Source organism: Larimichthys crocea, chromosome VI (assembly GCF_000972845.2).
Source record: "Larimichthys crocea isolate SSNF chromosome VI, L_crocea_2.0, whole genome shotgun sequence".
Lineage (NCBI taxonomy): Eukaryota > Metazoa > Chordata > Actinopteri > Sciaenidae > Larimichthys > Larimichthys crocea.
The window spans coordinates 14,008,980-14,144,968 of NC_040016.1; the positions used below are offsets into that span (position 1 = coordinate 14,008,980).

Genomic DNA, 135,989 nt, shown 5'->3' on the forward strand with positions numbered 1-135,989 from the left:
ATGAAAAGCTCTAAATTACAGCGACCACATGGAAGACAAAGTAAAAAGAGAGGTGAAGCATGAGCTCAGTTGTCCATTGAAGTGAAATAACAATGCTATTTGTATTAATTTGGTCGACTTTCTGAGGAAAATTGTGTGTTCTTACATTTACAGGATGGTATAAACGCCTATTAGATGTGAAAGTTTGCACCTCTGAAAACACTCTGCTTGAACTGAAGCCCATGTAGACGTATTGACTAAAAGTAAAGATGGCTGGGGTCTTCTCTTTTGATTAATTGTGGCTGTGCCTCTTCATCTTCTATTTTTATTAGATAGATAATAAAAAAATGGATTAAATCAAGTTTTCTATTAAATAAGTTCAGTTTTATGAGTCACTGTTATGCTGTAAATGCTGTATGTTGTCCACTTTGGATTTCTCTCTGGACACAATCTCTCACATTTCTGGATTGAAAAAACTGATTAGGTTTTACAAAAGCCCCTTGATGCCAAAGATTGGATGTGTTTTTGACCTTCAATATTCTTTGTTAAGCTCCGTGAAGAAATACAGCGTAAACAGTGAAATACAGTGTCTCTAACAGGGCAGGCTTATCAGAGAGTTGAGTCATATCAATGGGTTTGTTAGATTTTGGTTTGTTTCTGATTGTTAACCACGCTTCTTTACAAAACCACTCGTCAGTCTCACCTCAATGTCTCTCCTTGTGGTTTTCAAACCATTTCTGTGAAGACCACTGGACCATTTTCTAATTATTTGTTCAAACCTAAAACCTGATTAATATCTCTTTATTATTTATTATCGTTATTTTTTTAAAGCCCTTTTTACTGTAAACTGTAATGCATCCATAGCTAATAAGACTATAGGAGGCACAATTAATAGAAAGACAGCATTTCCTTCCTCAAACATTTTTTAGAGCTTTTATCAAATGTTTTGAAACTCAGATTCCTCCAACTTTGAATTTCTTCTTTTGTCTTTTTGCCACACTGCAACCTTTTCTGCAGCCAAAAGACTCATGATCTTCTTCCCTGCACATGGCGAAAGAACATTGATACAAAAATATGTGATGATGTCTCACAACACTGGTCCAGAGCACCACCTCAAGTCATCACTAGTTTAAAAGATGTCCGTGGGCTGTGTGTAGGGGATCAAAATGGTTTGTCTGCACAATGATAAAATAATGATAAAAAATACAGTTATGAAATGCAATTTCTGTCTTTCTGGCTAATCCTTTTCTACTTGTCTAAATATTTTTTGTGGATGGCAATGAAGCTCTGTTGGCCGGTCAGTATATCACTTTGGTCTGAATATCTCTAAAACAATTCAATGGATATTCAGATGATCACTAAACACTAAAAAGGGAGTCATTTGTACAAAGCAGCTATATGAAAAGCTCTAAATTACAGCGACCACACTGGAAGACAAAGTAAAAAGAGAGGTGAAGCATGAGCTCAGTTGTCCATTGAAGTGAAATAACAATGCTATTTGTATTAATTTGGTCAGACTTTCTGAGGAAAATATGTGTGTTCTTACATTTACAGGATGGTATAAACGCATATTAGATGTGCAAGTTTGCACCTCTGAAACAAACTGAAGCAGCATGTAGACGTATATGGCTAAAAGTAAAGATGGCTGGGGTCTTCTCTTGTTCATAATAATGTGGCTGTGCCTCTTCATCTTCTATTTTTATTAGATAGATAATAAAAAAATGGATTAAATCAAGTATTCTATTAAATAAGTTCAGTTTTATGAGTCACTGTTAATGCTGTAAATGCTGTATGTTTTCCACTTTGGATTTCTCTCTGGACACAATCTCTTCACATTTCTGGATTGAAAAAACTGATTACGGTTTTACAAAAGCCCCTTGATGACAAAGATTGGATGTGTTTTTGACCTTCAATATTCTTTGTTAAAGCTCCGTGAAGAAATACAGCGTAAACAGTGAAATACAGTGTCTCTAACAAGGGCAGGCTTATCAGAGAGTTGAGTCATATCAATGGGTTTGTTAGATTTTAGGTTTGTTCTGATTGTTAACCACGCTTCTTTACAAAACCACTCGTCAGTCTCACTCAATAGTCTCTCCTTGTGGTTTTCAAACCATTTCTGTGAGGACATACTGGACCATTTTCTAATTAATTTGTTCAAACCTAAAACCTGAATTAATATCTCTTTATTTATTTATTATCGTTATTTTTTAAAAGCCCTTTTTACTGTAAACTGTAATGCATCCATAGATGAAGCTAATAAGAGACTATAGGAGGCAAATTAATAGAAAGACAGCATTTCCTTCCTCAAACATTTTTTAGAGCTTTTATCAAATGTTTTGGAAACTCAGATTCCTCCAACTTTGAAGTATTCTTCTTTTGTCTTTTTGCCACACTGCAACCTTTTCTGCAGCCAACAGACTCATGAATCTTCTTCCCTGCACATGGCGAAAGAACATGTGATACAAACAATATGGTGATGATGTCATCACAACACTGGTCCAGAGCACCACCTCAAGTCACCACTAGTTTAAAAGAAAATGTCCGTGGGCTGTGTGCAGGGGATTAAAATGGTGTGTCTGCACAATGATAAAATAATGATAAAAAATACAGTTATGAAATGCAATTTTCTGTCTTTCTGGCTAATCCTTTCTTCTCTCCTTTCTCCTTTTTGTCCTCCTTTCGTTCTGGCTTCTTATTCATAGCAGGAATTAATCTGCTGTCAAGGTGTGTGTAATTACAGTAGAAGCTCTTCTGTGTTTGGCCTGTACAGTACATGTCAACGGACACGCACACACCTACCCACACACACACACGCACGATCCAGAGAGGAGAGTGGTACTTACAGCTGGAGCCCTGCTGCTGTCTGTGTGATGAGGAAAAAGTAGGTCTCTCATCTTGTTAATCACACATTTGCAGTTCGCTGTTAGATGAAGGTGTTGATTAAACACGTTGGTAAGAGAATAAGAAGAGCTGTAGCTCTGCCTGAGGATTTTTATGGTGAGGGGATTTCGGGTCAGTGCTCAAGTGAGCAGACCCAAAATGTTAGTAACAATGCCTCATAGCACATGAAATGAGGTATGATGGCCAAACTCTGGCAATAAGGCTGATGTAGTAATAAAAAACTAATTATTCTTTAATATGAATATTTAATATATCAATATTAAGCATGAAATCCTTCTTGAAGGTTTGAAAAAAGAGATACAGTAGCAGGCATCCAGCATCACCATTAAATATAAAAGATCAGGATCAAGTTGCCAAGTAGGTTTTCACATACAAGAAATTCTCTTGGTCTTTTGGTGCATAACAAACATTAAGTAAAAATATATCGGTTATTACTGTTTTAACTAAACCATTTCCTACACTCTCATTCTTTGGCATTCTATTTATACCAGTGATATACAGTACATTTAAACATCAATAACCCCCCAAATTGCCATCCCCTATCCAGATCTGATCTGTAAACAGTTACACTTTCACCACTTCTCGGAAATCGGACATTCCACCATCTGGTTTGCATCTGCTGCTATGGGTAACAGCACAAACTATCAGAGAAACAGGGACCATGATCCATAACATTTTTATCCAATTTTAGGCCCCATGGTGTCAAGTTTAATCCTTAAGGACTACATGTGTCTTATTTTCTTGCAGGGTGAGGCAGACAGATTTTCAGTAGAAATCACTGGTGAGGGTGGGACTGATCGGGATCTCCATGGGAGAGGGTGGAGGTGGGATGATGCATCTGCAGGAGTTTGAACTGCAATGATCGGAAATCCCGAAGTAGTGTGTGAAATACTGGAAAAAAACGAGGATTTTTCACACGTGAATAATCCCTGCGGTATCCTCTAACACTACTAATAAGATCTCATGTGTATAGCCAAAGAGAAATTGTAACAAAGCTGATGAACGCAAGCCCCCCTCTCCATGCTTCTCACGTGCAGGTGGAGAAGTTAAGAAAATCCTGACAATGTGAGATGTGTGATAATTTTCCTCTGCACTGCCGCTGCCTCGTGTGTTCCCGAGCAGAGGCCATGTGACAGCAGATCCTAGCGAGCAGGCAGAGCAACTGCGTGGACAGCACTATACAGGAGCATGCACGCACAATTACACATGCATCCAGGCACGCGCTAATGTATCACTCCTTGCATGAGAGTGAACATGCTTTACTAGCACATACTCCGAGCTACTGACACACTATTTTGTCTCTGTATGTGCAGACAAAACCATGTGTGTGCACCAGGAAGAGCAACATATTGAGAGAACATACACACAAATGCATGTACACAAGCCTGCTCACTCCCTCTGTCTATCTCAGTTATCTCTTTCACTAACTAAAGGCCAGTGATGTGTGAAGCTGAGATGTGCAGCATGTGACTCCATTAAAGCTCTCAGCATTGAGTCCATGTGTGCTTGCATATGTGTGTGTCCTGAGCACGCTGGAATTAATACTCCCTTTGATCTCCTCTTACGGATCACTCAGTGCTATGGATGGATATGCATATATGTGTGTGTGTGTGAGAGAGATAGAGTGCAGAAGAGAGGAGGGAGGTGTTAGCAAATCCTTCTCATTCAGCAGCCAGCTACTGTTTGATATATCATTCAACTAAAAATGAGTCTCGGCAGAGGGGAGGGGTGAGGAGGCAAGGCACATCGAGGCAGAAAAGTGGAGCTGACAGAGATGAAGCGAGGCAGTGCGAGACAAATTTGGAAGGAAAGAGAAAGATATGAGAGGGGGAGATAAAGGAAGGAGAGGGGAGAGAGGGTTTGATAGAGAGAAAGAGACAGAACAGGAGGAAAGAGGCCACTGCGAAGGATAATTAGAATAGGATCTACATTTCCTCCCCATTGATTAACTATGAATGGAGCTCGGCAGTGCAGTCCAGCAAGGCAAATGCAGGGCACTCACTGTGTGTGTGTGTGTGTGTGTGTGGTTCAGTACGGCCTCCATTGTGAATGCGAACACACAAATGTGGTCGAGCAGAAACTGTGTCCAACCATACTGAGTGAAACACACCGATGGGCAAAGAGTCACATGATCGGCTCTGCTCTGAGGAGCACACACTGTAGTAGTCAGTACTCCAGCTGTAGCTGTGCACATATTAAGAAAAAAACAGAGAGAGAGAGAGAGAAAGATTTTACGAATGAGTAAAAGCACTATTGCCTTTTTCTGTCTCCAGGCAATAACAGACAACAGCACAAACTCGGAGAAGTACAAAGGGGTTTGTGTTGCTATTTCTCATTGTGTCTTCACATCACAGTAAGTAATAGTGTAATAGTAGCATTACAAAATAATTATAGTTTCTTCTCTTCCCGCCGAACTTCCAAATCCCAAAAGATTTCTGCTGCTTTTATAGCATTTTGAATGAAGTCTAAGCAAAGATGCATGAATGTAACTGCCACAAAAAATCATAGATATCTTGTCTTTATTGTGGCTATTGGTGTGACAGCTGCTATAAATCTTTTAGATGTGGAGCTAACATGTTTTCAGCACCAAACTCCAGTAGCTTGGTGTGCACTTATTCAACACCATTCAGGTCCTTTCTTCCATTACATATTATACTCTATCATCACAAAATTACACATGTGGCATTGGCACCTACTACAATGAACCTTAAACCTTCAGATCACTACATGGTCCATATCTTGAATTATTGTGAAGCCTTTGCCCTATTTCAATGAAGTAACCTCCTTAATCCTGATAAACTGATGCTAGCAGCACTTGATTTGAATCAGAAGGACAATGACCCTGATCGTGTCTCAGTTAGTTATTCACTGAGAAAATATCTTAAGGTCTTGTTTAGCCTGGAACATTTTTTCATAAGAAGCAAGGTCTGCAATGCCTCCATATAAACACGACCATGTTATGATGGCACTGCCATTGTTGTCTACTGTCCTATGAGGCCTTGGAAAGCAGCGTGTTCATTTGACAGTTAAGTCGTGAGAGAGAAGGCCATGATCCATCTGGGAGAAAACATACAGCCAGTATAATATATTTATTTTATTATTATTATTATTATTTTACTTATTTCTTTCTGTTTAACTAGCTGAATCTAAAATGAATGTTACCTTGGCCTTAGATCATTAAGTTCAAAATTAGTTGTAATGTACTATAAATGTTTACTGTCCAAATAAAAATAAAAATAAATGTGCCATGTTCTACGATTTACAATCAGGTGTATCATAGATGCATCTCAGGAGAAACCATAGGAACAAGAAGCTAATAACTAATTGTTGGGCTACTTTTTGTTATTATAAGGTTAGTGACTGATTAACACATTATAAAAACATTGTTTGCATGAAGATTTTTCTTTTGTCTAACCAGTAAATCAGTTTAAAGCTAGCTAGCAGTTGCTAAGAACTTAGAAAGGACTTGTAGTTGGTGCAACCCAATCTGTGCTCATTGAGCCTTATTGTATATAAAAAAAAACAGCCAATCACAGTGCAGGTGCATGTATTTTGTCTAACAATACCGCTGTATCTACAGATTTTTAAAAATGAAACACAATCTGTTGTTTTTGTCCCGGCTGTTTTGAAGAGAATCCTTGTGCGCTTCACATCCCATGAGAGACTGGTCCATAACTCGGACTGTGAGCCAGGGCCTCCACAAACTATCGATTCGCTGGTGCACTTTAGATGTAACCTAACGCTCGGCCTCCATCAATCTTCTTAGCTCCCTCTGCATCTCACTGCAGCATCCAAATCTGCCTTCTAGGTTACTGGGTCTAACTGGAAATTATTGATCCTGGCATGGACCATCTGATTATGATGTGTTTTATGATTCTCTGGATGGGAGTGTTATTGTTTTAGTAGCCGCATCTGGTTTCTGATGATGGACCTGATGAGGTCAGTGTAGGGGGAGAGAGGAGAGGACAGGAAAAGGAGATGGAGGCAGAAGTATGGAAAAAAACAGAGAGAACAATAGAGAAAGAGAGAGACAGAGTGATGCGTTAGAGGGGAGAGTTTAATCGATACTCTAAAGCATGACATCATCGTTTAGCCAGTCTGGAGGGACATCAGGCACTCTGCCAGTAACCGACAACAGCCAGACCCCGTCTATGAATCATTAATGTCATCCTCTCATCCATCCCTCCACAATGGTCCAGTTCAGTCTGATGTTACAAGGCAGGGCACCTTCAAGCCAACAAACGTGTTTGTCAACAACAACAACTGATTTCAAAAGGTGGATTAATTAAGAGAAATGGAGGAAAACACACTCAACCACACACAGCTGCACACTAGCATACTATTACAACTATAACTATACCATTACTATGTTTTTAAGATCATGTTTTTGCAATGATCATTGGTCTATGTGGTTATGTGTTTGTTTCCTAGTTTCTTGCTTCTTGAGGTCTCTCAAGACCGAAATTTGTCCTGGGCAATTTTACTTTTTTCTGACATTTCTTTAGTTTTTAAGATGAAGTGAGTGCAGCCTGAGTAATAATAGATTCCATTTATATACTTTTATTTTGCAACAGTAAGTATGTTTAAAGGAAATGTAATGCCACCCGGATGTTGTTTATGTTTAAAATGATATAATAAATGTTTACTAAATAACCTATTTGTCAAGCTGCAAAACTTCCTCCTTCAAAACAGTGACGTGCCTGTTATTTGTTACATATTCCATTAGCAGTCCAGGAAAAGCCAGGAACCATCATTTAATTTTATAACTTGTTTTTATTTTAGCTGTTCACATATTAGACAGTGTGGATGTGGGGGTGGTCAGTTTAAAATAGCTTGGTAAATAAGTCTGCGTAATGAGTGGAAATGCACACAAAAGCACATTTTGTTTGGAAAAGTTTTATTTTTTTATTTATTTACCTGCATACAGAATGTTATTGTTACACCATAATAAAACGACTTAATGTAAATTACAGCTTTATGTGACTTTAAAGTGAAATTGCTGCACTTAAAGTGAATTACATGACCTAATTTTGTTAGGGCCTAATTATATGCCTAATTTTATCACAAAGTGTCGTTTCAAAGTGATGTTAGGTTATAAACAGATAAGTAAGTGGTCTTGAAAAGGATACTTTTTTCCTGTCTCAGTCTGGAGTCGATCTTGACTCATTCTTGGACTTAAACTCGACAAAGGTCATCTTGACTACAGCACTGCTACCACCTGCCTTAAAGGCACAACTATGTTCTAGTAGTTGTAGGGTATAAACCTACAACTCTTCTACAAAGTCAGTTTTCAGTAATTGAGAAATACAAATAAGAAATACACAGAACATTGGAGATGGAGGAAATCACCAGCCACATGCTATACTGAACAAACCTATTAGATGATAAACAGGAGACATCCTCTATTTCACCCAGCTGACCTCTAGACAGGACAGGATGTCTCGTTCAGAGGTCATTTATATTTAAAACAAAAACAAAAACAAAAAAACAGACACACAAAGATGAAAATGATAGACAACGCATAACCACACACCCGAAGATATGTGAATCACATACTGCCCAGAAAAAGAGACGGAGAAAGGGAAAGTCTGTGAATGGGAAGAGGAAGACGTTAGTTAGTATTCCTGCTGTCTGGAGGTAAACTGGTCTCCGATGGATAATTAATGAAGCAGGGAGAGCCCCTTGTAACCCAGTACTCTCACGCATTTTAACTTTAATGATCCAGGCACATCCGAACTGCTGTATATCCTTACTGTTTAAGTTGAACAGACGGGCAGTCAGGCAGACAAAGAGACAAATTGAGACACACAGTTTCAGGAGAGACAGAGAGACACTTTATTTATGACAAACATCATTATAATGCACATCTCAAGAGCAGGCCTCACTGTATTAAACATAAAAGATGCATAACAACACAACTTTAAAGTTGGTGGTTGGGGCTGACAGACCTTTTACAGGTTGTCTATGGATGGATAAATTGGCAGCAAAGCTCAGTGGCAAGCTGTCTTAAAACATCCGTGGTCATTTTTAAGGATGTCAGTAGGTGTAATGTGAGATGTTTAAGTGCACCTTGTCAGAAGCCTGGTAGCTGTGCTTTGGACTACTTGTAAATGATCCAAGGGAAGTCCTGCTAATGGAAGCAAAAAGAGTTAAAGTAATCCAAGTGGGATGCGAGACTATACCATGGCCCCTGAAACAAGACTAAAAGTCTACAGGCATGCTAACTGCTCTGTGGGCACCAAACACAACAGATAGAGTGGGTCGTCCACTAATCAGATGGTTCGATCCCCGGTTTGATCGCCTCCAGTCTGCACTTAAAGTGTCCTTGGGCAAGATACTGAACCCCAAATTGCTCCTGAAGGCTGTGCCATTGGTGTGTTGGTTAGCTCCTCAAACTGAAGAACAGTCGGCACCTTGCATGGAAGCCAATGCCATCAGTGTTTGAATGTGTGTGAATGGGTGAATGAGACGTCCTGTAAAGCGCTTTGAGTGGTCGGAAGACTAGAAAAGGCGCTATATAAGTACAGTCCATTTATCATTTACTTTATCATGGCACTAGATGTAAAGTGGGGGAATCAACAAGAAACATCCTGGAAACCAAGAATGTTTGTATTGTTTGTAACATTTTGTTTGAGATATTTCACTGAATGACCTGCTGGTGGCACTAAATGAAAAGCCTTGTTTGCAAAGCTAAAAACTCAAAATACTCAGATATAACAGGACAACTCAGATATAGTTGTGGCCAACAATATAACCACTGTTTTCAGTTGCAGCTATCCAAAGCAACAGGACTTGTTTACTTTGCTTCTGCTACATTACCCGTACAACACAACACTCTAGATAGGGCCTTTTTTTTTTTTTTACATTTTTTTACATTTTTAACATGCTTCATAGTTTCTCCTTCACACTTGGAAGGAGAATGTGACACATGGGGGTTGCAATCAGCACCACTAGATGCCACTAACTTTTACATGTTGGTCCTTTAACATAAGAGCCTTGTTCACCTTCAGGACCAGCCTGCCTGGAGCACGAATAGCAACATCAGCTGTGAGGAAGAGCAGATGTTACAGACTCTCATCTTTTTAGATGTGGGATCAAAGGATTCCCACGGTAGCTGCTGGAGTATCTAATGAACCCCCCCCTCCCCCCCTCCCACCCCCCTTGAATATCTCCTTCACAGGCTTAATGAGCGTTGAGATGTGAACAAAGGATAATCCCAACATCACTGCCACACATATGCAGACACGTTAACACATAAGCACGTGTTTATACACACAAACAGATGTGTAGATGCAGAGAGGTACTTATACTGTCACACATAAACATACTCGCACTTACACACTTATACACTTACACACTGGTTATTGCTGTGCCCCAGTTGCCATAGTGACAGGGTGACAGAATATTGAGCTCCGTGTGTGTGAGTGTGTGAGTGTGTGAGTATGTGCATGTGTTTTGTCACCACACTTCACCCTCTCCCAGATCGTGTTGAGTGTTGATTTGTGAGGATTTCATGTGTGTGTGTGTGTGTGTGTGTGTGTGTGTGTGTGTCTTTGAGTGCATGTGTGGATGACAAAACAGAGGAAACACTTGAGCTCGTCTGTCAGCACTCTAACCATAAATAGGTCTTATGAACACCTACTCACCAGATAAGGGCCTCTTTTCCATTGAGCCCCAGACTGAACATCACTCTGACCACTCTGACTAAAAGATTACTCATCCCCCCCCCAACTGGATGAGAGCTGCTGACTTTTGAAGATTATTTTCTACTTTTTAACTTTAATTTGGAGAAAAGACTAAACTAAGCTATTTATTGCAAAAGGTGACACAGGCAGAACAAAAAAAATTAAGCACAAAGGCCCCATCAGACACAGTGTTTTGGTCCATTGTCTACGTGGCAACAGTGTTTCTTGCCTGCCAGATTTTGCTAACGTGATCTGATTTGGTAATTTTTCCTTGGTTTATGTGCTTCTAAATATGTAAATACGATATGTTGTTAAATTGTTTCCCTTCTGGCTGTTTTTATGATTCGAAGGTTGCACAGGGTGTTTTTATTTTGGAAATCAACTGGATTCTCTGTCGTTTCTGTTTGCGACTTCTGGCCAACTCGAGCTCCCTCTGCGGCATCAAAAATAAAACAACCACGTGTTCTCAGTGAAGCAGAGACCCTCTTCTGAAACCAAGTGTGGCGCTTCTGGTGGAGTTTGAAACATTGACTAGAACGTTGTATCCGTGCAATTTAGCCATAACATGATGTAACTTTGACATGATAAATTATGAGGCTCTCCGATGCCCAGTCAGTGTAAGAAAGGGTTTGACCTGTCATTCAGAAAATGCTAATTGTGTAAGAAAGGGTTTGACCTGTCATTCAGAAAATGCTAATTGTTTATAGCTTGTTTTTATTGATTTAATGCCAAAATGATCCCACAAAGAAACATGATTGTTGCTTGTTTTCAAGGACATTATTTGAGAATAATAAAATGTCTAATAAGAAAGTAGTATAATATTTGTGGACTGCTGTTGGTAGATAGTTACCAATGCTTTTGTGTAATTCATGCTAATATCCAGTCGAATCACTGCTCAAGAAAGGGAAAAAAACTCAAAAGAATGACTCAGAGGCTAACTGGTAAAGCAGAAAAAGTGAGGTTTGTACAGCTCGACGATCTAGAAAAGTGGGCAGCAATTTTTGGCATTGCACTGAATCAGGTTAAGTTATACATCCTTCTGTCAATTTGCATGAATCTGAGCTAGGAAAAATTACATGGAGTTCCTCAGGGGTCCATTCTTGGGCCTTTTTCTATTCAACACACATACATACATACACTTATTACTCTGATAATGGATAGATGAAGATACTAGACTTATGCAGATGACACAAAGCTCCACATAACAGTGTCACCACATGACAGCAGCCCCTTATATTTGTTGAATAAATGCACTGAACACATCAATGAGTGGATGTGCAAGAATATTCCACAACTGAACAAAGAAAAAAATGAAATAATTGTTCTTGACCTAAAGAAGAAAGACACTGCTCACCTCGACTCAGTGACACTAAGATCTATAAATCAAGTCAAAAATTATGACGTAGTTGTGGACTAAATTTCAACAGCCACATAAAGACAATTACAAAATCAGTCTACCGCCACCTTTAACGCATTAGCAAATAATTAACGGATGTGCTGTCTCCCAAGCTAGAGAGATATAGATAAAAAAACTTGTCATTATTATAATGTTGTCTTCACAGGATTGTTGCTTGTTTTCAAGGACATTATTTAAGAATAATAAAATGTCTAATAAAAATGTAGTATAATATTTGTGGACTGGCTTTCTCTGTGTCAAAGAGTATATTTTAAAATCATATTAGTTGTCTATAAAGCACTAAATGTTCTTGGGTCTAAATACATCTCTAATTTACGCCAGGTCATCTGAGACAGTGTTCCTAGAATCAAAAACGAGCAAGGTGAAGCAGCTTTTAGTTTCCTTGCCTCCCCTGTGGAACAAGTGTCCTGAATACCTGAGGTCTGCTAAAAATGTCACCTGTATAAAATTAGGGCATTTTTGTTTACTGTGGTTTTTCAATAAACTAGAAACTTTTTAACTGTTTGTAATCTCTAACTATCGGATTTCTGTTTTCATTTTCAAAAGCACATTTCCTTTTAATCTTTATTTATTTACTTGCGTTTTCCCTTTTTTGATTGTCTTTTAATTTCAATGTTTAATTTTTCATTAACATTGTTATGCCCCAGCTTGTGAGGGAAAAGGAAGTAAGACAAACCAGCTGTACTTGGTTAAACAGTTATCTATTTTCTTGTAATTCAGATGAATTGACAAAAAGAAGTGAAACAAAGGGCGAGCAGATTCTGTTCGAACCAACAAAATAAGTGTAACCAAACAACTACTCACTCACAACTACTCACTACTGCTAAAAAACTCTCTAAGCTATCTAAATGAAAAAAGAAAGAAAAACCTCAATATCGAAACTATTTTACCAACTAATATAAAAAAACACAGAAAAACACAAAAAGGAAAAATCTAGTTCTTCCTCAGTGAGTGTAAATCAGTAATATAAACTATATCTAGCCCAGTCCCCAGGTACTCACTGAAAATGCATCTACAACATACTGGTCATCACAATGGTTAACGTTCACAAGCTATTCAAGGGTATAGTACAACCAAGACTCTTGGGTGGTACTAACTTCAATAAGATAGATCTTTAGATTGGATCCCACTGATTTGGGTTTGGACTTGGTGTCCAAACGTGGTTCATCAGCTGGGGCCAAGTCATACCCAATGTTCATTGGTGGAAGCCGTAACAACTTGTTTTAATGTATTTCTATCGTTCTGTCAAGCACTTTGAATTGAATCAGCACTCCTGAACACATCAGGGTGTTGCAAACCTGGTGTGCTGGATGGACTCACTGAGAATCACTTGTCATTCACAAGGTAGCCACACCCCAAAGCGTACCCAGCTTTCCTGTCATACTTTACTCTAAATGGACCGTAATTTACAAAATGATCTGCACACTGTGTGGAAGCAGACTTCAAACTAATGACTGAGATCATAAACTCATGAGGAAACAGTTTTCTGAGGTGATAAATACATGAGGGGAGTCAGGTCATTTTCCCAATCAGGCCTTATAGTTGCAGCCAATGGAACTCACCATTAGAAGGAATGCAGGTTTAAGACACTTTGCACTGGCTTCATTTCACTGTTCATTATTTATCTTCTGTGAGTGGTTGCACAATAGATGTCTTGTTGAAGAATGAGGGCAAAGGGGCTGGTATATACTGATTAATGAGGTGATGGGAGCCTGTGTGGCGATAGATGTAAAGTTCAGGTAATGAAGAAAGTCTGAGGAAAACTGGAGGTCAGAGAAGGAAGATGGTTTTCTTTGCTATGTTTGTTTACTGGAGGCATTTCTTTCTGAGCAGTGTTTGGACCTTGAAACTACAGTTGTCAACATTTGTGTGGATGCTCAACAAAATAATGAAGTTTAAAGCTATCTGCTCTTTGGAAAGAAATCTGTATGTTCTTTTTTTTTGGCCTTTTTGACCTTTATTTGACGGAGAGAGCTTGAAGAGTGACAGGAAATGTGCGGAGAGAGAGATGGGGAAGGACATGCGGAAAAGAGCCACAGGTCAGATTTGACCCTCTGCCGCCACGGCAAGGACTGAGCCTTTGTACATGTGGCAGATGCTCTACCACCCGAGCTAAACAACACCCTATTCTCTTCTTTTTGAGCATTAGTAGTATAAGTGGGTGCTCTGCTCTCTCTGTGACCCTATCATTGCTTCAACAGGAAGCTTGGCGGTAAGCATGTTGGATGTTGATGGTCATCACATCTATTTTCAGGCTGAGTGCTGCAACCTGAGATGACTGGCAGCTGTGTGCACCCGGACTGGGCTACTGACCCTGAGCACAGGACAGGAAAGCAGATTGGACACTAGGGTTTAGGTGTCAGTGTGTGTGTGCTGTGTGTGTGTTTGTCCGTGAGGGCAGGAAGCGGACGTGGACACCCGAGTCGTTGGGTATGTAGGGAATCTGTCGCCTGTGATCACATGGTGGAATCTGTCGCACCGGGCCAAGGACAGGCCAAGAGTTTCCCACAGTCAGTGAATTAGGCAGAGAGAGAGTCAGTTCAGACAAAAACACACACACAAGGTAGAGACTAAACGTTCCGCAGGAGTAGAACTGTTATGTGTATTCTGCTCCTTTCCTGCTCACAGCAGAAAGTCTTCCAATAATGATCTGGTTTCAGCTCACCACGAGAGCACACCATGTGTCACTGTCACAAGTGTGTGTGGCTTGTTAGCTGAGAGAGAGACAGGGCAGATTTGACTTGACCCTGTCACAGGCTGCCGTTAACACAGCGAGGCAGACAATAAGACAACCATCAACCCTTCAACAGAGAGAGAAAACAGAAACTCATGTGTTAGGACGAATCAGTATCAAAAAGCCAAAACGCTCAACATGTGTCATACAATGTGAAATGTGTGGGTGACAATGAGAAATGCAGTAGGTTTCCTCAGTGACAGTAGTAAATGTCACTACTGTTTGTAGTTAATCGTTTAGTGAAAGGTAAACAGGAACAAAAGCCAGTGACTGATTATCACAATGTAAAGGTCTATATCTTTTGCCATTAGAGTTTAAATATTCATGAACATGAACTCTGAACATACAACACTTTGCAGACACAAATGATGTCACTGTTACAGTACACTCATCCTTTACATAACTTACAACGCAGGTTATGGCTTTAGTGTGGAGTTTGGAGGACTGTAACCAAACAGCAAGGAAGTTAAATGTTTCCAGAAAAAAATGGAGAAACAATAAAACAAAATAGCAAAATCACTTCATATTTTGACATTGTAGGTTAATCTTAGGACCTCTTGGAGTTCATGACCCCCAGGTTAAGAAAATGCTGAGAAAGTGCCAGGTGACATGACTTGGAAACATAACACAGGTTAACTCAGGTAAAAGCAAATATTTGGATACATTCACCACTTGGACCACAACACCATTACTCTGCACCATATTATTTCTATGTCAGTCTATTCTGATATTTTCTTCAAGTAATTTTGAATAAAAACATTAAAATGATCTGTATTTTTTTTGTCATTATACTTGTCAATATACTTTTTTCTGCCAGGCTATATTTAGCAGGTCTAATTTACTGAGCTATCACTTGTAGTGCAGGAATCCCTCGTCTACTTAGAGGGATTCCACTCTTAGTGTGATGATAGAAACTAATCTGTGTGTGCATGTGTGTGTGCATGTGTGTGTGTGTGTGTGTAGTGTATGTGCAATCTCTCTCACACACACACAGATGCAGAAATATCAGCTGCTGTGCTGTAAAGCCCAGATTCATGTTTGCCAATAAGTAGCACTGACATGGAGCCTGAGCCGCACCACAACCAGGGGATTTGTAGATCATTAGTAGCCTCAACACACACACACACACACACACACACACACACACACACACACACACACACGCACACGCACGCACACATGCATACACACACACATTCACACAGCGTCCTGTGTCTCCTGCAGGAAATGACTCGTTGACATCCTGATTCTGAGCGCTGCATCTTTAGCTCTCCCCACAGATAATGGACTCTAATGAGGTGAGAGAAGCAAAGAGTCACAGGGAGACAGCTCAAGAGAGAGAGAGAGACCGGATAAGAAGAGAGAGAGAGAGAGGACCCTATGAAGAAAAAAAAAAACATCAGCCACATGAAAGAAAAAAGAGATATGGGATGAATTAGCCACAGAGACAATTAAGAGTGTTTGAATGAAACAAGAACACCCTGTGAGCACATAATGAGATTACAATGTGGAAAGAACATTCATGATTATTTTCAATCCACCAGAGAGCTCTCTCATCCCCCTTGATACCAAATCGTGTCTACTCTTCAGTAATAAAGCACTTGACATGCAGTGTGCACATGTTTGCTTTGTCTGAGCAACAGAGGCAGAGTTAAGACAGGTATGGAACTGGTACCCACTCATCACTGGACTGATTTCTGCCCCTTGACGTTCATAAAACTGAAAAATGAAACAAAGCTTTAGACTGTCAGGCAACTGACTGATGAGGAAACATCTCCACAAGGTTGCATAATGTTCTTGAACTTATCTGTAAAATGTTTAAAATGTATTTCATCTGTTTTTCTCCACAGTAATGTCAACTTCTAGCAACTAAACCCTGAATAGTGTTTGGTTATGGTTATGTCTAGTCACAAAATGACACTAAAATCAGCTTCTGTACACTATCAACACCTTTTTCTCTCTGTTTAATATGTTTTGTATAAGTGACTTCATCGGGCATTTCACACATTTGTGTTTAAAGAGCACTTCCTCTCTATGTTTAGGCATTTAGATATCCTGATATTTAGTAATTATTATCATAATTGAGCCCCCTAAAATAGATAGATCCTACACTTCCCATAATGCAACTGTGTAGTCATTTTTAAACTGAGACTTTCGGTTCCTGGCCAAGTGATGTAATTTTCGACAGACTTTGCAAGACTCCTCCAGAACTGCAGAGGATATTACGCAACTGTTTTCACAGACTGAGCAGTACTAGTAAAATTGGCTCTGACATGTAAAATTGGTGGCATGCCCCTTTAGATTAATTTGATTTCTCCTTCATTCATTCAGGCTTGCATGTTCGCCACATCATCATTCTGTGGCAGCTTCAGACACACATGTATAAATATCCACGTGTTGCTGCTTGTAGCCCAGTGAATGCCCTCGAAGTTACATCTACAAATTAGATATCGAAGCAAGAGGAGCTGAGAAAGTGACAGTTATGCAATACTAGGTTTCTTTCTTTTCATCTGAGCTGCTATTTTAAAACGGCACTATGAATAAACAGCCTTCAGTGAAGCTTTGTGAAGGACAGTGTTCGAGGTCGGCCTTTCTGTCAGTGTGTTCTTGTCTCTGAGCTGTTGTAACCAGTATATATTTAAGTTAGAGGTGTCACTGCTATAGGCACAATATTTACTGTAAGGAGCAGGGGAGGAACAAAAATGAAATGTAACATTTTGAATAATTAGTGGCAGTTGTAGCCTACTAATATGCATTTTTCACATTCTTGCTTGTGAAGCCTACCCTGCAGGGAGCCCTGTAGCGTTATGTAACACATCTCAATGTAGTTCCAGCCTTCATACATTACAAACAACAGAGCACAGTTCAGACCAGAGGAGGAATGCTATCTCAGCTTCAGCACATCAGGGAGAAGTGCTTATTAAATCTATTCTAATCTATTAAGAAGGGTTGCCTCTTAAATCTTTATTCATTCAAGAACAGGTTTGAGCACAGGCTGTGAACCGTTTTCAACCCAGACACCTGGAGCTAACCCGTTAATTTACCTCTTTAACTGTCAATGAGCAAGCCTTTCGGGAAGCTGTGATAAGTGCCTTGCTCAAGAGCTTTCTTGTGGAGAACTGGAGTACCATTGTCTCTGACATCATTACCTCTGACATCTGTGCCACTAATGAAGTGGCATTAAAGGAGCTTTTTGCATGTCGACTCGCATAGTGATGGCAGAAGAAGAGCACACTTCCCATTCATAGCCCTACCTTGACTGGTCTTAGTGGATAGTGGAAGAAAAAATCCCTGGTCTGTAATCTATCAAATAATGTTTAAATCATGTTTAATAAATGTTTAAATATGCCAGGATAATCAGGATTACATACAGCCATTACTTCTGTTTTTGAAATCTACTTTAATTCATATAGATCAAGCCCACTAAGGTGAAGCATCTTGACATCTGTGAATGCTCCACATCTGTCGGAGGCACGGCTTGGACATAGAATCATATTTCCTACATGCTATGACCTGTGGTTATTCCCTGTGTCAAGGTCGTCTTTTGAAAGTATTCATATCTAGTTTTTGTTGTCTTGTAGAACTTTACAATATTATTCTGTTTTTATTACTAACGCATATCAATATGGAGCCAAATTAAGATTTGATTTTATTAGTATAGTATTGAATCATATAATATTTGCATATCATATATTTTTTTATGTAAAAAAGTATTTTCCCTTTGAAAATGTAATGAAGTATACAGTATAAAACTGTACACTACACAGCACTTGAGTACAGTTAACAGATGCACTATTGATCCATTAAAGAGAATTGCACGTTTTGCCTCGTCCACAGTGAGATCAAAGTACAGTTTCTGATACAGAATGACGCCACTTTGAGCAAAACAAGAGTCATTTTCTTGCTCAGGGGCACTACAGCGGGGGGTATTTTAAACTGTGAAGGGGAATTGAATCACTCCGTCACCCCGCTAGCCACTTTTATAATCAGGACACAGTCTGCTGTGCATGGTCACAGTTCAGGTGATTTGGGTTCAGTACGGTGCAGTTCAGGTCATTGCAAGTTTGCAGAGGCTGATTATGCAAGCTGATAGATAATCTAATGGGGTCAGATAAGACTCTGGCTAGAGTCCACAGCATGATGATAAGAGCTCACCACAACATGCTACTACGCTAATAAGAAGACTTTCCACTTGAAGTGGCTCTGACAGTGTTTTTTAAATCACCACAAATGCCCACACGCAGAATCCGCTACAGGCTGTAATCACTTATTCTTGGTTTCTGTCAGTGGTTCAGCCGGTCCTGCTGAGCTCTGCAACAATTCCACTTCCTTCCTGTTCCCCGGTTACCATGGTAACAGCAAAGAAGAACTCCATTATCATCACATGGATCGGGCTGCAAAATTATTTTTATCTCCACTTCCCCATCTCTCCGCCTCGCATAACCAGGGGACTGAGTGTCCTCACAGGTTTCACGCTGCAGCTGGAGTGAGCAACCATTCCAAAAGAATGTGAGAGAAGTTAAAAATGATAAAGACAATCAGAAGCTCGCTGCTTGCAAAGAGCGTAAATATTTATTAAAGCTTCTGATGCACCGGAAAAAAACAGAAGCACACACACACACACACACACACACACACACACACAGCAAAGGATGAAGATTAGAGAAGCAGCTGTAACACAACATGCAGACAGGAAGGCAATGTGTTAATGACATCAAATACTTTCACAATCACTTTTGGTAGCTATAATGAAGTTCTATATCAAAACGTACAGTATATTAGAAACATCTTGCTGAAGATATCACCCAAAGGTATCATGTGAAAAAATCTAGTTGTGGGTTTTATGGGGTTGGCATTTAGCTGCAGGAGAGAGAGAGAGCGAGCTGGACACTGGTGCAGCAGACAGACAGACAGAAGCCAGGCGGATGCACCCACCGTTCTGAGTTTAACCTTCTGTTACAGAGTATATCTGAAGAACATGCACAGAAGATGCTGGGCAGCCAGACACGCATGAAAGACATTTATTTTCTGCATTCATTTGTGTGTCTGCAAAGTGTCAGTAAAATGATCTCTATCTATTTGAACTGTCGTGCCTGTAACTGTGCCGGGGGAGCCATGGTGGCAGCAAAGCCTGCTACAATTCATCAGTACTATTACCATCATCTTGCCACTGCACCGTAGCTACCTATTTATCTTGTGTTTTTTTAAGTGTCCTTGTCCTATTCTGTGTTTTTATTTTTACTATCTCTATTTAATTCTATTGTATTTTTATTGTATTCAAATATACCGGACTGTTATGACGACCTAGTTTCTCTTTGTGGATGAATAAAGTCATCTATCTATCTATCTATCTATCTATCTATCTATCTATCTATCTATCTATCTATCTATCTATCTATCTATCTATGACCAAAGCAACAATATATTGATCCCACCATCCTGCTTCTGTAAACACCCACTTGCTGTATTAATCCACTGCTCAAAATAGTCCCCAAAAATAGCCTATTTAATCCTGTTTGAGTAACTTTTTTTAAGAACAACAGCGCCCAGCTGTGTGTTCTCTGTCGGCTTCTCTGTCAGATATGCAAGAGAAAAAGAGTCTCTTGTTTACATTATCTGTTTACAGTGTAACAAAACAAACCATAAATTGAGAGGATACATCATGTCACATTTATGATGTCACCTGACCACGGTTGATGTCCTCTGAATTAATCCCAGGACGTGAATGCATAGTTTTCTCTGAATCCTTTAAGCTTTTATGGCCTGATATTTGAGCAGCATACAAATGCGGCCATTATTCCAGAGGCAGAGATCATCTTGATGCAGAGGCTCATCCCTGTGAGTGTCTGGTCCCTGTCTCACATCCGGCAATAATGTCTGATCTAACCGTTTGTCTCAGAGGAGCAGCCGGGGTGAAGAGACGAGCGCTGAGATGGTCTAACACCAGTAAGGCGCTCCCAAGACGATCAGGCAATTTAAAGGAGTCAACGTGCTAATGGTGTACTAATCCGACTCTGGGGAGCACACCACAGCATTTCATTCATCATTCATGAGAGCCAGAGTAGAGAGCACGTCTAATTACTGATTATTTTATGGGCGCATATTACCTGTTGGTCGAAAAATGATTGGACATATGCTGTTACAACATGAGTGAAAGGATGTGAACGGGTGAACGCTGTGGGCTGACAAAAAAGAAGAAAAACCAGGCCAACAGCGTGTGGGCTGCCACCCTATAAATAAAGTCCAAAATGGCAGTGGAGGAAGGGCACTTCTTGAATTTATGTTATATAGTACAACAATATCACCATAAAATTATGCAAATTGTGTGCAAGTCAGAATCATCTGTCCTCAGCAGCAAACCAAACCAGAAGTGATCTGTCAAACAAACCATAAATTATGTCCACATCAAACTCAAGGCAGAAGAAATTTTAACAATAATGTTGAGAATGTCAACTCAACCTAATGACAAAACAAGAAACTTTGCATTAAAACACATCTACAGTTAAGTTAAAGTCTCTTTTTCAGGCTGTTTGACATGAAAAATATTTAGATTGTAAGTCATTTTTATGTTGACTTGTCCAGGGAGTACCCTGCCTCTCTCCCTAAATCAGCTGTGACCCTGATGAGGATAAATGATTTTAATTTTTTTCTCATGTTGCTCAAGTAAAACTTCTTTATGACACTGGTTTATGATTCCCAGACCTGGTTGCTATAATTTAGACTGTGGTCTGACTGTAGTGTCGTAATCACTTGTTGTTACTGTTTAACTTGTGAGTGGATGTACGCCACACTTTATTAGGCCGGTGAGCACGTCACCGGTGTCTGGAGTCACGTTCCACCGGACATGGGATGAGGGGTGGAGGTGAGGTGGAGGATGGAGAAATACGTATCAGGTCAAAGTGAGAGAAAATGTTAAAGAAAACGAAAGAAGATTGAAATACAATAAGAGGAAGAGAACGGTGAACATTTAGTGGAAAAAGAAAAAAGAAAGAAAGACAGAGAGGATGAAGGTTAAAGCTCTCGTAAAGGAGGTTGTCATGACTTTATCTTTATCACTTTTTGTGCCAGACTTTACACTGAATCACATATTTCTCTGGCTGGAATTTGTAAAGAAGTTTCAGTAGAGAGACTCTGTAAGTCAGTTGTTGGGTGAAAAACAACAAACTACACATGATTTATACTTGTGTATCATGTATCAACAGCAACAAATATGTGGTTTTAATCACCAAATAATGCAATATTGTAGTTGAATAGCAGCTGGAGTTATTGAAAAGTATATATTTGACCATGAAAGTGATCAGAAACACATTCAACATTATGAGAATTAAATAAACACGACAGTGACCCATTTGTTAACGTCACACGGGGCAAAGAGATAACAAACTCTAAAAATGTTTGCTCAACAAGGACGGGATCAAAGTCAACACACTCACGTAGGCACATATGTGGCTGCCAATGCACATGCTATATACAGGAGACGTCACAGACGCACACACACACTGTCTGAGATCATCGCCTAAAAGTATCTGGATTTTGTTGTGGCCTGTGTTTAACCATATTTGGCCTCAGTGAAACTGCTCTACGTAAAAATGCCACATTCTGTTGGTTGGCTTTCATTATCTATTTTTCTTGTTTTGTCTTGTCGTTTTGGCAGCAGTCACTGTGTTTGAGGTGATGTCAGCGATTTGTTAAGTTCAAAGTGTGTTTAATGAGCCAGCAGGTGAACCGACAAGGTGTGTATTCTCCATTTGCTCTTGTCAAACAAGCATTTTTTAACCATGTGTCTCTGACCTGAGAGCGTATACAGCTGATTTTTACTGCTTTCCCCCTTTTTATGGTTAAAGATGTGCAGATGACTGTAATTGGTGGCTGTAATGTTTGGTTGGAATGGAAATGTACCAGCTGTACTCTTGAGAATGGCTCTATAAAGTCGGTCCTGTACTGGGACTATGACCCAATACCCATAAAGGCTCATCATTGTATTGTTTACCGTCTCAAACAAGTTCCCCTTAAATACTGAGGTCAACTGCTTGCAGATAAAGGCTGACCTGTTGGTTTAAAGGTATGGTCGCATTACACTTTGCTCTATTTTCCCTTCACTTCAGTTGAAGCCTTCAAGACTGATGATTTTTAAACGTACATCTTCTGTTTTATTGTGGTCTCCAGCCACAAGTCAAAGTTTATAGAAATGCTGATTTACTTTGTGTTTATTCACAATGTTTAGTCATCACACTACTGGCATCTCTCTAAAGGACACTTTACCGTTTGTGATTTTTTTTTATTTACATTTTTTTAATTATTTATTATTATTTTTATTCTTGTTTCAAGGCATGGAGTGGTGGCTGAAGGTTAGCTGGTGTTGCAGGTAAAGTGAAGCAGGCAGATCAGAGGAATCACTGGCTGAACAAATGCGAGGCACACCAGAGAACTACACACAGGGAAAAACATGGATTAGTCTCCATGTCTAAAAAAAAAACAACAACCCCAAAACTATTCAAAGGTACTGCAAAGCTTGCAGGTACAGGATAATCTGGCTCACCTTGACCAGGATTTTATAGAAGCAGTGATTACTGGATGAGACACAGGTGTGCCATGGTGCTGAGAGCAGCCACGCCCTCTGCAACATACAGACTGCCAGGGAGAAAACAGAAAAAGGAGAGGGGAAAGCACAAAGACACATGTAAAGAAACAGCTAAACAAGTATAACCATGACAGTACCATATCCACACATGCTAAGCCAGTTTGTCTTTTTCTTTTCTCTTTTTCTGCTTTCATATACAGGTAGGCATAGGTACAGATAGGCCGAGACATAGACAAGAGTTTAGGGGGTTGAGAGCAAGTCAAGACCAAGACCAGATATATTTGGGTGAGAGGTAAAGAGATGCCAGTGGTGGTAGCGTCTCTTACCAACATCTCTTTAAAATGGTTCCTTTCTAATTGCCGTATTCATAAGCATTGAAAAAAATACTGTTTTCTTTTGGATGCTGTTTTGCAGATGAACTCTTTTTGGTTTAGGTAGCCAAGTTTTATTACAGAACATTTGGCTGACATCTCCTCCCTGACAGTCACAGCTTCTTCCTCTGTTTCCCACGCTTGCTTTCTTGTAGTGCGTGTCAAGGGGTCTGGGAGGGTTGATCAGACAAACGGACAAACAGTCGTTAGCAGAAACAAAAATTTCTAATTCGAAAAATTAGTCAAGTTATTTGTTGCATTCGAAGCAGGAAGTTTTACATCATATCACAGTAGTGATGTTAACAAATAAATCAGACAATGCACAGGAAGTTTTCTAATATCCATGCAGTTGTGTTCTTGGTTGGTTTTAAAATAAAGTCCTTTTTGTCTTTGTCTAGTTGATTCCAAGACGAGACCAAGAAATTCAAAAAGTGGTCTTGACCAATCTTGAGTACAACACCGCCTTTTACAGAGATTATTCTCAACCAACAAGCTTTTACAAACTGGCCTCCGCAGTGTATAATCTTAAAATGAATTTATTTTGTCATTCCATTGAGAAACTGCCTGTGTCCATCAGTGGCACAGTCACAGGTGGAGGCTGAGTGACAGCACTGTCTGTAACTTTCTCTGTGATTACGCAACATAGCTTAAGGTACAGCTGTACAAATAAACTCTGACTGATTAATAGAATAATTAACCTGTATTTATGTTGACTTTTGTTAGCTGACGTCATGCCCATAAATTTATGATTTGGGATGCTGGATTTGTCTGTCTCACTAGTTACCAGATGTAAAAATTAGGCATGGTGTAAACATAGTCTTCAAGGCGCTTGCCAAAATACACAGCTGACAACGCTTTATCACCTGCTGTGGAAGTGTTCGACACCTGACGTGTAAGCATTTCAGCTAAGAGTCGAGAGTGTTGCTGTAGAGTTTTATCTGTATATGTATATACACTATGAGTTAAGAAACAATTAAATTATTTTGGTCTACATTTAATTTAATTGTTATGCTTGCTCTCACTTTTCTCTCCCTTCCTTTTTTTCTTTCTCTTGCTTATTTTTTACTCTTTAACGAGGCTTTAATTTGTGTTTTGGGAGAACAAATAGAAACAGATATCACAGCTGAATCAAAACATTCACGATTTGTGACCCGAAAACATGACTGTAATTCGTGTAGGAGTCCCTGTGCACAATGATGGGGTGTGAACAGGGCAATTATTGTTCACCAGGTGTGCCGTAGATTCTGTTAAATCGGTGTGCAATATGCATTGGCTCTAAGAAACGACAATAGTAGTGACAGAAAAGACGTGAATAACATGAGCTGATGCTTTTAACAAGAAAAAGGAAAATTAGACATAATAATATTTTACATCCAGTGACACATAACGAACACATAGCAGAATTGAAACTAGAGATGAGTGATAGGTCCTGTATCTGTCTCTGCTCGCCAGCTTTGTCTGCGTTCATACCGGTTTTAAAGTTTCCATTTTACAGGTATGCCGGTTTCAACATGATGAAACATGAACATCTCTCCTTTATTCACCCCTCTCATCCTCCCTCCCTCCCTCCCTCCGTCCCTCCCTCCCAGATCGTCCCTCATTATGCTCTTGAAGTGGTGCGTTGCCGGAGAGAGTGCTGCACTGGTTCTTTATATAACTGTAAAAGAGAGCAGAGAGAGTACAGTGCATCACAGTACAGTACCACTCACAGTGGGAGGACAGTGCTCACCTAAGTAATGCAGCAGCAGCAGCAGCAGCAGCCGTAGCAGCTATTTACTGTAATTATTTGAACCCATTAAAGGAGCCGGCAAAAGTGGAGCTTTCGTAAAAGTAGCCAGACCTGAGCTCCTCTTGTTTGTCAATGTCATGACTGTGTCAGATGTAATTTATCTGCATGAGTTTCACTTCTGTCAATCAGACAGAGAGCATGAGGAGAATCTCATTAAAAGAAGATGGAGGCAGGGCCATTACTGGAATAAGTCTGCGCTGCATTCAAGGCAGCATAATGACAGCTTGTCTCATCGAGAAAATCAAGTTTTGGGTTAATGCTGCAAACAGACAGCACTAACAAATATCTACTTAATGTTTTAAAGACATATTTCTTGTCCGGTAAATCATTTTCTGTCCAGGGTGTGCTGGTACTTGCAGTTTCTCTACAAGAGGAAGTGTTGAGTTGTTTCGGCTGTGACCCTTAACTCGCCCTGGGATCGCGTCCATGTTTGGTTGATGCAATTTGACTGTCAGCAATGTTGTATACTCTTGTTTTACAGCTTTTATAGCCCTCATTGTACAGTGTGGAAATCGCTTCTTAGAAATGGCATGACCATTGAGAAGATTGCTTTTTTCTGCTGCCAACGAGTTATTTATTTATAACCAAATAACTTCCCTATCTGATCTCTCCGTCACTGCAGTAATGTTAATAATTTCTCTGAAATGTTTGTATGCTTATTCAACAATAGGGCTATTAAATGTACAGATTTTCTTGCTGACAGGATGTGGGGCAGTAGTGTCTGAGAAAAATGTTGGTGCAGGCGCCTAAAGCTGAGACCCAATCAAGCTCATATTTCTGCCCATATTTCCCATATCTTAGAGATCTGACCCAGGCTGAACATGACTAAATATGAGAACTGAACCTGACCCGAGACTTGAGGCTACAAGTAAGAGTACGATTTAGTCGATTTAGCTTTACACTCCTATAACACTGCAAGACTGACGATGCAGGAAAAGGTCCCAAACTGATGTAGCAGAACCCGAGATATCGTTGTTTTTATTGCACACATTCCTTTTCAATGCCAAAACCTTGAGCCTTCATCACTTACAATGCAACATGACCGCTGAGGTCGGTTGCTGTTGGCGTAGCCAATGTAGCCTTGAGCTGCTAAACCTCAAGCTGAGATGCGGAGTGGGCTATAGACATCTGGTGAGTTTACTTCTTTCTAACTCCAAACCCCAAGATTTTGTTTTATTTTTCAACTCTTCAGACCCAGTCGACACAGATCCAAGTGATATCACTTGAGGCAACTTATAGCCCTCCTTGTGACCTGGAATCATACTTTGATGTGTAAAATTGTTCCCCTTTAAAAGCTGATCTGGGCTGACGGTTCAAATTGGAGACTTGTCCGTGGTTCAACACTATACTTTTACATAATTTTAACCATGACAGCTCATTAACATGTCAAGCTATCTCAACACATTGGCTACACTTGTACTCCTACTCTTCCCTTTATATCTTCTTGGAACACATAACATGTACAGACGTAAATGAGTGACGCACTCAGGTCGATGTACATTTCTTAGAGTACATAACATTTTGATGTAAGCAATGCTGAGCCTGTCATACACCTACACCCACACCAACACCTGATACATTGTCGGGAAACAGGATTTGTTGGAGCCAAAATTAGCTGTCAACTTGTGAACAGCAACCAGAAATGTGCTGTTCTGGGTACCAGGGTGAAGCATCTTCATTAGCAAGCAGTGCGAAACACGTTTTCAGTGGGCTTCAGTCGAAAAGACAACACCGGAAATGTCACTGAGCTGTTGATTAATTCCTTTAACTACCCCCATTTATGATGAACTCTCATCTAGTTTTAATTACTAGAAATTATGAGCGGGAAACATTTCCTGTTACATGAACATGTCATGATGATGATGGGCATGAGGGAAACCCTGTCATCATGTTGCCAGGAAACCAGAAAGTAATCAGTTGGTAATGTCGATCATCCTGTCCCCCATCTCCTCAAACAGGGTGGGGCCTTCATTTCCGTTATTTCACCTCTGCTGTCACTGTAATATCCTGTCTGAATTACCATGAGGTGAATGACTCACTTGATGGTGCAACGGTGGAGGAAGGGATAGCGGAAATGAACCAGAGCCATTGTAGAAGGAGGGATGAGAAGCTAGAGCAACACTGGAGGAGACCAGGGGAGAAGAGGGGGAGATATTTATAGCTGGCTCAGCTCGGCACGGCTCGGCTCGGCTCACAGCGCTGTCTTTAAGATGCTCCTTTTCCACCAACACTCCTTCTCGCCTCCTCACTTTGCTGATTCTCTTTCTCTCTCCCTCACTGTCAGCTTTCATGCGCACATATGCCATTATTACCTGCTAGCTGAGTGGATAGGAAAGACAGTTTAGGTCATGTGGGGGCACAGTTAATGGATACATGTAAGTATGGCACAATAAAGCTCCATACCTACGCTTAGCTTAGCATAAAGACTGGAAACAAGTGAAAACAGCTAGCCTGGCTCTGTCCAAAGGTAACAAAACCAGAAGAAACTCTTTAATTATTATTATTATTATTAATATGTTTGGTCTTGCTTCTTTCGTACAAAAACTTCAATGTAAAAACGGCAGTTCGCTTCCTGGGTGTTACGTGTCGACTATTTTTTGGCTAAGAGCAGTTGCCAGGCAACCGGCTGAGACACATAATGACCCATAAAACCGTAACAACATTTTTACACTTTGTTTTTTGTATACGTGTTACCTTTTGACAGAGCCGGATTATCTGTTTCCTCCTTCTTCCAGTCTTAAGTTAAAATAGTTATTTAGCGTACATACAATAGTAGTATCAATCTTCTCATCAAACTTCTCGTCAGATTGTGATCAAAGAGATGGGTTGTGTTTTTCAAGTTTTTTTTTTTCATGGTGAACAAATAACATGTTCTTTCTTTACCACACATAAAAAAACACACACACGGTGTATGAGGAAGGGAAGTGGCAGTTTCGGTTTAAGCAATCGGATATGTAACCGTCACAGACTTTAGAAACCACAGCAAAGATGCAGTAATACAAACCCTGTGTGTGTGTGTGACTATAGAAGACGATGAGGGGAAGTCTTAGGCATAGCAAAACCAAAAAACAAAAAGAAACAAACAGTTGCTACAGTGTTGTTCCGAACACTTCTTCTTCTTCAGAAAGGGTTTTTGGTCATCGAGTCAGGCACTTCATTTTAAGTTCCCTTATGTAGCATTGAAAAGCAGAAGCCTGTAGAAAAACCCAATACATTTATCTTTGTGCTAAGCTCAGCGTCTGCTGACTGTAGCTTCATGTGTAACGTGTGAAATCATATGAACTGTCCAAAATGTTCATTACAGCAGTGCTTCTCAACCATCCCAGCAGCCTGTAGGTCTACTGGTTGTAACTAGTTCAACCAAAGTGTTTTTCCCCCTATTTTTTGTCATTTGAATAATTTATATAGACTTAACCATGTTGTTTGTTTCTCTGTGCCCTGCGATATCTAAGCTGGTAACTTGGGTGTTTCCCGCCTCAGTTACCAAAGTCAGCTGAAATAGGCTCCAGCCCTACCGTGGCCCTGATGAGGATAAACGGTTACAGATAATGGATGTATGGATGGACTTAACCAGTAAAATTATCCAGTAATTCACAAGAGTTCGGTAAATAATAAGAGTTAAGTCTAAATAAACATAATTTTGTGGAGTAGAAGTATACTGAACTGCTTTATTTCTGTTGCTAATAATCTCACAACCATAATATTTATCTCAGGTTGGGAACTATTACAGTACAACAAATACTGCAGGTTACATTGTAACCTGTATAATATCCATCTATTTTCGGTCAAAGCTGACACGGGCAAGAGGGTAAACCCTGGATGAGTCGCCAGTTCATCACAGGGCCGACACAGACAAACAACCATACACACTCACTTACGGGCAATTGAGAGTCATCAATGACTAGGAGAGTACCCGGAGAGAGCCAGACTCTCCTGGGTTGGAACGAGAAACTTCTTAATGTGGGGCGGCAGTGCTAACCACTTCACCACCGTGAATAATATAATACTATGTCAATCAAAATATTTCTTCTACATTCATTCTAACTCCTACTAAGAGATTTGAATGTGGTAAGAAATAAATAGGAAACGTGTTAAAGAAAAAAATATTTCAATATTTATTTGTGGTATAAACATGTCTTGTGTTGTTTCAATATACTGTACAATACATAGGGTCAATCGTATTTCCTTCAGTAGACAGAAAAGTGAAACTGCCCTGGTTAACATCCCCCTTGTTTTTCACACACAGACAGATTGCATCTTTTTTTCTTTTTTTTAAAAACCGTTTACAGCACAATACAAAACAGCTATTCAACGTGTGTTTTAAGCTGTAACACGATGCAAGATGTATTGTCAAAAAAATCCCTGAAAAATTCCTCACTGAGGTAACATTTTTAAAATCATTTACTTTTTCTTTCACTTTGTATTCAACGCCGTCCACCGCTCTCACGCTCATTCACGTCTTTCCCTCCCGAACACATTCTCACCCAGATGTAGCTACAAGTTTTAAGGACACAGAAACGGCCGTTCCCGTGATCTGGCAAATTTACAAACAGAGAAAAAGATTTGATTTCTCTTTCATTGTTACAAAGACACAAAAACACAAGAAAGCAGCTTGAAATCAACCATATTCTTTTTTAAATAGAAAAGCTCCGTACTGAAATATATTTCAATCCTAGGGTGCAAGTGATCAAGTCCTCAAAGGTTTTTCTTATTGTTAAGTGGGATATGACTACAGACAAGGGAAGTCCATTCAGGCATGGTAGTATTATCTTCATCTCTGATGCTATAATAATAGGAGAGGAACTTTTGCATATAAATTCATAACATATATATACTTAGATATATATTCATATTGAAAGGCCACAGGAATAGCATAGAGCACATCATATCAAAACAAGACGGAAAAAGACCATGTAATTATTAAAGCCGGGTGGTGTAATCGTCTATTGTGAAACATAACTGGCATGCTGAACCACAGCTCTGACCGTGTGACGCAGTGTCTGCGTGCGTGTGTGTTAGTGAGGGCCTCTTTCAGGTTGGTAAAGGGCACGTAAGCCCGACATTTTGGACACCCCAGGTGAAATGTTACTTCAGTCCACAAGAGCCATAATCGAGCTGGATCTTGTATAATTATACAGAATAGATATAGTACAAAAGAAGAAGATTTTAAAAACGTTGACGTCTTGGATCTACAAAATACTGCAAAAAGGTGTTTTGATATATTGCAGAGTAACAAAGAGGACCTTGTGTGACCCGTTACGGCAAAAAGACAGCTCGCTGTCCGTTATTACCATGTTCTGATTCAAATAACAGATAAAGAAATGTTTTTTGTTTTTTTTTTATACAATGTTTTTCTAAAGTGAGATATAAAGAGTATTGAACAGTCAGCATTAGAAACAAGTTAGAAAGATTATATAAGGCCAGCTAAAACCAACCCTGTTCAGATTCAACTGCTGTCCCCTCTGAAACCCAGTCCATTGTTTCCTGTGTAGACCCCGTCCACATCATCGCTTTCAAAACAAATTCCTGTAGTTTGCCATTAATAACGGGACCCATGCAAGAAGAAGTGTCCATTCTTCTTTTATTTGTGACATTTACACCAACTCCAGGCCTGAGGAAGAAGTTGGTTGAAAATGTCACAAATAAAAGAAAAAACTAAAAAGGAGCTGTGACTCTAGTCAAGCATCTATCCCACAGAGCTTTTGTGGCTGTGCATTATTTAATATTTTTCTAAAATCGCAACTTGTGAATGAGCAGTGGTTGTGAGCAGATAGTCCTTTCTTTCTCCTCAGGGGGAAAAAACAATTTAAGTGCTTTATGAATATGAAATTCCAAACTTTAATTAAAATAAATAAAGTAATTCTGCTCACTGTGTGATGGACATCATGGCTGCCAATTTATTACAACAGCAAGAGTGTTTTTTCTGTAGACAGATTCACACTCCAACAACTGCCTCTGTGTTTTTAGGCCCACTGGTTTCGTTTCATGATTTGTTTATCTCTTTACTTCACGTCATATTTTTTTGAATGAAGCCTGCCCACATATTAGGGCGTTGATTACACTCATGAATATAAGGTACTAATCAAGTTAAAACGAGTGATTCACAACAACGTTTGTGCTGCTACAAGCTGAATCAGATTAAAATGTTCTTGCATGACACCCAATGTAGCTACAGTACAGACGCTGCCAATAGTCCAAGTTGTTGCTGCAGTGTTGTTCCACTCATAGGAAGAAACCTACTGACAACTACTGCAGCAGACGTCTTTCTTTTTAAGGTGTTTCAGATGTGAACAGGGTCTAAGAAAACTCCTTAACTACATGCTGTGTACCGCTGTTTTCAGCAGCAACAGCAGTTAAAAAAACGGTCCCCATCGACCAACTTCCCACCTGGTAAAGCAACATCCAACCTGTGGTTATGTAATGTTAGAGAGCATACAGTACCACAGCATGCTCAGGTATACAAAATAATATATATATTTATATTTATTTATTTATATAAATTTGTGTTCAATATATCTTTCATATAATATACCCAAGGCTTAAGGGTGAATCAACTCAGACAAACTTTTCTTTGACAAAACGGGTGATCCCTTTACAGAAAGACCTTCTTTCCGCTTTCTCCAATGCAGTTAAGGGACGTGGCGCTATTTAAGTAGCTAAGTGCAGTCTGTAGTTGAGGCCAGTCCCAGTTCACAACACTATAATCCAACCATAATCACAGCCCCCTTGTCATGCAGTCCTTTTATTGACAAATTTGTACCTAAAAGGAACCAAAGACAGGACTACAAATGAACAACTTCCTCTTAGGCGAAAGGAGGAGTAAGATAATACAAGAGTGTTGAGGCACTTCCTTGCCCAAGGTTGCCAAGATAAGCTGCCCAAAAAGATGTTAACACTGCTTTAGCATCCCCCAACCTCTCATTCAAGTCTCTACCTCAAAGTACAAAAGTCAGAGCTGTTAGAGGTTGCAATGAACCACATCAGACTGAAATGAAACAACTGAAATAATCAAAACAGCTGGTGGAAACAACCGGTACTTCTTGTTAGGCAATTCGTTAAACAGTCATAAGGGGAAGGAAGTAGGAACTTGGAACTTGAAGTTGAAAACAGTTGGCCAAATATCAAATCTACCCAACCACGATTCAACTGATAAGTCCTAACCCTCCATGCCCTAACCCAAACCTTTGCTTCAGGGCCCGAGTTCCTGCTCCCTCCCCACTCCACTGTGCAGCTGTTGGGACTCGTCGCAGCCTGGGACTGGCCTCTCCTCTCCGCTCGTCTTCTCTGAATGTCTCTTTATCTGCCTGCTTTCAAGCACTGGCTCCAAGTGCCAACAAGTCAATGGCTACACCACTGTGCAAACTGCATTAGGTCATTACAAACCTAAAAGAAAAACGAAACTTCAAAAAAAAGAAAAAAAAAGAAAGAAAAAAAAGAGGACAACTCGGAATATCACAACAACGTTCCTTTTTGTTGGCGTCACCACAACCATCCCCCTTCTTTAGTTTTACATTCTCTTAAGCCATTAATGGATTGGATAGATATGATTTCTATGCGTATATATTTATATAAGGTATAGATTTGTGCGTAAATGTACACAAAAATATACAAAAATGCATATAGACATACTGAATTTGTTACGGACTGCCCATACGTTTTCTGCTATGTACGTTAACATACAGTACAGTACAAACATACATACTTTGTGTGTGTGTGTGTGTGTGTGTGTGTGTGTGTGTATTCCTTGGTTTATAAAACTCTACATTCAGTAGAGCGAGATTTCCTACAAGTAAATCCCAGATTCTCCACTTGGCACCAGTCAGCTCAGCTCAAGAGCCGAGACAGAAAGACAGAGAGGATGTTGTTGTCTCATAAATCGAGCGCTGTAGATTTTTCCATGTTCCTATCTTTGTATGAAGCTGTCTGTCCTGATGCCGCCTTTCGCTCAGTTTCTCAGTCAGTTAAGTCTCCACGTTACAAGACAAGTCGATAGGGGTTCTTCCTCCCTCGATTTCAATCAAATCCGAGGAGGACGCCATCGTAAAAACCCGTCTGTCAGTTCTGGGTTTCAAAAAAACCCTCCCTTTTCCCCCTTTCAACGTGGCATCTGTAACTTCCCCTGTCCCTCCACCGTTGCTCTGTAGCCAGGCTCTCAGACAACGAGCCACCGGGAGGCTAAAACATTCATTAAAACTGGCTGCTGGCCTCCAGTGCAGCCGCTTGTTGCCATGGTAACAACAACACCTCGACCCCCCTCTCCATAAAAAGGGACAGTCTCCATGTCTAATTTTCATGTGGACTCCAGTGTGTCCAGTTGAAACACGTTGTGATTGGTCGGGGTGGTGAAGAAGAGCTGGTCGTGCGGCGGGGAGGTCGAGCGGTTGTCGCAGGGGCTGTTGAGTCCCAGCGTCCGCTCAAAGTCCAGGAGTTGGCCCATGAAATTGAAGTTTGGGGAAATGTTGGATTTTTTCCGCTTGACGAAGTCATACGCGTCGTTAAGCGACAGGTTCAGCTTCTGCATCAGGTAGGCCACCGTGACGGTCACCGACCGGCTGATCCCGGCCAGGCAGTGCACCAGGATGCCACACTTTTTGGAGCGCGCCTCGTCTGAGGTAGCGGAGGACGACGGGAGTGGAGAGGACGGGAAAAAGAGAAGAGGGGGAAAAGAGGATTAGATTAGTGTTAAAACCTGTTTCGGTAATACACCTTCAAATTACTTTAAAACCAATCCTTTCAGGTAGGAGTGCATAATATGTTGGAAACCAACATCATAATACAACAATATTTCTTTGTGAATTGAGATTTAATAATGTTTTCATTTTCACATGTCATTTGTTTGGTTTAATGTGATTTTATAGGGTTGATATTGCTGTTGATTATACTGTAAAATTTAATATGGAGCCAAGGAAGAGTAATAACTAATACGGATCCTAATAAACGACGAAAACATTTCAGAATAACACAATATGATAAATATGCTAAATCGCATTTAAAAATAGTATTTTTTAAAGCCTATGTTCACAATAAGCTTGTTACTATGAGCGACGGGATCCTGCCTGAAAATGAGGACATTTTCGGTTTCACGCGGCATATTTCTGCATTTCCGTTTTTTTCTCAGTGGTTTGAAGTCAGCCCAGTTAAAAAAAAAAAAAAAAGTGACGCCATATCACTCTTTGATCTGATGTCTGATACATCAGAAGGTTTTCAGTGTGAAATAATACCTAAAAATGTTAAATTTGTTCCACTTATTTAATGATTACCATTTAATCATTGTGGCTTAAAAGCTTCACATGTAATGAAAACGTGTAACGCAGGTGTAACATAGCATATTTTATTAGTATTTAATTACGACTACATTAGGAAAATTAATTTCAGTTCACTGAAAGTCAACCGGCCCTACTTCAAGTGATATATTTCCTTTTCTCAATGACACCAGAAAGCCACATTTCATTCTGCTTTCTAGCTCTCAGGAAAACCTGAATAAAAACAAACATCTTACATTATTAACGGGCTACATCCATCCAACTTCTATCAGTTTCGAGCCTTTGCACTCGCATCACTACAGGCCATTAGAGTGAAAGTGCCTCTTTCCTTTCTTTCTCGCTCACGCTCCCTTTCATCCTCTCCTTTATCTCTCTCTCTGCCTCTCCTCACTCTCTTTGCCTGCATCTCTTGTTCTAGGATTGGGGTCAGTTGGCTCACGAGCTCAGGCTGCCAAGCCAAACGCCAAATCGAATTGTGATGTGATGTGTGCTCACTTTCTCGATAAAAGGAACCAGGAGAAATCCTCATGTTCCCCCTCCACAATCTTGAATACATCAAGAAACACGTTCATTCAGTAATTCCAGATATTTAAGGAATCCACAGTTAAGGAAACAGAACAGAGCAAGGTCACATCTGGGTCTCCTTTTCAGCCTGAGCGGCTCACCTTTACCCATAATTACCCTGCTGTTCCTAAAAAGACTTGATGTAATCCCTGCACATTACAGCCCGCCAGACAGCACCATTTAACATCAGCACGGAGCAACCTCTGTGCTCTGGCATATGTTACACTTCCTCCCACCTAAGCAGAGACATTCATCTAGAAAAGACGTTCTCATTGACTCATCACAGTGGGAATTTAATCCGGGAAGCAGTCACAAAGAATGATGGGAATGATGGGAAATACTGAAAATATGAGACGAGATGGGGGCTTAAGTTCTTGTGGCTTTAGTATGATGCCATCCTCAAAGAATCTACGTCCATGTTTTATTCAAAACGTTCCTCTATGTTTGGGAATTCATATTAGAACAGTAAAACAGACAGCTCACTGTTCAAACGCAGCTCACTAAAAGAGATTTTTTTTATGATTTGCAACTAATTTTGTCCACAAAATTATATGACAGAAATGATTTGTGTTCAAATGTAGAATAAATGTAGACAAAGAAAGTAATGGAGGGCAGACTTAACATCAACAACAAATCTAACGCTCAAGTCGGTCGTTGATTTATTGACCGGTTGATAGTTTTATTTTTATTTAGCGTTAACTGCTTTGGTGCTTCAAATATTCAGAGTTTGAAAGAAAGATTGGTTGGATAAGTAATCTGACAACACTACTTTGGTCTCTGGAAACTTTTCACAAACATTTTAATATTCTGACATATAAATATGTATAATAATCATGCAGCATTAATAACAAACACAGCTAAAATTATTAGTCATTTAACAGAAAATACACCATCATCAACAGTTTTGATGATGGTGTATTTATTTAATTAAGCAAAAATTCCAAATATTTGATAGTTCAAGCTCCTCAGATATGAAGATTTGCTTCTATTTTCTGACATTTTATGAGACTGAAACCCCACTGTAACTGTAACTAAAACATAACATAATATAATGTGGAGTTCTCTCCACCTTTACTTACCAATGAATGAAATGGCCTCAGGGAAAAACTGAGAGAGGTTCTGGCTCCAGTGATCAGAGATGGGGATCTGTTTGTACTTGAAGTCCCCTTCGTGCTCGAACATGTTGGGCAGGTTGGGCGTCACGTTGAGGATGTACTTGATATTGTACTTGCTTAGCACATCCAGATTGGTGGAGTCTTTGGCACAGCCCAGGTAAAGATACGGCAGGATCTGGACGGGAAACGCTGGCTGGTTGTTGGGGAGCGGACTGCCCTCCGACTCTGTTGCGCTGCCTGGCTCGCGGTCAGATTCCCCGTCTGAACAGTCTGAGCTGATGCGGAGTCCTCCCAGGCCGAGGACAGAAGCTGGCGGGGAGCTGCTGGGACAGGAGCAGTCCAGATTGGTCTCGCAGTGCTCGGGGTACTCCGACTGGAACTTGTTGAAGCCCCCTGGAAAAGAGCAGAAAGGGGGCAAATTTAGGATAAAACCAAGAAAATCAGATGACTGGGTGGTATAAAGAATTTGTTAGAGTAAGACCACAGGCAGGCTAAAATGTGTACAGCCTTTAGGTTTTTTTTTTTGGAACAGGTGTGAATAAATAACTCGATAAATAAAATTCAGTTAGAAAAAATAACAATGATTAAACTAGTTACTATCAAATCCACTTAAATTGTGTCATTTTTGTGGAATGTATAAAAAACATTATGGGTATATGGATTTTTTTTGGATTATTGGTGTCTTAGTTTAGTCTGAGGTACTTGTAAACGTGGTTGTGGGGTACATGATTTTTATTTTCGGCATGCTAATTTTGTGTTTCGACATTGTGAATGGAAACTTAGTACAAGGCCAGCAGGTTTTCTGCCTCTGTCATCCTTGTCGTTTTCGAGTATGTTTTAAACTGTGCAGAACAAAACTTGAAAATAAAAACAAACGTGACGGTGGTAAATAATGATAAGCTATCAAACACGCATTATATCACAGTAAATTCATTTTCTAATTACATTTCATGCTCAGCAGTCTCCAGATGGGGTGTAGTGGAGGCTATGCAAATAAAATGACTTTACATACCTTTTTAATTCACTCACACAAAGATGAAAACATCCCACATAGTGTTTAACTTGTCTTTTCTGCCATGATATAGGCACTACTACATTATGTATTGATGTGACAATAAGGTGACATTTATGTGGTTATGTTTAAACAAACATGCCGGACAGATGTGCTCCATTGAGAAAAGCTGCGGCCTGAGGAGAAGCAGCATAGCAGGACACTCACTACTCAGCTCAGTGGACTTTTTGTGAATGGCAGCTCGGCTTGTGACTCTACTGAAACATTTCTATGATCACCAATAAACCAAAACACAGCCATATCTTATAATGTCGCCATGTTCTTTACATACATACATATATATATATATATCCGTGTGTTTATAAAAATGAGGATAAAATGTTTTATTTCTGTGCTGGAGGATTATTCAGAGTGCGTCGTCGTCTCCTCGTTTCTCTTTTCATTCATAAAAAAAATAAAAAAAACGTCTTTTCCTAAAGGAGCACAACATGGCGGGGCCATTTCTGCACCATTTAATATAAAACACATAAGACAGATCTATAGATTTAAGACTTATCTATTAAACGTTTATGATCTAATAATTAAAATAATGAACAAAATACTTTATGTCAGCAGTAAGAGAAGTTATAATATAAGTCTGTTATAATAGTTGAGATAATAACAATATTCTCTGTAATAACAGACGAATGTAACGCTGGGTCATTATGAGACAATAAATAAATAAACTTTAGTCTGAAGTCGGTGGATAAAATGACCCCCTACAAACAATCTTAATCTCTAATAACGTTTTATTCTCATATTAATGCCACATATGTGACCAAATGTCAAACGTTTTGTCCAATATGAGACACCATGAGACAAAATTCAATAAATACACATGTTAATCAAATGATCCCAGGTCAGATAAACATGATTAATGTTGATGTGTTAGTATTAATTGTATGTTTAATGATGACATCTTTATCTAATTAACTCAAAGTGAAATGATCCATCTTTCTGCTGCTGGAGTGAGTGTGTGTGTTTTTTTTATTTTTATGAATTAACCTGCAGATTTAAAGCCACCAGTGTCTGATCTTACCCTCCAGATAAAAAGCCTTGCACCCGTCGTCCCGCAGTTTCTGCAGAAGCAGCCCCAGCACGGAGCTCCCCAGCCCGGACTCCTGTCGCTCCGGGGTCGCCTCGTCGTAAAGAACCACCACATCCGTCTTACACCGCTTGACAAATTTCTCCTTGTCCTCATTGTTGGGGATAATGGAGCGGATTGGGAGGTTACCCTTCTTCAACCTCCGGAGCATGAGGCCCGGGATGGCCAGGTTGATGGCCGACTCGATGTGCGAGGACTCGTACAGCTCATGGGGTCTGCAGTCCAGCAGCAGCAGAGAGCTGGCCCCGGACTCCAGCTCCTCCTGCAGCCACTCCACGCTCTTACTCGACATCATCATCATAGTCACGATCACAGAGCCTCTCCACAGATGGTTAATTTTCATCAGGGAAACGTTAATCCGCCTGTCTCCTGGTGCGACATGAAAAAAACAACACAGCGGAATAGATGGAAAGAAGAAAAATCACGGCGCTAAACTTCCCTTCCCGCGGCCACCACCAACACCGCCACCACCGCCGCCGCCGCTGGTCCTGCGGGGCGCGCACACACACGCACCCAACACACACTTCCACACACGCACCCACATCCAACACGCACGCACAGATGCCCCTCTGGTTGGAGCAGGAAACTTGAACATGCAGAGGTTTGTTTCCCTCCTTCCTTCAGTCCGATAGAAGTGGAGGTTTCATTCCAGTCCATCGACGTCCATTTGGCGAGGTCCGCTCCAACTTTGACGCGTCCCCAGACCGACAAAATGTCCCAGAGATGCCTCGTTAGTGTCTTAGGTTGTGAGTTCAGGATGACTTGCGGTTGCTAAAAGCCCATGATTACTGTTAGTGTTTGACATGCTGGCCCGCGGAGCGCCTCTGGTTTGTCATTTCCACTGGATGCGTTGAAGAGGCTCTGCGGGCTTGTCATTGAGGAGAGGGAGGAGCGGAGAGATTTAAAGGTGCAGAGCTGCTGGAGACTCAGGAGCGTTTGCATGACATTCATAACCATTCATTGATAGTCTTTACAATATAGTCTAACTTTGAATGACGCATTTGACTTGGTAAATCTTAATGGTGCTGCACATCCATGTAACCATTGATTTATTTGTTTCTATGAGTCAAGCTTTTTAAATTGTCTGTAATAAAGTTAACTCTTGACGTAATACTTTAATTTAAAAGGTCCAGTTTGTAAGACTTAAGGGGCAGAAATTGAATAAAATCTCCATAATTATGTTTTCATTAGTGTATAATCACCTGAAAATAAGAATCATTTTTATTTTTGTTACCTTAAAGGTCCAGTGTGTAGGATTCTGTTGCATTTAGTGGTGTGTTTGCTGCATTGCAACTTCCTCACATCACCCTGGCCTTGCTAGTGTAAAAGAGAAACAGCACTTGAAAGGCTGTGTCTAGAGTCAGTGTTTAGTTTGTCTGTTCGGGGCTACTGTAGAAACATGTTGTGTCAACATGGCAGCCTCCAGGTAAGAAGACCCAAGAGCAAGCGCTTGGAAAAAGTTTGACTTAGTAAATCTTAATGGTGCTGCACATCCATGTTTTTCCAAGCGCTTGCTCTTGGTGCAATTTTTGGGTCTCTGTACATAATATTATAAAGACCTGCTCTGTATGGAAAGTGTCATGAGATAACTTTTATTATGCTGTTATGATTTGGCGCTATATAAATAAAATTGAATTGAACTGAATAATTTTTAAGGAACACAAAAAAAGATTCTTATTTTCAGGTGATTATATATGTATGAAAACATGGTTATAGATATTATATTCCATGTCTGCCTTATTTTGAAAAGAGAGACCCCCAATCTTACACACCGAACCTTTAAAATGAACCTTTTTTATAGCTACAGGTGTTGAGGATCCTCTTATACAGTAGAGTCACCATGTTGCACCATCATGTTTCTACAGTAGCCCAGAATGGACAAAACCAAACCTGGCTCGGGAGGTGAGGGTGAAGTGATGAGATTGCAGTCAGCAACTATACTGCCAAATGACCTCAAAGTGTGATTGTTTAAAAAAAATAATACTGTTTCCAGGACCAAGAATCAACTTTTAATCTCAACATGTAAACCAACATGTCCTTAAATTTCTCCGAAAAATGGACATTTGAATGATCCATAGGTACCTGCAATAACTCCCCCCACTTCCTAACTCTATTGAACAGTCTTTACTAAAATTATTTTTCTCCTACAGTCAATAATTGGTAGCATGCATTGTTTCTGGTAAGTTCCGAATAAAACTTGTAAACTTGCTTTATTTTTCATTTTAAGTGTGATTACAGTCAGCAGATTAGGGTGCCATACTGTAATCGTGGATGTGTTTCACAAAGTGACAGAGATGTTCCCATATTTGCTGCCCATATTTGACACAGTCACATCTTTTATAAAGCAAGGCGGACAAAAGAAGAAACCATGATAACAATTTAAGAAACAGTGAAACATCAGTACGTTTTTACACTCACATACTTTTGTTCACACTGGATCCATACAGGCCAAAAAAGAAAAAAAAAAAAAAAAAAAAAAAGCGATACAACTCCAAAGTGCTAAAAAATGTTGTCTTGCAAGGAAGTAATCCTGCATTACTTGTTCATGAGCAGTCAGCAGTACTTTCTATGCAAACGTTGCTGTTTATCCACGCAGTGTTGACCAAACTCTTCAAACTTAATTATCTGTAATCATGAGACCATGTGCCCACAAATCAACCACCTTAAATGTAGTTAACTTGTGGTCAGGTGAGATTACCTTTTTATCCTGTTCAGTTATGATCGTTAATGCACGTTGAGTAATGTTTGTGGGCCAGAGTTGTAGCGCAAAACTCTGGATCTTGTACATTGGCGTTCTCTGTGGACACTTTCTGTTGATTTGTGTACATCAGAATGAATCCACCACTATAGCTCAAACTGGTAACCTGTTCGTATCTTTTTCTATAAATTGTTTGGTAAGACAATTTTATCATCAAGTCATTTTCTGATTAACTGATTAATTGTTTGATCTGAAAATATGGAGAAAAAAAATAGTGAAAAATGCACAAGCTGAGGCTGACAAGGTGACGTCCTCGTAGTGGTTGTTTTAGACGACCAATAACCCGAGACTCAAAGTTATTTTAAAAAATGTTTCAAAATCATTGATTTTTCTCAATTTTAATATGTTTTTTTTTATTGTATTCCATTATTGCATGTTTTATTCTATTTTATTCCCTGTATTTTAATTTGCCAGATTTTCTTTTTTTAATTGTAGTGCTAAATAGTTTTAATCTTGATTTTCATGTAAAGCACGTTGTAACCTTTCGAACGCTGCTGTATTAATAAAGTTTGTAACTCTGATTAATGCCGGTAATGTTATATGGGATTTTGTTCTGAAAATAGCTGAATGGTGCTGGTGAACCTGCTCCATTACACAAACCATCACTGGGTCATCACTACGTTTCACCATGAATGACCTAATAAGGCATCAGCAGGTTGTGACAGAAGCAGCGAGGGGGAAAAGAGAAGCGTTTGATTTCCTCACAGCTGCAGAGAGGAGGAGTGGGGGATGCACCAGCTGCAGACAATGGCTCTTTATCCCTGCCAGTGACTTACGCACAAACACACACACACACACACACTCACTAACAAAACACAAACACATACATACATGCATACACACAAGTACACAAACAAACACACAAACTTTAGGGCTCTTGTATTTCCACTCCCTTCATGGACAACAACAGGCTCTCTTAGAGAGTGTGTAGCTAGTGTGTGTGCGTTTGTCTACAAATTGCTCTTCAGTATTAAACAAAACATCGTCGTACATACGATCATCGGTAGCATCATGCTAGCTCGTTTTATATTTTATGTATTATGTATTGTCATTTCATGCTGTATTCTGATGATGATGATTTGTAAATGAGTCGTCACGCTCCCTCTAAATCAGTATTCGGTGGATATGTCTCATTATGATCTAAGACCACTGCTTTTGATTTACAACCGTGACTGTGACAGCTCAAATTCACACACTGTGAAAGGGTCCTTATAGGGGAACTTCACAAATATTACTCATCAAAACCTGCTTACACGACTTGGGAAATACTATTGCATACGTAAAAGAAAAGTTGTGACATATCTCCCAGAAGGGAACAGCGTAAAGTACCGATAAAATGATTCAAGTGATGTCACTTGACCCATTGACCCAAAGACTTTTAACGGTCATCATCTCGTTTGTTATTTAAGTTTTTTTTGTTCTTAGCAATACCACAAGTGGCCACAAGAACAAGTTGAGTGGTGCCACCATATCCAGCTCTCTTAATATTCATGGTTTCGAGGCTGCATTAGCTGCTATGGTTATAATCTTGAATCTCTGGCTCGATTGATGATGATGATGATATTTTTGGTTTTTCTACATAGACTACCCTGAGACACTCTTATAGAAGTACAATACCAAACTGATCCTGTAGCCTCTGAAAACATGGTTTCAGATCTTGCGGATTTCTGTGTAACCTTAAAATACATGACTAAATAATCAACAATCAAGCCTGGAAAAACAAAACAATCTTACATTTTTATTGCACAATGGTGCAGTGGTCTGCACTGTCGCCTCAACCTGCCAGCCAGCTGAGACTGTTCTGTGACTGGGGAGTCTGTGGCTGGGACTGGGACCTTTCTGTGTGGTGTTCGTATGTTCTTCCCATGTCTCTGTAGGTTCCTCAGCTTTCTCTCATTCAGTCCAACAACATGGCGGTTAATTGGTGTCTCTAAATTGCCTGCAGGTGTGAATGTGAGCATGAATGGTTGTTTGTTTCTATGTGTCAGTCCTGAAATGAACTGGTGACCTGTCCACGGTAAACCATGCCTCTCACTCAATGAGCACCAGCACCCCGCAGTGCTTATAAATAATGGATGGATAGGGTTTAACCATAGACTGTATAAAATATGGACCACGTGTGTCTGTGACATGTGTGAGGAGCCATTGTGAAGCTTGCTGTTGTAGCTCTGCTCTTCTTGGCAGTGCCTAACTCTGCCTGCTCCTACCTAATCCAAAAATGAGCCATGACGTGAAGCGTGGGTGGAGCTGAAGCAGGCCTGGTTGCTGAAACCAGCCACCTGTGATGGACCCACACACAATTAGCAGTAGAGACCAAAACCATTTTTCTGTATTTCAATATGGGTGCTTACAGAGATTGACTCACCTTTGGAGCCAGCCTGAAGTGGCCGAGTCACTGAGGACTTTTGGCACTTACTTTTTCAGCCTCGGAGGTTGTCGCTTAGGTTTAACACTCAAAATCTCTCTCACACCCAGACGGTGTGGTTTGATCAGATTTGTATGACAGTGCAAACAAACCAAACAACCCTACAACTGCCCAGAAGTACACCTTTTCCCCAGAAGATTCCCACCCACTTTAGTTTTTTGCTCAAATATAGAAACTTATTGAAAAAAGACATTTTCTGTTTCTAATTCTTCAGAAATGTTGGATGTAGGCCTACAGTACCGAGCAGGACGAGTTACATAATAAAAGCAGAACAAGACAAATAAGCTCATGTAAAGATCTGAACAACAAAAGACATGAACTCATCAACAGCTTTATCCACTATTGTTAGTCTACTTGCTCGTACATGAATCAACAGCCTTTAATCTGTCTTTTTGGAAAGCACAGGAGCTTTCAGATAGTCTATGTACACACATTTTCCTGTTTCACAATACTTCCAGTCTCTGTCAAGAAATTACCCTCCTCCATACTGCGCTGCTCTTCAGGGTTTTAATCAGATTTATTATTCTCATATTGAAATGGAATATAAGGCTGCATAAAGAAATATGACCGTACAGTAGAACTTATTCAAACAGAAAAAGCAAGATTTTATTATATGCATATATGCAATATGAATATATTCTGTGTTGACACAGAGAGTTATTCTTCATTTATGGAAAGAAAAAAACTCTGCCAGATGGAAAAGCCTTTTCCATCTTAAATCTACACTCCCTAATGGCAAGGTAATTTTCTGAGGCACAGTGGTGAGATGAGCACATTGTCCCTAAGTCCCATTAGTAAATCCAAAGCTGTAACTGAGATCCACCGTCTGAATGAAGTGTTGTTTCTCTGAATGAAAAGCGACATACTAAAACTATTACGCATCCATGCCGAATAACAAGGACAAAAATAGATCTTAAGAAGAAGAAGTGACCGCACAGTTCGGCATCCGCCGGACTGCGCCTGAAGTGAAAATCGAACCTGAACGACTTCTAAGATATCACTGATAGTCTGAGAAACTATCTTCTGAATCACAAACTTTAAGGAATTCATTTTTTGCTAAGAAATCAGTATAAGTATCCTTGGTGTTTGCTTTGACTTGTGTACTTAGTCAAAAATGTAGTACCGGTCAGCACTAGTAATCTCACATCTGTGTGCGTGGGCGGTAAAAATTGTTTGTTTCATGTCAAACACGCAGTTAACCAGTTGGAGGCTAATTCTGTTAGCCATTGCTTATAGCCCATCTGTGATTTTAGCACTTCGTAAATTACTCCCAAACGTGACTTTTTGCTATCTGCTTTGACAGTCTGGTCTTTTGCCACCGTCACAATTGGACTCCAGAAACAACTTCCAAACTATCTACCATTTTATTCTCATTTTATGCAAATGCTCGATGTTAGAATGATCAATTAGTGCCCTTCAAATTGGCAACAATGTAATAAAAACAGTAGTACCCAGAAGCTACTTTCTGCTAACAATCCGACATGACTCTATGCTTATGAAAGAATACGCAACCTAGTCCACTGACTGCTAGCTATTGTGTGAACTACTCAGTCAGTGAACATGGCATTGATTTTTGACACAGCCTAGGTTAAGAGAGGGAGCTAGTGACTTTTTACCCAAATGTTTTCATGTTGTAAATAGACAGACAACTTAAACAGTCAGGGCTATGTTGGCTTTTTTTAAAGGAAAGACGTTTTTTTTTTTACAAACTTGCAGGTTGTACATGACGTACCACAGTAGCATGCCATTGAATTTGAGTATCTCCGTAGCAACCATAACTCTCAGATAACTGCTGCCATGGGAACCACTCAACCAGATGCTTGAGCTGTTTCACTTAATAAGACCAAAAAAATGCATGATTACTGTAGTATTGTTACAATCCATATTTCCTTACACAAAAAGCCAGAAGAATTAAAACTTTAGTTCCACTCTCATGAGTACGAATGAAGAAAAAAAGTGCACTTCCGACAGAATAATCTGATCTCTGTGGATTCGTCTGGGAGCAGCTTTAAACTCATAATTTCTGAGGCAGAAAATCTGCCCATATCCCTGGAAAATCACCCTGGGTTGTATCCAGTATTTAGAAAAAGTCTCCCATTCATTGTCAGTGGAACAGCTCCAAAACCCTTTGGTTTCACAGATTAAAATGTTCTTGATTCAAGCTCCTGCAGAGATTTAAACTTCATGTTTACAAGACTGAGCTGTACCTGTTCATTAGGCAGGATTTGTAGTACTTTGGCCCTGATGAACCTATGTGATAAATAAAATAACTTGTCCTGTCTATTATAATTATAATATTCTTCATATACATCATGACAAAGTAAATTCTCCCCCTTTCCTCCTAAGGAAACTAACTTCGGTCTGCTTCATGTTTTTGTTTGAGGTCTCTTTAAGGCAGACTGTGGTTTAAACCCACTCACCTCAGTGATGGAGTGAGGTGGCCACCCCTCTCCCACGCTAACACTGGCATTTCCTCTGGTGTTTCCTTTGCCCCCAAACATGCAGGTCGCCAACACATAAAAAACAGGCCTGGAAAATGTATCAAGGCATTCTGTCTGTCTCTGTTCAGTTGCTCTGTGATTTCTATCTATTCATTAAACGCTAACATATGCAGGTACATAGATGGTTTACTGGAAATTATTACACAGTGACTGAAAAGTGACTTTTTATTTTCATATTATTGTGAATAGAAAATTACAAGCTTGACCAAAGCAATATTTGCTGAAACGCTCTTGTGTTACATTGCAGTAAAGCATAGCTTCGGGCAATTGCTGTACGGCTTTATTCTCAGTACAGCGCATTGTAAGATAAAACATTGCTATTTGCCTAAGTTTTTCCTTATTTCATTACTATCATTTAGGTATTGTTCTTCTGTTTGGTGAATTATATAGTTGTACTTTTCATAAACAAGTTACAAAATGTTTTAGAAAAGAAATAAAACCAAAACATTAACAGGTGAGAGTTTAATAAAAATGAGATTAAAGTAAAATGCAAGTTAAATTATGCCACTTGGGTTACACCCAGGCTTGTATGAGGTGAGCAGGTCAGAGGTACAGTTAAGAGGCAGTCTATTATGTCACATAAAAACAATTGTTGAAAATCTTAAAAACTGATCTAAAGTGTACAAGTGACTTCTGTCAAGAGACTAAAATTGGGTAATGTATTGTATGTATTGAACCATTCAGTAGGTGTGATTGAATTATGGCCTGTTATCAAGGGTGAGGACAAAGCACATAGAGTACATGTAGCTACCTGCCTCCAACAAACAACTGCTTCACCTTAGACAAATGTAATAAAACACCTGAACGCTTCCTCAAATGTAGGAAACATCTGGGATGAGATTCTCGGATGTTCACAGCAGAAAAAGGAGGCCAGTATTAATGCTCTTCAGTGGAAGTGTGTGTGAGCACTGACTGCGATTAATATTTCAGAGATTTCAAGAGATAGTCCAAGTGTGGCTGTGTGTGTATGTAAGTGTATATTTTATATATGTGGTTTGTGTTGAAGAGAGATGAACACATGCGATGAAGTCACTCAGTTGAATTCATTATTAAAGACTAAAAGACAGAGAAAGAGATAGAGACTGACATAACACAGAAAAGGAGAGAGAGAGAGTTTGAGAATGGATTTAAGGAAGAGCTGAATGAGTGAAGGTGATGTCAGTTCATACAAACGAACATCTGAATTAAATCTCTCTCTCTAGCCGTAATTTACATACATCTCTGATCTATACACATTTGGCAAATTGGAAGTGTATTTGTCCAATCTAGGATTAATCTTTTAAATTTCAAAGTCAAAAACATAATAATAACAATAATATCAAGCTGTAAAGTGCTCCCGTAAGGTCCACTGACCTTTTCTTTCCGTCAGCAGACAGCAGAGATAGGCAGGAAACAAAGAAGCAAAGGGTATGACATGCAACAAAAGTCGGAGGCTATGCGGTTATGGGACGTAATCATTCAAATACCAAGATGTCAAAGTAAGTAGACAAACCGTCCGTTAAAGAGTTAATGGCAGAAATCCACCCTAAAAGTGAGTCACCCAACCTGTCTTCAAAAATCACTCTGCTGCACTCCAAGCTTGGAGCAGATCCAGAAAACACAAACTGGGTTTGTTCCCAGTTCAAGTGACGTTTTAATAAATCACTGAACCAATATGGAAAAAGTAACAATTCAGTTTGACTCTTTATTTGAATGTTTAAATCTTTTTTTTTTTTTTAATTCACATGTAATCGTCACCCCGCCTACTGTATCTAATCACCCTGCAGAGCAAACACACTGTACCTACGTAGGTAAGATTGTAAAAATACAGAGGTGAGTCATCGTGTGTTAACTCAACCACACACATGCTCTCTCTCTCTCTCTCACACACACACACACACACACACACACACACACACACACACACACACACACACTTTCAGCCTTACCCCATTATATTACTATGACAGCTGAGAAGCAGGGCCATAAAGATAGATGGTTAAAGGTGGCCAAATAACACTTTAACAATCTGTTCTTTTTCATGAACAGTTTCACTTTCCTCCCCTCAGTTTCAGCGCGATCCAGACCGCCGAGTGTTGACTCACAGCAACATTAAGCCAGCGATTTTCAAAGCATATATAAATGACCTCATAACTACTTCTCTTACATAAATAGAAGAAAAGATCTGAATGCCAACATTCAAGGATGTCATTTCCATATGTGTGTGTGTGAAAAATCAGTTTGTGAATCAGTTTAGAAGTGAGTTGGCGTACTGTCTGTCATAACACAGCTATGGTATACAATGACAGACATTATGTTACAAAAGCTGACATACAGGGTAAAAGTGTACTTTAAGAGCTCCAACCAACGATTACATTCATTATCAATCAATGTGCTGATTATTTTCTTGATTCATCTTCAACAGTTTGATCCATGAAAAGCCTGTAAATGGTCAAAAACGTCCACGGTGACGTCTTCAAGTTGATTGTTTTGTCCAACCAACAACCACAAACCCTTACAAAAGCTGGAATCTGTGAATGTTTGACAGACGGTATTAATTAATTATAAAAGTCATTTTCACGATGATTGACGATTTAGATTTTTAACTAACAGCTCCAGTTCTTAGCCGCTCTAGAGATCTGTGTAATGACAACTTGACTGTAGCCGTTTGCCTGGCATAAACATAACACACAGCTTCAAATAATAAAGTTATTACATCGTCAGAAGGCTATAAAACATAATGACAGTGCGCTGTCACAGTGCTGAAGACATTTATCAGTTCTGAGCAGCCAAGTCCTTCTGGACAGAAATCCTTAATTCAGTAATCATGAATAGAAGAAACAAAGTAGCAGGATTTGCTTTTTAGCTGCTAAAAGAATGATTTTGTTGAATTATGAGAGTCATACATTTTTCAGTGGTTAGCTGCTTATGTTATGTCCTCTCAATCACCTCCACCCAGGAGTTTTTTTGTTTGTCTGTCAGCAGGATCACGTAAACAATGGCATGATTTTCTTTGTTGAAGTGTGTAGCATGGGCCGAGGATGAACACTGTGAGACTGAGTCAATATACATTGATCAATATACAATATACATATTGTAATATAGACATTTATTCTTGTTGTGCTTGCAGATTTGTATATTATAGAAGGCTGGTCTATTGACCTTTGTGGTCTGTGCTCTCTGAGTACCCTTAAAATTGTCTGTCTGTATGTTTATTATTAGTTAAAACAATCACTCTGCCTACTCTGAAACTGTGCGTGCCATATCCTCAAATCTAATTTATGTACACGTCAGTTTTTATGATATATGTATATACTTCTACAGTGCTGAAATTTATGAATCGTTTTGTTTTAAATGACAGAAAATTAACTGGCAACAATTTTAATAACTCGCAAAAATTTTGATTGTTGCAGCTTCTCAAACATGAGAAATTGCTTTTTTTGTGTTTGAAATATTATCTTTGGGTTTAATAAAAAACAAACAAAATATTATTAGTTGCTGCTATAACACTTTTTTTTTAAATGGTGTATTCAAGGCAAATAAGGGTCACCAAATAACACATGCTTTACATGGTATCTTGTTTTGTTACATTTCTGCTGAAAGGCTTCCTTAAATCACAGGTTTGTGTCAGCAGTCGACCTTCAGAGAGGCAGGTGATTTTAAGGTGAGGCGAGAAGTGGGATGGGAGTGGATGGGAGCGGGTGTTCTCCGAGTTGTCATCAGGTTTGTTTTATGGGTTGGCCTATTGTAAAAGTAGGTCATTAATTTTAAGCTCTCAGCACACATTTACACACCTTGAAGCGTGTGTGAGCTGGTTTTTATTTGTGTTACCTGAGCGGTGGCACCAGAGGTCATGAGTGATTTAGACGTTTAGGTCACACTACAGACACTGTAGGTTCATTCTACTGTAAGGACTTTTTTTTTGGTATTGTTTATTTAGTAAATCTAAATTATAGACGTGTATAGAATGAAAGTCTTTACTGAGAAGCAGATGTAAGTCCATGCTGATGAAAAGACGGCAGCAGAAGTGGCTTTTCTGAAGAATCTCTTCTTTCAGACTGCCATAACAGTGGTCAACAAGATTAAAAACCCTTCTTACAACAGAAGAAGAAAAAAAAAGAAAGAAAAGAAATCAAACCTCACTCCCTCCGTCCATTCACTCCCTTTGGGATCAAATGGAAAAAAGATGGTTTTGGAGCAGAAGCTGAAGCGTGGGTTGGAGGAGCAGAGTGCCAAACCTCGACTGCCGACAAGCACGGCTCAGTCTCAGAGGGGGAAGGAGTAGGAGGTGATGAGGGGAGAGAAAGGGGGGATAAGGGGGGGGAGCAGGAAATGAGGCACTGAGGAGTTTTGCCAAATCCAGCAGTGGTCAGAGAAGACATGACGGGAGTGAGGCTCGAACAAGTTTCTCCTCTTTTAAACGTGACAAAAACTGTTGTAAAGACTTTTTGGAAACTTCCACAGCCGCACATTTGACTTTTTATGTCATGAAGATGACTTCTTCAACTTTACCCCTACAATATTTTTCACATTTTCAGACACTCATGCATCTTGTCTTGTGATAGCCTATTCATAACCTCTAACTAAGGGCTATCACGGCTTGAGGAAACCATATTGTCAAGACTGACTTTTTAAGCAATTAAAAGGCTCTTTTTGTAGTAATGCTCATAAACCAGGCCGTGCTGTAATGTTCCTCACTGCTCCACCAACAACAATATATCGATTTTTAGTAATGAAAAAACCCTGCACCACCTTAACATACATAGAGCAGTACATGAAATCTGTGTGATGACACTAAAATGTGTTGCTGAGATCTATCAATATGTTGAACCGCCATGTTTCTGAACACTGCCTATAGATGGAGCCTTTTCGACAGAGTTTTAAATCAGCAACTACACTGCAGATGCCGCTAAATACTACACATCGGCCCCTTATGGTTCATTTCATTGTTTTATTTCATAAAAGCGTCTGAATTGTTCATGATGTTAGTGTAGATGGTCTTTATTTCAGACTATTTAACACTGCAGAAAACACTGACGGACACTGACCATTGTTGCAGACATTGTTTAAAAGTTTGATATCATTACAGTAGGTTGCATGCCAAATTAGCAGTATTTGATTTGATTTACATGACCTTTTTGACATTTAAACAAATATATATTTGATTTACATGACCTTTTTGACATTTAAACAAATATATATTCATAACCCTTCTGTAGTTCAGACACAGTGTTGTGACTTCTTTGCGGGTTTATTTGTTAGCTCTTAACTAACTTCAGTTGATGTATTTTTACATTATTTTGTCATCCTCATGTATATGGCTCTGTCTGTATTTTTGAACATCTCGTTGGGCTCGACTTGTAGCACACCTGCTGTGATTCACTGGAAACTCTTGCTCATGGTTATTCTATGTTATTTTACAGAGGTTCCTCAAAACTGTTCGGTGTATTTTCTATCCTCAGAATCACTTCTTTCCTAGAACTACAAAATGTCAAGTTCCTTCTCAGCTCATTGAGCAGTGACCACAACACTGTTACAACGATCAGTGATGGTTACCAAAGACAAAATATAACACAGACGAGTACGACTTGCAGTTCTAAGAATACACACTAGGAATAGATGTTTTGGGTATAACCGCCTGTTTTTCATCCCGCAGTCACACGGTCAAACCATACCATGCTATGTATGGCAGCCTCCACCTGCTGCAACAGGGCACAGCCGGTTTGGCTGTGTGAGAGCAGGACAGGTATGATTTTAATCTGTCGGAAGACGACACAATGGTTGAGAAAACAAAAAGCCAAGCGGAGCAGGCGAGTACAAAAACCTGACAACACTGAACCAGTAAAACACACACAGACACACACTCAGGCAAGCAGTGGCAGCAACCACAGCACACCAGGAAAAACATATCCAGATGTTCTACTCATAGGATCACCAACCCCCTCCTACACACACACACACACACACACACACACACACACACTTGTGGGCCACACATGGGCTACATATTACAGAGGTTTGCTCTCCAACTTCTCTTTTCTTCCCTTTCTTCGTCACGTACACACAGGCTACAAACACAAACACACACAGCTATATTTGTGAGGACTGCCTTTGACATAATGCAAACCTGAAAAGCCCCTGACCCTAACCATCATTACTAAATCCCTAACCCTGCTTTGATGAGGGTGCGCCGCTTCAGGTACTAGTGAGACATGTGATACGATCTAGGAAGTCCAGTTTGAGTTACATATCTATTAGTTTGTGTTTTATAAATTGTCTGAGAAGAGTTTTAGGAAGATTATCACAGCGACAACCATTTTATCTTTCATCACAACAATCGCAAAAACCAGAAGAATCAGCAGGAATACAGCATTCACGTTGATACCAGGAATCGTAGTCGCTGTCGCTGGTTCACCTTTTTTGTCAGATGCCAGTTTGTTGTTTGTCAAACGGGTTAGCTTCCTTCTAATGAATGAGGAATCAAAGCGGCCTCACCCATAAACTAAACTCGGGTTGTGTTTAAAAATAATTTTCCAAACATTTAATCTGCCAGTTACTTCCTCTGTTAATAGTTTGGTCTATAAAATCATCTATCAAATGAGATCATCCTAGAATCCAAGATGACATCTTCAAATATCTTATCGGCACATCAGTACAAACAGTACAGACAGGTGACCAGGAACTAAAACAGAACAAACATTAAACCATACCAAAAGAATGGTTGGTGTTCCTACTTGAAAAATGAAACTACGGTGGCCTCAGAACACACCACGCTAATGAAAACATAGTTACGTACGTTACATTTCTGCCATATTATGTTGCTAGAGTAAACAGTGATAGAATAAATAGTTGCCGATTCATTTTCTGTTGATCAGCTAATTGATTAGTTGAGTAATCATCTCAGCTCTAAGCTGAAACTAAACCTGATTCTAACTTTTAAACTTTGAAACAAACCTTAACGCTCAAACGACTCTTTGAAAGTTCGCCTAAAGTGTGGAGTGAGCCAAAATGTCGATATGTCCTCACTCAAGGTTTAAAGCTAAACTTGGCTCTCAGAAAGAAAGTACACACACACACACACACACACACACACACACACACACACACACACACACACACACACACACACACACACAGTCAAGACTAGCAGTTATTGAACCCACTCTTTCAGCCCCTCCTCTCTTCCACTAGAGCTCCTGGCAGGCCGTCTGGTTGAGGCCCATAGTAAAGGGAGCCGTTTTCTCTGGCATGAGTGCATGTGTGTGTGTGTGTGTGTGTGTGTGTGTGTGTGTGTGTGTGTGTGTGTCCTCGGGCCCCAGACAGGAAGGAAGAGAGTGGGCCCGGCAGCACAGCTCCAGAATTCCGGTTTTGTTTTTCTTCTTTTTCCATCAGTGCAAAGCCGGGTCTTAAAGAAACAGTCATTAATATTTTCCCCTCTTAATGACGCCACACTGTTCTCCGAGAGAGACCTCCACAATAGGACCCAGTCTGATACATTACTTTAGTATGTAAACATTACCAGTTTGTTAAATTTAATTTTTTATTTTTTTTAAAAGAGTCAAGTGAATGAATAGTTCTTTTATGGCTCGGATGGATCTGTTCTTTGAGAAAACACAGCGTGTGTCTAAGCGTAGCCTCAGGCTCATTTTCATTGAAGCTTCTAAAAATAAAAAAGTACTGATCCAGCATCAGTGGTCAGGTTACGTAAATTACTCAGGGGGTGAAACATAAGGATTTTGGACACAAGCACGGCAGGCGTGTTTAGCTCTAACCCCCGATGTTTTTGTTATAAATCATCACTCAGGATCTGGCGAAGAAAGGGTTGAAAAATCACCCCGAGCAATAGATGACACAACTCACAGCTCATGATCTTAATGTCTCTGCTGAGGACAATAAAGCCAGAAAAGTCATGATTTCTCTGGTAACAGTTCGGCCTCTGTGGACCAATCAGAGCAGGAAACAGTCTCTTAAAAGTAACCGGTGACATCATGGATTTGGCAGCGATTATGAAAACAAACTCTTTCACTCGATACACAAACAGAGGTCGGTGTTGTGAAAGAGCAACCGGAATCGTTTTATCAACTGATTTCAAGTCGGTGATAAGAGAGGGAAACATTTATTAAGAAAGCACGCGATAAGTTACTATCAGTGTATAAAAGTCTCAGATATAAAAGGACGGAACAAGATCCTTTCAAACTGCGGTGATTACAATCAGCCGTCCTACAGTCACAGAGTCCAAAACCCAACTAGAAAACCAACATAGCACATTCACCATCGTTCTAACTTCAAGTATAAGATTGCTGTTTTTGTTTTTTACATTTTGTTCATTGTCAACAATCTAGTGAGAAGACCAAAATCAACAATGTGTCAGTCTCGGTATTTTTCAGCTTTCTTAACCTCTTAGCCCAAAGCAAAGTCACTCCATGTGTAAATCTGTAAAAAAAAAAAAAGGTCACAATATATAATTTTACTTTTTAAAAGAAAGACAAAATGAGTTACTTAAATAGCTAGGTAATGTCAATCCACAAACATCACATAAACAGAAGAAAACAGTGCATTTGGCGAAGACATTCAGAATGATCATATTCAGTCATTTGCTGCACGGATGAGTGTTTAAAGATGCACGAATCAAACTTCTCTCCTGTCAGTACAGACTTCAGATCTGATACCAGGGTTCCCTTTTTTAAAAATTTTAAATCTGTAACACTGCGTGGAGTCTTTGAAATTATGAGGCCAAGGATTAACGAGGTTTTAACAAGTTGTGACGGCAACTCGCCAGAAAACGCAACATTTTTATAATAATATTCACAAAAAAACTCTAGAAACTATATATTGTGGACCAGTCGTTATGGCTGATATCAAATCGGTTGCTCATTCATGTGTTTGGACAACAATGGAGGTGTAAAGCACAGAAGAAAATATTGTTATGAGGATCAACTCGTTGGTCTTTTCACAGGTTTTGTTGATAATCTAAACAATAAAATATCACCAAACTAACAAACTTACCAATCTGGACGAGTCGACTTTCTTCATGTCAGACACAATAAAGGCACAGTGTCGGCTCTGCAGTAACTGTTAGGTGATTTAAAACTCATTTCAAACAAGCAGTACTTCTTCTTCTAATGATGACAGGTGAAGCATTTGTGGACAATTTAATAAGGTCAGATTCAGGCTGATAACAAAGCTTCCTGTTTTAATGAATTTTCTCCGGCTTAAAAATGTTCAAATTACTGTACCTGCCTGCTTGCGACTAAAACAGTCACTGCGCCTCCTGCACATTTTTGGTTGTACTTCAGAGATTAGGAGCATTTTATGAATGCCATTTTGAGATTTAGAGTTAAAGCATCCACATGTGCGGCGCATAGGCAAGTGCAAAAGTCAGTACAAAAAAATGCATGTGTTCACACTTTTGCAACCATCACCACACACACACAAAGTCACTAGCGAGCAGGTCCTTCGTCAGCAGAAAAGGGACTGCGCTCTCAGCACTGTTGCCGCGGAACGACTTCTTTAATATTCAACTCGTTCCCTCCTGATATCTCTTTGTAAAATAATCAGACACAGTTCATCAGCAGTGTGCTTTTAAAGTCCAGTCAGGGAAGCGGTGCACGTCAACTCTCTGCTAAACCTGTGAATGTGTCACTGTGTCTAAGATCACACATTTCAAGTGTGATCTAACAACAACAAGACAGCAATGTATGTGTTTCTGTTGGAGGTGTCGATGTGACCCCATTTCCCTCAAACCGCAGCTCAACCTGTGATGCCGCCATCTTTTAGGCCTCCTCTCGTCTTTGGAGGTGTAGGCCGATCTCCATCTGGTTCTCCAAGCACTCTTTGAGCTTGTCCTCCGTCAGCGTGAGCCGCTGCTCCAAGATCGAAACCGTCTGGATGGAGGCAGAGAGTGAGAGAGGAGAGGAGAGGAGAGGAGCAAGACAAAGGAAGAAAGCGGGAGGGGGTGAAGGAGGAAGGAGATGGATAAGAGAGAAAGAGCATGTTAGAGAGGGCTGTACAGCATCAGCCTGACAGTAATGAGTATATAATGGCTGTGTTTGTGTGTGTGAAAGAGGCAGTTTGTGTGTGTTTGAGACAGATGTTGTGCGTGCAAGACAATCCAGCTGATTATCGTAGAGAGATCTGCTGCCTGAGCCGAAAACACCAGAGTTTCTGTGTCTGGCACGCACTCGCTCTTGTTCTCCCTCTCGCACAGTTGCATAAACACACTTACGCACACGGAGAATACAAGAAAGTCACTATCCGAAACAGGATGGGCATGTGTGGGTAGTGAGATCACAGTGCGACATACTTTTCCTCTCATCATCCTCCAAACAGTGACAGTATTTGTTGTGTATCTATGCACTTGTACGTTTGAGTGCCGTGTCATCTGAGACTGTTTATCTGAGGAGCTTCCAGGTGTAATTTCCAGGAGTGTCGCTCTCTGAACGAACAGATTACCAAAGATAGACCTGGCTATCTTATATTGTATCCGAGCTTCAGCAGCCACATTAAGGCAATAACTAAATCAGCCTTTTATCATCTGAAACAGAGAGTCAGCAGCCGAGGATTCATGTCCGGACACACCACTTCTAACAAGAACCAGAAGAACTATTGATATTTTGTTTAGATTGTTCAAAGAAGATAAGTGGAGGAAATAAGACTGTAAATCACTGCCTGGAGTTGTTGTGACTTCTGGATGATGAATGCACTTCCAGATCTATTATTAATTAAAAACTGCCTTTGAATCTTTGAATCTCTCATTTGTCAGTATCTGTAATAGTTTGTCTGTCTACGTTATTTAATTTCATTCTACGTACATTGACTGAATTTTTCTCTTTCCCTATACGTTACATAAAGCACGGTGCCATACAGACAACCTTGCAATTCTACTACAGATGAGGACGTGGGTCTAAAGTGTTGATTGGTATTTCCTTGTCTTTTTGTGCTTTTATTATCATCATCATCATCCTCATCATGCCTGTTGGGGTCAGGCCCCTAACTACATTGCCAGCATGGTAACCCCGTACAGGCCAACGCGTTGCCTTAGCTGCGTGTTTGTTTTCATGACACTGAATCTGTTTTACCTTTTTACTTTTGACATTACCTGTGTGGCCAATTTCTGGGTCAGCTGCTCTTTCCGCAAAGAGCTTTGTTAAACTGTTTTTTTAAAAGGTGCTATATAAATACATTTGTTCATAAATCTGTGAGGTGACTGGGAAGAACGATATGAATGAGCTGTGCTAATGGAAACCAAAGAAATGCAAGAGAAAAAGTGATAAACGGTGTATTTAAAAAAAGATGACAGGAATGTGAATGAATCTTCTTCTGGGAAGCCTAGATGGTGACAGTTTCCTCTCTGACATGATTGTTTTCTTGGCTAATGTTGCCTGGTGACAAACACAATCCCAGTTTTGGATAGTAGTCCTTGGCAACAAAAAAATTTGGCTCAGGGTAGGAACATTCGTACAGTAAACATGTCATCTGCGGACAGATGAGACTCTCGATTTGGGCCAGTGAATGAAAGATATGTCAACATGTCTTGACCTGTAATTTTTTGTCACTCCTTGTGCCAGCGAGTGTAATTTCAAAAATACTAGCAAGCAGCGCAGGGATGAGTCATTTATCGAAATATGTTGTTTACCTCAAAAGTGATAAAACTCTTCAGTGGGAAACTATTACACGACCTCAAACAGGGTCAAAATAATAAGATCTGGATGGGACACTATGTCCTTATTTCTTATTTTATGTCTGTCCCACAAAAGTCTTTCTTTCATGATTATTTAATGGTCACTTGAGGGCAATGTCTGTAACGAAGAAGCTCTTAACTGATAATAAGTCATTGGATTTCTAACAATAAATGATTAAATGTGCCTAATTATTTCTTCAGTGGAGCCACATCCTGCAGAATCTCTTACACGGCACGCTCACATTAAAATATACTTTTACACAAGGTTTTTACTACAGTGTCAGGTAAATGCTTTAGTGTGATTATCATAACTAAATTAGCACCAAAAGCACAGTCAGATTTTAGATAATATACCAATTATTTGGTGGCAGATTGAAAGATGTGTCAGAGTCAAAGTTGTTCTTAGTTGAGCTTTTCTTTCATCTGTAGTTCTGAACAAATGAAGTGAGTTCCTGGGATTTAATTTCCATATGCTGTGACAAATCAAAGATCACTATGTCAGCACCAAAACATCATAACTGGAATGAAAATTTACAAGCATCGTCATCACATATTGTTCTGTCTATATCTAGAAAATCCACCAAAGTTCTTTACTAAAAATTGATGTTCCAGTTTTTTTAGTTTTTTTTTTTAGCTGTGATCTCCGATGTCTAACACCTTTTACAGTGTTGGATCCTGTCTGCCCAGACATGTCCTGTTATTGGACATGTCTGAGCTGGTTGCAGCTCCTCGATATTCACTTTGGTTCTCTGATGTTTCACCCGCTGAGGTCTGGGGATTACGGGAAACTGTGTCCATTAAAGGCAGGTAAAAAACAGAAATATAAAATAGACAATGATAGTAAAATATCTTTTTTTTAAAATAAACTACCACCCTTATATAGACATATGAAGCGTGCTACATAATATACATGTTGAAGAGGTTTCCTCATGTTTCACTTCAGCTCTTTAAAACAAATCATGTAAACTCCAGTTAACAGAGAAGTTACTTCAAATGAACCGAGTCACCATATGCAACACGTTCTACGGGCTGCATCCAGCAATCCAGATGTGTTTGTTAATTGGCTATCAAGGTCCTGCACACACACAACCAGGCAGAAATACTCAGACACGTAACGATGAAGGAATTGACAAAGACTGTTAAAGTCTCTTAGATAATCTCATACTCCATACACACACACACACACACACACACACACACACACACACACACAATGTCTGAGCGAAAGGTGTTTTCTTTTGGGTCGTCAAACTAGATAACATCTCCTGCTATTTCATGCATCGCAGGAGAGAAAGGGCTTGTATTTCCTTTTTCTCTCCCTCTCTTTGCCTGGCTCCGTTTTCTAGATCAATACCACCCTGTTTATCTTACCAACTTGATATGGTTACCCAGTCTGCAGCCCGGCCAGCTATTAGTGTTTGTGCATGTGTGTGTGTGTGACTCTGCACGTGTCCCCAGGCAGTGGCAACATTATACGGGCATATAGTTTTCATCTGGAGTAGAAACCAAATCGTTATGCTCCTAAAAATAGAGTGAACAGTTTTTCTTTTCTCTCCAGAACACATTATACTCTTTATCGCCCAGAGCAATACTGGCCTCTGTTACAAAGTCTCATAGCTTTGGTATGACCCACACAACAATAGCCTGAAAGTCAAAGAAAGACAAACTGGTGCTGGTGACAGGTGGCAAAGTCAGTTCTTCTCTCTGCATTTCACTAACTGTTATGTGCTATGACCCAACTAATCTGAGTTTAGTGGAAAACAGAGTATAAATAACAGATTGGCGTCAATGTTTTGATGAAATTATTACAAAAAAATAACACAAAAGACTGATAGACTGGTTAGACTCTATACTAGACTACACCACCAGTCTATTGTTAATAAACTATAAGGCAAAGCAATAAAAAGCCATAAATCATCAGGTAAAAGCGTCAGCCCGGTATGACGTGCTATGACAGGCTGAGGGGATTCCAGTCAAACAATTTCAAAGCTATCTTTTGCTGAATTAGTGAAGTCATGAGGTGACTCTTAACTTCAATTCAGGCTAGGCCTGCTACTGAATTCATTAGCGATTCAACTGACTTTTTATTCTTCATTAATTAATTAATAGACGATAAAATGTTAGAAAACAGCAAAAAAAATTACCATCACAAGTTCCTGGTCTATGGTGACGACTTTAAGTATCTTGTTTTGTCCGACCAATAGTCCAAAATCCAATGAAATTCTGTTTATAAGTTTGCTGAAAAATACTCAAATGATTAATCAAAAATTATTACGGTTGCTGATTAATTTTCTGTGGATCTAAAACCACTTGCCTGGGCCCCACTGAAGCACTGTAAACACACATAAAACAGCTCAGTTTGTTTCACTGTAATGTAAATTACTTTTTTTACTAGGTTTTCTTACCTGCCATATGCATGCAGATGTTTGTGAACATGTAGTAACCATGATATCCTTCCTGGCCAACATTTAGCAGCTAGGTGTTTCAACATACTGTTTCAACATCATTTACATATTTATGAAAGAACATTTTATTGGTGGTATTGGTGGTTTACAGATATAGTAGACAGTAAGTAATATATGCTACTTCTTTGTTGCCTAAGGAGAAAGTTCCCTGACCCTGAAAGTTATTTCTTTCTTTCTGTGTGTAAAAAAAACATCACGTTCAATTTTTCCAGTGTGTTGGCTACTAGTGTCGAGCCGCTGGTTAAAAACAACAATGCATTTGTTCTGTTGTCGTTGATGCACTTGTGTATTTGCATAAAGAGCGTGAGATCACAAGTGGTCACTCAAGACACATGTGAAGACAGTGTAAACTGACCTATTTACCGACCTAGCTGTCCACTAATGATCAGATCATCCAGGATGGATGTTAATACTTTAAACTTTTGTGTATTTTTCATGTCTTTAACAGACAAGTAAAATATTAGTGCCACTACGTTTGTATTTTTACCAAATATAACGACAGATAAAAATACATTTTCCAAGCCTATGGGCAATTCAGAGTCACCAATTAACCTATTAAGTGCCTGTCTTTGGACTGTGGGAGAAAGCCAGAGTACCCAGAAAGAACCCACACAGACACGAAGAGAACATGGAAACTCCACACAGACTCAAGCCAAGGTTTGTACTAAGAAACTAAGGCGACAGTCCTAACTAATCACAACTTATCTTGGCAAATTCATTATTTGTTTCTTTTACTACAACTCAAAAGAGAAAGTAAATTAACCACAGACTGCTCACAATTTCTTAGCATCTCAATCATTGCGGGGAAAATGTTGCAATTCCTTAATTAAAAGAGCATTTACGCAGAACATACAGTTTATAATCACATTTTGAGGAACAGCTGTGAGGAAAGTACGGGGAGATTTTTCTTTCACTTTCACCTAATGTTCATTGAAGCTGCTTTAACAGGAATACAAATTCAGTTAACTGGCCCATACCTATCTATATATATTCTGGCACACACAAAGGTTAAGCAGAAAAAGATCTGAATCGTGGTTGATAGATCTGGTAGTTTGGGGGGGATTACAGAGCAGGAAAAAAATGTTGTTTCAAAGAAGCAAGTGTCTTCAAGTAAACGATTGTCTCGCAGTCTACTGAGGAAAGGAGGGTGCTATTGCACTTGAATTGGTAAATTAAATTAAGAAAGAGCATTTCTTCATAAGAGTGTGAAAGAAGGGGATGAGTACTGCAGGGTTAGCATGAGAGGACACATAAGAGCGGTGAGTTATGGGACAGAGTGAAAGGAAACCAAAAGGGATAATGGGGGGGGGATTGGAGAAGAGGTAGGGCAGACAAGTGAAAAGCAGCTAACACAGCAAACTCTGGCTCTTTGGCCTAATGTTGAATAATTCATCATCTTCCCTCGTAGTGAAAAATAATGCTGGGAAAAAGACTTAAAGGAGCAGGAATATAGCACTTTGTCAGCCTAATTTGATGGGGGATGGGGGACAGCACTTAAAATTGCCATATTAGCCAAGGTTAAACAGAATTTAGAGGAATAGTGTTAGATTATTACTACTGGCACCTTGTCATGCATTATAAAACAGTATGTGTGCATTTTGGGGGAAACAACATGACCTGAAGTGTTGTAGAAATACCCCAGAAACACTACATATTTTGATACACACATATATATAATATATTAAGTGTGTTACAAAACATATGGTGTTTTAAAATGTAATGAAATATATCAACGATTACTTTACATACTCCATTATAGTCTTACTTTGTAAAATCCAAAACCCTTCCCAGAAATAATGGTGTCAGAGGAATGGAAACCCTCAAAAAGATCCACTGAGCCAAGATGGCGACATCAGGCTCTGAAGCAGAGGCTCACAGCGCAGAAGATTTGTGTGAAGGCCTTGAACTTGGGCCTAAGTGTATAAGACGTCCTCAATCAGGCCCCATGGTGCTCAAAATGATATAGAGGCAAAAGGAAATCCCCCTCCATGGGGGAAGAGATTGTAAATTATGGTGCCAGAATGAATAAATATGCCGTTCACATGTGCAAATGTGGTGATTAGAAAATATGGAGAAACCAGGGTAAAGGGTCCTAGCACCATTATTTCTAGGAGTGGGTGTAGAGTGGGGCCTCGGGGTGAAGGCCAAAAAACGGGTGAGAGTCTTTAGTTCATCTCCAGAGCAAACTCTCTGAACTTAGGTTTATCTATTGTGAAAGAATAAACTCTATGGCCTCTGTTCCTGTTCAGATTTTTTTTTTATAAATCTTTTCTGGACCTTTCAAAACTTCTGTAACTCTTCACCATTACTGTATCTACGGGCTGTCATTTTGGACCTTTTGTTCACTGTTAGTCACTGAAAAGAGGATTTACGGTTCTGGTCCTGACATGGACGTCGTATCTGTAACAGAAGACATGATGTCTTTTATGTATAGCCTGCCTTTAAGATAATTAACAGCATCATGGGTTACACTTTTCTCTGTACAGCTGTAAACTAAATCAAGCACAATGCCAAGTATTTGAACCTATATTAAGCAAATTCAGTATAAAAGCATAGTGGAGCCATTTGTGTCCACCACTGTTTCCTCTGTAACTATTTAAAGTTCCAGTGGTCTGAATAAAATTATAACGTATTATAAATAACGGTTGTCTGAGCTTAACTGTGTTCTGTATAAACCTTTTTTCTCTCTCTCATCAACAAGCTTTGTAAGAAACAGCAGGTTGTTAAACGTCTATACAGTATGGGTGAAAACATGTGATGAAGCCTATACCACCGTGCTATTTGTAGCATTTGTATTGATTTTTACGCAGCCTTCTGTGCAGGTCCACTTGTATAATTCACTATATGGATTTTCACACCAATCTGAGATTCTCCAGTTTCACATCCCTTGTAACACCTACTGTAGGTGAGCTGCTACATTTAATGCGCTACCAAAACTCACTGTGTGTGTTCTTGAAGTGTAACAAACGTGTTTTCTTCCTCACTAAACATTGGCAGACACTTTTTAAACACTCTGAAAGATACAGTGTTTAAATGTTGTGTTTTATAGCTCGCAGTCTTCTTCTTCTTCTCTGCTTGAAGCCACTGGCAGGACTTGAATGATGAATATCATCACTCATGAAACAAACAAAAAAGTCAGCTCACTCATAAAAGAAACCCACTCCATAAAAGACAAGAGAACTCCACAGGGTACCTTAAAATATAATTATTGTAATGTTTTTCCTCTACTTTTTAATTTTTCTTTTATGTTTTATGATTTTATGTTCCTTTTTAGTTTTATTAGTTTTTAAATTACTAAAACAGTCTCTTTGACAAAACAGCTCAGTAAAAAAGTCTATTAAAAAAGTTACAAGACGGGGAAACATACAGTACACTATATACAGTGTATGGACTGACGCTACTGGAAGTCACTGCAAAGCCACAATGTTTTTTAAACGGCAGCCTTAAGATGGTCAGAAATGTGCATTTATATAATTTATAAAGAAAAACTCAATCAAGAAACGACATCATCCATGTTTCCACCACCGAAGAATTAAAACCAAACAATAAAAGAGCTAAAGATTAAACCAGACGCAGACGTTCCATCTGGTATCAGGGCTGGTGTACAGTGCGCTTGAAAGGAAAAGGTTGGCACCAACCCCCTGGGAAGGGTTAGCTAGCTGCCTGGCTGCTCTGGGTCAATATTAAATGCTCCCACATGCTGGACTGTAGCTTGAAAGGAGAAGAAAGAAAGAAGAATAAAAAAGACCAGAGAGAAACCTTTGACAGAAACACACAAAAACATACAAGGAGTGTTTCTGTGTCTCTGCATGGCCATTAAGCATTTACGCTTACTATCAGTGACTGAGGCACTCACACAAAACGGCCTCATCCAAAACAGCCTCATCCTCACATGAACCAAAAAAACCCCCATAAAGGGTTCATACGAAAAGACAAATGATTTTTCATTCTAAATTATTAAGTATTTATTAGTATTTATAACAATATTGTAGCTATTCTCAGCAATTCGTGTGAATCTGCTAGAAGACTAGGAACCAGCTATGATTTTGTGCGTTAAGTTGACTGACAAGACGAGTGGTTTCGATTCTTGGTTCATGTGAGGATGAGGCCGTTTTGTGTGAGGATGACAAAGGTTTTTCTGAGACTGAGTGACTTTTAGGTGACTCTGATGCCTTTTCGTTTGAGTCTGACACCTGAGTCTGAGATCTAAGGATGTCCTAAAATGAACACCGTAAGGTGCTCTTGTTTCTATCCTTCAACCATCTTCTTTAGTTAAACACAACACATTTTGTGTCCAAATCCTTAAAGTGGTCATTATAGCACAATGTTTTATGTGTGCCAGTGGTAAAAAAAAAAAAAAAAGAGGTATTAGATGTTGCCCTGAGATTAGAAGTCTGTTTTTGGGGCAACATCCCTCATGTGGTGATTCATTATTTGGTGAATTCAACAGCTCAAACATAACCAGGGAGAAAATGTGCTGCTGTTACAGGATAATATAAAGAAATGTAAATAAACTATTTAAATTATGCACTCCCCACCCTGTAGACGCATTTGGAACAGCATAAGAAATACAAGTTTAATGCGATTAGACCGGGAATGCACAGAGCTTAATACTAATGGGTGATTCTTTCCAGTATCTGACATCCACAGCTGCACATTTCACAATAAAAGCCTTCTATGGACGTGAAGAGATTATGGCTTTTAATCATCTGCAGAGAGTGTTCATTTGCAGCATTTCACAATGAAAGCGAAAAAAATCCCCCAGCAAAGTAGATAAATAAATGAGATAGGTGTTAGGAACACTTTGCAACAATGTGTGGTCAGGTGGCTGCAGCCTCGAGCATTGCCAGGGAGCTTAAAATCTTAACAGAAACAAAAGAGATGTATTGCTGTCAGTCGTACTTAATATTTACAGCACTGATTAAAACAAGTTGCAAACTCAACAGCTGCAGTCATGTCAGCTAAAAGCGCTAAGTAGTAACAAACTATCCTTCAGATGTTTACAGTCAGTGCAGAGCCTCGAATGTTTGCTATTCAACAACAGTTCCTCCACAGGTGTCTCATTATCCATGAATGATCACATCTATAAAGCTAAATAAATGTGAATAATATAAAAATAATTTAAAAAATTCAAGTCTTAAACAGTTTCTGTTCTTGTCTGTTTTTATTTAAAGTCATAATTTTAGTCCTGCAGGCTTCAAACTGTGTCGGGCCTTCACGAGCCAATGGAGCACATAGTCATCATGGTGTGTGTGTGTGTATGTACTGTATGTGTGAGTATATACACTACAGTTTAAAAGTTTGTAATCACCTGTTATATAAATGTTTTTCTTTGTTCCTTCAGTAATGTCTCGTATGATTTAGACAAGAAAATGATCACATTTGAAATAGTATTGGCCCCTAAAGAAACATAATTAGAAGATCAAAACTTCCATTTAGATGATGTCCTCGCAGTGTTGTATGACCACCTTTTCCCCCAAATAACTTTTGATTTTGAATTCGTTTTCCAGTCCAGAAAACTGTAACTGACCCTAATATCATTACTAAATCACAGCACTGCTTGAAAATATATAGGCTCTATATATTCTACTCTACTCTGCATTTACATTAAATAGTTACTGATTCGTTCGTCCATAGTATGTTAAACCAGTATCTAATTCAATTAAAATATTGTAGTGCCAACCCTAGACCAAGCTTCCATTTTGATTTTAAAGTTTTTAAGCAACACACATTCTTATAGTTCTTCTATAGTTCATTCTTATTAAACTTTTGTTTACAAATATCTTTGTCTTTATTGGCCCTTTCATTCGTCATTCTGGCTGAACCACTGTAAAGTTTTGTTCTCAATGTACAAAACATTTTGTGCAAACACTTTGAATAAAATCTGTTTGTCTAAATCTATTTGAGGAGAGGACTTAAAACCTAAAAGCATGAAAGACTATTAAAAAAAATATAGAGTAGTCCTCTCATCCATCTGACTGTCCCGAATCAAGCTTTTAAATAGTAGTGTATTTATATATCATCTTCAAGATAAATAAAGAAAACAATTAAAAGTGAGGATAGTGTTTCTATATTTAGAATTAGACTGAAACAGACTGAACAAACTCCATTCTACAATAATGTGGCAGCCACCAAAGGAACCTATAGGCCTCATCACACTTATGATGCATATTAGCAGGCAGTTCATTTACTCAAGTACATTTTTACAAGTTTAATTTTCACCCTCTGGGGTGCAAAAAGCATTAAAATCACTTCTTTCTCAAGAAGAAAGTAGCTTTTGTGAAGTGCTGAATCGCATGTATCAGTGTTTTTCATGCTTGCCACTGAGATCCTGAAAAGTAAATGTGAGAAATAAAATCATGACAGACATACACATCTGTGTGGAGTCAGTGAGCCAGCTGTACCAAACAGCTCAGAATTGGTGGTTTTCTTTTAAAACCTTTGTTGCTCAAATCATCTCTGGCCTACAGGTTGAAGAGTAAAGGAAGCTTTTGTTCTGAACAGTGTGCGTGGGTACAAAGCATGCTGTTTGTCATGAAAGATTAACACGTATTCTGCTTACCTGAGTGAGAATATCCAGTTGACCTATTATGTGTTCAAGTGTGCTGGCTATGCCGGGGGGGACGCCTCCATCTGAGGACTGTGCTTGAACCTGGGATGAATGCTGTGGTAAACCCTGGTGGGTGGAGGAGGAGGAGCAGGTGCTGGGGTTTCTGTAGGTGTGTGAATGAGCCGCTCTGCTGTGGCTGCTGCTGCGACTGCCACTCTGAGTGTGGGCAGCAGAGTGGGAGTCCTGTCCGTTAAAATGTTCTGATTGTTCAGAGGCCTAAAAACAGAGAGGAAGGAGGGTGAATAGACAGATACAATACAACATGGTAGAGTTACAAGAACGTGTCATTAAAATACCGTATAGTGTAATGATACAGAAATGATGTGTTTGGTGGTCATTGCGTGTAGAGGAAATGGCACAACGGAAATGGGTTGTTTAATCTTGTGGATCTTTCAAAATTGTTTCCAAATAACTGTTAACAACAACAAAAATGTGGTCTTTTCCAAAGAAGACAGAACAAAGTGCTGAAATGAACACTGGTGAAGTGTCATCATATTGTATCAGCACCCCGTAGTGACAGCAGTTACTATTAGATCCTCAGCCTGTAAGATAGATATATATATATCATCAACAATTTTTCTTCATCGTTGGTATAAGCATATTTGACTCAGATGTTCATCAGGGCTTTTTTTATTAGCTGCGTGTGTGTGTGTGGTCAAAACCACAAACATTTGTGACTCAAATGTTTTTGTGACTACAGTGATCTTCATCTTTCAATCACCACCTCTCTTGCTTAACTCCAGCTCCGTACGACATACTATGTGCAAATATCTTTCCTTTTCATTAACTCTGTAAGTCTTTTTATTAGCCTGTTTACAATCTGTAATATTGTCATCCTGAATTTGCTTTTAATGTACACATAACATCTGTTGCATGTCTGTTTATCCTGGGAGAGACATCCCTGCTCTGTGGTCTCTTTCTCAGTTTTTTTTCTCCCAGTTAAAAGGGAATAAAACGGAGGAAGCTGTTTATTGAACAGATGGCTCTTTGAGGCATGTTTTGATTTGTGATATCTGGCTGTAAAGATAAATTTGACTTGACATAAAATTTGACTCATGTTAGTTTACCGAGCATATATGGTCAGAGTTGAATCAGTGTCAAATTCAAACTAAGTGCTGGAAAGAAAAAAAGTTTTTTTTAGAAGGTATTGACTCAACCAATAAACAACCATTACCAATGAATACAGACATACGATGACATCACATATTGATGAAATTACTTGGAAAAAGAAATATAAATAAACTATACAAATGATTATGTGTTTGTGATGTTATTATTATAACTGTAAACACATTTGAGAAGTTGGGCCTGGTTCTTGGAATAGATAAATGATCATTTATTTGTCATCAGACTGACTGACCTTCAGCAGGATATCAAATCTTAGCTGCACAGTAAGAACTTCAAATGTTACTTGACTAACTGGAGACCAATCAGCGATGGCTTTGCTTAAATTAACTTTTTGTCAGTGAAGGAGCCGGAACACAGATTTCAGAAGGGCTATGGAGACAAAAGACGGAAAGTAGCAGACACTCTCTCTCTCTCTTTCTCACACACACACTCACACACACTCTCACACACACACACACACACACACACACACAAGCCAGTCAGTCTGTCTGTGTTGTGATTAATTCAATGAGACATAAACACATGAATGTCAGTGACCACATCTCTCCATCATCACGTCTGTGACTAAAAACTGTGTGAACACATCTATAGATTTCTTCATATTTCTGTCTGTCTCTGTCTGGTTATGAAAAATGGTGTGTGTGTGTGTGTGTACGTCTGCCCCAGGACAACATTTCTTCTCCATCTCAGTGAAGAAGACAACAACTGTTTTACTCATCACTACGCAACAGGAAATCTATTCGCACTCAGCTGAACACGTTCAAGATTGCAGTGTTAAACTTCCTGAATAAAGCCAGATGAGCAGAGCTGTCAGCTGTCACCTGCCTTTACACATTTACAAAAGCAGGGGTAATACATACAGTATTGTCACAAATGGGCTGGGTGATTCTCTGCAGCCATGTACAATGGGCTATGAGATGTTTCATAATATGATATAATGAGTCAGCTATGATGAAATAAAACAATATGTTTCATGTTTCCTTTACTACAACTGTATCAACATGACGAACAAATGCTATAAAGTGTAAAGCTGTAGCCTTTTGGTGACAGAGACAATACAGAAGAGGTTGGTTGCCAACTCTGCAAGAGAGAAAGTAATGTGTGAAAATTAGATCAAGTGGTCAGAATCAACTGCATGCTGAGAAAGAAAATGGAAGAAGAGGGACTCGACCCTTTCGGTGTTTTTTGCCCCAAACTTGCAGTTATTTCAGCCCTCGATATGATCTCAATACATTACATGATGTCTGTCTAAATCGAGCAACAGATGGATTATTTCTAAAACGAAAGACACTGTCCAATAATAAACAAGCAAGTTTTTTGGCTCAAAATCAAAAAGTACCTGTGCAACTCCACACCATAATTAACGTGTGATCAATCGATAAAACACAGCATGAGCAGATGTCCTTATTTTGTCTTTGACTATGTTTCTTGATTCTTCTGCCACTCTAATGCCCCCTGCGCTGATCTGCTCTGATCTTCTGTTGGTGGCAGTACAAAGACGGGATGAAAGGGAGGAAGAGAAAGTAAGAGAGGGAGGAAGGAGAGCAGACAATAGAGCAGTACTGCTGAGCCTTCAAGCTCCACCAAGACTGGATTAACTCTTGTTGAGAGTACCACTTACAGCTTTGGCAAACACTGATGTAGACATGTGTGTCTCTTTTGAACATTTGAAGAAAGTTGTGCGAATGACCAAAAAAATAAAATAAAATCCTGAACAAAACATTTTTTTTCATTCATTTTTCATTCATCACGTATTTAGCGACTATTCTTTTCGGTTTCTGTTTAACAATCAAAATGTTGACAAGTCAGACTATGACAAACAATTATTAACATGACAGACAATTATGAACTGCTTGTGTTTCAGGTTAGTCATGAAAAAGTTGTAGTTATAGTTGTCATATGTAATCAATCAATACAAGTTGATTTGTTTAAGGCGAGACAATGTACATTAATTATCAGGAGCACTTGAGTCCATCGTGTAAACGTGCCAGGTTCAGCCATACGGGTTCATTTTCACACTGTGACGTGTAAATAGCAAAGTTGACGCTAAAACAATATATTGTGCCGCAAACCAAACACGGCATGTACCTCTGTAGCTATACATGGGGGCCAGGGTAAACCCTGGTACACGCGAGTGTACACACATGCGTGCGCACACAGTGAGCACCCTCCTAATGAATCACCTGGAGTGGAAAAACCAACAGTGGAAAATTTCCTGAGGCCAAAATTAAACTCTTAGTCTGACACAGCAAGCCATCAATACACCCTGCAAGCCGCATACAAAACCATTCATCACGCTACGTGCACACACATTCTCTATCACACACACACACACACACACACACACACACACACACACACATTTTCTGAGGATAGAGCAGAAAAGTAAGGAGAGATGAAACAGGCGCCTCAGCAGCTGGTTCCTCAATCAGTTTCAGGCTTAATATGGGGGTTAAACAATAGCAACAATCAACAAAGACATTGATGATCATCATCAATTTAGGCGATATGTTTACAGAGACTTGAAAAAACTCTGACTGCATCCCTGAAACTTTCACAATCTCAGTACAGGCACATCAGGGTGATTGTTTGCCACGCTTAAATCTCCATCTTGGTAGCCGTAGGGATGCTGCTGTATGTCTGACCCCGTATGACTTGTTGGGTTTTATGTGTGAACAAAATGTGCAGCAGCAACAATAAAGAGTTTCCAGTCGCGAAAGAGCACAAGTCACGCTGTTTACTCATCATGTACTATGTATTCAGCTGCGTTATGGACAACAGATCTTTCTCACAGTGGACAATTGGCCTTGTCAAACAAAGGTGTAACTAATAACACTAATCAGGGCTACATTTTGCACCAGTGCCAGCGCTCTGGTATTATGCACGCTGGCTCACTGGCGCAGCTTACTGGCACATCTAACGGAGCCATCATTAAAGTTATTACTTACACCTGTGCTCCACAAGTCAAAATTGTCTGCCATTAGAAAGGTTTATTGAGGATAGCATTAACTGGGAAAATGGAAACTCCTACACTTTTATGGGATTGTTTTTTTTTTTTTATGATTTCAACATTGGTACAAACCGCCAGGGATGGGAAGAGGAACTTACACCAAACCCTGAAATGTGATGCTTTATATTGATATTGTGTTTCGAAAGAGTGCGTTTTTGAATTAGAAGGGCAGTACTTTGGACTATGACTTACACAATTAAAAGTGTCTTCAGTTGTATCGAGGTAAAGTTTAAGCTGGCAACTGTCGGCAGTAAATTTACTCAGCTGTAGATAATTTCTAATAATCATGAGCTGGCAAAACAGCGACAACAAAAAACGCTCTTGGCTGTTGTCTGGTTAATAGACCTTTCTCACAGAAGACATTTAAAAGGAGAAGAAAATCACAGGTGTAAATAATAAAATGAATAATGTCTGGATTCCACTGAGCCGCTTCGGTATCACACGGTCATGAGTTACGGGGACGCTCAAATAGAACAGAGCTTTTGTTAATGTTATTAGTAACACCTGTGTTTTTCCTACTATGAAAAGTCAAAATGTCTGCTGTAAAAACAGCCAACAGTAATGATTTCCTTTGTCTGTGTAAGTTATTCAAAGATGGTTTTGTGGAATAAAGAAAAAAAATACAGCTCTGTGGAAATAATGGGCTGTGTCTTTCCGCTGTTCATAAAAGAGTCTGAATGCCTCAACGTCAACTTCAGACAGGTAGCTTAGCGGTTGTCAAATGTAGAAATTGCTGATTGCAGTCGTCTGAAACTCCAAGTAAACTTCCAGTCACACATTATCATATTTTTTTTCAAGCTTTTCAGAGCTTTTTAAAGCTCTGAATTGGCGCCTTTGGGATTCAGAGTTGTAACCTGCCAGTCTGAAGCTAATGTTGGCTCAAGCATCTACAGTGCAGAGCTGTCACCATTAACTTTAGGGGTCGTGAGTGTCACGTCAAAACATTGTCAGATTTACGAGCAGTTTGTCATTATTACATAACTACAACTATGCACCTGTTAAAACATTTTTTGCTTAGCTTGGGTTAGCTGACTTTGCTGCATTCAGCACCGGAGCAGAGAGCATTGGAGCAGCAAACACAAAAGGATCGCACTGCCATTCATAGAGACACGCAACATGTCATACCTCGAAAACCATGCCCACTGCAGAGGAAATCCACAGTCATTGACTGAGTTTGTGCCAAGTGAATGACTGTAAACTATTTCACAGTAGTATACGATGTATTCAGTCAAAAACTACTGTAATTATAGTGTTAATGAATTATGAAGTGATTTAACCGAACAAAGAAAAAAATCAGGCCTTGCATAGCTTCAGCCTTTACAGTAACACGTAGGCATACTATAGTGTGCGTCACAGTGTGAGGTTTTTTCCGTTCTTCCTGCTGATGCTCCCTCACATCGTATTACCTGTATCCACTTTTTTTATTCAAGGCTCAGTTTGTGAGGCACCTTCGTGCAGTTCAAAAAGCAATGAAATGACCCTTTGGTTTGTGCAGGACTTAATTATGCCCGGTCTCTATTTTAATCACATTCAGTTTTTAAGTTAATTTTAAGCTCAAGACTCAGTAAAGTTTATAAAGTTTACACTCTGCCATGCTGCTATCTGGTTGCTTAGTGTACGATGATGCAGCAAAAAATAAAAAAGTGCAGACTCATTGGCAGAGAGTTGACTCAGGAGTCTTTCTCCACTGATGATTTGAATCATTTAGAGGGCGGCAGCTTTAAAATTTTTGTTTTGTATCACTGCAAACATTTTAATGTAAAGAGTAAAACCGTATGGACTCTGGGAGTAAAATGTGTTGCCATCAGTTGCCGACAATTAACAGGCAGCAGGTATGTAGATAAATCTTTTACCAACTGACATCTCAGTTAAATACAGTGGAGAAAACTGTTTCATGACAAACTAGATAGGAATGCTTTTTGATGAATGAAACCTGCAAAGTTTCTCAGCTCTGACTTAGCTGCAGGACTCGGCTATAACTTACAGAACCGACAGGGGAGAGTGTTTCTCACTAAACCCTTTTATTAATGCTACTTAGTCAACTTCTCACTCTCATTTTCCATTTCTCTCTGTCTGCCTCTCTCACTCATTCTTTCATCCACTTTTCTTTTTTCTAACCCCTTTCTCTCCATCCATTTATGGTATTCTGTCTTTAAATGTAACAGTGGTGAGCAGAGGTTTGTTAATGGCTCTCAAAATTTCTCTTTTCATTATTCCCATGCTTCTGCATCTTAATCTTGTTTTTTTCCCCCCCTCCAGTGTGCTAATATTGTCTAGCTCGCTCACGTGCTCACCCTGTTTTCCCACTTTCCTTCATTTCCCTCTCCCTGTTCCTCGCGGATGTTCTCTCGCTCCACTGGACCATTAGGCTCTCTTTAACTCCATTGCTATCACACTTCCTTGTCACACCCCCTGCTTTTCCCCCTCTCTCGCTCCATGTCCCCTGCTGTCAAATGCATTCGACTCCTGCTGTCAGAACAATACCACCTGCCTTTCCATACCATCACATTAAAGATGCACACCCGCAACCACAAACACTAACCGAATCTGCGGAGTGCAATGCTGTGAGATCTTAAAATATGCGAGCCTCGTGATTGTTTCTCTGCTTCTGCTGCTGTTGAGTCTTTAATTAAGAATAGCGCCAGTAAAGTTAGATTTGCTATAACGTAGTTACAGCAGCCCGTTCATACAGCAACTGCAGTCTCAGAAGTCCTCCCGCATCTCAAAGCCGAGCTGCACAGTGCAGTGATGTATGAGTGTGTGTGTGTGTGTGTGTGTGTGTTGAGCTGCGAAGGGAAGCCTGCTGTGAGCGTGCAGCTCGTCTGTCTGTACACGTGAGTGGGAGAAAGACCCAGATGTGAAGCTAGAGACAGGAAAGGGGGAGGGGGGGAGTGAGGGTGGATGGAGGGATTAGGGGCGGATGTGATCAGAGAGAGCTGATCTGCCTATCAGCAATGGTTGGCACACACACACGCACACACACTGATGCATCTATTCTCACACACACACTGAAACGGCGGCACATAAAAATTTACTTAGCTGTGTTGAGCACAGAGACTGAACCACACACACGCTCAGTCTTTAGCTGGCGAGACCTCCTTTAAAAGCTTTTATTGTGTTTAACATATAGGCCTACATGTTCCTGGTATAGCACCCATCATTGGCAAATTACCATGCAGCTTCGCATCCAAGTACATTAAAGGATCAACATATCAAATTAGCTACTTATAAAATCCCTGTGGATTTAATTCGGAGAGGGCAGCAGCCATGGGTGGCCTTTGCCGCTGTATGAATAAACACAGCATTACTGTCTCATTAGTCAGTTTCTTCCTGGTAAAATGAATTTGAGCCGGCTGTGTGTAATACTGGATGTTCGACATCGTGAGGAGGGACAGTATTAACACCTCGGTCACATTCGATGATTTAAACAGTCCAGAGGCCTGTAGTCCTAGCCAGCCCCTGTACCACGAGCTTCAAGTGACAATTATCTAAGAGGGAGATATTCTTTGATTTGTCTTCTTGAGAAGCCTGAACTGTTGTTTTCTATTTGTCTGAAAAGAAACAGCTTGTCATTGTTTCATAATGAAACACTGATTATTTAGCAAGAATAAGAATACAAGTTCTCTCATGAGGTTTAGACACAGAAGCACTGTCAAAGCCATAAGCAATGCAGAAGATACACTACAGATGCCAGTTTATTAGGTACACCTAACTAAAACTAATGCAGCCCTGCAGAGAGAGAGCAGTTGACCAACTATATGATCAATGGGGAGGATGACAGGTGTTTTTTTTTTATGTTTTGTCCACCTGATTTATATCAAAGAGGGTAGGCTGAATAACAGAAACACATCTCTGACTATTCTCCCTGTGTCTGCATGGGATATATGATATACATATGAATGTGAGTGTGAATGGTTGTTTGTCTCTGTGATGAACTGGAAATTTGTTGAGGGTGGAGTCCGCCTCTCGCCCCCCACGACCCTGATGAGGATAAGCTCTTATGAAAAATGGATGGATGGACCTAGTGTATAATAACAAGTCTTTGACTGCAAAACAGCAGCTTTATTTTGTGCCATTTTGAGTAATGTTCTTTCACAGTGCACATACTGCCAACTGATCAAAAACAATTAATACAAACAAGTGAACAAATGTCGTCGTGATTATAGTGCTTTTGGCGGTGCTAGTAGCATACAGTGTGTCGTCCTCCTAATCTAATCTAAACACTGTTATTGTCATTAAAGACAAATTAAAAACAGCCCTAATAAAAAAGTCATTAGGTGCTGTGCAATATTAGCTATTTTGATTCCATAAAAACATTTATTTGCTTAAAACATATGTCATATTGCATTTTGGTAGTGTCTTTCTGACAGTTTTCTGACACGCAATGCTCAATTTTTAATTTTTGCAAGTGTAATTGGTTTGCACTCAGGCTTAGCTGCTTTCAGAAAGAACATCTTGTTTACTATATTCTGCATCTCTGAAAAGATGTCAATTCATAACACACATTAGATCCACTTATCAGAGTTCCTCTCTGTTTTATACTCTCCTTTTAAACTAATAAAACCTCTGAATACACTTTCCAAGAGAGAAGAAAACAAACATTTAGGTGAGCTATAGTGACATTTTTCTCCTCTTCGCTTCCTTTCTGGCAACACGTGTGTGAGACTCGTTGCAGTTTATGTGAGATGAAAGGGCCTGTATTAATAATAAATTATGAATGGCTAAATTATACATGAAAAGGAAAACCTAGGAAGCTTCACTTCCAGGTGCTGTTACTATCATTACTTTAACTGTAACAACTGGCAGATGACAATTCATATAAAAAGATGAAAGAAATGTCTTGTCATGTCCTGACAGAAACTAATTCAGGTTAATACGGTTAGTGCGTGTACATATGTGTGTGTGTGCATATATTCTAAGCGTCAATATTGTTAGAACATTAATAGCACAAGAAAGATGAAAGGCTATTAACAGAAACAAACTGCAGGTTGAAGTCAAATAGCAAAGCTGTATTGTCATTTTAATCTTTTATGACTTTTTTTTAATTAAAGTTGCTGGATATGAAGCCTGTCACTGAATAATAATCTTCATGGTAACAGGAACAAAAATAACAACAACAACAACAAGAACAACTTCACCAGGATTGGTTGTGACACATCTGTTTCCCCCCATCAGTCAAATGTAACATGTAGCCAAGCTAATCAATACAACCAGGACCACTTGCAGAAACCTGAGTAATCTCTATTGGAAAGGCTGGAAATTAACCTGTAATTGCATTCATAGCTCTGTGTGTCAGGCATATGACCAATTTTCATAAAGAAATTGTAACTAAAAAGTCTGTCAAGATTATGTAATTAAGAAATGCCAGTGACGTGTAATGTGTAACAAACATTATGCTATATACTGTTATACCAGGTTTAAAATTATTCAGCTGTTTGAGTTGGAGTCAAATCTTTTTTTATCTCTTCTCTTAAAATGAAATGTTGTGACAATGTGATTTATTCTTTAAAAAGTGTATCTCCTTAAAACTTTATTAGCCAAATTAACCTGATGTGTATAAATAGGAATAAAAAGAGGAATGTGCCTGAAAATTATTCCAACTTTACAGGCAACAGTGTACACGGTTTTCCAAAATGGCCAGATAATAACAATAACACCACGGTTCAGTCTTCAATTTATAAAGTCCCGTTAACCTTTCCAGCTATGTTCTTGTTCAGATGCAGTACATTAGTAAAATCTAAAGTGGTTAGAGGGCGTTTATATAACAAATGTTTTATATAGCCATCATCAGTTCAAATCTGCTGGATGATAAAGGAGAATTAACATTTCTGTTTTTCAAGGCTGTTTTCTCTCAGAGCAAAAGAAAAAATGAGTCAGGGCAGGTTTAATGGTTGTCACAGTGACAAAATGTGTGGTAAAAACCCGACAACCTTTCAGCACACTAGAATTTTTCTGGAATCTGGTTTGAATGAAATGTGTTTAACTAATGCCCAATATTCACTATAAAACTTTGAAAAGACTTTTAGTAATTCTATTTTTATAACAATTTACAAAAATACAACTAGTTTCATTCTGAGATAATTTGCCATCCTCCACCTGGTGGAAACTAACAACAACAATGGAGGGCTGCAGCAATTTCTCTCTACTTTTTTTCCCCACCACTCGACCGTGGTACAAATGGGAGGACACTTCTAGAGACACTCGTGTTCACTCCACCAATTTCACTTCCGTTTCTACAATCCAAGAGTAGTGAGACTTTAAGTTCTTGTGCCTCATCGTAGTGTCCTCCATGTTTACCACTGTGTAGCCGCATGGTACTAGAGAAAATGCACCTATTAGTTGTTGACACTATTCACATGACTGATTGTCACTAATTGCATGAGCTAGACTTAAAAACTCCAATAGCGTTAAACATGTTTGGTTTTATCTGAATGGTAAGGGACAGCTCGGACTGAGTTTTACTTTACACCAAACGATCGAACTTGAGAAAAACTTTCAGGATTTTATACCAAAACTGTAAATTTCCAGTAATTTTAATTGTCTTTCACCTCATTTCTTAATAAAGAGATGTGAACTAAATTGCCGAAGCTTCAGACAGCTGTATTTGAACCCTTTACATTCCCAATGAAAGGGTTCAGAGGGTTTTTTTTTTTTACAAGGACAGTTCTCAGAAGAAGAGAATACATTTCATACAGTGCATTAATCATCTTTCCCCACATCGTCCAACTGCCCATTTTCTAATCATTCTTTGAGGCACGTCTGTAATAATGGCTGTCGAGTGGAAGGGCCATTAAAATTCATTTACCATTCTGTATTACAGCAGTGAGAGAGGAAGACAGACAGAGGGGAAAAAAGAGTCCCAGTGGGTTCATGGATGGCACAAAGAAAATCAGTGTTTAAAGCACATTAAAAGACACGTACTTAACTGTTGAATGCAATGTGAAGAAGCTGTTAGAGTAATCACCCTCACATACATGATGCTAACTAAGAAAGTCCATTTGTTTGCCATGACTTGACACACTTGACATGACAATAACTGTATATTATAAGAAATGTACATGTGTTCCTTACCATTGTATCTCATCCACATCACTCCTATCTTATTGTCTTGTTGAGTGAACACACCACACTGAGACCAATTCTGGATTTCCAATCAAGTGTAGAGAGAGAGAGAGAGAGAGAGAGAGAGAGAGAGAGAGAGAGAGAGAGGACCTTGACTATGCCCTTGTTGATGTAAGTAACACTGTAGTACTCAAAGAGGTTGAAATCCAAACCATCCCCTGAAGTTGCCAAGCCAGCTTCTGACACGCTGTCCGTGTGTGTGTGTGTGTGTGTGTGTGTGTGTGTGTGTGCGCGTGTGTGTGTGTGTGTGTGACACCTGACAAGGTCTTTTAATATTTAAACATCCCTAATGGCTGCAATTCTCCATCACTTTCTTTAGGACATAATCTTGTCTGTCACCTTTATGTTTTTAAACTCTTTTTGCATATACACAATTATGAACTGATCATTTAAATTTTCTGGACTTTTGGTTGAACAACATTTGTCTAAGTCACCTTGGCTAATGTGATGCCTATTTTTTCTTAAAACCTTTAATTGAAAATGGTAAGAATAAACATAATTATTTGATAATGAAAAGAACTGCACAGATTCGGACGGAAATTTAAGCTTCCCTTTCATTTTCCCCATCAGAGCTATCCTCTGTACAGAGATGAAGAGATGAGAAACATGGATGTATAATAAGACCTGGATACGGTGACCCCACTTCATTGGGTCGCATAACCAGGAAGTCCAGAAGCTTGAAAACATTCTTGTGGTATTAAATATCTTTGGGTCCAGTATTCATCCAATAGGGGAAAGCAAAAAAGTGGAAAGCCGAGTTATGATCTCAAGAATTTATTAACACAGACCACGAGTCAAAGGCTGCAGAGTTCCTCACATCATTTGGTAAAGCAGCTCATAAAAAAAAAAAATGAACATAAACGTATTAAGCTCATCTTAATCTGTGTCAAGTGAACTATGAGATAGCTCTGGTGACGTGTAAACTTGCACAACAGGAGTCTGTGAATGATTGGTAGGGTAAAACAGATCTCAGGAACAGGCTGCAAGGAGAGCACTTTGGGGGATTGCGTGAAGAGTTCAACAAATGGGCCATCTGTGCCACAGTTTCCATATTATGATGTCATAATGAATAGTAGTGAATACTGAATCTTTTCTCCAAGCCAAGAGCAGCAATGAACCATGAACACAGTTCATGATGATTGAAGGAGAGGTTCAAAAACAAGCTGCAACTGATCACTTCTTATTTTTATGCAATCATCTCCTTGTGATCACTTTGTTTTAAATCTTGAATATATAGAACAAGCAAACATCTGAACCACAAATATATAAATTTTACATTTCTTTGGTGCCTGAAAAAGATACAGGGGAAACACTACTACTTTCTGTCATCTACTACTTTTTTGAAAGGTTCAAGCTTGACTTGGCCACAGTCTTGAAACTGTTTGATCGTTTTTAGCTACACTTTCTTCTCGGACAAATTTACACAGCAGTCAGAAAGGGTGTGGTGGAGTATAGATCCCTACTGAAACACAGAGAATGATGTCCTATTAAATTACGGGAGGAGATGCTTCCATAAAATGCATTTTTAGAATCTGGAAGGCTTGATTTCCATCTGAATATTTTTTTATAGTATAACTGACTTTGGCATTTATTGACCCGTAATATTTTCCAAACCTCTTAGTTGTCAAATAAAAAATGAATAAACGGTATGAATCAGGACAGTGCAGCGTCACATGTACTGCAATGACATTAGGAATAAGAGCTTTAAATGTGTTATTGAGTTACAGATGTCTAAAATAAAGACACTCAAATGAGATCGTATAGGACAAAGAAAAATAAACATAACCACTCAAGTCTTTTTGGAAATGCAGGAGTAACTTAGCATAACGTGCACTTCAAGAAATAACATTTTCATAAATACCTTTAATATGTTTGCCACTGCTTTACTTCAGCACTATAGCACGATAAGGCGCGATAATCATCACAGTTCATCACATCACAATTTCATTGATTTATCATCATCTGTATCAAAACTTACCTGTAGTATAGCACAGATATAAAATATGTATGTTATTTGCATTCCAGGATGTAGCCACACGCTGAGCTCAGATTAATATTTCACCTATTTCATGGTCAGAAAAGACCTTCCTCTGTAACGAAGTGCATTTGCGGGTATAAGTAGGTATTTCTCACCCTGCATGCGAGATATGAATGTAGCTTTGGGCCACACTGCAGACTTCAAACGAAGGACATGCAGGGTGGAAATAAGCAAGCTGCATTGGCAGCATGAAATACTGAGGGGCATCTCTGCATGTGCGTGTGTCTCTTTATGTTTTGTTTTGTTTATTTTATCAAGTCAGTACACGCATATCTTAATGTGTGTGCACGGTTATTTCAATCAGGGGGCGCATTTACATGTTTTCTGTCGTGACTGAATTGTTTCAACAATGATGGAAGGCCAACCAACATTTTGACAGATTAACGCTGAGGGTGATCTACAGTAATGTTAAGTAGTTCACATACAATACTCTCAATAACCAGTGTAGTGGTATATTACAGATGTATTCATTACCTATCCTGTAGTAGTCCCATGCATGACCTCTTTGTGTAGCTGGCTTTAGACTCTGGAAACTTTGCGATAGCTAGGCTATATAGAGATATAGCCGACATATGTGATGACTAAGTGTCTTCTGAAAGCCCAACAAGTGTTATTGTGATCGAGTTGTTTTTGGAAAATTTCTCATTATCATTCAAAAAATATTAGAATGATGAGTAATAATAGATCATGTTAGAATTTGAACACCCGTCTGTCAAAACGACGTCTAACACAATCTCTGGTTTCAGTTAAAATTGCTGTGCTAATATGAGCACTTATGTACACAGACTAGTGTGTGTGTGTGTGTGTGTGTGTTCATTTGGTGTACATACCCTTTTGGGCAAATAATAATATGACCCCCTTTTATATCATTCTGAAGTCGTCAGAAAGTTTTGTTTTCAGCAACCCCCCGGATAAATTTTATATTTTAGCCACACTGCTGGCAAAGCTCTGCAAATATCAAAATCATCATGACCTTGTTCATTACCTCCAGACCTTTTCTAAATTGTAAACTGTAGCTTCTGGTACCAACAGGTTTTGAAATTGCTACGATTATGGAAATCCTCTGGCTTGAAATCAGAAAGTTCCAGATGATCACTTGTGTTGCTTGTGTGAACTGAATTGTGGAGCATCCTGTTTAATGCCACACCAAATCTTCATTGTCTATACAACAAAGTCAATTATACAATAGATAAATAAATAAAAATCTATTGACATATGAGCAATATAAGTACATATTTATTAAGTGAGTATATTAGTACATGCTGATACATGTCGGTTAGCTGTGTTAGGGAAAGGAAATGTATATGTCCATGTCCAGGATAAAAAGTAATTTGTGTAAAGGAGCAAAAGGGGATGCATAAAATGCTCGATCTAAACGGGACATCAAAGCAGATTTACTGTCAGTTTGCTGCGGTTGGTTGAACTTACCTGGCTGCGGAGCACAGATGGATGCGAGGTAAAGGGAGGGCGAGCCGTGGAGCTGGCTGGTGGTGCCTGCGAGCTGGAAGTAGTTTTATGCTGCAGCCTGACACCATCACTGTATTCAGCACAGTCAAAGTTGGTCTTCCACACCATTACCTATAAGGTGAATTTAAATCGTCATAAAAAGTCGAACAATCTTCTATAAAAAGAATGAAAACATGCTCTAAATACATCTGTCTTCTTTTTTTTACAGGTTCTTAATTGTTAATAAACCCTTTGGTATCACTATCGGTAGCATGAGGAAGCTGACACATGATATCAGTAGGGAAAATCAATAGGCTATATTTGATTCAGTGTTTTAGGGTCAAGAATAAATCATCACCTGTTCATCAGAACCACCAGAGGCAAAGTACTCTCCTGTCCTGGAGAAGGCCACACAGGTCACTGGACCCTGGAGTGAGAAGAAGAGACACGAACAATGGAGATCTCTTGTGCAGCAAACTATTTGCTCAACTTGAAGAGAAAAGCAGTGTCAGTGTTGCGATGCAATGTTGTGCTCCAAAAAACAAATCCAGATGAACAAAAATAATCAACAAGCATTGAGAGATCTATGCTGTGCTAAACTAGTGCAAATCTCACAAGGGTAAAACAAATAAAAAAATCGACAGATTAATTAATCTGCAACTAACTGAGTAACTACTCAGTTGTGAGCGTTTGCTGTTTGTCTTTGTCTCATGTGACAATAAACTAAATGTTTTGGGGTTTTGGACTTTTGGTCAGAAAAAGAACAAGACATTTAAAGACATAACCTAAAGCCTTACAAAACTCTGCTGGGCATTTTAGATTCATTTACAGTCAACTTGAGTTAAAATAATCAATGATGAAAATTATTTTAGTTGCAGCCTTGAAAAAAAAAGGAAACAGTCCCTGTGAAAACGTTGCTGTGTATGTGTGTAGTCAGCCCATTCATTCATCCTACACAACCCTGCACATCGTATCTTTGAATAATTAAATATTTTTTCTCTCCCAAGCACTATAGCTGCAGTGAAAGCGTAGGTGTAAATGTAAAAATATGGGGCACAGTAAACACTACATAATTTAACAGAATACAGAACACAAAAATAAAAATATATATTCTAAACACACTTGTTTTGAAGATTATATATATGTTCTTTAAACAATTCGAGGAAACAAACTGATGTGTGTGTTTGTGGAGTAGGGGTGGGTGGGTGTGTGGGACTGTAGCAGAGCAATCAATAACAGAAAGCAGAGACTCAGGTGAGATGAGGTCACGCATGGTTAGAGCCAAAAACGATCACCTGGGGATGTCAGGACTTTGGCATGCCGTGTGTGTGTGTATGTGTGCGTGTATGAACTTGGAGCGCAGACAGACTCCAGCTTTTTAAATAAATAATTAAATAAATAAATAACACAAAATGATTCTCTCTCTTTTTTTTTCTTGGTTTATTCTTTTCTCTATCTCAAAGTGCAAAATGGGGTCAACGATTACAGCCCGAGCCCTCTGACTGTGTTCAAAGAGAGGATGACGGCGAGAACAAACAGAAGAAAAAGGAAAAGAAACGGACAGGGAGGCTGCTGGAAAAGAGAAAGAAAAAAGGAGCTCTGTCCTGTGGCTGGCACCCAGACAGGCTGGTTTGGGTGAGGAATGGTTTCCCAGAAGCACCTGAGAGAAGCAGACAGTGTCACTATGGCAACGCGACGGCCTGACAGACAGCATGTTCTGTCTCTGCTCTGACTAATGCCTGCTGCCAGGCTGGCACTTGCCATGGCCAGACACACACACACACACACACACACACACACACACACACAGAGAGAGAGTCTGACAGGGCAATGAACCTAACTGGCACATTTTATGCACTGATACATGAATAAGGGCTGCAAAAACCAGACAAGCTCCACATGGTGCTGTCCATAAAGATATGACTAATAAAAATATGATAAATTGTTCACTGTTATTACTTTAAAATGTACGTCTAAGGGTAGTTAGAAATACTTAATTTAAAAAGTATCTGATTGATATGTATGAACTAGAATAGTTGCATCACTACACGTCTGATTTTAGGACTTCAAAATATGCATTTTTGCACTTTTTTATTGCATTAAAATTCTGTCCTCTCGTCCTTCTGTGAGCTCACATATTACACATATTGCAAGCCGGATCATATTAAGATTCCTAGCAGTAAAATCTGATCAGATGTCAGGTCTGTTTGTCCTTTAGCAATAGCACCAGTAATGTGTTGAACGTCTATATTCAGGTGTCACCAACAACACATCATCAACTGTGTGTGTGTGTGTGCAAAGCCTTTAAATGCACTACGTGTTGTGTTGTGCTCACAAGTGAGCGCCTGCGCCATTACTGCTGTAGGAGAGTGAAACTGAACACATTTACCCTGGCAGTGGAAGCAGTGATGTTTGGGTTATATGGTCTGATGGAGTCTGTGTGAAGGTAGTAGTTTTTCATCCTAAAAACATCAGTCTGAATTTGTTCATGACACAGGCTTTGGGAAATGAGGATTGTGGAGTAGCTAATTAGCCCAAGCTCGTGATTAAAAATCATCAAACCCCAGGATCGCTTGCATTGTAATCAGAAGGAATGCATAATTTAATAATAAAAAAAAATAATAATAACTTGATATTGAAAAAGTGGAATTTACACAGCACTAAACTAACAGATCAGATCTGCAGCGTAGTGGCAAGCAGACGGTCTTTATCGGTCCCTCGTCAGCTTTAGTAAGTAGACTTCATGGAGCAGGAGATTGTACTTTTACTTTCTGTTTTGTTTTTTCATCATTTTTTTGTTCACTGTTGGAGCAGTTGATGATAGAAACAGAACAGAAATGCCTTCAGCATATAACTGGTTAATCAGGATGTCCTTGACAAAGTTAAAACAGTAAGGATAATCTTCACCGATTAGTGGCCACAACTGATATTACCTGCAATGAGCTGTGGCCTAGAAAGAAATATGTGTCACACACTTTTGAAAATGTCTCTTTCCTTCCTTAAAAACATTTTCAGAGATTATTTTTAGAAGAACATCTTTGCTTGCTTCTTCTTTGCCTTTGTTGGTGCATTGGTGCAAATTTCTTACCATTACATTACGACCAACAACTGTTGATCAGTGGAATGGCATCAAACAATCTGCAGGACTATATCACATCACCCATCCTAGTGCACATGCACAAGATACAGACAAAACACTGACCTACTATTGCAGACTCTATAGCGCTCCTATTGGCCCAAAACTCCACAGAACAACATGATAACTAAAGCGTACTAATGTACAAAGTTGACGACTTTCTTCATTAAAAGTTTTGGATCAAACTGTGAAAGTCAGTTGTCAGCTGACAGAGGAACAGAGAGACAAATCAACCTAAATTTGGCTGATTCATCCCAACAAGGTGAAGTCCCCCCTAGGCGAGGTAAACAACACGTTTGTCAGATCCTGCAGATGGAAAAAAAAAAACACTCCCTCTGAGCCCTCATGTGTTTTCACATACAGTATATGCACATGAGAACACATGCGGGCATATACATAAACATACATAAACCTGCACACCCACACTGAACAGATCGGGGTCTCTCCCATCTTTAGCTATGCGACTGGAGAGACAATTAACACCCTGAGCGCTCCCAGCGCCAACAGATTGGCAGAGTCACCACTGAGCCAAAAAGAACAACAACAGAAATGGAGACAGTGTGCAGGAGATGACAAATTTGGAAGTGTAAAGAAAGAAGGGGAAAAGTGTTTTTGTTTTTTTCTTTTCATCTTCACAAAGAGTCTTGGCAAGCAGTTGAAGAGAAGGACAGGTGACATGGATGACAAAAAAAAAGACAGCATGAAAGACAGGCAACGTGTACAGAGGGACAGATAAACAGATGGACCACATGTGGTACTGGCAAGCCACTGATTTCCACAACTAGCCAGCAAGCCCGTCCATCAGCTGTTCAAACAAACGGATACAGTCAGTGAGCTGTCCGGACAGCTAGTCCAACCAGCCAAACTGTGAGTACATGAGAGGTCGGAGAAAGGGAGGAGGTAGGAGCAAACAGAGGAGGACATGACAGATGATAATGATGGTGGTAACGCTAAAACAACCCCAGAACTCACAGGGAGGAGTGCTAAAGTCGAAAGAAAAAAGGACGGGACGGAAACAGAGAGGAGGAGGAAGACAAGACGAGGAGGAAAGGATCCAGAGGAACGGAGGCAGAAACACAGTTCTGTTTCCTTCCAACAGTCCTGAGATGAGTCATCATGAGTGGGCTGCCTGCTCGCCTGGCAAGTACTAAAATACACCACATACAAAAAAAAAAAAGCATCATACACACACACTCACACACATACACACTTCAGACAATCAAACACGCACAAAGGAGATGACAAACACACTCACATATAACTGTCCAAACCTTCAGTAATACACACACACACACACACACTCAGGAATGGCAGAGCAGACAATAGACATGACCTTTCATGATCATGAGTAAACTGCAGTTAGATACCTGGTGTCCGTGCAGTGTGTACAGCAGCTTGCCCTCTACAAGGTCCAGTATCTTCATTGTGGAATCGGTGGACGCCGTGATGAGGAAATTACCAGCCGGGTGGAAAGACAAGCTGTTCACAACGCCACTGTGGACTGGAAAACACACACACACACACACACACACACACAATTTATGACAGGAGTAGAACAGCTATTGTGTGACTGTAATGTTTTGTAAGTTAATTTTGAAGCCTTGTATATGCACCTGTTCTGCCTGTTAAATAACATGCAACAATCAAAATCACAGTATAACTATAACCCAGTTTATTCCTGTTGAGGTGATGCTGCCACAACCTTCTGAGAGAAAAACAAAATACTATATATTCTAATAAAATTTTATGAATACTCAAAATGATTTACTTTTCTCTCAGTCAGTTATAGATGACCTAAGGGGTATTTAAAAGTTCAGAGTCTTGCTCAAGGACAGCTCAGCAGGGCAGATGCTTGCTAACACACTGCCTGAATCCTTTTGCTGTTGTACATCATTTCAGTGACTTAACATCAGGTTTAGATTAGCACATATAATCAAGTAGAGTAACGTCAAGTCCAGTAGCCTATGGCAACTAATCAAAACTTATCTGGACCTGAAATTGCCCGTCTATAAGGTTGCTGAGTTCTTGATTGAAATAAGGATAGCTGACATTCGGCAGGTGACATGGTCCCTCTACTGGCTGCAGGATGCTACGACACACATACTGATAGCTCTAACTGCAAAAAGATGCTGAAAAGCTGCACTGAGAGCATGCACGGCTCAGGTTCACATAAGGACGGCGAGCAAAATAAACACCCTAATAAACATAAAACCAGTGGAATTACCACCCAGCACTAAAAGGCTAAAAGACAACCAAACAAACTAACAGTTACCAATAATTCTCGCGTGTATCTAACAGGAAACACGCCACATTTTATAGGCTTAATGCACCATTGGTAATCAACTACAGTGTGCAAAGTGACGAGCGGTAGAAAGAAAAAAACAAGAGGAGAGGAAAAGCTTTTATCTTCATGCCCCGTCTCTTCAGACAGATGTGATTATCCATTATTAGATCTCACAGCTCAAATCCATTTAAGAGAGCTGATTAGAACAATCAGGCTGACTGGCAGGCTGACAAAAGGCATCAACATTTGGTTTATTGAATATGCAAGAAATCATGAAACTTGATTACCACTTTAATTGTGAGTTTAAAGCTTAATTATATCTTGGGGTTATTTCAGTAATTTGTTGTAGGCCTCGGCCGTATTTTTCCACGGTGTTTAAAAGGTGAAGCTTTACTTAATTTCAGAGTCTGATGGGAGTGGATGAGAAGACTTTGAATGTCTGCATCTTAGCTGTGTGTCTATTTCCATCCTCCTGTAACTTGTTCTTGGAACTGTGTAAGTACATCGAGAGCAACAGTCCTTGTATGTGGCCAATAAAGCTGGTTATGATTATGAGCCTAAGACAAACACAAACACTTTTGGTTTCTTTACTGTGTTAGGGTTCCAGCATATTATAAAACACAATTGTGTTGTTTCAGTATAGAACATCTATTAACGTAAGTGTGGATAAACTGAAATGCAGTATTAATACTTCAATAAATGTGTAAGTACATCTAATACGTCTCTGTATGAAAGTTATAAATATGCAAAGCCCATGATGTTCAAATGATTTGACTTCCTTAATGCACATTTAAGGTGTCTTTACCTTGGTAGTGCTGTAGCATCTTATGGGATCGGATGTCCCACACCTTGACAGAGTTATCAGTACTGGCCGCAGCAATGCATGTGCCACTGGGATGGAAGTCCACATGGTTTGCATAACTTGGGAGAAAAAAAACATGACATGAGCTTTCACAGTGCTTCAGATTCATTATTCGTGATCTAAAAAAATCAATTAAAAATCGAAAATACTTTTAGTTTTTAGCAGAGTTTTATAGTTTTTATTAATACCATCATTAGTAGTACTTCTTAGCTTTAGCTGCTTCTTGGTGAGTTTGTATGTTCAGTTACAGCAGTTTTAACAGGACATGCAGTACATAATGCTCTGATGTCAACATTTACACCGGAAAAAACACTGGATAAAAATGTGGATGTTGATCTCTAAATTCTTTCTTCCACACACGTACAGACCATGGCGCACACACACAAACACACACAAATTACAAAATTATCCAGATTTTTCCTCATGCATCGTTCTTGTCTGGTGCTCACCCAGCATGTTCGTAGAAAGAATGAATACAGTCTCTGCTATTCTTGTCCCACAGCTTTATAGTTTTATCATCACTGGACGACACAATCAAACGATCATCTGGAGAAAACCTGCAAAACATGTGCAAATGTATTCATGTATTCATTAAAGTTACTATTCAGAAATGTACAGAACTTGTTTACATGTAACAAATGATATCTGCGTCAGCCAATGATATCTATATGCATGCGTGTGTGCATCGTACTTGGCGCAGCGGACCCAGTTGATGTGCTGGTTGAGAGAGAAGAGAAACTTTTGCCTGTGGACGGTCCACACTTTAATGGTCTTGTCGTCAGAGGCTGTGACCAGAGTCTGTCCATCACCAGAAAAGTTAACGCTGCGCACAGTGGCAGTGTGAGCCCTGAAAGTTGTTGACTCAGCCTTCCTGTACACAAACACACACAAGCACCAAGACGACACTAAAGTTTAAAACAAAACAAAAAAACAGTGGGTGCTCAGAAATGTGCCCCTTCTTCTGTGTGAGACTCTCTGCAACTGTCTTGTTTTGTTGTTTTTATGAATCAGCATCATTGTGCTTTGTGGTAACTTTCTCATGGTAGACAATAATAATGATAAAGACGACAGAAGATGTGCAACAAAACAAAGGTGTAATACTTCTTAACTCACATGCTGGGTACCCAAAGACGTACAGTCTTGTCTCTGGAGGCAGAGGCCACCAGATGGCCAGAGGGAGAAAACTGAACTGAAATGACAGCATCTTTGTGTCCGTCAAAACGATATGCTCGCATCTGAGGTTTCATGTTCCAGATCATCACACAGGAGTCCATAGAGCCTGTGGCTGCGGGAGGAAGGAGCACAGGTGAGTGAACTAAACAGATGACCACAGAAAACATACTACACAGAAGATGAAATGAAAGGACAACAGCAAACAGATGCAACAAATTATCTGCCCACATACCGACAAACACAAATACACAGGGTGCTTTTCGTTATGACACTAATGAGTCTCCTTGCTTCCTTTCCTTGCGTCTTAGTTTAGGGAGAAAGTGAGGGAAATGCAAGGAAGCTAAGCTCCTCCAGGTGCCGCTTCTCTCCTCACCCATCAAGGTGCTTTTAAAAGGACTTGTTTATGGTTATGGAAGGGGAATTATTTCCAGGTCACGGGAGGCGAGAGGATGCAGGAAGCAAAGATTGGCGTAATGAAAAACACCCACAGAGTAAAATAAAGTGGCAGTTACCAATCTGTTTCATGTTGCCGCTGATGTCCACGCTGGTCACAGTGTCCCTGTGACCCTTGAAATGTCTCTCTAGAGTTGGATCAGACTGTATGGAGAAAGACATGGAAAAAAGGTTGCAGCAGCCATATTAAAACTTGTGTGTGTTCAATGTAATTACTTGACACATAAAATTAAAACAGAACAATTATGGTGATAACATTTCCAGTAATAGTAAATAACCATGACTAAATATGTAACACCCACAGTTTAAAAAATCCTTCTGATGTGTCCACATTATGCATTCAACCCTATAACTGTCATATGTGGCAGAATTTTTTACAACTAACTGTACTCTTGTTTTCAATACAACTGAATCCAAGTAAAGCCTGTCAAATACTAACAATTGTCATAAAATGCTAATGAGAATCCAGCTACATACAATACATAACCAACACTGGTTATGAATGATGTGCGCTTTTTTTCATGTATGAACACATTTTGACATGTCACAGCAGGAAAAGCTCAGGTGTTAATAATAAAATGAATAATCGATGAATGAACTCCATTAAGCTCTTTTCTGGTATCATACGATGGCTCAGGAGGTAGAGCGGGTCGTCCACTGATCAGATGATCTGCAGTTCAAACCCCGTGTCCTCCAGCCTGCATGTCAAAGTGTTCTTGGGCAAGATACTGAACCCCAAATTGTTCCCGTGATGAGCAGCTGGCACCCTGCATGGCAGCTAATGCCATCAGTGTATGAATGGGCGAATAAGATATGAGGTGTAAAAGCGCTATGAGTGGTTGGAAGACTAGAAAGGTGCTATATAAGTCCATTTACCATTTAATGTAATTTCAACTCACTCTCACAATTCAAGTCTTCACTTAAAACCCTCCTGTTTAAAATAGCCTTTAACATCTGAATAAATTGCATTTAATGTTGTATTCTTGTAATTTGATATACTTTCATGGTTCTTTTTAATGTTGTATTCTTGTAATTTGATATACTTTCATGGTTCTTTTTGTTGGTTTCTGTTATTTGCTGTCTACTTTTATTTACTGCAAGGTGTCCTTGGGTGACAGAAAGGTGCCTATGAAATAAAGTTATTATTATTAATGTTATGGCTTACTGTGAGACCTGAAATGGGTATTTGAGGTGTTATTAGTTAGACCTGTGCTTTTCCTACAATAACAAGTCAAAATTTCTGCTTTGACACTTATCATTAAAATTGTAAAATATGGGCATCAATGCGCCTCCATACCAGACTACACTGCTCTATACAGACTCCGTCCGCGGGACGGCGCTGTTTCACAATGCACTTGTCCAAAGACTCTGAATCCTGTTTAAATCCAGACAAACCAACAGATTTACATGTCATTACATCGTTTTGAGGCTAATACTGAAGCTGAATTTATTAAGATTTTGATAAATTAACATTTTATAACCGTTGCCAAACGGAAACACGTCAAATGTAAGGTATTTAGTATATGGAGCGCCCGGCGCTTAGGCTGTCAGGCAACAGTTCCTTATTTGTGTCGCCGCAAACTATCTCCACCAGTAAAGTTATGTTTCATTAAAATAAATTATATGTTGAAGAAAAAAAGACTAATATTCTGGCTGCATCATTTTCAGTGATTAAATATCTGTACGTTTACGCTTCGTGACGGGAAGTGATGTGCCTGTGAGTCAACGCTCAGGGTAAATTTCGCAGAACAAAAAACAATCACCGCTGAGTAGTGATGGGAATTTCGGCTCTTTTGGGAGAGCCGGTTCTTTTGGCTCTGCATACTATAAGGAGCCGGCTCTTTCGGCTCCCAAACGGCTCCTGACATTTTATTTATTGGTTTTATTAATTAATTTGTATTATTATTGCTGTTATTATGATTTTATATTTTAAAATGTTATTTTATTTTTGACATTGTAAAGCACTTTGGTCAGTGCATGAGGTGTAAAAATGTGCTATATAAATAAAAACGTACTAACTATTTAATTAATTTATCAACCAAAATAATGGAATAAACGGCTCAATAAACGGCTCCTTAAATCGGCTCACAACGAGGAGCCGGCTCCCGTCGTTCACTTCAAAGAGCCGGCTCTTAGAACCGGATCGTTCGCGCACCAACACATCACTACCGCTGAGTTGCCAAGGAGACGACGAGAGCTGTGGCGCTAGCCGTTAAGCTAACCGTTAGACTCGGAGGAGGACGTCAGAGGAGGCGCCGCATGTTTGTGTTTGCGGGGATATTTGCACCATGGCAGAGCTGCACATTATAGGCCAGATCGTTGGAGGTAGTGGTTTCCCGCAGAACAGCCTGTTTTGTAAATGGGGAGTTCATACGGGAGGAGCATGGCGTCTTCTGTCCGGGCTGAAGGAGGGTCAGACCCAGGTGGATATCCCCCAAACAGGAGACATGGCGTACTGGAGTCACCCCATCGATCTACACTACGCCACTAAAGGGCTCCAGGGCTGGCCGAAGTTTCACCTCCAAGTGTGGCACCAGGACTCTTTCGGACGCTGCCAGCTGTACGGCTACGGGTACTGTCATGTCCCCTCCAGCCCCGGGCATCACCGGATAAGCTGTGTGACCTGGAGGCCGCTCGGCTCCTGGCAAGAACAAATGGCGCAAATGTTTGTCGGCGGAGGTCCCCAGCTCCGCAGCCCGGACCTTGTGTACAGCGGGGCGGATAGATACAGACTGCACACCGAAGCCATGGGCACCGTGGAGCTGGAGCTCGGCGTTATCACAAGACACTTGGACAAGTATGGCGTCGAGAGTTAACGCAACAAGAAGAGGACTTGTTGACATGGATTATATTTTGTGCAGGTCGAAGTCTGGCTCGTTTTTAGTAGAGTTTTGTACTTTTTTCTAAACTGAATTTGTGTTTTTTATATATTAGCTGTATGTAAATAAAGAAACTATCGTACTAGTGAAGTTGGTTTCTTGTTGATATGCCATAGTAAGACATAATCAGATTACTCCAGTCTAATATGAGCTGGACATAAACCATCTCATTCATTTTTTAAAAATCCTACATTATTACCGAGAAAGTTCTCAAAAGATAACCTTCAAATCGTCTCGCTGAAACCAAACAATAAAAAAATGACACTGCTAATAACTCAAACTTTGGCAAATTTTGTTGTTTAAAGTATATTTTGTGTCATCTTTCTGAAATTAAATGACATTCTTAAGCAAACCTCTTGTTTATAAGATACCCAAAGTGGGTAAGTGAGTCCAGCCACGTGTCAATGAGTATTTTCCAAATCTAAATTTTATTTTATTTTTTAATTTTTACCCTGACACTGCTCAAAACATAAACAGAATGAACATAAATGAGTTATGTTGTGGCAAAATTCCCCTTGGTACACACAGACCTCTGCTTTTTACTTCTTAACTAACAGCTGATATATCCAGATATTTAAATATTTATTAAATATTTGCACCCATAGCTCAGCAGGAATAAAATCATGTACACCTAGGATTTGGAAATGCTCCAATGGACAGTCATTTAACACTTGTACACACACACAACATTTCTTCTTCTTTTTTTAACAAAAAAGCCAAAAACGCTGTCTAGGACACATTATTACTCATGAACTTCACTCCATCCTACATAACTGACTTTAAAATGATGGATGTTTATCTGCAATAAGCAGAATTGCTGCAAATGTCTCAAGCACACGTGAAATGACACAATAAAAGTGGCATAATTTACTGTGAGTGAGACAATATAAGTTATTTTAAGTTATAAAATAAAATGTCGCCTACGTGAATTTCATGTTGTTATGTTTATTACACACGTGTACATACATGTATATGATGCAGTGCTGGCATATCACTTGCATTAATAGTGCTGCAGACTTAATCTGCATAATTTAATGAAATGTTGATCACATTTATCCATTTATGAGCAAGTCTCGGGTAGATTGTGTTGAAGAGAAAGCTCCTGTCTCCACTTTCTACTTTTACTTGTGGTTTAAAAAAGTCGAACAAGAAACCAACTTCAGCTCAGAGGCTCACTTAACAAGCACCTCGCAGCTAAACGAAAGTCACACTCACCAGTGCAGAAGTCATCTTTTACCGATTACCGGAGACACACGGCGACTTTTCTGACCGCTACAACCGGTAATGTGCTTCTTGACTGCGGTGAATGAGACAAACGGTGTTAGCTCACGGGGCTAACTCTAGCTTACATCCACTAGCTGCTGTTTGCTGACAACAACAAAATTCAGTTTACGCGCCGCGATTGGGCGCTGAGCGTCCTTAAAGGGACAGCTGCACCGGTAACAGCGTTTCCACCAGATAATAATATCGTACGACAGTGATCAGATAAAATGCTACACAAGTGAGCAAACAAGATTATAATAATAAAAGGTTAATCCGTCTTGATGTTAGAGTTTTAAATGGTTTAATGTGTAGTGACGTTTCCTCACCGCCAGGGGTCAGCAGTGTCTTTTCCTGTGTGAATGTACTTTGTGTAAAGGAAGTGGAGAAACTCTCCAAAAATGTTGATTTTAAATGTATTTCTAACTTCTGTAACCTACATATATACATTTTTTTTTAAATGTAAGCAGGAGTGCCCTTTCGACCTTTAAAAAACTTGTAAAAACCTTTCTGTTTCGAGAATGCTTCCCTGCCTAACAAAACTAACAAACTAACAACTACTCTGTGCTCCTTAACCTTTCTTCAGTTTTCCTCCTGGATAAAAGCGTCTGCCAAATGCAATGTAATGTAATGTAATGCTAGATTAATCAAGAAGAAAATGCATGATGTATCATGCGGGTGGTGGCAAATGCCGCATTGTACTCCTTGCTTGTGTATTTCCATTGCACTCCACTCATTTTCTTTATTTTACTGCAACAACATATTTGTTACTATGTATTTATTGATTCCTTACAAAGCGTTTTAAACTTGGATGTGCCTGGCCAAGCTACAACATTAAAATTAGTGTTAATACATCAGCTAGTAGCAGTAATATAACACCGACAGTGGACATTCTTCATAATGTGTACTACTGTGATACTTATAGTTACTTATGTACTTTTACTAAAATTGTGAAGGCAAGACTTTTACTTGTGTACATTTTTAAAGTTAATAATCAAAGAAGTTTGTACATATAAAATAACATTTCTGTGATTATTAACCAAAATTTACAAAACCTACTTGTTTGAATATGATTTCATTAAGGTTATAGGTTAGATAAGGTTTTTGTTAAGAATTGGCACCATCTTCTCCTTTTTAAAGATGTGTACTTCCTTTAACAAACTATGTTGCATGCAAGGCACCGGTTTGTTGCGGGGCTAAGAGGAGTGTCAGTAGTTGCACATATTGTACATACTACAGGCAGTGGTACAATTAATTTGAATGTGTTTTGGCACCTTTTATACTTTAAACACAACACATCCCTATTACAGTAACACAGTACACACTTTATTTTTGTATGCAGTATAAAGTAGGACCGTGCAATGCAACACATCAACATGATATTTTTTCATAAAAATTCTGATCATATAATGCAAACACTTCATACTTTGTAATACTTGCATGAGCATGTCAATTGCTATTTATGAGCACTTCCAGTAGATGATAAACTGGTGAAGAAGGAAGAAGGAAGAGATACAGGCCAATGAACTGGAATCATTTTAACCACAACAATGAGCTAATTTGCTATGAAAAAACAAGCCAGGCATCAGGGTGCTGTAAGAACAAAACTTCACTATATTTGTTTAACTGATCCAAAACTTGATTTTTTAAAAATGATTTAAGCTACTAAACATATCTAGCACATTCTACAAAGATAATATACATACGCATAAGGGTTTTAAGCTAAACAAACACAGAACAGTTAAACACCTTTAAGCATCAAGCTCTTCCAGGAATTTTCTTCCATTGTTGGTAACCTAGCCTTGTGTACTCATACTCAAATGTAGAGCAAATTATAGTCATAGTAGGTCATATGTTACCATTCACAAATAAGGAACAGTCTTTCCTGGAAAGTAATATTATTTCCTGGAAAGTAATATTATTTGTTTTACAAGACATGACCTACTACCATACATACTACCAATAAGAGAAGTCTAAAAAATATACTGTTTTAAGAAACTATAAGTACCCTCTATGCATGCCTACAAAAATGTCAAAGATGTGGAAAGAGTAGACAGAAATGTTCAGACAAATGTCGACTTAACTATTAACAATCTGTTTTAGGATGTACTCACAAAAAGGCTACACTTCAGCTGCTAATCCAAGAGTTATCAGTTATCCATAAAGTTAAAAGTTAGATTTTTCTCTTGGCATGTAAGGCCTTTAAGTGATTATTCAAATCATTATTCAGATAAGGTTTTTGTTAAGAGTTAGCACCGTCTTCTCTTTTTTTCAATATATATGCGCATCCTTTAAAGCAACACTGACGTGTTATCAAGTGTCTCTGTCATGCTGCTCCCTGTACACCTGGTCTTGCATTATGTGACAACAACTACAGTATTTCACTTATTTTGGTGAAATTGGATCATATTTTATAGTGAAAATGTTCCTCTGATGTCCTCTGATGTGCTCCACCTCAACTTTCTGTGAATTACAGAGTTTCCTGATGGACAGTAAAGTAAAATGCTGTGAACTATAACTGTTGTTAGATAATGATAGCTGAGTTTGTTAGCCAGGCTGCCGAGAGCGTCTTAGTGTTTTTATCACAGGCGTTTAGGACCACTGGGAAGAGGCGTTTTTCAGGCCTAGGGCACGGGGGAATGCTGACGGGGAGCAAAGCTAGTGTTGTGCCAGAACTGGAGCTGGGCAAGTGAGCAACCAGGTTTAACAGCCTCGATGGACATAATACAGAGGGTAAGAGACTGAAGAGGATGTCGAAGGAAGAAAGTAAGAAGAGAAAATGAGAGAGTGACTGCCTAGACAAGAGTAAATCCAGGACTGACAAATAAAAGACTGAAAGATGCTGAGCTGGGCTTCTTGGACTAGTGCGTGATATTAGCTGGTTGTTGTGTGCAAACCTATTATTCTTGTTCAGATATGATTTTATAAGGTTATGGGGTTAGATAGGGTTTTTCTAAAGATTTGGCAACATCCTCTATTTTTTAAATGCACTTCCTTGTTCACCTCCTTCTACAAACTATGTTTCAAGCAAGCCAAGGATTATCATTATTTACCCGTTTATTGCAACCTGAGGAGTCCAGAGGAGTGTCAGTAATTTCACATCCTTAGCAAACATTGGTATGATTAATTTAAATTGTGTGTGCCAGCCTTATATACTTTAAATAAGACACTCTTAGGTTTACATTCTCATCATTACTCACCAGGAGGAAGAGAAAACGTGCCAATGAACTGGAGTCCTATTAATCATAACTAATGATTCATAACCCGTAGCTAGTGGCTAAATGACTGTAACTAACACGCCAAGGTGTTTTCCGGACACGCACACATCAGCAGCACTTTATATGTGTTTATTGTCGACGAGAAATACCATATACTTCACTGAAATAAATATGGGTTTGGTCCACTGTTGACTTTTCAGTAAAAACGGATATGTTCTCTGATATATGTTGTATCTGTCATTTATGACTGCTATTTAAACATGCAAAGGGCGCTTATCTCCTTTACAGGAAATTTCAGGAGGTGTTCGGAGAAATGTTGTTGTCACTACTTACCAAGGTAACTGCTTGTGCATATACTAATGAGAAACTAACTCACACAAATTGTAAAAATTAAGTCATTATCGATACATGGTGTAATTACCCTCATTTATGAGGCTAAGGGTTCATTGTCTCTTTCACTTGTTTGCCTGACACCCCTTTACTTGCATGGTGTGGAAACAGGTTTACAGTTGTAAAGTTATCAGAGTACTCTTTCTAGAGTTTTCTTTCATCTAACTCTCGGTAAGATAGCAAATAAGCACATTTCCATACAGGTCAGGGTCTTGTAGTTATTTTTTTATTTTATAATATTAATATATTCATAGAGAAAATAACATTTTACAACACTAATAATACACTTAAAAACCAAACATAACAACGTATTGTATTTCCTCTGGGGAAAGGGGGGATACAAATACAGCGCAGCACAACATAATAAAATATATAATTTATGATTATCTACATTAGTGATTACAGGATTGACCTGACCAGTGGGAGGAACCCAGTATCAAAATTAAGCCTGATATAGTTACAGATACAGTATGCTGTTACGATTTTAAAACAATAATACATAACACAGTTGTCTTTTAGATTAAAGATAGTTAAAATCATTCACTGCATATAATAAACTTAAATTTGAAAAATTGCCAAGTTAAAGGAATTTCTTCTCAGGATATAGAAGTTGTAATTCTTCTTCTTCTCTGTACCTGATATTTTGTGTGTCAGATTTAAAAGGAAACATGACATGAAACTATAATTATTGCAGCCCTGTCAGGCTGAGGTAATGTTTTTGACAGTCAATAGAAAGGGATTTCACAACAACCACTTATCTCACCTTGAGATAATTAGTGAGGAATCACACTCGCCACGTGAAAGTCGTCAACAATGACACCATGCAGTCCGACAAGACCACACAAACAAACTGGTTTTTACTGGCCCTGGACATACTATTTCGAGACAGATGATCATTTTTACTGCTCTTATGTAACTTAGATTATAATTATAATATAATAGATAGACTAGATTAGTTTTACGAGAGAAACATTCATTATCATCCTTCTTCCTCATGCTTTAGGACAGGCCTTTGCTCTGTCATCTCATTTAAATAGCTCCAAAATGCCCACAGCTTGACAGGATAGGTCAGTTTTTTGTTGTTTTAAAATTGGGGTTATACAAGGTCTCAATGGTTGAGACAAGGGAAAGGGCTATCCGACAAATATGCTAACTATAGTATAAAACAGATACTGATCTTAAAGTGGGCCTTCCTTTGTGTGGCTGAAATACCGCTTCTCCAAAGCTCGAGCACACTGATCACTGTCAGCTGTATGTAACACACTGATCATGCATTATTACCACATGCAAGCATCCTTTCTGTAACCACTTATCAGACAGTAGTAGTAAAAAAAAATCCTTTATCTCTCATTTATCTATCACTTTTAGCATCTCATACAACCTAACCTTTATACAGTATTTTGCTGTGTAATGTTAATTACCCATGTTAAATGCCTCCTACAAAACCAACCTGACGATCCCCCTAAAGGCACGTGGGTCATTCCAGACAACAATCACAACAATGGGAGACTAGTTGAGGTTTATTTTTAGAGACCAAAGTGAAACAACTATGCAGCTCATGAATGAGGAAATGTGAACACTTAGTGAGCTTTTTTTGTTCGCGTCAGTGTCTGTTCCAACGTGGTTTGTTTTAATAGGCGTCCTCCAACACAAAAGAAGAGGAACTTCTTGAAAATCTACAGGTGTATGTTACGCATATAGACACACGGTAGACAATACAAATAATTATGTAATATTTGCTCAGTGGCCTTTAAAGATCTATTGCCTAACTGTGGTTGCAGAGTTCAAAAACACAGTTCTTACTGTGAAAAGTTTGGTGACTCAGTGTTGCTTTTCTGTTTTCAGAGCTTGTGTTGCTGTGTGGTTTACAGCCAAAGACATTTAGATCATTCTGTTTCTTTACCTGTGCTGTTCACACCTGTGTCATGTGAGCCTTTACCTCTACTGTGAGATGACTAATTGTCACCTTAAGCAATAATAGTACTCATGCCAAATATGAAAAAGCAAGTCTGAAGAGTTTCATTGCACCGCACTGTGTTAGTTTGGGGAATTATATCCACTGGATTATGTCATAAGCAACACTTAGAATCCACTGTTAACATGTGTAATTAACATTGCACAGAAAAATACTATATAAACTTTCTGGACTGTACAAAACAAATCAAACATGTGGTTAAAATACATTGGAAATCTGACCATAGTGCAAAAGTGCTGACCCATCTTGTTTTAGGACTGCAGTTGACAGAAATAACAAAATTATCCCACAACAACAACCATTAAATGAGATTCAATGGCTCCAGATATTCACTGTAACAGTGAATTTCAAATCACAGTCAGGACTGGTCTTCAGATGAAGGTGTAATACTATGCTTGAACTAGATTCTGATTTCTAGACTAGATTTACTGTATGCAAATGTCAAAGTAACAGTAACAGTTGATCTGTGTAGAAGAGCTATATAAGGTCAAAATCAAATTTAAATTCTTAATTTAACGAGTGATCAAGTTGTTTTTTCAAAATCTGAATTCAGCAGTGTCTCATTCCAACAATCTTATTGTTATTATTATCTTACAAAGGTGTAGCTGCACTGTGCTCATCCTGCTGCGACTACAACAGGGAGGACATATTCTCCACTTTGTGATTACTTCTATACAATCACACAAAATCTGACAGTGCACTGTGAAATAAACAATAGACATGCCCACATAGATACTTAACCTCAATGGGTAAGAGAGTAAATGATTCACACTGAGATCAAATGTAAAATAAGGTCATTATGCAAAATACCAATCATCCAATTGCTGCAATGCCACCTTTACCCTTATTCATGAGGGTAAAGGTCATTGTCTCTTACACTTTACCTGATACCCTTTTACCTGCATGGCATGGAAACGAGTTGACAGCAAAATACAAAGTCATGATGTTACTGCAGTTTGTGGCACCTTCTCACCCAGAATGTTATCAGAATACTCACAGAGAGCAGTTTACAACACAGTGCAGTATCGGACATCAGTGAAAATAAACTACAGTTGTAGTGGTCCTCTTATTTTCCAGACTTATTGGGGTGTAAGTATTGCGTGAGAGATGTGTTTAATTAAATCTTATCATCACACACACTGGAAACAAAGGAAGAATGGTGTGTTGTTTGGCCAGCAAGGAGGAAAAGGAAGACTGTGGCGGTTATCTTTTTATCAGCATTTGTTGTCACGCACATGCATCCATACTGCAAATATAGTAGTACGCTCTCTCTTTCTCTCACTGAAAACACAACACGGTGTATTATTAACTTTGTTGCTCATGCACAACTGATAAACACAAATCTCTTTTTGTCAAAATCTGTTTAAGTAGGTTTAGGAGATGAGAGTGTAGTAGAAAGTCCAATGTTCCTTTTCCAAGAACTCCAAATTCTTTTCCTTGTTTGACGGCATAGACAAATAGACAACAGGGAAGTCTGACGAGGCTTAAATAGCCTCTCACGTTTCCCGGCGGTCTGTTAAGACAACCTCTGTGACGGATTTACTCTGCTAAGTTACCTTTACACATACTTATTCCTGGTGTGGGTGCGGGTGGGTGTGGACTAAGTCTGACTAGAGTGAAGGTTGTAGCACGCACATGTTCAAACATATATGGAAGATCCTGACAGTTTTTACAAGAAAACTACAACTAAAAAAAAAAAAAAACTATCCAAAGTCATTAGGTTAGAGAAATTCAGAGTATATAAACATGTATTTCCTCTACCTACAGTTATCATTATTATACTTATACTACTACTATAACTACTTTTAATAGTAATAATATTACTATTAATGACCCTGTATGTGTTTCCAACCAAGGACATGAGGACGTGCCAGGCCATGAACGGAGAGGAATGTTCAGCTGGTTAGACTGGACACTGGCCAGTCATGTCTATGTCTGTGAGAGTGTACAAGGGCCAGTAATGTGAACCAGTAAACTCTTCATGCACTGCAATACATATTCAGATCCACTGGGTTACAGATGCTGTATAACTGTCAAAATATAATGCTTGAGTCTGTCTGAATAAGTATAGTTCCCTGAAAAACAACAAATGTTGTATCTCCAAAACCTCTAACATGTGCTGTCCCTCTGATGTACTCATTCCTGATCCTATCCATCTTGGTCACTCCCAAAGAGAACCTCAGCATCTTCATCTCTGCTACCTCCAGCTCTGCCTCCTGTCTTTTCCTCAGTGGCACTGTCTCTAGACCAAACAACATTGCTGGTCTCACCACAGTTTTAATTGCTACACTTCCAATTAAGGTGCCAAAATGCTGCTGTAACCCAGAAGTATTTATGTAGGTGTACAACAGGTCTGCTGAACATGGTGAAATCATAAAATTAAACATATATGGAGATTTAAGTATCCAGAAACAAATGCATAATAAATGAATGTTTACTTTACTTACTTTGACTTAAGCCTTTCTTAAAAGTTAATTTATAATCTTCCTATAATTAATATCAAATTAAAATGTTATTTTCAGAGTACTTCCTAGCAATATAACAGCTAAATGTGGAATTGTGTTAAATAAAGCAACACAACTGTACTGTATTCATCCTGCTTCATGCTACAGGCTCTGGAGATGGCTTTCAAAGTGAAGCACCTATTTATCTGTCACAAAAAGCTGAACTCACAAAGCCAGCCACTTGGGAGCACAGTGCGTGTGTGAGACAGATAATTGTCCTCTCATTCGTCCAACAATCCATTTAGGGTGGGGATCGTTTTTCAGCTGCAGTTTCATTCCTGTTTGACCTCATTCTCCAGGAAGTCGAAGAGGAAACTTCTTAAGTCATAAAAGACTTACAGTAAACAAACAAAGCTTGTGAATGTACTGTAGTTCACTGCATGTCGCAACGAATAAAGACTGCAGTCAGTTAGCGGGTTAAATATATAAAGAATAAATAAAGAATATGTAGGGTGCTTGATTATTTTATAATCCAGCAGTTATTTATAAAACCACAAAAGGCAGGTTTTGTTTGTCCAAAATGTCAAATGGTCAAATTTTATGTATACACAAAGTTGACCATGATGACGTTGCTTTACTCACTTAGATGTGAAACTGCCCACACTACTGGAGATTGTTTATGTTCACATAATAGTAACAAGGAATTAATACCACAGTGCGTCTAACCTGTTGGACCTACGTCAAACTCACAGGAATTTCAACAAGGAGCAAACACGCAGCTTTTTGATTGCTTCATATGGGAAGATTATAAATTTCAGGGAATTTTTTTTCTGCTTCTATTCTCTGCTCCTCTGTTGCAAGTACAGACACGTCGCTTGTGATCTTTTCCCACAAGACTCACAACAGAAGTAATTGTGCAATAGCTAGTGCAATAACCGCTGGTCAATGGTGGTCAAGGTCAGTACAATCACATCGGAGGAATCATCAGTGTGACTCACTCGTCTGTGCTAAACTGGGTGATCTAAAGGAATTAAAGACACCCATTAATACATTTGATAGTTACAGTTTTTTTAATGGATCTAAATGGGCCTCCATAGAATGTATTTTATTACTTATAAATAGGAAAGGTTATCATAATAACCTTATATACATTTGTACTTTGGAGTGCTATACTAATTATTTTAAATTAAATGAAGTATATACTATATACAGGTGGTATGTACGAAGGGGTTGAATGGGCCTCCACAGTTTTATAATAACTCATAAACTATGTATGTCATCATAATTAGCTTATGTACACTCTACTGGTGTTCAGTACTAAGTATTTTAAATGGACTGTAAGTACACTGTCAAGTCCAGAGACTTGTACTGCTGCTAGTAACTGCTCCACAACAATTACATGAATTATACTACTTTGCACTGACTCACGTATATCTTGTCTATATGCATATGATTGCACGCAATTCATGCAGAGACAGGCGCTCTTCACCTTCACTCGGGCTGAAACAGTAAACAAGTCACATGGTAACATTCCACGAGGCCTCAAGGACCAGCAGTTATCTGAATACTGATGGCAGCAGCATGGCAGATAATAAGGTCAGTGTCAAATGCAACATAAGCAAGACCATGGAAAAAACGTCTATTGCTATCAACAAATAACTATTTCCATTAAGCAAGACAGAAGGCACAGTTATTCTGGCACTGACATTTCAAAGTCTTTCTCTGAATCTTGGAAGGCAGAAATGATACCAAGTCACAGGTTGTACATCACTTTTGTTGCAGTGGTTTCGGAACTGTCTGCTTCTTTCAGCAATCCACATCCTGCTTTTATTTTTAACAAAAATAAAAAAGCATTTATCTTTAGACAGTGCAGAGCAAAGGACATTGACCCTGATTACCTCTATCTGTTCTAATTCTTTGAAAGCCAGTAGTAAACGATCACATCCATTTCAAGAAATATTAATATCGGAAGATGACACTGCAATTTGAATAAAGGATGTATTGTTTTCAAAGTCCAGCTGCAACAACGCTATCTCCCTGAAAACTGCCTGAAAGGAATGTTTAAAATTTTGAAATGTTCTAATCAGTTACATACCAGACGGCCACAATGACACACGATGACAAGGTTAAAGACAAAAAGTTTCATAAATACAAACCATTGTGCTGTGTGGTTATGACATACTGTGACATACTTAGTCTACAGCTATGCTAAATGTCATTTGTTTATCTCTACAAACCTCGCTCTCTATGGAATGAGGAAGTAGCCTTTCTGAAAGAAATAAAGCTCTAATAGACGTTGGCCTTTATGACCCAAGCTGTATTGTTAATTTCTCATAACCGCAGCAAAGGATCACTTCTGCAACCTGGAAAAACACAATTGAGAAACTTTTAAAAATGTCTTTTAAAATGCAATATGGGTGGATATGGTGGTGCAGGTATAAACACACAGAGCCATTGTTCAGGCCTCTTTCTTACTGCAGATTATAAAAACTGGCATCAATTTCTGCAGGCTACAACACCTTAAAACATGTCAGATTTGTTATTTAGGGTTGGGCTGTACCAACTGTATCAACAATTCACTGCTTTGTGTGCTGTTAGCTAGTTTCAAACTGGTGATTAACTAAAGAGCGTTGCATAATTAAAACTTCAATGTCTTAGTGGATAAAAACCTTAATGTGTAGGACAGCAATCAACTATGTAGTCACTAGCATCACATCACTGCTGCACATGCTCTATATATCTTAATGTATTTCATGTCGTCCAATCTATTAATACTGTTCATACTGTATATATCTTAACTTAACGTATTCATTTATATATACATCCCCACTGTTTTTTATATATCTCTATATTGCACTTTACTGATTTTTGCACTCTAAGGAGGAAATGCGATTTTAAAAGTCTTAGTTTACATTCTTATTAAAAAGTATTTTGTTCAGAAGTGTTTTCCATTTCCTCTTTTGAGACATTTTACATTAGCAGGCTAAAATGAGCTTTGTCCAGTGGTTTCGGTTAGTTAGTAGTTAAGCAACAGTTACACTAGCTGCTGTATCTGTCTGTAAATATTTAGTGACAACTACTCTCTGCATAGTTTGTGTGGTGTAGCGTTAATCAGCTTAAAATAAATTTTATGCATGAGTCTCAACTTAGTGAACAGTAGAAGTTTTAACACAAAAACAGCTGCACTGAAACCTCTGGTAACTCCAATTATTTCTCCAAAAATGCTGACTGAATTGATTTATCCTGGTAACAGATCTTTAATATTTCCTGTAACCATGAGGGATGTCCCTTTGAAAGAAAGGCTGTCTGGCTTCCCATTGTGAGATTTCCAAAGAGTTGTTACCATGAAGATTAAGCTGAATCACTCAATGTTAGAAGTATTTGACTCCTTTAACCTCCACTGTGAAGCTGCTGTAGGTTTCATTCACTTCTTGCATTTGTCTGGACCCTGTGGACTCTGAGAGCTTGGCAGCTATGCGGGAATCAGTAGTCATGGAAATGGTGGATAAAGGTTGAAGCACATGCCACACAGTGGGGTGAGGGAGATCACACGTGAATCAAATAACTCTCTCTGTCTCTCTCTTTTTTGGCTGTTTTTACATATTCCAAATGCACAAAATGAAACTAAAGTAATTCCAGTAATATAATACAAAACTACCATTCACTGTACATATTTGTATAGGATAGATAGAGATATAGTTATACAGCAGTACTCGTCAACTTCTGTCCTTTTTTTGTAATACACTAAGAAAAGAATCTTTCTGCACGCCTGATCCATCCCTGACAACTTCTGTCAATATGTCCAGACATGCAGCATTCATTGCATCCAAGAGGAACATCTGAGCATGTGCATGGTGGTCATAAACATCCAACTTTGAAAAAAAAAATGGGTTCGAGGAATGGAGAGTGAGGAGATAGGAAAAATGACACCATGCAGGGGAAAGCTGTAAACCCCCCTGTGACTCGGAGAGATGGTAAAACACCACATGGCTGGATTCTGGCTCACCTGTCCGCTTTCTTCACCTGACATAGAGGTCGCCAAGCAATAAAAAGGGAAACAGATGCTCAGCATGGTATGTTCCAGTTAGGGGCATTTTTAAAAATGTATTTTGGTTTGTTTTTAGTTGTAGATGTAGCAGAATGTATAAAATGTCAGGCAAATTTACAAAACAATTTGTTATGATAGGTTTGAATGTAAATTCATTTTTGTAAATACACAAGAGTTTGGGTGGTGGTTGACTTTGTTGAGTGAGAAAACAGTTCATGAATGCATGTTGTTGTTGTGGAGAAAGTCCATAACACATGTGATGACTAAAGCCGATGAATCTTGAAATGCAACCATTTGAACACGTGGGTTTATTTTTGTGTGAGTGTGTGTGAAGAGGGAGTAATATGAGTCAGTAGTTGAAGATATAAAAATAGCTGAAGAGTCAATTAGCCAGGAGCTTGAAGCTGCCAACATGATGGTTATATACATCCAAAGAAACATGACTGTAGTATATGTTGTTATATAACATAATTATAAACACATGCTCAATTGTACTTTATTCAAGACAACATACATACTTACATGTGCCCCCTACTTCTGAATTTAAAAGTATGCTCTTGTATCGCCTCTTAAACTACAAACTCTCAAGAAAAACTCTCAAAGCAACAAAATACCTGACTGGAATATATTAAAAGAATTGTTTTGGACATTTAAAAAAGCATTTCTCTCCTCCTAGCCCCAGAGAAACTGTCTTGTGCCAAACTACTCATTGCACCATTGTATTCTTTCAGATGTTCTTAAGAAGCAGTGGGCTGTCTGCAGGGCAGGGGGGAGAAAAGAGGATACCAGGTGCATGCAGTGAAGCGCCCGCGTGCACAAAGTCATGATGCATTTATGGTGAAACAGTTCCAAAACCAAACTGGTTCCTTGTGTGATTCAAATGTAAAGTATAAATAAACACAAAGGGAACTTTAACTGTTTAGATGTGCACAGCAGACAACTAACTTCCTACCACGTAGGACAGCCTACATGCCACTTTGCTGCGTTCATGCACTTCATCACGTTTTTTCCTCTGACCGGGCACTTATCTTGATTAAATGCCCATTGTGCCACCGTAGAGGGCACTTTGTCATGTTTAGTCTACCATAGGGGCAACCAAGAGGGCGGTTTCGCAGCATTTTTTCAAAGATATCAATCTTGCTATTGAACATCTTTTTTTTTTTTACATCCTATTTATAAACTTTTTATTTCAGAAAGTAAGAATATAAATAAAAACATGACAATATAATGAGCAGCTGAGGCATAATCTTTTCTTTTCGCAGTCTAACTCATGCAGCGATATTCCCCTAAAAATGTTGGTGTGTGTGATGTTTTCAATCGGTCACGCATGGTGTCAACTCAAAAGTGGAAGTACCTATTTCTCACTTCCATTTCCAGAGTAGTCCTGCCTTTAATGAGGCAACAGCAGCTTTTACAACACCTTAACACTTGAGAAACATTTATGCAAGATGGTCCTCAGAGCTACAGATCCTCACATTTATGCATCAGATTTCAATTAACTTTGACTGAAGGATAAGTGATGTAAGACTGATCCAGATCAATCAAGTCCAACCTGTGTATTTGTTGAGTGCAGCAGCTTCATGTCGAATCTACAATCAGTAAACATGAGCCGTTTGTGGCGGTGTGATAATATCTGAGGCTATGTGGATCTTGAGGTCCTGTGCTTACGTGCTCTGATCATTGTGACCTATTTTATTTAGTGATTCTGAGTCACCTCAAGTCTTACAGCGACGTTTATGTAATGTCCATCTGGATTTACAGGACAGTGGGTTAGTAGGTCTCCCTCAGATACACCATTGACAATAGGAGACACACACAGATTGGTATAATGATGAAATCTTCTATTCAGCTATCATTGCATTATACTATTATGTTTTTGTATTTTTTCCATTTCTATATAATAAATAAAGCATGTGACAACAGGACTTCTTGTGCATATTGATTTGTTCAAATAGGGACCACGTGCATGTAAAATCTAACTGATCAAACTAAAATACACAACTAATCAACAAACTAATTTAATTAGAATGCTTGAATGTGTTTCAGCAAATTGAATATAAAATGGATTCATTCCTAATTTGTTACAAAGTGCAGTAGCATCATCTCTTCCAGAGTGCCAAACAAAATAATCTTTTCAATATCATTTCTCACAACAATGAGCAGGCCAGTGGAAAATAATTAGGTTCCTCACACAAGTCAGGCAAATGTTTAGCCTTATTATTTACTGATCCAGACCATTTGTTGTGATCTACTTTCATAGCCTTACAAGAGCATCGAGTAAGGGTCCTATCTCTGAGCAACAAAAGCACAACACCTCAAAATAATGAGCCAGAATCAGTTAACCGAGGTCATTCAATGAATATGATTTGCTCTGTTATAGCATCACTAGCCCATTTTATAAAATTGAATCATGTCAACAGTACAACAGATTTATATGTTTCTTTGTATGGGCGTTATAGGACAACTGTCACACTGACACAAAGGGGAAGTGCTGAATAGTGGGCGGTCAATGCTTTTATGTATATGAAAGTAAAGGAAACATAATGAACAGCAAGAACTAAGTCACTGCAGGAAGGACTTTCATGCATGGGAAGTCCACTCTACAGGTCCCCATTTATTCATTTATGAGTATTTTTCTTATCCACCTTGTATGTTGTAAGCTCCTGTTTTCCCAGAATGGGATCAATAAAGTCTTTTTTTATCCTAAGTGCTCTTCCCTTCTCATTCATGGCTCCTTATGAAGTCAGCAGCTGCTTTATACAAACTCAAGAAAAGAATGCAAGACAGTCAAACAAGCTCTTCTTCTCAAATTTTATTTTGAGGTTATATAACATCTGATCATAGACTATTTTAAATAATATGTGTAGGAGGACTTATAAAAGATAATTAATACATTCTGACAGTGACAGAGGAATGGGTGTTGAGATAACATGTGCCATCTCTAGCCAGCAGTAGTAAGTAGTGTTATGCGCAGGCTGAGATCAGGTGGCTGAGGCCGTTGAAGTACGATTTTTCTCGCTCGCTCATCAGGTCGAAGTGCAGCGGCTGCTGGCAGAAGGTGCACTCTGCTGAGGAGTGAGGCTTCAGCGGCAGGCCGACCTCCTTCCATGTGTGCACCAGCCTCTCTGTAGAGGGAAGACGGAGAAGAGTGGAGGTCAAGTTTTATAAATGAGGGGAAAGTTTAATCTGTGAATTTTACATTTTAACTACGAGTGTACTTGAACGAGAATGCTAGATGTTCTTACCAACAAAGTATTTCATCATCTCAGGGGTGTGGTGAGGTGTTGGGGCAATACGCAGGAGCTCATCTCCCCTGGCGACGGTTGGGTAGTTGATGGCCTGCACGTAGATGTTGTGGCGACTCATCATGATGTCACACACCTCCGTGTTCTTCTCAGCGTTTGATACCTAGACATGACAGACATGCACACTATTAGAATGGAGCCATTGTGGAGACGATGGTTATACATTGGTCAATCTTTTCATGTCATTAAGCTTTAAAATAAATTAAAATTACCCGGATTGGGATGATGTGGCTGGGGCAGTGTACCACGGGCAGCCCGGAGTCCATCAGCATCTGCCTGAGCAGCTTGACGTTGCGCTGGTGTTTCCGCCTCAGTGTGCGACCCTCTTCGCTTTTAAGGACCTGGATCGACTGCCTGGCTCCTGCTAACAGCATTGGTGGCAGAGAGGTGGTGAAGATGAAACCCGCCGCGTAGGAACGCACCGTGTCCACCAAGGCGGCGGTACTCGCAATGTAGCCGCCCACACAGCCGAAGGCCTTTCCTGGAAGAGGACATAGCACATAGGCGGTTATTCTGGTTTAAAAACTGATGTTCCTTTACGCTCCACTTCTCTATGCAAAATCCTCCCACTGCAATCTCACAAGCTAGACTACCCTGAAATGGCAGCTGCAGGATTACGTGGGCTGTAGATCTCCTGAGTTAGAAATAATTGCCCCTTCAGCTTGAAAGCGACACACAGACACAAGAGAGTAATTCAATAAGAGCGCAACAAGACCCTACAGTATCCTAGCAACAACAGAGCTGCTCCAGCTTCTTTGAGCCCTCTGGCATATTGGGTGACACAGATGAGGCCTTATTCTTAGTGTAACAGCAAATGAGAGCTATGAGATTCCCACTACCTGGGAAAAACGGAGAAATGGAAAATAAAGAAAACAAGAAATAAAATAAAAGATAAACATAGTGACAACTAACCAGCTATGTGAACGATGATGGTTCACATAATCAGTTGTTTGTCTTAGTAAAGGTTATCATACTGACCTAGTGTCCCTGAGATGATATCCATCTTGTGCATGACGCCATCCCTGTCTCCAATGCCGCCACCTTTCGCGCCATACAGGCCCACAGCGTGAACCTCGTCTACGAAGGTGATGGCACCAAACTCATGAGCCACATCGCACATCTCCTCCAGCGGACACACGGCACCTGTGTTACAGAAAAGTGCAGGCACACAATAGCTTGTTATAGTCGAACCCCACATTTATAAACTACATGTCCTTTCCTAAATAACTAAACTATAACTAACATTTTCATAATTAATACGTTAGCTTTATAAAAATAATTTTGAATCATCCCAAACTAACCATCCATGGAATGGACGGTCTCAAAGGCCACGATCTTCGGTTTTGTGGGGTCTCCCTTCTGTATGAGCTCTCGTAGATGGCCGACGTCATTGTGGCGGAAAATAAATTTCTTTGCGCCACTGTTCCTGATGCCCTGGATCATTGAGGCATGGTTGCCAGCGTCAGAGTAGATCTCACAACCTAAAATAGTAATAATAAAAAAAAGAGGATGTCAGAACAGAATGTTTATTACAATTTAATGCATGAATGTGACACACTAACTTACTAACTATAGACACAGAAATGCAGGATCTATTGTAAAACATAGGGAAACTTTCTGGATACCTGGCAGCATCTTAGCGAGGGTGAAGAGGGTGGAATCGTTGGCGACAAAGCACGAGGTGAAAAGCAACGCAGCGTCCTTGTTGTGAAGGTCAGCCAGTTCTTGTTCCAGCTCCACGTGGAATTTGCTGGTCCCGGAAATGTTCCTGGTTCCTCCCGCCCCTGAGCCATGCTTTTGTAAAGTATTCCTGGAAACAGAGGGCAAGACAAAACAAGAGTTTCTTTCTCTCTCCGTTTTCTGAAGCTGCACATCTTATGGCAGAGTAAGATTACAAGTAAATAATGAAGATGGGGAGTTGCTTATTAGTTAGTGACACTTTGATTCAAGGTGTTATTGATGCAGAGGGAATAAGAGAGCTAGGCAAGCTCAAACAAGCTTGAAGGAAAACATCCCCTTCACTGGGCCCCCTCTTGGGATTAACGTGTAAACTATGACCAACTAACACTCTGCACCCACACAAACAATGTCTTGCATCACCCATGGGTGGATGTCAGGTCAGATTCAATTATTACGTGCCATGTCTCAACGTTTCTCGGTTTCTTTCGTTCTCTGACCTCACTGTGGCATCAACAGGACACACAGACAAGACAAATGCGTCTATTTACATAACAAATAATGCCGCAGTGGGCCGAATTAAGTGTGGTGCATTTTTTCCTACATAACACTCACAAACAACTTCTCCTGTACTCACATGATGGATTGCGTGACCCGTGGGTGTCGACTCATGCCCAGATAGTCGTTGCTGCACCAAACGGACACCTCCCTCTTGTCCTCTAGAGAGCCTGTGAAGTCGTCGGCCATCGGGAACTCGTTGGCCAGACGATTCACGGTCTTAAACACACGGTATGTGTGGTCATTCTTCTTCTCCACTATCTTCTTCTCAAGAAAGTTATCGTATTGGAAGCGGGACACTGTAACAGAAGAGGAAGACGAAGCTTGCTTAACGTGGGCTTGCATTGTTACCGGTGAAGCAATGATGATGAAAGCAGTGCTGTGAAACGACATTTACGCTAGACACAAATAAAACTTACTACTGCCTGACAAGTTGTCCTGCAGCAAGTGGGAGACCGTTTTAGGACGCTGCTTCAAGAGGGTCTTCATTAGATCAGTCTGCGCATTTCCACTTCCCTTAAGGGTGCCAGTCAAGGATGGTTCCTTCAGCTGGGCAGGGGACACTTCTAAAACAGAGGACAAAGAGAAAATAGTCTTAGATCATATACAAAACAATGGGCTAAAACAATGTAGCTTAATCAAATTCTTAACAGCTCTTACCTTTCTGGACGGTGCGGATTTCCTGAACATCCTCTTGGAACTCAATGCCGACCTGACGGACAACACTGCTGTTCTTCTGGCCCATCTCAGCAGCCAGGAAAGGGCATTTGGAGGCCATGCCCTGGCCTGGGGGTGGGATAGGGTGTCCAGAAGGCAGCTTGGGGCCTACAAGTGGACAAAAAAAAAGAAGTTTTAGACTTCAGATACAGCATAATTACCTACATATAAACAGCATGAGCTACAGCAGTAATAAAAAAACATCTACTCCTATGTCACGCTCACCTTCACTGGCAGACATGGTGTTCTCAGTGTCCTGGTGGGATGAGGAAGACGAGCAGAGGGCTCGTGCCATCGACGGAGCCATGGGTTTAGAAGCCAGCTCCATCATGACGGGGCATCGCTGGGCGTAACCCATCAGAGACTTTTTGGTCTGCTGGAAGAAGGTCTGGGGCACACGGCCCAGGAACGGACAGCGACGCAACAGCAGATCCATGATCAGCAGCGAGGATGACGATTGTCCAGAGAGCTAAAGGAGACGGACGAAACTTCACTTTAAAACTTGTGCTTTGGGCAGTACAGATACTTATCTGCGTATGCTAAAATAACCTGTTTTGCAAGCTATTTGCATGGCGAGAAAAAAAAAAGTCAATAAATGGTCAACCCGAGGCTGTACAGAGGTGACAGGGTCAATAATGGACTTTCAAGCCGGGCTGGTTTTAAAGCTCAAAAAGGGTTCGTGCGAGCCTTTAAGTGACACTTAAATAATATTTAATCATTAATATTGTATCTTCATATTTCTTAGACTGGGTTAACTACTTGAATCATTGCAACAAGTGTCATTACTGAGTGATCATTACACTCCAATACACACGTAAATGTAGTCTGATTGCATTACCTCTCTGCCTGTGTCATACCCTTCACCCCAGGCAGAAAGAAACCAGGTCTACACATTCCTCGACAGGGTGATCACGCCAACATTTTTTCCTACTTATAACTTCGAGGAAAGAGCCGAGCAAAGGTCGCCCACTGAGCTTAACCGAGGTTACTTAAATAGTAGTAATAACAACAGCCAAATAAGCTACTTATAAGCTTGTCGTGGTGATAAATTTAATCAAATATCGTGATTTATTCTCCAGTGATTAAATCATGCCAGGGGCCCCGCTGTACACTGCATCCTGTCATATGTTGTAACCTATTTTCCGGTAACCCCGCTTGCAGCGTTTATATATTTACAGGCAGGATTAAGACAATGTTGTTGACACACGCCTGTGGTTGTTTATTTTTCACGTTGTACACACACACACACACAATCAATCAATCAATGGTTTGCAAGTTTTAAAGCGATGGCTCGCACCGCGTGTGTTGCTTATTAAGCATTAAGAAAGCAGCAGTCACGACTCGTCCCTAACGAGTTATGTTATATTAACAGACAGAAATGTTGCAGTGTTTAAAAAAAGGTTAATCCACCACAGTCCTGACGTCAGACACACTCGCTCGTGGTCCTTGCCGGTTGACCTCCTAGCCTAACGTTAGCTAGGCTGCTAACATTAGCTACAGTCAGAAGTGAGGGATGATAAAAGACGAGAAATAAGAAACTTACCTCTAGGAAAACTTCTTCACCGGTCGTGTGGTGGGCAGGATGACAGCAGCGGATCTAATGTGGCTCTCTGTAGGGTGTCGCTCGCTTTTCTTCTTGTTTTAAAGGCGAAGGAGAAGATGACTGCTTCGTTATCCTGCACTGAGGACGAACGAGGAGGACGAGGACGTGCCAGCGCTTATAAAGACCAGGGGCGAGACCGGCGACGAGATCTCGCGATATCTTGACGTCAACGGTGAATCACAACAGACGTGTGTAATCAAACTCTCGTCTCCAGTTTCCAGATGTTTTCTCAGGAGATGTTTGAGCTTACACTGGCTTTAAATGTATAAACACACTTGATACGTTATTATTGCTTAAATTGCATATAAATTAACCCAAGTTTATCAACATTACTGACATTTTCCAGTGATTTTTTTTTTTTTTACAAACCAGCTGCTGTTTTTAATGACTTTTAATGACGTTTGAGCCCGATTTGGTTGCAAATAAAAATAAAAACAGAAGACAGGTAATAACAGTATAGATATAAAGTATATGAAGTATAAAGTAGAATAAAATAAAATATAAAAAGAATTTTTAAAAAAAGTGACTTATTTACAGAAATGTGATATATAAATATGAATAGTGCAAATAGTAACAGTTCTCAGTATCAATGTAAAGTAAAGTGACTAGTGTTATATGCATGTGAGGGGGGTTGTCTGGAGTTTAGCAGTCTTATGGTGTGGGGGATGAAGCTGTTAATATCACTCTGTACAGTCAAATCGCTGTATGCCATCTACGTTTAAATTGTTTATACTGTTTACATTTTTACTTTTTACATTTGCTATATTCACACTGGTTAGACTGTTTATACGGTTTATGTCTTTTTACATAGCTATATTTACATTAATTATATCTTTTTATATCTCTTTACACTTGTATATATTTGTATATTTCATGTTTATTGCTTGTTTTGCACCAGGGATATGAGGGGAATGATATTTCAATTCTCTGTATGTCCTGTACAGATGGCAGTGTTGACATTAAAGTTGACTTGAGGATTACATTCACAAGGACATTAATGCATGTCTGTTTATGACAAAAGTGGTGTCTCAAACTGCTCCTTCAAATATAGTACGGCTAACTTTGGTACAGGGTGGTGTAAACTTGTTGCAGACTTGCATGGCTTCAGCTCAAGACTCAAAGATTAGATTAGTAGACGTGGTGGAGAGATTTCCTGTGCACATGTGACCTCTGGTGTTGAAAAAGAGACATTGAACCTTAACTGGTTCTATGTTCTGTAAGTCTGTGCTGAGTGTGTTTGCTTGTGTTATTGTGGAAGAAAATGTGACATCTACAGTGCATCAGAAACATAGTGTGTGAGGCTGGCCTCCCTGGTAGGGCTCAGTTTCAGGGCAGGCTCAGTGAATGGAAGTGATAAATAGTACAATAGTAATTACATTAGTTATCAAAGGAAATCACATAAATTAGCATACATGTGTGTGACTTGGTTAAAGAAATAGGTCAGAGATACAATTTGATGGTTTTTCACACTTTCCCAGTGTCAGAAACTAATACATGTAAATGCATTAGGATAGACTTATTTTGCATTTGGTGCAGTCTGAAGGTGTATCATACATCAATATTAGGCTATCTTGCATCAACTGAAGAGTGCCCTAATAGTCATGATCCCATAGGCATACAGGAACTGAGTGAAACTAGCAATTAAGGGGGGTGGGGCTCCTTTTCCAAGCTTTATCTGAGGGGAGGTCGACAGTGTCAGACTTTGCAACCCCCTGAAGTAATCACTAGCATAAAAGCGGAAGTTTAACTTAATCTACATAAACTATATACACCCCATTTGTTGTTGAAATTGTTTGAGATGTGTTCATTTTGAGTCAGTGGTCTACCCCCATAGAAAAGTGAGGAGAAAAGAAAACGAACATGCAACAGCAAAGAAATACTAATCTGTTCGATTGTAAAAGTCACAACACATTTCCATTCATTATGGGCAGTGTAACAACTGTGGCTTTACCAGTTCATGATTTCCAATATTTAAAGAAAAGAAAAAACATAAATAAACTAACATCTATTTTTGCATTTATTATTTTGTTTACACCAATAGGAGTGTTTAGAAATGATCTTATAAATATAGAGATGTAAATACCTTTATATCTGATCTATAAAATTCATTTTCTGTGATATCCTCAATCTGTCTTTCATCTTCTAGTTTAGTCTTATTGACACCTCCTCAGCATCTACAGATCTTTTCATGCTTTGGCTCTGTTTAAAGTTTTACCTGCAGGATTGAACTTTTGACATCCTACATACATCCACAGGAACAGCTGAGTTTGACTACATGAGTGACACCCAGAAGGAGGCTTTCTACTCACTTCTCAACTATAGAACACACATTTTTCAACACCACAACTATCCAGATACAAATAAATGCACCATAGCCTACACCCTTTAGTACAATAACTTACACATATAGGTATATTTATTTACTTTTTATTAGCATGTTTGGGACACAAATAAGTACATACAACACTGGATAAAATGCTGGACACAAGTGGATCTAAAAAGTCTGTTTATACATATTTGATGTACTGATCCTGAAATCATTTGCTACATGAGTTTTACAGTTGTGGGTGGCAAAAGAGTTTTAAGAGTCGAGTGAAAGTTCCCCAGCCAGATGGTCCTTATGTGACAATGAGGGACTACGATAATAACATTAATAACACATCAGTTTTTTTTACGTTACTTTATTTTGTATTATTCTGCCTGCTTATCCATTTCTACCCAAGTCTTTAGTTTTTTTTTTATTTACTCAACAACAGAAAAAAATAGATATTTGTCATTTTCCACAGTCCAGTGTGAGTAAGGCCTGAGGGGAATCTGTGTGTACCTGGTACCACATGTCTGACTCACCTTCCACTCTGCATATCGTCTGCCTCTGATGGGAAGTGTAAACAACCTCAGAGCTAAGGTGTAGTGCATATATTTACTCATGTACAGTTTTGTGTTACTTTACTTTAGTATTCCCATGTCATGTTGCTTTACACACACCTTCACTACACTTGAATGGGAAAGTTTTTATGCCATCTGACAGCATTTCATTGTTGCAGCTGATGATAATAATAATGATAAATAATCATATTTTACAGTGTGATAAACTGATGTTTTGTATGTTATATCTAAATTCATGAAGTGATAAACTGATGTTTTGTATGTTATATCTAAATTCATGAAGTAATTAGTAACTACAGCTCTAAATGTAGAGGGGAAAAAGTGCACTATCTTTCTCTGAAGAAAAGTAAAAGTGTGAAGTAAAAGTATAAAGTATGAATAAAACCCATCATTCAGTGTGTTCTCTGAACAGAACAGATTACAAGGAACAGTCAGGACTGAACATCAGTGCCAGTCCGCCCTCCATTCATGACCTCTACATATCCAGAGTCAGGAAATGTCACTGCAGATCCATCACACCCCAAGCACAAACTGTTTGAACTTCTCCCCTCTGGGAGGCGCCACAGAACTTTGTATGCCAAAACTACCAGACACAACATAAAACCAGACACACAGTACAGGAACATTACATGTGCAGTAACCTAAATTATAAATTATTATTCTCACTGTTTACATTTAGTTTTTTTAATGTATGAATAGAGGGATTCCAGAACAGAATGAGGCCCAGGGACCGGCCAGAGAGGAAGAGGAAGAAGACATCTAGATTGGGGACATACTGGCTACTCATTAGGGGATATGTTGAAGAAAACTGTTTAGATGCTTTATATGCAAATTGTCTGTTAACAATTTGCAGGGGTTGAGACAGCCCATCTTTAGGGAGATGTATAAGAACCAACTAAGAACCTCAAAAACCTCAGAGAGCCTTTTTCTCTGTAACCCCTTTAGTGTGTTGCACTGTGAAACGCTCCTCTTGTACAAGAACAATAATTTCAACTTAAACTTTGATGTTTTGAATCCGATCCTTCTTATTTAAGGGGTTTTCTTTAAAATACCCATAACAATGTACACAATATAACATACTGTATAAACCATATTTATTTCAGCATACATTTCATACATAGTCTGTATGTTTTCCTGTCAAAGTTCTTGTTTTTTAGCTGTACTATGTCTATATCTTGAAAGCAACATGTAACTAGAGTCAAATCCCTTGTGTGTGTACACACACCTGGCCAGTAGGTGAAATGGGCCTTCGGTATTTGAGTAAATATACTTAGTTACAAGTGGTAGAAGAAGCAATAGGCTACTGCAGTGTAGAAATACTTTGTTATGTGTGTGTAAAAGTCATCAAAATATACTGTACAACCTAATTGTTGATTTTATTTCAACATAATATAAATCTAAGTTATCAGAGAAATGTAGTGTGATAAAAATCTAGAATATTTAGCTCTGAATTGTCGTGAAGTGGAAGTATTAAAGTAAAACAAACTATAAATCTCAGGTAAATACCTACTTATTTGTACTGCACTTTAATTATGTAAGAGGGTTGGGGGAGGGGGGTTGTTCACGTAAGTTCTTAATGTGTTTAAAAAGAAGAAAAAAGAAAAGAAACTATTTTTGTATGCACTGTATTGTATTTCTGTAAGAAATTGTATGCTGGCATGCACTGTCAGTGTACATGTCTTTGTCTTACAATTGGTAAATAAAAGTTATATAAAAAAAAAACTCAGGTAAAACTGTACTTAAGTACATGACTTGAGTAGCTAAATGTACTTAGTTACTTTCTACCACTGTTACTACACATAGCACAGGGGGTCGACAGGATCCCACAGGGACTGGCACGCTTTATTTATTACATTCAACAACAACAACAAAAACTAAACAGTGGTAGCAGTACGTTCATTCGCTCACTCTGTGTATTCATGCTTCGTAAAATGTTTCAGCTTTAAAAAAAAAAAAACAGACAGACAGGGGAAACATCATGACGGAAAGATGGGCGGATCCTGCTCGCTCGCTCGCAGTCTTGTTGTCAGACAGTCTGTGCAGCAGCCGCCGCTCGTCGGGTCAGTAACAGTCGGAGGAGAGTCCAACGTTTTCCTGACTGAACCAGGAGTCTTGGAAGTAGCCATGGCGTCAGGCCTGTCCGGTGTCGTTGTGTTGGTTTTATGTGTGACCTTGGCTCCCTGTGTGTCTGGTAAGTTGTTGTTTTTTTTCTAAAAGCTGTGTTTGTGTGTGTGTGTGTGCTCCTCTTTGTCTCTCACGTTGTTGTTCGCGTTGTTTAATGTGTCTGCCTAGCGTTAGCTCAGGTTAGCCGGGGCGATGCCACAGTGACGTTAGCTTCGCTTACATAGGTTTAACGTTAAACTAGCAGCTAGCCAGCTAATGGTGCTTAATTAATATATTTTAAAGTTAGATAAACTAAAAGACACACGGACACATGTTACTTTGTCATGTTTGACCACATAAAATATAAATAACGTTGTCTCATGTCATGAAAAAACATGAGCCGTTGCAGTATTCATGAAGATGAATTCAGCTCTGGCTGAAATACCCTCATTAATAAATAAGACACATCTCATTATAACCCATGACACAACGAACATAACGTTTAAGCTTGTGAAATGGCAGCTGAATGTGTATTTTGTGTTAACACCACATGTCAGTGTTCATGTAAACAACTATTAATTATACTGTACAGCTACAACTAGTGAGTATTGTCCATATAAAGCTAAAAAAGGGCACAAGGCAACACTCGTATTGATTTATTTCCGTCTGCACCAACAACCCAAACATCCATTTCACTGGTATATATGATTACAAAAAGCAGCAAAAAATGATAGATGATTTAAAAAGTAGTTGCCTGTGAAGTTTCTGTCCATTAACAAATAATTTAATAGTGTTTAACATCTTTTTTGGGTCGTTCAAGAGCTCGACCATCAAGCGAATATATGCCAACCAGCCAGTATGTTTCACTTTCACACATACATGAGAGGACTTGTATACAGATATTAGAAAGACCTTTTAAAGACACTGCGCCCACTAACACTTTAATAATATAAAACGTAAAGTATCGATACTCACGGCTGAAAAATCTGTATTTTCTGGGGCAACAGGAGATCGATAAATATATCGCAGGATCGATAAAATTGCTCAGCCTTACTAGTTAAATGAAAACCTCTCTGACAGTGTCGACAAAAACTGAAACATTCTGAGCTTCATAAAAGTTGAATTTATGGCCCAGTTGCCGTATTGGATCACATTGGATCGTACAAGTGTATCTAATGAAGTGGCGGGTTAGTGCGTAAACTCCTAAAAAAAACAAAACAGTGACGTCTTCTTTTAGGTGGGTTGATGCGTGTGTGTTTCATTGATCGCCCTTTGTGCCATCATCCCGAGTCTCTTTCAGTGAAATCACCCCTGTAGCTTTGTTTTCATTGTCTGTCTCTGTCTCTGCTCTATTACAGCGGGCAGTAAGAACTGTCAGTCCTACACAGATATAACCGGCGAGTACCACTCATCTAAGTCATGCTGGATTGGATTTTGCTGTGGTACCTGCAGCAACAGATACTGCTGTCAAGATACTTTTATGCGTCTTTCAGAGGATCAACAAGAGGACTGGTATTTTATTCAGTTTTATTCTGTTCTAGATAATGAACCTATCATTCTCAGTATTAACTGTAGATCTGCAGTTGATCAGTGCTTTCCTCTTCTTTCTTGTGTAATAATGGTGGCTAAGTGTTGTTGCAACTCCTTATGCAGTGATTATGCAAGTGAAGTGACAGGAAGTGGCGTCTTCCTGTGTGCGACCACCATTACAAAGATAATGTGTGAATCAGTTTCTCGCAGCAGAAGTCTGTATTCACATAGCAGATCTATAACATGTCTGATATTCAGTTAATCAGCAACATTGGATGGATTTAATAAACTGAGCAGCAGTTCTGTGTCTATAATAGAGAACTGATGTATTTATGATTCCCAGTAGTGATCACCGCACAAGATATGGTTGTGACAAATGTTGTTTTGCATGATTTCTTCTTCTTCTGTTCTTTTTCAGTGAAGTTTTTAACTTTCACTCACCAATGCCCATGATCCTCGGTATCAGTGGCTTTGCCGCCATTTTGCTCATCTTCATCTGCTGCTGTGTCTGTCCCTGCTGCTGCCTGTACAAGATGTGCCGCAAGCCGAGACGTAAGTAGCCCTCAGTTCACAATTAATACAGTGTATTGTTTGTTGAAAATTATGTTTTTAGATATGGAACTTGCAGCTTGGTCTTTGGCCAAGAGTTTGATTGCTTTTGGATTTTCAACAGTGAATGTTTTTGGAGCTGAAAACAGGCCGTGGTTTCATTTATCGATTTGACTTAATGTGCTCCTGCACTCGGATGTGGACGCAAACATTTTTTGTATCAGTGAGGAACTGATGCCATATTTAATAGACTCATATTAACCACCGACAAAACCCTAACTTTTTGTTCATCAGTGAAGCTTCCTCTTTCTCTTCTGTAGACTTATAAAAAAAAAAAACATTGTGATTTTTTCTGATGACTTACAGTATGTGACCAGACTAACTACCAGGTTACAATCTTTAAAAGGCTAATTCAGGTTTAATGATAAGGTGGCACGAGTTACACACTGTGAAAAATAACAATATATACCAGGATATGATATGAGTTTTGTCCACTGTCAGAGATTTTATCGTGCTGTTTATACCACGTCTTTGTCTTTTTATATCTCTCGTTTATGAGTTCACCTGCCATATCCAGATAAGCTCACATCCTGGTAATACCTGAACGGCAAGTTAATATGGAAGAGGTTGAACAGGTGTTTCAAGATAAACTGAAACTTAAATGAAGCCAAAAGGAAAATGAAAGAGAAAAGTTATTGCATCAATGCCTTAATCAGCAAAGCCTGACTGACAAAAGTTTCAAGATGTGTTGAAACTTGCAAGTACTTGCAATGCGCCAGTCGGCAAAGCTATTGTCTCCATACCAAGTCAAACAGAGACAGACCAGTTTACTGTCTCGTCATGAATCTTTGGTCTGATCTGGATCTGAAATTACTGGATTACCCTAGAACAGACATTCCCATCAGGTTATTTTAACCACAAACAGTTTCTATATTATGATATCACTATATGAAATGACTGATAATTAAGGGAAAATGTTATCTATACCGCCCACTCTTAAACTTGTAGTAATGTGATGAACAGATTCAGTTCAGTTTCAGTCCTGTGGAGATTTTCTCAGTAAGCCAGCATCTCTTAAGGCAAGAAGGAGTGGGGCCAGTTAACATAAAGTTGTAATCGCCCACACATCGTCTATTCATCCATACCACTAACAGTAAGGCATGCCACCTTTTTTATGTAAAAAAAAAAATCACTGTATGACAATGTCGTATCGCCAAATAGCATTTGCTTTTCAGATTCAGGTGAACCTAATCATACCATATATCATATTTTAGCCTGTTGCAGTAGTGGACCGTTCAATTAGTGACCACAAGCTTTTGATAAAAGGTGATATTGTTATTGTTAGTTAGTAATCAGTATGGGATGGGACGCAAGAACCATTTCCAGTTGAGAACAAGTTCCAAATCGTTTCCTCCCTTTCGATCCCAGCTTAGCGATTTCTTTCGATGCTGGGCATGTATTTCTGACAGTTGCCTAATGAAAAACAATGATGTCGAACTCATAGGCTGCAGGATACTTACAAAAACAAGGAGTCTGGAAGCGGTGAGGAATAAAGCACGGCTTCATTTTACAAAGAAAGATGACAACAGTGCTAGTTGTAATATTCCTAAAATGATACCTTTGAATAAGGACCAGCGATATACTGAACCATCTTTCTAAAATGTTACTGCTTTCAGCATGTCACAGAGAGTAAATATCCTATATTATTGTTACACATGCAGGTTTAGCAGATTTTTTTTCTTCTGTTACTAAGAAAATCGAAATGAAAACAAATGCTGTACAAATATTTAGGCATGGGAACTGAGAACAGGTTCCAAATTAAACAGCGATCAGTGGAGTCAAATACAATACAATATGATACTCTGCTTCAGGACGGTGTTCAGACTCAAAGATAACAAAACTGTTGACTCTAAAAGCCTTTGTAGGCATACAGATTTGGACAGATTTGTGGCATTTCCAGTCAGTCACTGGATTATATTTTCACATTTTATGGGCCAAATGTCTGTCAGACTGCAATTGTTAAGCAATATTTTATATATTTCCTACAAAGCACACACGCTCTGAGCAGTGACTTATTATCAGTATCAGTCAGGTGCTACTTGAAGACAATGGCCACAGAAACAAATGTGTGAAAACAACACTTGCTGGTTTGTTAAACTAGCAAATATTGACAGCATATGCTGCTGCTTCTGCAGCATGTAGCTGTACATGTGTTGGTTTCCTGCACACAACCAACAACCAACCTTTGCTAGCTTGCTCTTTACAGGTTATCAAGCCACAGAAGATGCAGTGTCTAATTTGGGGTTTGTTCTAATGCAGAAATCAGACTCTTGGTTTCCAAAGTGTTGGAGTATTTGTCTAGTTTTTTTTCTGTTTTCAAAACAGAACATCAAGGGACTTATTCAAGATCTGTTGGCCCACCCACCACATGACTTTCATTACTGCAATGGCTTGGTCTTACTAATAACACAGACACTGAACAGTGTGTCCCACAGGTTGATGACTCAGTATAATCGTCTGTAATAATTGCTATTTAGAGTTAGAGTACTGCTGTAGTTCCATCACTGGAAAGATTGTGTTCATATGTAATTTATGCTGCTGTTCTACAAGTCAAGACCTAGTGATAAAGGCACGATCAAGCATTGAACAAGACGGCCCAGCACACTGTTGTTACTAATTGTGTTGTACCGTCACTGGTCCAACAGCTATTTGTCATCAAAGGTTAAACAATCCCCCTCAGAGCTGTCAGGCCTAAGGGAATCAAAGTTTCAGATGATATTGTCAGAACTTAGTTAACTTTGATGCTGTTGTGCTTAACATTTCTAATGAGTTGATTTAGTTATTTTTAACATCTGATCTAAAGATAAAGAAGTAAACAAATGCCATAGAATATTGATATTTTTCAAGGTTTCGAAGTTAGAAATTAAAGTCAAGTGATAACATTAGTAGCTTCTGACAGCCCTCTATCCCTAAATTGAGTGTGCCCTAAATTAAAAATAATCTCCAACAAATACACTTTTCATCCTGTTTGACGAAGATTTTCTAAACTACAGTGCTCAGCTGTTGAAGGGAAATATTTAACCCTTTTACAGGGTGTCCACGGGATATTAAAAAGTATTAAAAGGTAGTAAATCGACAAAATGAAGGCCCTTAAAAAGTATTAAATGTCTGATTGTGAGTTTTTTTTGTTGTTTTTTTTAATTATAGCACGTGATTTGTTTGTTTGCTTGTTTGTTAAAAGTTCACCAGAATTTATTACATAGACTGTACGGTACACTTGTTTTGAGTCTACAGCATGGTGGTAGACTCGGGATTGTTCTGTGGAGTTCATGCATTCAAGGTCTCCATCACTATTTCCGTTATTTAGATTTCACAGGCAATTTATGAGCTCAATGTATATCCGAGGAGGGGGGTGAAGTTTTTATTGGCATATTGTCACACAGCCAGTGGTATTGTTTAAAGCATGCATCAGTTTTTGACTGCATCACAGAGCTGGGACGTCACTTTGAGACTCGCTTTGTAAGGTTTAGTCAGCATGTGAGAACACGTCTGACACAGAGAGTCTACATGTGTAAAACAACGACTCTGGACTTTGTCTGGACATTATCCGTGTAAAAACGACATTCAGCGTCGCTCCCTCTCCTCTGGCACTGTGAGTTACCACGGTTACGGGAACGCCCTGATACCTTGTAATGATTCACAAGAAGTTTGTGGTTAGTATGACGGTACAACATCACTGATTACTGATAAGTTTTGTACATGGTTGATCGCTGGGGTAAAACTTAAAAAACAAGCTTTGCACAAAAACGTTTGATTTCATAGATTGAAAATTATACTGAAAAGAAAAAAGGAAAAGTATAAATAGAACAGCTGTTCACAAGCATCCTCCTGTAAAACACTGTTGGTCAAGTATTCTTGATGTCTTGATTTGAGAGTGGTGTTGAAATCTTATGCATTGTGTCATTTCTTTAGCAGATGTCAAGTTGCCTAACTTGTAACATCTTTCACAAATGGCAAATGGGGAATATGACTTGGCTACTGCTCAAATTATGTAGTTGGATCTATCTACAGTGTTCAGTTGACTGACAACTTGATGGGAGAGCAGCCATTAATGTCAAATTTCTGTGCTGCTAGTATGCCCAGTACACCGCTCCAACTGAGTCCCACCACCAGTCAGTGGAAGCACTGCAGCCATCGCATCTTCTGCTAGGCCTGGCAATCTCAGGACGGTAGTGGCCACAACACCGTCTCTCTGTGCAGAGGTTTTGGAGGAGCTTGTTGCCTGGATTGATAAACAGGAGCGCATGCACAATACTACATGGCAAAAACTAAGACAGTAAAACAGTAACAGTGCGCGTGCCCTCCCTTTTATCGATCCTGTTTTTGCTAAATGACTAGAGGCAAGTTGTGTTGAGGTTTTTAAAAAATATTTAGATTGTATTAAAAAAGGTATTAAATTTAACCTCAGGATTCCTGCATAAGCCCTGTTTGAAAAGTGTTTGTTACATTTCAGTAGGAATCAATGGACTGTGAACTGTGATTTGACAGTATGAAAACATACAGAATATCACCAACATTACCATTAACCCTTAAGATCATAATATAATTTATAGAAATGTATCTTTTCTTGTCTATTATTTAAACAGTACCACAGGACCTTCTTATCCAATATCCATATTTGCCTCTCAGCCGCACACATTGAGGTTTAACTGCTGCTGCTGCTGCTGCTTTTGAGCTGTATCCTCACCACACTTTAAGCTTTTTGACGTCAGAAACTCTGCATGTGCGAAACCCCCACATCATTAAGTGTGACTGCACAAAAACCTTCAGGGAGTAAACTTACTGTAGTTTTATGACATGGAAACACTCCAACCAAGCCTTTGTCTGTTTTACATAGGTTTCATTTTATATCCAGATCATAACAAAATGTAATGACAATGGCCTCTGTCTGCCAAATGATTATATTCATTATTATAATGATTATTAGTAGAGTAGGAAAAAAACAAAGACAATAGGCCTCATGCATTAACATTTATGTATCCTAAACGTCTCTTACCATGCCGTAACTTGCTAGTTTCATTGAGAAGGGAAGGGAGGTTTCATTGAGAAAAAGAGTAAAAGAAGAATTTCACATTGCAGTCTTCAAAGTCCTGCCGTCAGAAATCAGCACATCAAAAAAAAGGTTTGGCAGAGTCAGTAGTGGTTTTTTGAGGACCCAAAAAGAAAGTATTAATAGCACAGCTGTCGACGTGTCATCAGAGCAGCACTGTACTGTGACACAAGATAAAGTAAGGTACTTGGACCTTGGTTAGGAATGAAAGGAAAAACACAAAGAGATGCAAATATAAGTTGCTAAATATCTTTATAAACTACTTTCAGTAAATAGGGAAAACTTTGGCATGTGGATTTCCACGCCTTATTTTTTGTTTTGTGCAATCAGAGACAGACTCTTGTCTCTAGTCTTCTTTGCCTGCACTCCATTATTTCTGCTGCCAGCCATCTGTCCACCCTTTAACCCACTTCTCTAAATAAATTCCCCACAGTGGAGGAAAGCACCTGACATGGGTGTGTGGTTTGTGTTGGTTCACACAACGCACTTCCTGTCAGTTTGTTCACATTGTGCCATGCAGTGACTTAATACCCGGCAGAGAGCTGTAGGCTAAAACACAAGCAAGAATGTGGATTCCCAGACTCTGGCTGCTGCATGCAGGGATCACATCCAGGAATGTCAGAGCTCCACCTCTAGTGAGTCATTGTTTCCACGGCAACCACAGTGGGGGAAAACTCGAGACTGTCCCACGTCATTTACAGGAAGTGGTCATGATGACTCCCCTCCCTGTTAGGGGGGGAAGAAAAAAAACATGTGGTGGGACAGTGACATGCACACACACACACACACACACACACACACAGGGTTTTTATTTTTTTTCTAAACAATGCTGTCTTTCAATTCCACTTGCGCAGTGATGGGTTTACACTTCAAGTGGAAACATTGAGAGTCTTTACAAGGGTGGAGGTTTGCTTCTGTTTTTATATATTTACACGTATGTATTTATATCATATATCATGTCTGTCATAAAAAGTTTAGTTGTTAGAGAATTGATACTTCACCATAGATGATGATGTGTCGTTTGGGAAAAAGCGTCAAATAAATGATTAAATGTAATTTAATCTTATAGTCTTTTTATGAGAATATTTATGATAATTAAAATATAGATTCATAGACAGTGCTTTGTGTAACCTGAAAACATGCATACAAAAACATAAACTACATACAGCCGCAGCAAACAACACAAATAGGAGACAAAACCTGGGGGAAACAAAGTCCAGAAGCCACACACCTGCCACAGCGCTTCTCTCCCTGTCTTGTCTGGATTTTGCTGAGTGGTTTATAGAGATTTTAGTTTTTTTCCACTACCATGGAAATGACACCCTTGAGCAAATTAAGTAACGTTTATATGTCGGGGCAATTTGTAGTAAGTTGACTCGAGAGGATTTATTTTGCGCTCAGTTTTCAGGGTGTCACTGCCAGATTTATACTGTCAGATAATTGTGATGATCTTGTTGTATATTTGTCAAACAAGTGAAATCTGAACTTGTTGTGTTTGCTTACAGCTGTGATAGCTACCACCACCCACACCACAGTGGTCACCAACGCTCCTCAGCAGTACCCCCAACAGCCAACTGCAGTACCTGGACCGCCTCATTCCTACCAGGGCTCCCAGTATCCGCAGTACCAGCCAGTACCCGTCCAGCCGGGTTACGGAGCCCAGCCCATGCTCCAGGGCTACGGAGCTCAGCCCATGGCACCATCACCCTACCAGGGACAACCTTTCACACCAGGACCCCCACCAACATATCAGGAAGCCAGTGAGTGTGAATTTAGGCAAAGAGTTACAGGACTTCACTAGGAATGAGTACAGGATTAATGTTGGCAGTGAACCGTCTAAATCTTCCTCTAAATGTTTGCTAAAGGAATATTATAAATGTTATCCAACGTTTGAACTTCAAGCTACATAGAGAACAGTGTTGGAACAAGAATCCAGCTTGATACAGCAAAATTGATTTCCTGATGAGAGAGAAAACAAGACAGAAACGTTTCAAACAAAAATTTGACTAAAACTAATTCCAAAAAGGAAGTTAAAACACTATTATTTATAATGAGTGTCTTTGTACTTAAAGAGAAGTGCATTTTGAAATGGATCTGTAGGTAGGAAATGGACAGATGGTCTTTCAGTTTTTAGGACTAACATTATCTTACATAAATCTGATCATTACTTAGTGCTTTTTTTAGAGTCACCAAACATAGTGTAAAAACACACCCTTTAACATGTGGTAATGACACATTGCAGTCGGAAGTAGAGTGGGAGTAATCGCTGCTGCTGCTCCTAAACAGCTGGGTCATGTCTGTATTCTGTAAAACAGGAAATGAACCATTTATGGTTACTCTGACAGAGCTCAAGTTGCGGTTACTGTTGAAGCATTTCAATTCCTTTCATCCTTTTTTTCATGGCTTCTTTCTGTCTCCAGCCGGTCCTTACCCTCCTGAGCCAATGCCTTACAGCCAGGCCGCATACGCCCCCGGACAGCCATTGTACCCTCCGCAGCCTCCCGTCCAGCCACAGCCCAACGCTCCACCCGCACGTCCAGACTACCTAGCCCAGCCAGCATACAACCCAGATTTTGTTGCACCGCCACCCAAGACTGGATAATGGACCACAGTACTATACTCTCAGTCACTTTAAATGTACTGCAACATTTTCAAATTAGGCAGAACTGAAAAGGTGTAATTTGAACCAAGATGAGAATTTATTTCTGAGCGTATCGATTGTCGTGTGTTTTTGGAGGTCAAATATGAGAAACATTTGTAATTGTTGTAGTGCATCTGTTCTGTTGACGAGTTGCCAGGTGAAAATGTTGATTGGCTCTCATTGCATGGACTTACAGCATACAACTGGTGAGATTGTTTATTTTTTGTTTGTTTTTGTTTGTTTTTTATTTCCTAGTGGCTCCATCTTAGTCATCTTGGTAAATTACACACAAAACCACTGAGTCTGATTTTAAAGAGTAATGGTATTAATGTTTTGATATTTTCCAGCCTTCTGAAAATGCCTCAACAATGCCTCCCTCCTAGTCACTGTCTATATTGTGCACTGGCCGAACTTGCCTGACCCACCTGATTGTAGTCAGTGGTCAAACTTTGGAGGAGTTTTTGATGGTGGCAGCCTTTGTTGCTTTCAGACCGATAAAGTGCTTTGAACCATTTTTCATTTACTTTCTCATGTTCCTTAGTCGCTGGTGTTTCGGAAGGCAGTTATTGCTTTTTATGTTACCTGGGAAGTCCAAAATGTGTAATCATTCACACATAAGGATTCATGATTACGTCCGTGAAATACATGCCACCGTCAGTTGACTACTGATAAGCAGAGGGCAACGCCCGTGCCACACTGCCTGCCTCTACTTGTGCATGACGGCTCCCTCGCTTCACGTGGTGCAGTACACAGTCAGACTTAAAACATGTTTTTATTTTTACTGAAATGTGACATTCAGATGTGGTAAATCTAGACAGAATTGTAATGTTGCTCATCTGATGTCAACATGGCTAGCAGCAGATTGCTTTTCCTGTCAGTTTCTTTTTCCCCACATGCAAATAAGGTCATATCACTAGATAACGGGCCGCTGCAGCCGTGGTTGAACTCCACTGCTCATGCAAGCTGTGTGGCTGCTCTAACCCGTTGACATTAAATGCAAAGCGAGACTTCCCGCAATGCACATGTGCTGCTCAGGTAGGCGGCGTGGCCCGGGCATAACGGAGAAACAAAGCCTCCAACAAAAGGGAATGTTTGTCACTCAAACAAAATAAGCCTTACACGCATGTAAAATTTGCTTAACATTTAAAATTCATGTGTTCATGTGTATGTGTTTTTCTTTACTCAGGTTATTGCTTCTCATTGTTTTCCTCTTCCCAGCATGCGCAACTGAGCTGAAATGCATCGGCAGCTTTTGAAATAACCAAAGCAGATGTTTTTTGTTTTTTCTAATTCTCAGTCAATGCATTTACAAATATAAACATTATACTATAAAATGCAAGAAACAACTGTGCCTTCTTAGCCATATTACCTTAAGCAAACTTAAGTGTGCATGTCATTTACAACAGTTTCAAATCTCTTGGGTGTTTGTTTCACGTAATGTTGTGCTGTTTTTTTAGTATCATGAAGGCTTACGTTCACTTCAGCCAGCCATATGATTTTGCAACATTGCTGCCATGGAATTTTGTAGCCCTTAAACGTCTTGTAGTTAACTGTCCATGTTTTACATCTTAAAAAAGGTCATTTTCTTTCTCAGTATTGTATTACTTGCCATGTCAAATGTAATTGAAATTGTCATCATTATTGCCTTTTATTAGACTGCACCAGCGTAACAATCAGGTTTTAAGTGATCTTTTGTTGTTTTTCTTTAAAAACTAAACCAAGCCTTCCTCACTCTGTTTGTCACTTAATGGTTTCTCCTGTGACAAAGCTGTCACTTCTGCTTTCTGCTGACTGAAATCCCTTGACAGTAATTTTACTATAGTGACTTGTTTTTATGATTCAGTCAAATTTGGAGAAGTGCAGTCGGGTCATGCGACTAACCACAAACTGTATGACATCTGTCTTTCAAAGTTCCTTTTTTTGATTGTGGTCAAAGAATAAAGTACTCAATGTTTCATTTCATGTAAGTATCGCTGGTACAGCTCTCGGAATGACTTTCAGTCACATCTATGCTGGCTTATTTTATTTTACCAGCTGACATGAGAGAAATCACATGCCAGGTAATGAAATGGGGGTAATGCCTTCACATGTCTTTGTAATTTGCAAAAGTTAATTTGTAAGGAATGTGCATGTGTTTCTTACATCGACCAAGCGTATGTGTACTTCATTGTAGGCTTGCCTTTTGTCTGAAATCTGTATTTATAAATGTGTTCTGTCTGTGATTTCAGTCCTTTGGCCAGTGTTGATTCCTCAAGGTGACTTTAGTTGGAGTCTTTATATTTGTGTGTGTGCGGATTATAGCCATGTTTGCTCACTATGAAAGATATACCAGCAGAGATTTATTCTTGTTTCATCTGTGTTTCTTGTCCAAGAATAATTGTCAGTGATGCTACTTTGATAATATATGTACATGACTTTTATTTTGTTAAAAAACCACCACTTATTCTGCAGAGTTCAATAAAATCTATATTTTTTGTTTTTCCCCAACTTTGGTTATTGAATTTTCAGAATAGAACAGTGCACTTGTGTCATGTCTGCACTACACAACTTAGAGGTAAATAATATGACAAAGAAAGTAACGCTATTGAATTATTGAATATATAACGGATAAAGAGAGCTCATAAGATCACATACGATCAAGGCCTTGAATGTAGAAATTTGTATTCTTGTGATTTAGTGCCCCCAGTTTCAGAGTGCAATACCACTGTCATACATGTGGACAACTGTACATGTGTATTTGTTAAAATGACTTAAATTACTTATGATCGAAAATTATCGAGAAACAGAAAACTCAGGAAACCATAGAGTTGATGTGCAGCAGCTGGAGGAAATGGAGGAACAACTCTATAAAATATGATCCAGTTCCACTAAAATAACTAAAATAGTTGGTGGTGTGTGACTTAGTGTTACATACTTCATGTGGGTGATCATCCCAGGAGCACAAAGTTACAGTTTCTGTTTTGTGGTAGAAATGTTAACCAATTTTGCTATCCTAATACAGGAAAAATACATTTGTAAGGCATAAATTAACTTTCAGGCATTTCATTAGACACTTATTTCAAAATATCACAGGTGATACAGTTAAAAAAAAGTGTATGAGTATGAAGAATGAGTGGGAGCTAAACCGTATGCCTTGCCTTAAAAGTTGAATCATACCAATAAAGTTGCTGACTTTGAGGAAGTTGTCATGTCCCCTATAGGTTCTAGGGAAGGGTTTCAGTTGTGGCTGCTTGGGCTGCTCTGTTCTTGACTGGGAAATATCTATGATGAAACAAGAGGCAAAATCAGTTATTCTGACATTAAAATAATAATAATAATAATAGTAATAATAATACTTAGCCCCTCTCCATAGTAATTATCAATTATAGCTATAATAATAGCCTATAGGCATTTTTTATTCAGACTAATCAAACTGAACTACCAATAAACATGAATCAAAAAGCTTTAAGTGATTATGTCATGATTTGTAATTTAATGGAAACACACTATAAACATCCATTTCTTCAGATGACGTTACTATCTGGCCTAGCCATCAAATTCATTATTAGGGCCACACAGTCATAAATTCACCTGTTGGTTCTGCCCCTGGTCTGCTGTTTGCTGAGGCTCTGATGCTGGCTGTGCCTGTGTAACCTCATGCTGCTCTGTCTGTTCCTCTCCTCCATCCTCCTCTTTCTCCTCCTCACTAAGCCTCAGCTGCTCTATCTCTCTCCCACTTGTTATGCCTGTGGTCATATTTGTTTGTAGTCTGTGTGTGTTTCTTTGTGTGCCCTGTGCTTGTGCTGTCTATTTTTGTATGCAAATAGGATGTGCCATCCCCAGGAGGCGATTAGTGGAGTAATTTTCCGGTCCTGGCCTGTGATTGGCTGTACCTGAAAGCCCCTAAGATTTAAGGAGCCAAGATGGCGACTGCCAGGTGGACACCACTTCTTCATCCTCCTCCTCTCCCAACTATTGCCACATGTCCTTTTGTAAAACTGTTCTTATGACCTTAGAAGTAGCTTTTTGTTTGAAGAGTAGGGGTGGACTGCCATTTTGTTTAATCGTGTTTTCTCCTGTTTTTGTTAGTTTAGGAAGGTAAGTTTATTGTGATTTTGATTTTCTGAGGAAAGTGATTTATTTTCAAGATAGTTTGTTTTGGTTGTTGTTTTGGCCTGGGTCCACCCTGAAGCTGATACCTTAGTTATAGTTTTTTGAGATTTTGACTTTTGTAAATAAACCTTTTTTTTCGTTTGTACCTAAACTTGTGTAAGTGGCTACTTGGGACTCAAAAGATTGAGACACCTACTTCTTGTTATGCTCTAGGCCCCTAGACTGGGGCATAACACACTGTACTCACTTTCTTCTTAAAATAAGAAGAGATTTCGGTGGACTTTCTCTTTATTGTCTGCAAATTGTGCAAACACGTAACTCTGTTCCAAATGTCAAAAAATAAGGTTTCTGTAACAGGTGCAGTAACCATGTGCACCATGTGGCATTTAAAAAGCACATGTCACGACACATACTCCCTCCTCTTCTCCTCTTCTTAGCAATGTATGACTTAATCACTCACTAGTAGTCTTTTCTGTCTTCTCTCGTCACTCCTTTTGAAATCGGGGACCGGTCACGCGCTGTCGCACCTGGCTGTGCATTTAGCCCGAATGATTTGGGATGAAACACAACTGACGATAGAATCCATGTGGCGAGTGGGGTGGCCAGTGGGGTGGCCAGTGGGGTGGCCAGCAAATTTGTAGGGGGGGCCGAAAAAAAGGTCATTTTCTTTCTCAGTATGTATTACTTGCATGTCAAATGTAATTGAAATTGTCATCATTATTGCCTTTTATTAGACTGCCACCAGCGTAACAATCAGGTTTTAAGTGATCTTTTGTTGTTTTTCTTTAAAAACTAAACAAGCCTTCCTCACTCTGTTTGTCACTTAATGGTTTCTCCTGTGACAAAGCTGTCACTTCTGCTTTCTGCTGACTGAAACTCCTTGACAGTAATTTTACTATAGTGACCTGTTTTTATGATTCAGTCAAATTTGGAGAAGTGCAGTCGGGTCATGCGACTAACCACAAACCGTATGACATCTGTCTTTCAAACTTCCTTTTTTTTGATTGTGGTCAAAGATAAAGTATACTCAATGTTTCATTTCATGTAAGTATCGCTGTTACAGCTCTCGGAATGACTTTCAGTCACATCTAGGCTGGCTTATTTATTTTACCAGCTGACATGAGAGAAATCACATGCCAGGTAATGAAATGGGGGTAATGCCTTCACATGTCTTTGTAATTTGCAAAAGTTAATTGTAAGGAATGTGCGTGTTTCTTCATCGACCAGCGTATGTGTACTTCATTGTAGGCTTGCCTTTTGTCTGAAATCTGTATTATAAATGTGTTCTGTCTGTGATTTCAGTCCTTTGGCCAGTGTTGATTCCCAAGGTGACTTTAGTTGGAGTCTTTATATTGTGTGTGTGGCGGATTATAGCCATGTTTGCTCACTATGAAAGATATACCAGCAGAGATTTATTCTTGTTCATCTGTGTTCTTGTCCAAGAATAATGGTCAGTGATGCTACTTTGATAATTATGTATGCTTTTATTTTGTTAAAAACCACCACTTATTCTGCAGAGTTCAAAAAATCATATTTTTTGTTTTTCCCCAACTTTGGTTTTGAATTTCAGAATAGAACGTGCACTGTGTCTGTCTGCACCCACAACTTAGAGGCAAATCAATTGACAAAGAAAGTAACTCATAAATTATGAAATAACGGATAAAGAGAGCTCATGATCACATACGATCAAGGCCTTGAATGTAGAATTGTATTCTTGGTAGTGCCCCCGTTTCAGAGTGCAATACCACTGTCATACATGTGGACAACTGTACATGTGTATTTGTTAAAATGACATTACTTATGATCGAAAATTATCGAGAAACAGAAAACTCAGGAAACCATAGAGTTGATGTGCAGCAGCCGGAGGAAAGGAAGAACAAATCTATAAAATATGATCAAGTTCCACAAAATAGTGGTGGTGTGTGACTAGTGTTACTACTTCATGTGGGTGATCACCCAGGAGCCACAAAGTTACAGTTTCTGTTTTGTGGTAGAAACGTTAACCAATTTTGCTATCCTAATACAGGAAAAATACATTTGTAAGGCATAAATTAATTTCAGGCATTTCATTAACACTTATTTCAAAATACACAGGTGATACAGTTAAAAAAAAGTGTATGGTATGAGAATGAGTGGGGCTAACCGTAGCCTTGCCTTAAAGTTGAATCTACCTAAAGTTGCTGACTTTGAGGAAGGTCATGTCCCCTATAGGTTCTAGGGAAGGGTTTCAGTTGTGGCTGCTTGGGCTGCTCTGTTCTTGACTGGGAAATATCTATGATGAAACAAGAGGCAAAATCAGTTATTCTGACATTAAAATAATATAATAATAATAGTAATAATAATACTTAGCCCCTCCCATAGTAATTATCAATTATAGCTATAATAATAGCCTATAGGCATTTTTTTATTCAGACTAATCAAACTGAACTACCAATAAACATGAATCAAAGCTTAAGTGATTATGTCATGATTTGTAATTAATGGAAACACACTATAAACATCCATTCTTCAGATGACGTTACTATCTGGCCTAGCCATCAAATTCATTATTAGGCCACACAGTCATAAATTCACCTGTTGGTTTCGCCCCTGGTCTGCTGTTTGCTGAGGCTCTTGATGCTGGCTGTGCCTGTGTAACCTCATGCTCTGTCTGTTCTCTCCTCTCCTCCATCCTCCTCTTTCTCCTCCTCACTAAGCTTTCGCCTCACTTTCTTCTTAAAATAAGAAGATATTTTAGTGGACTTTCTCTTCATTGTCTGCAAATTGACATAACATATACAAGCAGCAGGTAACGTTAGCTATGTAACCCCGTTCCAAATGGCAAAAAATAAGGTTTCTGTAACAGGTGCTGTAACCATGTGCACCATGTGGCATTTAAAAAGCACATGTCACGACACATACTCCCCCCTCTTCTTTTACTAAAGAAATGTATGACTTACTCACTCACTAGTAGTCTTCTCTGTCTTCTCTCGTCACTCCTTTTGAAATCGGGGACCGGTCACGCGCTGTCGCACCTGGCTGTGCATTTAGCCCAAATGATTTGGGATGAAACACATAACTGACGATAGAATCCATGTGACTGGTGAGGTGGGTGGCCAGCAAATTTGTAGGGGGGGCCGTGGCCGTGACCCCCTGGTGGGGCCACTGTGGCCACCCCCTGGTGGCGCCACTGCACATCAAACGCCACCAGGGAGCCTCACATATACTTTTCCTGCCAGGTAACACATTCTTTGATCCACTAGAGCTCCCTCTAGGGAAATACCAAATGTATATATATATATATATATATATATATATAAATAATATATTATATATATATATAATATTATATATAATATAATATATATATATATATATATATAATAAAAATAAATTAATG

General features: G+C 39.3%; 5 protein-coding genes across 6 annotated transcripts; 2 read left to right on the top strand and 3 right to left on the bottom strand.

Annotated features, from left to right (window-relative positions):
* Window positions 1–29,548: 29,548 nt before the first annotated feature.
* Window positions 29,549–39,436, bottom strand: dusp7 (dual specificity phosphatase 7). Its single transcript, XM_010746397.3, has 3 exons — window positions 38,490–39,436; window positions 36,364–36,792; window positions 29,549–34,064 (listed from the first exon to the last, which is right to left on the bottom strand). The coding sequence occupies exons 1-3, from the start codon at window positions 38,896–38,898 to the stop codon at window positions 33,748–33,750; spliced, it is 1,155 nt and encodes a 384-aa protein (XP_010744699.1). The 5' UTR covers window positions 38,899–39,436; the 3' UTR covers window positions 29,549–33,747.
* Window positions 39,437–54,519: 15,083 nt separating this feature from the next.
* poc1a (POC1 centriolar protein A) lies at window positions 54,520–94,043 on the bottom strand. Of its 2 annotated transcripts, XR_003462500.1 has the most exons (12): window positions 93,720–94,043; window positions 89,685–89,769; window positions 89,113–89,284; window positions 88,691–88,870; window positions 88,449–88,556; window positions 87,943–88,058; window positions 86,221–86,354; window positions 82,076–82,144; window positions 81,700–81,849; window positions 66,926–67,189; window positions 55,225–56,102; window positions 54,520–54,651 (listed from the first exon to the last, which is right to left on the bottom strand). XR_003462500.1 is itself a non-coding variant. In XM_010746399.3 (11 exons), exons 1-11 carry the CDS (start codon window positions 93,732–93,734, stop codon window positions 55,992–55,994), a joined length of 1,404 nt encoding a protein of 467 aa, XP_010744701.2. In that variant the 5' UTR covers window positions 93,735–94,043; the 3' UTR covers window positions 54,520–55,991. The 2 variants fall into 2 exon arrangements, 1 of the variants encoding a protein (XP_010744701.2); XM_010746399.3 differs by having other exon boundaries at window positions 54,520–56,102.
* Window positions 91,762–92,594, top strand: b9d2 (B9 domain containing 2). The gene has a single exon (XM_010746398.3). The coding sequence runs from the start codon at window positions 91,914–91,916 to the stop codon at window positions 92,439–92,441; it is 528 nt and encodes a 175-aa protein (XP_010744700.1). The 5' UTR covers window positions 91,762–91,913; the 3' UTR covers window positions 92,442–92,594.
* Window positions 94,044–108,635: 14,592 nt separating the features above from the next.
* alas1 (aminolevulinate, delta-, synthase 1) lies at window positions 108,636–113,802 on the bottom strand. The gene is made up of 11 exons (XM_010746400.3): window positions 113,640–113,802; window positions 112,322–112,565; window positions 112,040–112,204; window positions 111,799–111,945; window positions 111,459–111,678; window positions 110,770–110,954; window positions 110,446–110,625; window positions 110,123–110,287; window positions 109,357–109,625; window positions 109,085–109,247; window positions 108,636–108,964 (listed from the first exon to the last, which is right to left on the bottom strand). The coding sequence occupies exons 2-11, from the start codon at window positions 112,530–112,532 to the stop codon at window positions 108,804–108,806; spliced, it is 1,866 nt and encodes a 621-aa protein (XP_010744702.1). The 5' UTR covers window positions 112,533–112,565; window positions 113,640–113,802; the 3' UTR covers window positions 108,636–108,803.
* Window positions 113,803–118,559: 4,757 nt separating this feature from the next.
* Window positions 118,560–129,426, top strand: LOC104931403 (protein shisa-4). Its single transcript, XM_010746401.3, has 5 exons — window positions 118,560–118,776; window positions 120,047–120,200; window positions 120,637–120,770; window positions 127,383–127,637; window positions 128,298–129,426. Exons 1-5 carry the CDS (start codon window positions 118,575–118,577, stop codon window positions 128,477–128,479), a joined length of 927 nt encoding a protein of 308 aa, XP_010744703.2. The 5' UTR covers window positions 118,560–118,574; the 3' UTR covers window positions 128,480–129,426.
* Window positions 129,427–135,989: the final 6,563 nt, after the last annotated feature.

Bases quoted from the DNA above. Each gene is read 5' to 3' on its own strand.
- alas1 (XM_010746400.3), bottom strand. From the start codon at position 112,532: ATGGATCTGCTGTTGCGTCGCTGTCCGTTCCTGGGCCGTGTGCCCCAG. The intron at 112,205-112,321 runs GTGAGCGTGACA...GTCCACTTGTAG, and splicing joins CACCATGTCTGCCAGTGAAG to GCCCCAAGCTGCCTTCTGGA. The intron at 111,946-112,039 runs GTAAGAGCTGTT...CCTCTGTTTTAG, and splicing joins AATCCGCACCGTCCAGAAAG to AAGTGTCCCCTGCCCAGCTG.
- b9d2 (XM_010746398.3), top strand. From the start codon at position 91,914: ATGGCAGAGCTGCACATTATAGGCCAGATCGTTGGAGGTAGTGGTTTC.
- poc1a (XM_010746399.3), bottom strand. The intron at 88,059-88,448 runs GTGAGCACCAGA...TTTTCTCCCAAG, and splicing joins TCTTTCTACGAACATGCTGG to TTATGCAAACCATGTGGACT. The intron at 82,145-86,220 runs GTATCTAACTGC...TTCTCACTCCAG, and splicing joins ACACACTGCACGGACACCAG to GGTCCAGTGACCTGTGTGGC.
- dusp7 (XM_010746397.3), bottom strand. From the start codon at position 38,898: ATGAAAATTAACCATCTGTGGAGAGGCTCTGTGATCGTGACTATGATG. The intron at 36,793-38,489 runs GTAAGATCAGAC...GCTCTTTTCCAG, and splicing joins CAAGGCTTTTTATCTGGAGG to GGGGCTTCAACAAGTTCCAG. The intron at 34,065-36,363 runs GTAAGTAAAGGT...CCGCTACCTCAG, and splicing joins TGAGGCCATTTCATTCATTG to ACGAGGCGCGCTCCAAAAAG.
- LOC104931403 (XM_010746401.3), top strand. From the start codon at position 118,575: ATGGGCGGATCCTGCTCGCTCGCTCGCAGTCTTGTTGTCAGACAGTCT. The intron at 118,777-120,046 runs GTAAGTTGTTGT...GCTCTATTACAG, and splicing joins CTTGGCTCCCTGTGTGTCTG to CGGGCAGTAAGAACTGTCAG. The intron at 127,638-128,297 runs GTGAGTGTGAAT...TTCTGTCTCCAG, and splicing joins ACCAACATATCAGGAAGCCA to CCGGTCCTTACCCTCCTGAG.